The 143,816-nt window shown below is 38.7% G+C and overlaps 10 protein-coding genes across 18 annotated transcripts; 5 read left to right on the plus strand and 5 right to left on the minus strand.

Annotated features, from left to right (window-relative positions):
• Window positions 1-11,338: 11,338 nt before the first annotated feature.
• LOC131323633 (tricyclene synthase EBOS, chloroplastic-like) lies at window positions 11,339-20,355 on the minus strand. The gene is made up of 13 exons (XM_058355482.1): window positions 20,279-20,355; window positions 18,078-18,298; window positions 17,598-17,685; window positions 17,022-17,082; window positions 16,860-16,973; window positions 16,577-16,628; window positions 15,240-15,346; window positions 14,554-14,830; window positions 13,876-14,242; window positions 12,884-13,102; window positions 12,395-12,533; window positions 11,896-12,147; window positions 11,339-11,717 (listed from the first exon to the last, which is right to left on the minus strand). The coding sequence occupies exons 1-13, from the start codon at window positions 20,353-20,355 to the stop codon at window positions 11,346-11,348; spliced, it is 2,346 nt and encodes a 781-aa protein (XP_058211465.1). The 3' UTR covers window positions 11,339-11,345.
• An 11,970-nt stretch (window positions 20,356-32,325) lies between these two features.
• Window positions 32,326-34,933, minus strand: LOC131323094 (large ribosomal subunit protein uL2z-like). The gene is made up of 2 exons (XM_058354719.1): window positions 34,406-34,933; window positions 32,326-32,854 (listed from the first exon to the last, which is right to left on the minus strand). The coding sequence occupies exons 1-2, from the start codon at window positions 34,843-34,845 to the stop codon at window positions 32,512-32,514; spliced, it is 783 nt and encodes a 260-aa protein (XP_058210702.1). The 5' UTR covers window positions 34,846-34,933; the 3' UTR covers window positions 32,326-32,511.
• Window positions 34,934-38,620: 3,687 nt separating this feature from the next.
• On the plus strand, window positions 38,621-44,459 carry LOC131323095 (monoterpene synthase TPS4, chloroplastic-like). Its single transcript, XM_058354720.1, has 7 exons — window positions 38,621-38,937; window positions 40,371-40,650; window positions 41,616-41,988; window positions 42,270-42,488; window positions 42,609-42,747; window positions 43,427-43,675; window positions 43,930-44,459. The coding sequence occupies exons 1-7, from the start codon at window positions 38,692-38,694 to the stop codon at window positions 44,218-44,220; spliced, it is 1,797 nt and encodes a 598-aa protein (XP_058210703.1). The 5' UTR covers window positions 38,621-38,691; the 3' UTR covers window positions 44,221-44,459.
• A 417-nt stretch (window positions 44,460-44,876) lies between these two features.
• Window positions 44,877-51,356, minus strand: LOC131323096 (F-box/FBD/LRR-repeat protein At2g04230-like). Of its 2 annotated transcripts, XM_058354721.1 has the most exons (3): window positions 50,350-51,353; window positions 45,473-45,646; window positions 44,877-45,364 (listed from the first exon to the last, which is right to left on the minus strand). In XM_058354721.1, the coding sequence occupies exons 1-3, from the start codon at window positions 51,307-51,309 to the stop codon at window positions 45,041-45,043; spliced, it is 1,458 nt and encodes a 485-aa protein (XP_058210704.1). In that variant the 5' UTR covers window positions 51,310-51,353; the 3' UTR covers window positions 44,877-45,040. The 2 variants fall into 2 exon arrangements, with proteins under 2 accessions (XP_058210704.1, XP_058210705.1); XM_058354722.1 differs by lacking the exon at window positions 45,473-45,646 and having other exon boundaries at window positions 50,350-51,356.
• Window positions 51,357-54,099: 2,743 nt separating this feature from the next.
• On the minus strand, window positions 54,100-58,130 carry LOC131323097 (F-box/LRR-repeat protein At4g14096-like). 7 transcript variants are annotated; one of them, XR_009199080.1, is made up of 4 exons: window positions 57,096-58,129; window positions 55,578-55,654; window positions 54,682-54,855; window positions 54,284-54,425 (listed from the first exon to the last, which is right to left on the minus strand). XR_009199080.1 is itself a non-coding variant. In XM_058354726.1 (4 exons), the coding sequence occupies exons 1-3, from the start codon at window positions 58,038-58,040 to the stop codon at window positions 54,759-54,761; spliced, it is 1,119 nt and encodes a 372-aa protein (XP_058210709.1). In that variant the 5' UTR covers window positions 58,041-58,130; the 3' UTR covers window positions 54,290-54,425. The 7 variants fall into 7 exon arrangements, 4 of the variants coding, with proteins under 4 accessions (XP_058210707.1, XP_058210706.1, XP_058210710.1 ...); XM_058354726.1 differs by having other exon boundaries at window positions 54,290-54,425; window positions 54,759-54,855; window positions 57,096-58,130; XR_009199081.1 differs by having other exon boundaries at window positions 54,373-54,511; window positions 57,096-58,130.
• Window positions 58,131-61,091: 2,961 nt separating this feature from the next.
• On the plus strand, window positions 61,092-62,024 carry LOC131323634 (F-box/FBD/LRR-repeat protein At5g56420-like). The gene has a single exon (XM_058355483.1). It carries the CDS (start codon window positions 61,092-61,094, stop codon window positions 62,022-62,024), a length of 933 nt encoding a protein of 310 aa, XP_058211466.1.
• A 12,486-nt stretch (window positions 62,025-74,510) lies between these two features.
• Window positions 74,511-77,007, plus strand: LOC131323099 (zinc finger protein CONSTANS-LIKE 2-like). Its single transcript, XM_058354728.1, has 2 exons — window positions 74,511-75,251; window positions 76,692-77,007. The coding sequence occupies exons 1-2, from the start codon at window positions 74,724-74,726 to the stop codon at window positions 76,794-76,796; spliced, it is 633 nt and encodes a 210-aa protein (XP_058210711.1). The 5' UTR covers window positions 74,511-74,723; the 3' UTR covers window positions 76,797-77,007.
• A 6,852-nt stretch (window positions 77,008-83,859) lies between these two features.
• On the minus strand, window positions 83,860-87,594 carry LOC131323100 (frataxin, mitochondrial). Its single transcript, XM_058354729.1, has 5 exons — window positions 87,234-87,594; window positions 86,070-86,142; window positions 85,501-85,548; window positions 85,321-85,415; window positions 83,860-84,183 (listed from the first exon to the last, which is right to left on the minus strand). The coding sequence occupies exons 1-5, from the start codon at window positions 87,476-87,478 to the stop codon at window positions 84,054-84,056; spliced, it is 591 nt and encodes a 196-aa protein (XP_058210712.1). The 5' UTR covers window positions 87,479-87,594; the 3' UTR covers window positions 83,860-84,053.
• Window positions 87,595-88,944: 1,350 nt separating this feature from the next.
• On the plus strand, window positions 88,945-89,913 carry LOC131323635 (uncharacterized). Its single transcript, XM_058355484.1, has one exon. The coding sequence runs from the start codon at window positions 88,945-88,947 to the stop codon at window positions 89,911-89,913; it is 969 nt and encodes a 322-aa protein (XP_058211467.1).
• A 24,160-nt stretch (window positions 89,914-114,073) lies between these two features.
• Window positions 114,074-121,951, plus strand: LOC131323104 (alcohol acyltransferase 1-like). 2 transcript variants are annotated; one of them, XM_058354735.1, is made up of 3 exons: window positions 114,074-114,583; window positions 118,967-119,908; window positions 121,687-121,951. In XM_058354735.1, exons 1-2 carry the CDS (start codon window positions 114,137-114,139, stop codon window positions 119,870-119,872), a joined length of 1,353 nt encoding a protein of 450 aa, XP_058210718.1. In that variant the 5' UTR covers window positions 114,074-114,136; the 3' UTR covers window positions 119,873-119,908; window positions 121,687-121,951. The 2 variants fall into 2 exon arrangements, with proteins under 2 accessions (XP_058210718.1, XP_058210717.1); XM_058354734.1 differs by having other exon boundaries at window positions 121,706-121,951.
• The last annotated feature ends 21,865 nt before the right edge of the window (window positions 121,952-143,816 follow it).

The following is a 143,816-nucleotide window of genomic DNA, read 5'->3' on the forward strand; positions in this document are numbered from 1 at the left end:
TTGACTTATATGTCCTACTTAGCAAGCCTAGTTAGCTTCTAACCGGCTTGATGGAGTAACCAAACTAGAAAGTCACCTAGTTACTTATCCCTAACCGAAGATGGACCATTTTGCCCATTTGAACCTTTTGAACCTTTTGAACCCTGGACTAGAAATTGTTTAATTGTTTTCTTTTATTGTTTTAACTTTATTCTTTATCCATTGGACGATAAATATTAGGGGAATTATTATCCATTGGATAAAGAAAACCCATTTCTTTATATTAAAAGGATTTTGAAAGATTTAAGCAAAGTACTATGATTGACATTTATAATTATTTTGAAAAGTACTTTTCAATTACTTTACTAACAAAAGTACCCAAGTAACTATGGACCATTGGACAATAACCATTAGGGTAATCTTTACCCATTGGACAAAAGCCTTTTCTTTATTTTATTTGGTAAGTACATATATATATATCACATGTGTATTTCCAAAAAGGACATGTAGTCTTTTCCAAAAACTTAATTTAGTATTTAAAGTACCCGTACCTTATTATCCCTTGGATAATAACCATTAGGGATTCTATTAACCATTCGGTAATAGGCTCATCTTTCAACCAAAGTACTTAACACATTAAACTAATATTTTGTTAAGATTCCCGGGAGTACAAAAGTACATTATTTTATTATTTAAAGTACTCGTACTTTATAATTGTTTATTGGGGAAATCTTGACCCTTAAAGACTAAATTGCCCTTTTGTACAAAAGTACCTATTGTTTAAATTCTTACATGTTTGTACATATATATACATATATAGTTAGTACATGAGAGAGAGAGGGGGGGAGAGAGAGGAGAGAGAGGCCGAGAGAGAGAGAGAGAGAGAGAGAGAGAGAGAGAGAGGGAGAGAGAGAGTGAAGGAAAGAGGAAGGAAGAAGTAGATGGATTGATGTGTACTTTGACCTTAGTCTTTCAAAGTACTTCAAATCTTTGGTGATTCCTTTCCTAGCCAAATCTTAACCCCATTAACCTCCATTGTACAAACTTTCAATTGTTTAAGCCATGGATCTTGTACCAATGTCTCCTCCATTGCAACATATCTTCCAAGAATCCCATCCAAGGACTAACCTAGCCATGCAAGCCTACCAATTTAGCTTCCAACCTTTCAATCAAACCTTGACATGTGAAATAAAGTGTGACATAGAGAGAGAAAGAGAGGGGCCGGCCAAGAGGGAGAGAGGGAGAGCCCTTGCCTATAAATAGAAGCTCATACCAAAGCTTAAACTCACACCTTCCACCATTGCTCTCACTTCTCTCTAGAAATTCCAAAAGTTCTTACTTTCAAAGTTCTAGTTTTCTAGTGTTCTTGAGTATTCTTGAGAGAAACCACCAAACCACCTCCCAAAACCACCGTTAGATCTTTTAAAGTAGCTTAGTTAGTTAGAAAGTTGTTTTTAGGAAGAGAAAAGATCAACTCTCTTCCTTTCGAAGCAAACCGACGCCGTTACGCCGCCGAAATCCAAAACCGACGACCAAATTTTCATAACCAACTACTACCGCCAAGAAGCACGGTAGGATTTCCTTAACTTCCATCCCGGTAGTAATTCCTTATCCCCATTCCTAAGTGTTAGGTAGTTTTGTATCATAACTCTAAAATAAGTTCATTTGAAAGTAACTTTGATCAATAAGCTTATGTAGATAAGGTTATCTTTGTTTAAAAATATATGAGATGCATGATGTTGTTATTATGATTCAAGCATGTTATGTGGTCAAGAGTTGGATAATATTGTTCTATTCATTTTGGAAATTTATAAATGCTTGCTTATGTGGAAAGTCCTACACCACGGAGTCTATGTATGTAACGTGACACGAAAACCAAGAGAATAGAGACATGGCACCTAGGGTGTGTTAACGAAGATAAAAATGTGTATCCGAGGGAGGAAATATTTTGAAACTATATAATGACCGGTTTTGGGTGCATTATGTGAGTTGTGTGTGTGTATGCCAATGGGAACCCGGCGCGGCGGAACCATTGTGAGGATACTCGGGAACCCGGCGCGGCGGAACCGAGGTTGGGTGTGTGCTTGGTCATCCGCGGTACGGAGCCAATGCGGTTGTGTGCCAATGGGAACCCGGCGCGGCGGAACCATTGTGAGGATACTCGGGAAACCGGCGCGGCGGAACCGAGGTTGGGTGAGTTAAAAATGAGTTTTTGGGTAAAAAGGAAAGTGAAGTAAAAACATGGTCTACGATGAGTCCAAGTAATGAACACAACGTTAGTCAAGTAAGGATTGTAGATTCGAATATTTGTATGGACTATGTGCATGATCTAAGTGGAATTGTTGTTATTATGTTCTTCATTCATAAGTTAAGGGTTAGAGGGTTTGGATAGTTCTATTGAGCTTTTTGGCTCACGGTGTTGCCTTTTTGGTGACCCTGGCATATTATACCGGTGGCGACGCGGGTATAATATGTCAGATCTCATAGATGAGCAGGACGAGCTTTACACCTTGGAAGCCTTCGGAGCCGAGGAGCTAGCTGTGATGGAAGAACAAGCGGAGCTGTAGTTAGGAGCCTTAGTTTCCTTCCGTTTGTAATAAAAGTACTCCTTTTATGTTTTTGTTGTAATAAAAGAGCCGGACTCAGCTTTTATTTTAATAAAATGTTTTATTTAACGTACCCAAAATTCGGGGCGTTACATGTTTGCCGAGCAAAAAAAAAAAGAAACAAATCTGAAACCGATTTCCGAAGGGCTTTAGGGTTGATTGAGAGTTTCGGTCATCAATAGGCTATGGTTTTGAACATCAGTGGTTACAATGGAATTTGATTTAGGGCTTTGAGGTCTGCATGGAAATCGATTTAGGGTTTTGAGATATGGATGGAGGTCGATTTAGGGTCGAGAGAAAGAGAGAGAGTGTCTGGGGGCCGGGAGAGTGACAGATGGGATCACCATCTTTCACTCGAGGAGAGAGAGAGAGATACCCGATGGTGGTGCCGCTGATGGAGAAGAGAGGCGGTGCGGTGGTGTAGTGTAGTGTAGTGAGTGGTGGTGGGTCGGAGGGGCAGAAAGGGAGTGGACAGAGAGAGGGAGGCAAGAGAGAGTGATGAGCACCCAATATTGTAGATATTTGGTGCGACTAGTCCCATTTTATGTTGTTTTAACTTGCATTTATCTAGTTTTTATTTGATACTGCATGTAAGGTGTGTTTTTAGTGTTTTCATGTAAAACGTGCAAATAAGGCGCATTTCAATGCCATGGATGGCCCAAGTGCTTCCAAGTACCCGAAGACCCTGTCGGCCCCTTAAAATCTGTCTAAGTATGGAAAAATGACTTTCTGAAAAAGTATCGATTTTCGAGATTAAAAATGGCGGTAATTGATCTTTGAGTTTTTCTAAAAGTAACTACAAAGTTACAAGGTTTTATTTGAAGAGCAAGGTCATGTTTTGAGCAATTTTCGCTTGAGAAAAATGCGTAGTTTTCCATTTTACACTAAAAGTGGGGGGTTGACATTTTGATTTAATTGGAATCTTGAAATTCTGGTAATGCCATTGTTTTCAAATGGGGGGTACTTTCTTATTTTCATTAAATAAATTAAGTAAAGAAAAGGTAAAAGAAAAGTTTAAAATGTAGTCTTTACTTAAGTTTAAAGAATGAAAATAAGGTGCTGTGAAGCTGTGGAAGCTGCTGGGAGTCGTCGGGTGCCAAGTTTTGAAGGCTGGCCTGAAGACTGGAGATAACCTCCCCGTATCGATACAGCCTTAATGCGTATCGATACGCATTGGTTTCGTGGGAAGTCAGAGACTTCCGTATCGATACGGAATAAGGGCTGTATCGATATGCGTGAGCTACGGGAGATGGTCCATTTTGACTTATCAGCATGGTATCAATACTTAGCTTATTTTGTATCGATACGGAGAGCCTTCGGCCAGATATTTGCTGCTTTTTGGACTTTTCATTTATGGAATAGTTGCTACTTTTGGTATGTTTATAGGATATTTGTTGGGAGAGAAGTTGAGTTGTATAAATACCCTTCTCTCTCACTTTAGTTGCAAAAAATCTACTTTATGTTCTAGCTTTAGTTCTCTCTTTAGGAGAGACCTCCATTGTTATTCATGCTTTTCCTTTTGTAATTTCCTTAGAATTCAAGTAAGTATTTATCTTATATTAATTTCTCGTTTATTAATGTTGTAGCTATGTTTTGGATCTTTGCATAAATCAAGTTTATTTTCGTTTTCTTCGGTTAAATCTTTTGCTCCGTTTTCTTACCATGTCTAGTCTTTTAGCTATGTGTGAGTAGTCAATAAGGCTTGGCCATGAGTGAATAACCCCTTATGACTTTGGTTAATCTTGCCTTTCTCAACTTAAGACTTGAGGTTTGGTTTGGAAATGTGAGTGGTTCGCCTTTTATGTAACAAAACTTGTCGATGTTAACCTCCGGTGATCATATGCTCGCTCATATGGTTCCGTGAGCTATGTCTCGCCTCGTGTTTGCCAAAAGAACCAAAGAACTCGCTCGCTTTCCAAACCATGCTTCTCGTTCTTGACCTTGATATTTAGTTTGAATGCAAGTCTTGGCGTTGTTAACCTCCGGTGATCATATGCTTGCACATATGGTTCCGAGAGCGATGTCACGCCTTGTGTTTAGCTTGTTATTCGAACTCTATATCAAGTCTAACTATTTTCATAGCTAAATCTTCCAGTTGATAGCCTATGCCGTGCGTTTCAACCGTGTTTTCGTTGAGAATTGTTAGATGGCTTAAGTTACGGGCGTTAGTAACTTCATTGCCTTGCCGCTTTTAATTCTTAGTTAAAACTCATTACTAGTCTTTTCCATAAGAGTGTTTCTCCACCTTAAAAGGAAAACCAAAAGTTGGCCGTCTAAACGTCGGAAACCCTTACATCTACAATCCGAACAAGCTATATTCGAGCTCCCTGTGGATCGACTTGGACTTTCTCGCTATACTATGCAAATCTTTAGTTGTAGTCCGGTTAATAAATAATTGAATTTGACGGCCATTTGGTAAATTTCAACAACTACCGAATGGACCCATCAGAGAGCCATTCTGAAGGTGAAAGACCGTGGGTGTGTTTTGCGTGGTGGGGAGATGAGTATAACACGTGTGAGTGAGGCGCTTGTATGTTGGTCGCCAAGCGCGAAGATGGCGCCAAGTGGGTAGGAATCAAATTACAATTCTGGACAACAGTGGCAATACTCAAGCCCACCAATTCAGGGGTAAAATCGTCCAAAATTAGCCAAAATTGGCTAGCGATTCCAATTCCCCAACTGCTGCTTATCATAGAGGAGGAGGAGGAAATCTGGTTTACGAAAAAAATCAATAACTTGTTTTGAAATGTATATAGTATTTAGTTATTAAAAGAAGTGCTACGATACTAATTTTCATATATTTGTTTCCTCAGCCTTTCTAGGTCCTGTCTTCCTTATTTCTTGCTTAGAGTTCAATGGAATAAATAATTACTTACTTTTTGTATACCATTGTGGTGACTGATATGGAGTACACTGTACCCAGAGGAGTTTTTTTCTTTTTTGACCTTAAACTAGACGGAGTTGAAAGAACTAGAAAAATAAAGGGAGCTGATCGAAAAGACAGCATGGAGGATAAAGTAAAAAGGGTAAATTGGTCTCACCATAAACAAGCTTTTCTCCTAGTCAAATATGGCCTAACCTAGGGCGCCGCTATTCGCAGCCCTTTATTTTCTCCTGTAGCCCATTACATTTCGGTAAATGGTTGTTGAAAATCATAAATAACATTTCGGTAAATTGCTGTTGAAAACAAGATTATATTTCGGTAACTACATGTCGAAAATATGTTCAACTTTCGGTAAACAACTGCCGAACATACATTTTCGGTAAATAGCTGTTGAAAAAAATATTATATTTTGGTAATTGGATGCTGAAAATATATCTCAATTTCGGTAACTAACTGTCGAGTATAATTGAAAATTTTTAACGGGTTATGAAAAAAAATAGAGGGCTGCGAATAGCAGCGCCCCTAACCTATTTATTACCTTTACGGGTTCCTATATGCTCCTAGGTATAATTAACATCATTCATGAGGAGAAATTTTCATATTAGCACCTGATTTTTCACGCAAATCACACATAGATATTTGACCTTAACGAAACATCACATAAACACCTGACGTATTAAAAAATTCATCAATTAAACCCCTGCCGTCAACCTCTGTCCAAAAACAAACAGAGAATATGTTTCTCTCTCCAATTTTGCTACTAAACAAACTTTTTTGCACATATTTTTTGTGGAGCCTATTTTTGGGCCTCACACAAATGATTTGATCCGTTCATTAATTCTAAAATATTTTTTCGAGCGATTTGCAAAAAATCAGCTCTATCGGATGAATGTAAATATTTGATCCAATCTTTAGAGTTTTTAATTTAAAATTCTGAATCAAAAATTGTAAGGTTGGATACACTTATATTTATCCGATGGAGCTGATTTTTCACGAGGTCAAGCAAAAAAATATTTTAAAATTAATGAATGTATCGGAACATTCTTTGACACCTAAAAGTGAGCCCCACACAAAATCTGTGTAATACTAAGAGATGGGTTTGGATAAAAAAAAAGTTAAGTGTCTTTATTCAAATTTCTTTTGCATTTGTTACTTTTGGGTCAAATTTTTATGACTTATTGATTCGTCTTGATGAAAGAAATCAAAAAAGTATAAAAAATTTATTGAAACTCATAATATTTTGAATAAAGACAAAAAATAAGCCAAAATTAGGAGTTTCGATCAAAATTTTATACCTTTTTAGGATGAATCAATAAGTCGCAAAGGTTTGACCCAAAACTAACAAATGCGATTTTTTTTCAATAAATACAAAAAAAGTGAACTTTTTTTTTTTTATCCAAACTCACCCGTAGTATTACATAGATTTTTTGTGGGGCTCACTTTTGGATCCCAAAAGATGATCCGATCCGTTCATTAATTTTAAAATTATTTTTTACATGACGTTGTAAAAAATCAGCTCCATCGCATAGATGTAAGTGTTTGATCCAATCTTACAACTTTTTATTCCGAATTTTAATCCGAAATTTTGAATAAGAAGTTGTAAGTTTGGATCAAACACTTACCTTTATCAGATGGAGCTGATTTTTCAAAGGTCGCTCAAAAAAATATTTTAGAACTAATGAACAGATCAGATCATCTGTGTGGGACCCAAAATGGGCCTCACAAAAAATCTGTGGAGAATTCTGGGCAAAAAAAAATCTGTTTGGTAGCAAAATTGGGAAAAGAATCATGTTTTCCGTTTGTTTTTGGACGGAAGTTGACAGCAAAAGTGTAATTGATGAGTTCTTTGATACTTCAAGTATTTATGTGATGTTTTGTTAAGGTCAGTTGTCTATGTGTGATTTGCGTGAAAGATTAGATGCTAATATGAAATTTTCTCTTAAATGAGTATAAACATATGCCCCTAGGACATACATTAACAAAACTCTAGTATTAATTACTTCTTGTACTTAATAAGGTTAGTTGCTATGATTCATTGTAGTTAAGCAGATTGCACAATATTTTGATGGAAATCCTTCAGGCTATACGTTCGCAGATTTATTTAGAAGTTTAACAATATGAACAATGAAAATGAAATTGATTTTGGCACTTCCTAAATTAATAATCGCACTCTCCAGGAAAGTGCCAAAATCAATCCCTATATAGCCAAAAAAAAAAGAAGCTCAAATCAGATTGCAATTCCGCAAAACCAAGGGGCATTTATTCCGCAAAACCAAGGGGCATTTTGCTTGGAAGTGGAATGAGTGATCACTCACTACAAGAAAAAACACATTCGGTGACATGTAAAAATGTCACCAAACGTCGAAATTTTGTCACATATTATCTTTGGTGACACAAGAAGAGGTGTCATTGTATCCATGACATTGAAAGTCAAGGGTGACAAAATTGTAACACAAGAAGAGGTGTCATTGTATCCTTGACATTGAAAGTCAAGGGTGACAAAATTGAGTAGTTGTCACGAAATGTTGTGGAGATCGAGAGGCAGAGTAAAAGTGGAGAGAGGCAGCGTGAAAAAGAGTAAAGTTAGGGCTAGGTTTTGGTGACAAGCAAAACTACGTCATTTTGCTTGTACAAATTTTTATTTTACTTTTAATCAGCGCGCCTAAATGAATTGGAGCCCGAGAGCATGAAAATTCAAATCTTTCGGTGACAACTTTATACTTGTCACCGAAATTTGTCTTCAATGACAAATATTTTGTCACCAAATTTACTCATTATTTAGCCTGATTACCCAAGGGTTATCGGTGACAAGCAATAAAATTATTAGTCACTATTGAGTATATTCTGTGTCAATACCAATTTTTTGTCACCAAATGATATCACCATTGGTGTTTTTTTGTTATAGTGACTTAATAACATTTGGGACCTCTCCACTCACTACAATCTAACTAGAACCCAATAATCTGAATGGAGCTCGTATGGTGCGCAAGGTTCAAGTCTACTTTCGCACGCCGCATCCACTGAATTCACTGCTTAATCAACGTCTGTGGCTGTACGATGTTGTGATATCGACATCCACTATTGGTGGACCACCACAGCCCATGCTGATTTGCTAGTTAAACGGATTTGGATTTGCATCACCCCTTCTCCTGGCGTTACAAGTCGAATGGTGCTCCCTTCTAACATACTAGCTATGGAGTGTCCAGATCATATATGTCAACTTGTTCTTCTGAGAAAACAACCATTGTAGTACTTCTTAGGTGGTGTTCATGCGTCGTAGTTGTCTACATGTATGGCCTGCAAACTGCTACCTTATCCCTATAGTACAACGTCTGTTTCTGCTTCCCTTTTTGATTTAGTACACTCTTATGTCTAGGGTCCTGCTTGATAGCGGAACCGTTATGTGACATGGTCGAATAGTTGGAAATCTTGGATGCTCACTGTTTGTACTAGGATGCCAATTGGGATTGGTGGATCAAGATGTTGCCTGGCAACTTGTTCCACATTGCTTAAACTTAAAAGTAGAACTCGAGAAGCGGAGTAATCTTCACTCCCCTATTTTTAGTGTTAGAAGTGCATGTATTTTTTTTTTTTTTTTTGGCCAAAAGAAGAAAGTGTAGATATAAAAATTGGAAGTGTAAAAATCATTTCCCTTCGAGAAATCATTATTTTAGATACACTCATGATTCGATGAATGGTACAATTGGTTACCTCATTCAACAGACTAAGTAAATTCAACTCTCTCTCTCTCTCTCTACCCTAGCCACCACAACTCCTCTTCTTCCTTCCCCTCCCCCCGTGGGTTTCATACCCGTGTGCGGCGGCGGGAGGGGGAGGCCATGGTACTACCGACTCCCTTTCTTTGTTTTTTTGATTTTTCCTTCCGTCTCTCCAGATCAATGACTTGTCGTCTAATCTGTGAGAGTTTAATCTCTCGTTCAACAAGCGTTATTAGTTTCGTCTTTTGACAAATTTTGTCTACAGATCGGATTCTCTCAAATGCGATTGTTTCACAACGATATCGGTGCTTCAGCGCTCTATCCCTACATGATGTCTTTGGCGAGGCAACCCGTGACGGCTTAACAGCTCTGTAGTTCTTGGGAATTCATTGGTGCGTTCATATTTGGGTGAAGAGCATTTGATCGTCTGGGTATTTGGTGTTTTTTGTCCTTTAACTTTGCAATTTTTCTCGTTTGAGACTCTTAATTAGATGTTAGGCAGTTTAAAAGTGTCGTTGTTGCTTTAGGCCATGTCTGGGTTAGGATAAAAAACATTGATTGCCTTGTGATTTACTTGTTTTGTTTTGTTAGACGATTAGTTTGGTTTTGTCCAAGTCCTTTGTAATGATCTCCATTTTGTAAGTATCGCTGGGCGTTTATCAATACAATCTTCTCATTTTTGACAAAAAAATAAAATTCAACGTAAACACGATTTGATCGATTAGCTAGCATTTGCAAACATGAAAACCTCAATACAAACAAAAAAATGTCCGTATCTTATATATTTGAAAGGAAACTATTAACAATATATTCAACTATCCAAAACTAAGAAATTCTCAAAATTAAATGTCTTTTAAAGCCTTGAGACCTCTCAAATTAACCACTATATACTTATAGTACTTTTCCCCATGAATACACAACCAAGGTTCTTCCCCTTGTCTTATCAAAATTTAATGTCTCGGTGACTATTAGGGCCTGATTGGATGTAAGATGAGTTTTTGAGGTATTATTTATGAAGGGGATAAGATAATGGAGGGTATTATTTATAGGGGGTGGGCCAACATTGATGTAATTTTTATGGAGGATGCATAAAAAAATTTGGATGATGTATTAAAAAATGGGGATAAAACAGTACTTGATTTGAATGAAAAATAAAATGAAGAGATAAGATTGTTTTGTAGTTGAAATAGTGGAGCAGGGGGAATGAGGAAGGCCCCATCTGCCCTTATTAATTATTAATTGGTCAAAACTCATCCATTAGTCCCAACAATGACTTGGGATGATTTACGGAGCCGGTTTTTTTGTTGCCAAATCAACCCAAAAACGTCCCATCCACCCCTCATGCCCCCCTGCCTAATCCGTCCTCCAATCGTGCCCTTAAGACTAGTTTGTTGGGAGGGGAGAAGGAAGGGAGGGGGAGAATGAAGAAAGGTGCTTGTTGGTGGGAGAAGAGAGGGGAGGAGAAAGGAAGAGCGGGAGAGTTTATCCCCCTCCATGGGGTCTTGATTAAGAGCAACTTTATCGGTTGAGGTTTTTAGCTATTTTATCTAAGCAAAACTTTCAAGTGAGCACTACACTAGATTAGGTAAAGGCTTAGCTAAAAGCCTAAAACCCATCTATGAACAATGCTTAAGTAAATATACCTAAGCACTATTCACCATATATGTAGTATTTTATTAATTGTTCTATCTCTCTCCCCCCCTCTCTCTTCCCAAAAAATAAAAAGAAAATAAAAGTAATAATATTTTAATAGAGAATAGGTTAAATAGATAGTATTGGTATAGTGTTGAGAGAGATATAAGTAGGTAAAATGAAAAAATGCACTGTTTACTAGCATTTTTACATAAGAATTGATTAATTTGCTCTAACAACACCTCTCACCCTAAGATTAGCTTATCCTGGTAGGAAAGTAGACCAAATTGTCCCTCAAATCATTTTGTATTCTCGATGAAATGATTAAATGGTTCTCCCTCTCTAACTTGTATGGTGATTTTGAGGTGTTCCTAATTTTATTTATCATTAAACACCGGAACGAAGAATGGAGTTTTTAAAAGAGAAATTTGTGACGAATATATGCAATGTGTAGGATCAGTATTATCTTGTACTGGTAATTAGTTACATTATCGTATAACACCTAAAGAGACAAATTCCAACCTTTTATATATTCTTCTCTTTATACCCCAAGAAATACTCCGTACTAGCTAACAAATTTGACCCGTGTTGAAGTCCGTGCACAAGTGTAATGGGTTCAATTATCACTGACAAAACCCGGTTCTTTGCCTTGTTATCCGGAGCTCCGTGCCCATCTCCGTTTCGGTAAGTGCATTGGGCGATCCGAGCAAGGTTCAAAGCCGTTTCAATAAATGGTTTCTCAAATGTGGAATCAACAGCTACTCGTTCTTTGTTCATCTTCTTCCATGCTTCCTCGATCAAACTCCTTATGTGCTTCCGGGCTTCTTGTTCCGAAACTCTGGTTTCGTGCATGTAACACTGGATTGAGTTTACAGATTCACCTCTCTCCAACTCAGCCTATGACATAAAAACAAATAGGGAATATGTTATTATGATGAAGTATGTACAGATATTGATTGTAAATTGTAAGAATTTCCAGTGGCACCTAGTAAAAATCACGATGGTAGATCCGGGATCTGTAGAGATTTTTATTTTGTACAACGCCAATAGCGAAATCTCAACATAAATTGCATACCTTGGATGTGGCCAAATCATTGGAAAAACGAAAAATGAGAGATGAACACTCCACAAGAGGATGGTACTTCTTCTCTAAGCACTCTAGAGCCTCTTTTGTAATAGTTTCAGTCAACAGGAAGTAGACATAAACTGATATAAGCACCCCCGATACCGAAACCAATGCATTATCAAGATATGCCTTAAATGTTGGAGTCTCTCTGTTTGAACACCACTTTGCTTCCTTCAAGAATGTTTCGCATAAATCTGCCCACTGTGATATATTTCAAAGTCAACATATCTAATTATATGGAATCTGCAATTACTAAATTTAGATTGGTCGGGACACAAGGCTCAATTTGGTTTGGCACACCATCCTCAAAGAGCTAGAGAATGCTCATACCATCCTCACAGAGAGAATCCTCATAGAGGATCCCGATCGCTCTCTGTGAGGATGGTGTGAGAGTTTTCATCTAGATACTAGTATTTTTTAAGAGTATACTCCGTGTATACATACATACCGCTCTTTTTAAGTGTGGGACGATGTTAACCCCTTTTTGTTTAAGAATGTCATAAGCCATTTCATTGGTAGTGTTGTAGAGAGCTAGGAAGCACAACTTCATGTAGTCGGAAAGGGTTTCCACAGCCTCTATATCCCATCTGTAATATAACAATTACCAAAACTTTGAAATGTCATTACGAGGAAATTAAACAAACTCACAAACATGGCACTTCTTATCAAATTTTCAAAACCTCACCCGTCCCCTTCTCAAGTTTTGCTTTTTCTATAACTATCTATTCTTGTATCATCGCTTCCTTTCCACCACCAGTATAATCTCTGTTATCTGCCATATGCCCCTCCTCCTTTATTACAAACATAATCTCCATATATATAGAAGACTCATTCAAAATTATTTGACAATAGTATTTTTTCAGTTAGGTCGGTCTTTTGCTTGTGAATTTGTAAACGCATGCAACGACCATTAAAACAAAGTGAATTTTTCGCAAACCTGTGAACAGCAGCTGTGAATAGTTCAAGCTCATCCAATGATCCATAGACGTCATAGACATCATCAATGGTGGTTACAAGTGCTGCCAATTTCGTTAAACTCTTCCGGCAATCACTGAATTTAGGCTCAAAAATCATGCCCACATTCCAAAAGTAGCATTCCATCAGTCTATCCCTCGTAAAACTCAACCTTTTTCCCAAACCTATATCTTCCCACCACCTATATATATTTGAAAAAGAAACATAAATATCGGATTACAAAAGGAAAATTCCCTACCTTTTCTTCCTTAAAGTTTAAGATCCGAATGAAGCATGAGGTGACAATTTATAGTGCTAATGGTACAGCAAAATGATGTACAGCAGCATGTACAGATGGGTTTTGCGCCCGTCTCGGGTCCCACAAAGATGATCAGAACCGCTCATTTTGTTCAAAAAATATTGTTTACGGTCTCTGTAAAAAATCATCTTCATCCGATATCGGTAAAGGCGTTTACGAATTTTGAAGCAAAGTTGGATGATTCGTAAACGCCTTTACCGATATTGGATTGAGATGATTTTTTACAGGGACCGTAAACAATATGTTTTGAACAAAATGAGCGGCTCCGATCATCTTTGTGGGACCCGAGACGGGCGCAAAACCCATCTGTACACGCTGTTGTACAGCATTTTGCTGTACTGCAATCTTTACTGTTTATATAAAGCTAGATTGGTCAAAAGTTGATATTGGGGCTATTTGCGATAGTTGTGAAAACATATTTTTTTATTTATAAAATGTGGCATTACTTTGAATTAAGATTTGAATTTCTAATAGAAGTGGATTTGAAATTCAAAATCAAATTAAATGCAATTTAAAAAAGTGCGAAATGTGCACAAAAAATCAATGGATGGTCTAGATTTAAATCTGGTGTGGTCGTGAACCTAAATTACATATTGAATTTTTTTTTTTTTTTTTGCAGGTTTGATGATAAATTTGGCTACAGTACTTGAATCTACCTTGACATGTCTTTGAGTTCTCCTTGGAGCATAGATTGCACCATGTTGAATTCCAACTTAGCCATTTCAACTAGCAAAGAATTTGCATCTTTTCTTTTACCATAAGCTTCAATGTACCACCTAGCCTCAAGCCTCAGCATCCTATGCTGCAAAGGCATTTCCAATGCATGATTTATTTGCTCCTCAAGGTCTTCGTTCACTATCTTTCCCTTCAGATGTTTGGTTGTGAATACTCTTGCCTCTTCCATAAGTTTTTCTCCCTCAAATGAAAAATAAGATGCTTCATACAAACTTAGTAATCCCTTGGTGTCCTTACTTAGGGATTCCATGAAGTTTCCATTTTTGTCTTTGAATCTCTTAAACACGTCTGGACAGCATCCACAAAATGCATGTTATCTATTTGCAGGAACAATAAGTGTTTTTGGTTTCAAAAAATATTTTTGATAAGTGTTATTCAAAACAACATTGCTTCAGGAGAATCCCAAAGAGTAAGCCTGGTAGTCATGAAGGCTTTGGTGTTAAGGTTTATTCCGTTTTAATTTCTCAAGTTCGACTTCCACACGTAAGCATGTGGAACAACTACGGGAGTCATCCACAGTGTGATTAAGCTAGTCTAATATATCCTTCGGAAAAAAAAAAAAAAAAAGACATTGCTTCAGCTAACAAGAAAAATAGTACCTTGGGAGACTTCATAGCCATGTTGTCTACAGAGCCTAAAGCTGAGAGCAATAGCATGAATTGTACTCTTCTGTTGTGTCCACACGTTAGTTCCATTCACACAAAGAAACATTCGATCAAGTGCTCTCGTGATATCCTTCTCAAAGTGATAGCTCAATCCCAATCGTTGAATATCATCTATCAGTTCGAGTATTGTTAATGAATTTGCATCTGTATCCTCAATCATAGCCCTTACCTCTCCCTTCAGTTTCTCTGCTCTCTGCTTCTGTATTTCATCCTACAAAAAATATTGCATCCAAAAACTTTTATAATCAGCTAAAATTAGTAAATGGTGAATTACACTTTTGATCCCTATACTTCAATAAAATTTCACTTTAGACCTTTCAATTTAAACTCAATCATTTGTAACATCACACCCGTATCTTCGTCTCAAGTCATCTCCTGACTAATTTGGGAGGACAATTTCGAATTTTGAAATATTGTTACTCTTTCTGCTTGGAACTTTAACGAAAGATGGCAAAAGGACTACATTGAAATAAAAAACAAAAAAGAGCAAGGTTCACATGGGTAAGATTTGAAATTGATGAAAGCCAAAATACTACTCAAACTATGGACCATAGCGTAATTTGAACTTCTTAAAACTGTAAGAGTACTGGACCATTTTAAAACAGTGAGTAATTACTCACGGTGTTATTGTGATTTTCAAAAGACTTGATGAAATCATAATTCCAAGCAGTTGGCTGGTAATGGGCGGATCGCCTTTCGAAAGGTTGTGAATATTCTTCAACCATTGCTGAGGAATATTGAAGGTAAGCGCAATGTGCAGATTTTTGTGTGAGATGCGGAGGAAGGCTCTGTTTTGACATTTGGATGAATGTGTTTATTTTGTTGCAAAGTGATATGCAATGGTAGAGACCTATTTATAGGCAGCTACCCAAACTTAAATGTACGTAGGAATCATGACAAATTTCCATGTGTTTTTCTCGCGTATCCTATCGATTTTGCGAAGCTCAACACACATAATTACATTTGATGTGATGTTTTAGTTCTTAACGGGAACGTTGACCTGTAGTGCAGAGTATAGTGCACGACCCGAGAAATCTTAGTTTTCGAAAACGAGATCTATTCTTTAAGTTATAATATCACTTTTTAAATTACTAAGATTAAAAAATCTTTTCATCTTAGTTTTTTCATATAATTGAGATTAACACTGTAGTCCATAATATGTTATTACGTTTTTACAAAAAGTGAACTCTTAATTTTTGAACTTTGAACTTTGTTCCATTTTGTAGTAGTGTTCGTAAGTAATAGTTTAAATTCCAAAAAGTATCCTATAGGTAGGATAAGTTAGCAAATTTGAACCATTAAAAAGAGCAATGCTATAGTAATCAATGAGTATCACATTTTAAGTAGCATGTAAGATGCCACTATTGCATTGATAGAGTGTTGCTTTACATAACAAATAGGGCGCATTCTACCAATAAAATGGCGACAAATCACAAAGTACCCAAAATTTAGTACTCAGATTTGGTAACCAAACCATCAGTACATTAAAAACACTTTTAGACAGCTAATTGCGTATTACACTGGTTTATCACTTAACACGTAAAGAGGGATCCAAAAGAACAGTTTTCGGTACTCTTGGTGATATTGTGTCAATCTCTTTCAGGAGCCACACCATTATGAAGATGTTTTCTGTCGAACATAAAATCTTACATCAATGTGTTATATTGGGCAGTTGACAGTTGTCAAATTAGAAACCATGATTTGCTGAAAATTAAAGTAGGGTAGAAAAATTTAAGTAGGCCGGTTAGCTAGCTTTCACAAATGGCAGGTAAAATACAAGGAAGTACTTTTCCTCATTTCGCACGATGTGGGAATCATTTGCGTGGAGGAAAACTTGAGAAAATGCAAACCACAGGTTTCATTAAAATCGAAGATTTCACATGATAAATATAAATAACTACGGTAGCATCATATATATATATATAATTATGATTGTGGGGGTTCGATTTGTCGGGACCTTGGCCTGGATTAGGATTCTCCTTCCGCTGATCGTTCCACTGCTTCTGAACCTGCAACAAGTCACTAAGGCTGGAATAATCCAGTGACCCTCCAACGATCAAGTCAGATCTCAGGGGAGAATGTAGATCTAGGGTTAGGGAAGAATGACACCCCTTTTAGGTAAGAGTCCCTTCGTATTTATAGATCTAGGTTTACTTGATCTCCAAGTTAGCGCGTGGAGAGTACGCTCGGGTAACCGTTTTGGGTGACGTCATATATGACGAAAGGAATGAAACAATTACGGAGCACATGGCCAGATCTGATCCCAATGATAATGCTCGCTGCACGATCCTTCTTGGGGCCCATCTGGCGCGACTATCTCTCTCAGAAGGCTTCGGGTACACCGAAGCAGGAATCTTTGCCAATAGCACATTCCGAGCTCAGTCATGCAAGCGAGCGATTACCCGAGCAACACGGTAGATCCATAGCTTCAACCGATCCTGCTGACTGAGCTCCCGCAGGGCTCTGGCTCAGAGCATCTGGCAAGGTTACCGAGGGTCTAACCGAAGCCACCACAATGATGTCACGGTTCAACTCCGGTTGAACCGGTGATCCGTCCACCCAATCCGTTTTTTGGTTCACTCTAGTTCTTGGGTTTCAAAACATTGATTGGAACCCTCCAAACACTTAAAACAAAAACGAACATTGATTGGAACTCTAGTTCTTGGGCAGTTGACAGTTGTCAAATTAGAAACCATGATTTGCTGAAAATTAAAGTACGGTAGAAAAATTAAAGTAGGCCGGTTACCTAGCTTTCACAAATGGCAGGTAAAATACAAGTACTTTTCCTCATTTCCCACGATGTGGGAATCATTTGCGTGGTGGAAAACTTGAGAAAATGCAAACCACAGGTTTCATTAAAATCGAAGATTTCACATGATAAATATAAATAACTACGGTAGCATCTCTTTCGGTATATATATATATATATATATATATATATATATATATATATATATATATATATATATATAACATACCTAATTATGATTGTGGGGGTTCGATTTGTCGGGACCTTAACCTGGATTAAGATTCTCCTTCCGCTGGTTCGTTCCTCTGCTTCTGGACCTGCAACAAGTCACTAGGGCTGGAATAGCCCAATGACCCTCCGACGATCAAGTCAGATCTCAGGGGAGAATGTAGATCTAGGGTTAGGGAAGAATGCACCCCTTTTAGGTAAGAGTCCCTTCGTATTTATAGATCTAGGTTTACTTGATCTCCAAGTTAGCGCGTGAAGAGTACGCTCGGGTAACCGTTTTGGGTGACGTCATATATGACGAAAGGAATGAAACAATTACGGAGCATATAGCCAGATCTGATCCCAATGATAATGCTCGCTGCACGATCCTTCTTGGGGCCCATCTGGCGCGACTATCTCTCTCAGAAGGCTTCGGGTACACCGAAGCAGGAATCTTTGCCAATAGCACATTCCGAGCTCAGTCATGCAAGCGAGCGATTACCCGAGCAACACAGTAGATCCATTGCTTCAACCGATCCTGCTGACTGAGCTCCCGCAGGGCTTTGGCTCAGAGCATCTGGCAAGGTTACCGAGGGTCTAACCGAAGCCACCACATTGATGTCATGGTTCAACTCCGGTTGAACCGGTGATCCGTCCACCCAATCCGTTTTTCGGTTCACTCTAGTTCTTTGGGTTTCAAAACATTGATGAACCCTCCAAACACTTAAAACAAAAACGAACTCCATGAAACAACATACATAACTACATTCTAGTACTCAATTTAAGTGTCATAATAGTAGGAATTCAAGAGAGTCTCACAATTAAAAATGGCAAAAATAACTGGCCGGCCGGGTAAGTTTTACATAACCAAAAAATAATCATAAAAGTTCAAACCACCAGGTATAGAAAGACCAGAATATCATTTTTTTTTTCTCGGCAAAGGGAAATTTTATTAAAACTCGTAAGGTTACATCGAGAGGGGGAAGTTAAGGAGCACACAAGCTCAACTCAACAAAAAGAAAAGGAAAACAAATCGTCCGAAATATCATATAGTTACACACTCTAAGATTTGAACTTTAGTATGCATGAGAGTACATTGAATAGATCACTGGCATGCCACTCCACTGTTATTGGAGAAGATGACGGAATGAGATTTTTCTTTTCGCTTCTTTGTTCCATGGAAAATTCGTTGCAGGGATGAAAAATTAGGTGGCAAATGGTATTTATTAGTAGACTTTTGGGCAAAATTCAAGTCCACTTGTTGATATCTTTTGTTGTCAAAAAGTCGTATTTTATTTCAAATTTATCTTCAACTTTGGCCTTATCAAATGTCTTGTATCATTCAAGCCAAGTGCTCTGCATGACAAAATGAGAAGGGTTTAATTCAATGGTCTGAATTTGAGATCATAATAATGACAATAAATCGGTGTAACAACATTACTATTTTCAATCTTTGTGCTTTGTAGAAAGTCAAAGAATGACTATAGCAAATTCATTCTTTTTGTCATCATAAATAAATATGCAATAAAATTCTTTTTTTCTTACTATTTTCCAAAAATTACTTTTAGCCCCATTTTTTTAACTTTTTATGAAAATAACTTTAACAAGAAGTAATAAGTGACCTCTCTCTTTCTTGTTTTTACTTTCAAATTTTACCTTTCCCCCTGTCCCTCTCTTTTTTTAAAACAATTCAACCCCTTACCACCAATTAACCACACAAGCAACTGATAGGGGAATTTCAGATTTCTCCGAAATCCAAACCCTAAATCACGTAGAGAAGAAAGAGCTAGAGCATTTCAGTCAGGAGAAGGTCAGTGAGAGAGGGAACTTGATAGAGAGAAAAATGGAGACTGATCGGTGGAGAGAAGAGAGGGGAAGATTTTCGCCGGTGAAGAGAAAGAGTATTTGAAAGTAAAAAAAATAGGGGTTAAAGTTATTATTGCAAATAATAAAAATCGGTGTTAAAGTAATTTTTGATAAATAGTAAAAAAAAATTAATATTTATTTACTACTAGAAATAAAGAGTAAAAAGTAATTTTTGGGAGTTAAAAATATAAATAAAAAAAATAGGAATGTTAAAAAAAATGAGGTTAAAAGTTATTTTGAATTTCTGAAATTAAAGTTAGGGCTTTGGCAGTTGGTTGTGAGGTTGATTAGTGGTGTGGAGTCGAACGGGGGGGGGGGGGGGGGTTGCGGTAAAATTTAAAAAAAAATAAATAGGGGTGGTTAAAGTTATTTTTTTAAATAGTAAAAAATAGAATTAAAATAAATTTTGATAAATAGAAAGAAAAAAAGAATTTTATTGCATATTTATTTACTACTAAAAAAGAGTTAAAAGTAATTTTTGAAAGTAAAAAAAAAAAGTTAACGCCTTCCGTTAGCTCCATCCATTGTCAATTGACGGAATTAAATGGCGGAAACCAAATTGTTAACAGAATAGTAAATTCTGGTGTCTTTCTATCATTAGTTAAAGGCAGATGTGTTTTTGCGAATTAGCTGAAAATTCAGGGGGGTTTTTTTAAAATTTCCAAAAATATATGTTGCATGCTAAATGTGATTGATCGTGTCAATTCCACCCACACAATTTTTGACACTTTATCTGAGCCACACAAATAAAAGGCTGAGATTAGAAGACTTAAATGGGTGCGCACACACAATCTCACCTAATCTCTCTCTCTCTCTCTCCCTACCATCGTGACCCACCAGCCAACTCCTCCGGTTCCCCCTCCCCTCTCCGGCCACTTAGTCTCCAGCGACCCTATTTCGACGTCAAAATACATTTTAAAGGGAGAAAAAAGGGTGGCCGAACTGGTAACCCTCTTTCCGGCGACCCCATTTCCAGATCAATCTGTTTTTCCTTATAGATGATATACACATTGAGGGTTACGAAGGGAACGAGTGGTTTATCAAAATGGGGCTGATGGGGACCAGCAACACCGTCCAGTCTAGAGAGAAGTTCAATCCTTTCCAATAACCATAGATTAGGGTTTTTTCCTTGGCCATCGGCATTGATCCAAATTCCAACCCATATCACTTAACTTCTGGAATTAATGTTTTTTCTTCGTATGTACTTCCCTTTATACCCACTCTGTTCGATTTCATTCTTTAGTTTTAACAGTAGTTATCTGATAATTACTTCCTCGAGGAAACATTTTTTGAAACCCAAAATTTGTCTTAGTGCTTTGGTTAAAGAAAGTGTCGCGTGCAAGAGAGAGAGATGGATGGAGGAGCGGAGAGAGAGAGTACTGGGTTGCTCGCCGGAGATGGGTTCGCCGATGAGGATCCTTGCCGCAGATGGAGGTCCTGATATGACAGTGAAACGGTGAAAGATCTCGTAGAGGGAGAGAGGGGGGAGAAAGATTAGGTGAGGTTGGGTATGTGTGCGTGCCCATTTAAATTTTTTAATTTCAGCCCTTTATTTGTGTGGCTGAAATGGAGTGTCAAAAATTGTGTAGATAAAACTAACCCGGTGATCTAAAAGGAAAAAATATATGTGTACATGAATATGTAGATGAATGTGTTTCAACAAATACAAAAGTGGAATGGCGCAGTGGTTAGATGCACGTTGTAGTATTGAAGAGGTCTCGGGTTTGAACTCGAGCGGTAGCATTGGGGATGGTTAATTTCCAAAGTGTAGTGACTTATGTTTCTTATTCCAATTTTAATTAGTGACAGCACCAAATTAATTGTCACTGAAAAGCCTATAGTTAATTGGTTCGATGAAATCAACGTTGGGATGGAATACTTATTCTCATGTTTGGTTCACCATTAAATGATAGAATGATAATTTTAATTGAAATCATCATTCACCTTGGTAAAAGAATTGTCATTAAAAAATTATTAGTGGCAATATTAATTTTGAAGTTGTCTAGTGAATCTTGAAGTGACACTAATAATTTTGGCCTGACAAAAAAATTGAATGACAATTTCTTAATTTTTGAGTGGAAAGACAATTCATTTACTAAAGTGAATGGTAATTTCATTGGGAATAATCATTCAATTATTTAATAGTGAACCAAACATGAGAATAAGTATTCAATGGAATGACCATTACTTTCAGTCCAACGTCCATCAAACCAAACATACCTTTAAAGTTGTGACAAAAGGATTATTTTCAGTGACAACATGTGAGTTGTCACTAAAAGAGCCAAGGTTCCCTTCCAGTTTCTCCAAAAATGAACTTTTAAAAAAGGAAGCTAATTTCAAACTCAAAAATCATGTATTTACACAAATAATTTTTCTATCAATACGGATCTTGTGTGATAGATTTTATTGAGATCTTTTAAACAGTGCAAAAAAAATTAAAAAATTATTTTTTATTTTCATTATATTTACCTTCTTTTTGAAAAAGAATGTTTAAAAAGAAAGCCAAACGGCACCTAAGTATTATTGACGACATTTTTAAACTTGTTACAAAATACTTTTAGCAACTCATTTTAAGTGACAACTTTGTGACATATTTTTTCGTCACCAAAAGCTTTAGTGACAATTCTTTCACATTTAGTGACAAAATTAACTCGCCACTTAAAATCAATTATCTAGTAGTGGTCTGAACGTACCCTTGAACACCCTTTGCGCCAACTACACTTGTTTTCTTTCCTGTCTCCTAACTATGCGTTCTTTCTATTTTTTCCCTTTAATAATCCTCTCTTTCTAGTGCTCTGTCTTATCCAAAAAAAATCCCAAGCTTCTCTTTTAGTCTATTCTTTCATATTCTCTTGTTCCTTTTTCTTCTTTTTTTTCCCTCCAATTTTAATTTTCCTGGCCTTATATTTGAGCGATTTTCCTTTAGTAAGCCATTTCTCCTCCTTGATAGTATTGTGAAGAAGTGATCGATTGCCAAAAAAGACGAAGAGAATATTCCTTAATTAAGAAGCTTTTTTCCCTAACTGAACATTCTATAAATAACTCCTAGAGCCACCACTACCTATCTCCATCTCAAAGTCATCTCTTGCTGGAATTTCGAACGCAAAAACAGCGCTTGCAGTTCGGCTGACAAATTTGGGAACACAATTTCAACTTTTCTAAATTTTTTTTTCTTTCTATATCAGACTATGACAAAAGATGACAAAAATACTACTCGTATATTGCTGAAATATAGAACAAACAGCAAAGGTTCACAAGGGTGAAACTGAAATTGATGAAAGCAAAATACCTATTCAACTATGGACAGTTAATTAATTTGGTTTGTTTTCAGCTGGGAAAGAAATATGAATACTCACGACATTGTGATTTTTCAAGGACTTGATAAAATCAGAATTCCAAGCAGTTGGCTGATAATTCGCAGATCGCCGTTGGGAAGTCTGCTGTGAATCTTGAGCCATTTCTGAGGATTGGAGGTGCAATCTTGAGCGAGTGCAGTGTACGGATTTCCGTGTGAGTTGCAGTGGAAGGCCAAGTTTTGATGACGGAATCGATCGGATTGGCATGAAGAACAGATGGAGTGACATTTGCATAAATGAAGTTTAATTTGTTGCAGAGGGATATGCAATGCTGACCCTGTTAATTTATAGGCCAAGTACGATGGACCAAGGGAGACTGCATGCCCCCAATTAATGCTAAACTGGTTTTAAAATTGAGAGATGATTAAGGTTTTACTTGGATAAGTGCAACGCATGCAAACAATCAAGTAAATCTCGACCATTGATTCCAAATTCTAATAACCTTTCCAGTAAAACTTGTGAGACCATGGCCAAAGGCTTTCTGTATATTAGGCAATGCAGTCCAACAATCACAAGGTCATCATGATCAATAATCTTGGATGTGATACAACTCACGAAAGAAATCTATAATAACAAACGACAACCGAACATTTATTATACTATTCTAGGTTTTTCTGCAAGCGCGAAGATTTCGTGCCCGTGGAAGTGCTTTTATATACCACAATTTGCAATTTTAATGAAATAACACAAAATTATACAACAATCTCAACACGCAATCACGTGTAGACTTTTATGAATTTATTTTGTATTTAATAGTTTCTATGATTCTCTTCCATCGAGATTCTTTTTCTCCAATAATTTCCAACCATGACACGGCGCACAATCTCCAATCACTTATTACTTTTGTGACAATTGCTTTATTAACGTCTATTTAGTTTCAATTTGGCCACGAATACCCTCAGGGTACCTATTGTCTAATTTCTACGTTTACGTAATAATTCAAATTACAATAATCCACGTAACAATCAACAGCATACAAAACTCACAAATACAATATCTGACGTAATAATATTCTAATTTATTAAATATTAATTGACGAATAAGTCAAAATAAGCATACGACGGTTTGAATAAAATCATTGTCTTAAAAGATAATATTTTTCCTTTTTGTTTTACCAAACTGATAATATCAACTTATATAGTATTCTTGAAATCATTTATTCTATTTCTTTATTATCACAAAATAAATATTTAGTCAAACAATTAATTACTACACTTAAAATTAAGTCTATTTCTCACATTTAGAATGTATAAAACATTTCCACTATTTTTCTATTTAAAATATTATCTTTAACTACCATATTATTATTCATAGATTTTCCAAACTAATTTTTATTCGAAAGTGCATATTACTAAATTTAGTATTTACTTAACTTTATATTTTTTTTAAACAAAATACAATAAATGTTTAATATTAGATCTTTATAATGAGGTGATATGAGACTAATATGGCCAATAATATATTTTGAGATTAGCTTATAAGTAGTAACTATTTTTTTTTTTTGCTAAAAGAAAATATCTCCTCATTTACATTTTAAATCCAAATCCTATTTAATTATTATATAATTACTACATAAACTACGATTATAAATTTATTAATCGCATAATTCTTCACGTACACATGAATTTCAATACCACAATCCACCATAACTTCTTATCTACGCAATAATCAAACCATCCAATTTAATGCAAGGCCTGCCAAAAACTTTTCAATACAAATAGAACTAAAAGTTAATGAAAACTGGACTAAACATTAATTAATAAATTAAATTCAGGTTACCATCTACATCAAATTTTAAGTTTTGGTCCTATTTCCATTAAAATGGAGATTAAGGTTTCGGGTTTCCGGAAAACTACCTCAAACGCGATTCGAAGCTCGGGTAAGTGTTGCACGGTGTCCGTAGATTGCTGTGGTGGTTCCGAAATCACAAGGTGGCGTCCAGCGGCACTCCTGCTGGGCCCGCGGCCGCGGCACGGGTGTGAAACCCCGCGGCAGTTTTTTTTTTTTTTTTAAACGCTGATGGAGTGAGGGGGTTGCAGTGGTGGGGTTTCAAGGTGGCTGCGGTAGTGGTGGCGTCGGGCGGGGTGGTGACCGAAAGGGGTGATGGCGGTTCGGTGGGGTGGTGCGGTTCGGTGGGGTGATGACGAGGCGGTGGGGCGGGGCGGGGCGGTTCATGGCTTGACCGCTTGTGGACTGGAAGGTAAATAGGGCAAAATCAAGGGGCAAATTGGTCCAAATTGAAAAGTGTCCAAACCCTTTCAATGTTCTTTTCTTGAGAGACTTAAAGATTCATCCTCAAACCTTAATCGACGTATGTTTTCATCCTGGCCATTTTTTCAAGTTATGTTTTCATCCTCTGATTTTAAAAAACCCCATCTTACCCTCGTGTAGGACTATATTTATGGAATTTATTTGTTTTTTGGGAGCCTATATAAGCAATGATTTTTGGGACTGAAAAATAACCTCGGAGGTCCCGTGCAGTAATTTATGGATATCTACACTTACCAAATCCCTAAAGTCATGCTTTCCATATCTGTTTCAAATCTTCCAGGCCCTAATTGCTATTTTTCCAATTGTAATTCTTATCAAATCCCTAACTTTTTGCTTTCCAAGTACTATTATAAGTAATTTGAAATTAGGATGAAAAAACCACCACACAATATCACATCCTCATGGAGAACAAATCTGAGAATTTATTTCTCGTCCTCCGTCGACTTCGTCTTCCATCCTCCATCCTTCATCACTAGACTCAGTCCTCCATCCTCGCCGATCCGTAATCGACATCGCCGGAAAACACTAGTCATCTAAGGAGAAAGAACGATTTTTGAATGGTTCCAGTTCGTAAGTGCCCCAAATTCATTTTTTTATGATTTAAATTGGCGTTTCAATGATTCACCGCATCGTCCAGTCGTCATCGATGTCCACTCTTCCGCGATGTACTAGCGGATATTAGGAGGTGGAGATGGTGAAGTTGTTTATGATTATGTTATTGCTGTTGTAGATGATGATTTTGATTATTGAAAATAAAATGGATTTTCATGCAATCTCCCAGTAATTGGCGAGCGGCGGTGCAAGTGGCGAACGATGACATGAATCCCCCAAAATCGAAGCTAGGGCAAGCGGCGGTGAGCAGCAGCGAGGGCAAGCGGCGGTGAGCAGCGATCGGTGGCGAGCATGGAGCGGCAACGTACGGGGAAGATGCACGGATGGGGCATGGGGTCAAATCTGTTTCTCCACAAAAACTCCACCGGTGACACTATTTCTATGAACGCGATACCCCTCTCCAACGACAACAAAAATGAAGGTACTTTGGGTCTGATTGGGTCGAGAACGCCATAGTGGAGGAGACCGAGGCGGTAAGGCTTGGGGTTGTATTACGTACATGAAGATGAAATCTACCATGTTTATAAGTTCAATTTTTTAGAAAGCTGCCATGTTTTAAAGTTCATGTTCAGATTCATGAAACATGACAGATTTTATGTTCATGATCATGATTTTGAAGTTCATACCGAGGCAACAAGGCTTGGGGTTGTATTATGTACATGCAGATGAAATCTGCCATGTTTATATGTTCAGTTTTAGGGTTCAATTTTTTAAAAATATGCTATGGTTGAAGTTCATGGCGGATTGCACAACCGGGTACTTGAATCGATTTATGAAATCTGCCATAATTTTAAAGTTTCTCTTTTGAAATCTGTCATGTTTATGAAACCGATTTCATGGTGGAATCGATTTCGCGTTTATTTGTTGGGATTAACGATTGTCATGTTTTTATGGAATAGATGTTAGGTTTATTGATTCGAATTGCGTCATGATCTTAATATGTCATGTTTTAATAATAAAATCGATTCCATAATTGCGAATAGATGTCACGAATATGATATGAGGCGATGGTTTCGTGTATGTTATAAAAATCATGTATATAATTAACCAAGAAACACTTATTATAAATTTCTTTCCATTCATGATGTGTTTATTCAATGGGGATTTGGTGTGTATATGGAATGGATTTTAGTTAGTTTTAAAAAGTTTTGGAAAAAAGATAACAAAGATTTGAATTATCCCCCTTCATTTTCAAATCATCAATCAAATCCCATTTAATTAGGAAACCATAATCACATGCCACCTATTTAGGCAACATCTGTTATGCATATTTATATGTAATGGTACAATTGGTATTAAAAAAGAGAAAGGATGAAAACATAAGTGCAAAAAAGTCAAAGGATGGAGTCTTACGAGGAGTGACGCATAAGGATGAATATTTAAAAACTTCCTTCTTTTATTATTAGGTTAGATATTAAAGCAAAGTGATCATCAGTGAAGATCGAGGGCTCTCATTGCGACAAGTGTCGGCATTGAATTGGGTGTAAAGATAATTAATGTTAAACAAATAATTAGGAAAAGTAAAAGATCAAGAAAGGAATCTTATATATTATTGCGTAGTGACTGCTTCAGGAGGACGCACGTGGACGTGACAAGACAACAATTAAATGGCTAACTACTTTATTTAGTAATATATATTATTTTTGAATTTTCGAACGAATTCTTTTCAGTTAGCAAATCCTTAATTTGTGGGATAGACTTTCAAACATGGAAACATTTACAAGGATCTTAAATTATTTGTGGGACGAAGGAAGCCTAATTTAATATTTACGGCGATAATGAGAATGGGACGTACCTAATTTAGAACTAAAAATTAAAGAAAACAAAAGTGACCTTTTTCATTTCCTTGTACGTTAATTAGGATAGTTGAGATTTCAAACACATACTATATTCAACCAAGATTTTCAAAAAAAAAAAAATCTATTCCGGATTATGAGAGATACTACATACACTACACCAAACCACCACACCATCCACTATATTTTTTGTGAAACCTATTCCGGATTTCACAAAAATACAATTAAAAATCCAAAAATTTTAAAATAATGTTTTATGAGGCCCTGTAAAAAATCAGCTCTAACAGATATCGGTAAGTATTATTTCTGGATCTGTAAGTCCGAAACTACGCAGTTTAGCATTTTCGCTCCTACAAATCTAGAAATAATACTTACAGATATCCGTTAGAGCTGATTTTTTAAAGGGCCTTATAAAACATTATTTTAAAATTTTTGAATATTTTTTTGTATTTTTGTGGGACCCAGACTGAGCCCCACAAAAATATAGTGGTTTGGTGTAATGTACCTGACTTATTGTAAAATTATTGGAACATTGCCTTAGGCTATCCATAATGACATAATAAAAGAAAATTGTTTCTAAAGTTAATAAAGTTGGTGCAAAAGATGGCGGTATAATCAAACAAACTTATCAATATCCTTAGAAATAATTAAATTTTAGGCTTTGAATAACCAAAACTAGCAACAATTTCCAATAACCAAAACTACTCTACTCTGTCCATATCAATTTGTTGCTATTTCCTATCCCAAAATTCAGCCTTCATTTAGTGCCATATATCCAAATTCAACAGTGTACGTTCGAACCCAAATCTATCCTTCCTATAACTAGCTATATGCTACTATCATCTAAATGTTGGACTAAATTAATTATCTGTACGGATAATTACTATTCTCAGTGTTTAGTAACTTTTTAATATTTTATCAAAATCTTAAAAATTAATTATTTGTCTCGAAAATGGAGATTACACAAAAAAAAAAAATAATGCAGGGAAGTGAATGGCAAGAAATAGAGGGGGAGACAGAGAGAGAGAAATGGCAGTAGACCCTTTATTTTGGTTGGACTAGAAGTGACCATTGTGAATCTCAATATTGTTAGGTTTAGCAATCTCTTAAATAGATAATTAAAAGCTAATATGTCAACTTTCAGCTATCCATTTTTTATTATGTCATTGTGGATAGCCTAAGATATATATAGTGACCTCTAACTCAATGACAAATTAACTTCAATCCTATCTAATCTCTAAAAATATGAGAAAAATTCAGTGTCGGGTGGGTACCACGTGGTGCCCGCTCGGAGCATCTTAGCCGTCCATTGCATTTTTTGACAGCTTGGATTTGGAGAGAAAAAAATGAGAGAGAAAGTGTTGAGGTGAAAGGAGAGAGAGAGTTTCAATCTAAGTCGTCCAAAAGTGTATTTAACGCCCCAAATGTGCCGAGCGGGTCTCACCCCAACACAGAAAAATTTCTCCTAAAAATAACTCACACCAACTATAAGTGTTGTATGCTTGTGCTGTCAAAAAAAAATAAAAATTTGTTGTCTCCTTTCGAATCCGGATCCTCTGTGAGGAGGTGAGTGGGTTACCGACACAATGGGAGTGCTTGCATAAGGATTTGTGCAATTTTTCTTACGAAAGTCCCAACAAATCATAAAAACCATTTATGGCTGACGCACTGAGCTATGGATTAGACTACCTATCAATACCAATCATACTAGGATACAACCGGTGCTATCAACTCTTGGGACTTCTTGTTTACGTGTTGGTATAGAAAATCAGAAATAATCTCCACCGGCAATCAAGAAAATACGCGTTTAAGGTAATTCAAATTTTTATATCAAAAATACTCCTCCACCACTACTATTGAAAACATTCTCAATCCAAAAAATTGAGAACATTCTCAATGTGTTTGAGAATATTCTCAAACCAAACAATCGTGAATTTTTAAATTTGAGAATATTCTCAATCCAAAAAATTGAGAACATTCTCAACGTACTTGGTAGCGGTGGTGGTGGCGGAGATCGAAGTGATTTTGGTGATGGTGAAGTGAAAGTGGTGCATGGGGTGGAGAGTTGTGGTGGTGCTAGTGGTGGTTATGCAATAGCGAGATGATGAAAGCCATATGACACTCTAGGGTGGAGTTAGTGATAAATAAAATGTGTCATTCTTTAACGGAAATTATATATTTCCGAATTTGTGTCATTCCTTAATGGAAATTATTTCCTACTTTCCTAGATCCACACGTAAAAAGCTCGGACTTTTTAACGCTCACATTATGAGGTAGGCCGGGCTAGATAATAGAGAGGGGGAATCAAAGAAGTGAGCTACGCCAAAGAGTAATTAATGATATATAGTATTAATTACTTCTTGTACTTGTTAAGGTTAGTGAACTTTTTTTTTGTTTTCAATCGTAATTTTGTATTTTTTAAACTCCTAATGTCGAGACAGATGATTAATTCAAAAAATATCACATGATTCTAAACTAAATTCAGAAAAGACGAATAAAACACACAAAATGAAAAAAAAAAATTAAGTTAAAAAGAATACACCTCAATATGATACTGTAGTTGTCAAATTAGAAACCATGATTTGCTAAAGGAAATTGATTTTGGCGCTTCACTTCGTGTCTTGATCATGTGAGATTACAAAACAAAATGTGAAGTGTCACTGGCTAAAACTGGAGTGTCAAAATGACATCCCTTTTGCTAAAAAGTAGGGTAGAAAAATGACGGTAGTCTATAGAGAGGATGACATTGACAACATGATATTTTTTCGCTTCTTTCGGAGGTTTCCTAGCTTTCATTCTCGGCCATGGAAGCAAACCTTGAAAGCAACAAAGTTAAATGGAAGGAGTCTAGACAATGGAATGTGAATCATGCATGTGATGAGTACGAAATCTTTTGGCTCCAATAATTCAGTGGTGGAGGGAGAATAGGACGAGCGGGGCACGCGCCCCCACTCAATTTCTTTCTTTCTTTTTAAATTTAAGATTTTAAAATGTATATTTTGTATTTTTTCTAGTTAATTGTATTTCATAATTGTATTTTTTCTAGTCAAATATCATTTCATTCTCAATTTCTTTTCTACATATTTGAACATTGTCATTATTCCGGTGAAATGAGATGTCTAATTTGAAAAATAGCCGCCACTTACTATTTGGAACTCTCTAATGCATAATGTCCAAAATTCAAAAATGCCTAAACCATGGGTTATATGTTTTATACTTTAGCAATTATTAACAATGGGAGAAATAATGCTAAATATTGTGTAGTGAATTGCTCTTAGATTTGGTCCGCTAAGACAATTCAAGTAATTCGATTGTTTTTATATTCTATGTAATTTACTATATTAAAAAATTATGTTAGTTTTTTCAATTCTTAGCACAAATGTTTTAACGTTGCTTCAAACGAAATTTTATGGTTGAAATGTGTTTAAAAGGTGCCCCAACTTACATAGCTTCTTGAAAGTTCTGATCATATGAGCTCTCCTTCGCTTTTACACCACCAAAATCCGATAATAGAAAACCTCGGGTTGGCTGGTGGTTTTGGTCAAGGACTTAGGGTTTTCTCCCTCTTAGGATCCGAGAAAGTTCTTAATGCACGATTATTTGTAACAACTCCCTCACATGGGATGGGATCCACGCATACACGAGGTCCACGTCATGTGAGGGCATTACAAATAGCGGTAGCATTGAAACTTTTTTCTTAGGATCCGTTCATCAGTAATGTTATGTGAGAAATGAATTCAAAAGAAAAGTAAAGTGAAGTGACGTGAAATAATTGAAAATGAAATTTATTTTTCTATTGTATGTTCTCTTGACAAGAAATCTTACAGAAAAACTAAAATTCCTTTATTTTGGCAAGACTTATTTTGCAAGGTTGAAATTGTGATTCCTACAATTTTTTTGGTGATTGAACACGCATGTACAGAAAGTGAATCTCTAAAGAAAAACACACAGAGAAAATTATAGTAGAAAATTTGACCTTTTCATCCTTTCTGTGCAACAGAACAAGGCCTTAAGGTATCAGATAGGGATGGAGGTAGGTTATGGGATGGGGTGCCGTATCAATCCTGATGGAAAACATTGAAAACAACATATTTGTATCACTAGGTAAAGTTCTATGTACAATAACGGCCTCCCCCACAACAAATTTCTGGCAATACCAACCTACTTCTGATGTAACGCAGCATCCTTTTACAAAACTATTGGCAAGAAAACACAAACAAGTATGAACTAAAGTTATTTCTTCTTCTAACACGCAATAATGAAATAAATCTCGTATTTCTTTAATTCAACAACTCCTAACTCTGCCCTAAGGCTTACAATGAATATAAATAGGGTGAAAGAAACCCTAGACAACTTAGGAAACAATTAAGGCCGCTAATCAAACCCTAATTAGAGGAAATATAAAAATTACCCCAAAAAAATTATAATATAATTTTTATACACCAAAATTAACTTCCACAGATAGCTAAATTGGATGCCAAAATTAACCTTGGCAGCGTGTCCTTTTTTTAGATTTTTTCCCAATTCGATAGGATCAAATCTTTTTTTTTTTTTCTGTTTTTTTGAGGAACTCAGCAGAAGCAGATCATATTGATATAATTTGAGTAGAAACTACACAGTCCACATACCAAAACAAAAATAACAGCTGCGTCACAAAAAGGAAAAGCTTCATGTGTTACAAGCATGAAAAATGTTCGGTGTGTATATCATAAGAGGAGAAAGTGAGGAATGAAAATACATTTTGACCCTAATTTTGAAGGGAAGACACCAATCCAATCCAGAATGCCCAATAAGTAAATATCGAAGCAGATTCAAAGCTAAGCACAATTGCGATAAAGAAAATTGCGACTCCATGAAACGCATACAAAACTCGATTCCAATACTAGGTTTAAGTTCCACAATACTAGGAATCAAAGAGAGTCTCAACACTACAAAGGTGGGGAAATGAGTGCATATGTTCCACATAACCAACATTAATTATTAACCTTCGAACCACTAGATATCCAGGGACCGAAATCTCAGACAGTAACACACTCTAAGTCTTGTCTGCTTTTGCAGCAGTGGCAGCAGCTTGTCCCCTGAGCCGACCAGTCCTCCTAGCGGCGATGAGACCAACCTTCTGCCCTGGAGGGGCGTCACGACGGACTGTACTTGCGTGGCCAATGTGCTGGTGGTTACCACCACCATGAGGATGCTCCACAGGATTCATAGCAACACCACGAACCTTGGGCCAGCAGTTCCTCTTGACTCTGTACTTGTGATATGCATTCCCTGCCTTCAGAAGTGGCTTCTCTGTCCTGCCTCCACCGGCAACTTGACCTATCATAGCTCGGCAGCCACTTGGCACAATCTTCTTTGCCCCTGAGGGAAGCTTGATCCTAAATCAACAGAAACAATCACCGAAATATAAGAGACAGAGATTGTTACAACTCAACTACAAGTCGGGGTAAAAAAAGGAAAAAAAAGAAGTTACGGAGATGCAAATATCTTATATGTGGGATTCAACAAAATTCTTGTTAACACCGAAGTCCAGTGTTGTTGAGTTGATGAAGAAGTGATTCAGGGACAATGACAACAGATAATAAGCTTCGAAGGCTAATCATATTCTTTTTTTCCCCTTCTGACCACCACATTTGAAACTATAGAATACTTCTTAATGAAAAATCATTCTGCTATAAAGCCATATGTCATGCAACTAACCCAGCAGATTTGACAAAGCATATTGGCTATTTGTGAATTTGGGCGACATAATCTCTTTTAGTAAAGTCAGATTGGTTATTTGTGAATTTGGGAAACAATTGACTCGGTTATCTCTGAACAACAATCTACGAGATGCCAAAAAAAAAAAAGAAAGAACCAAGCACCAAAGTAAGTCCTTCCCCGAGGCCACAAGAGGGCTAAAAATCCTATTAACAATGAAAAGACATCATATCTAGAAGAATGATACATCCTTCAATGTCTTTTAAGGTACCCCAGATACCATCCTACAACTCTATGTAATCACTCAGGCAAGGAAGAACGAAGTGAAAGTGAAACACTCCCCACAAGGAAATTACACCCAGAATACCACAAAATCATACAATTCTCGACACAAAAATTCAGCCTGTACCTCAACAAAATGAACATAAATCAACTTTAACAGTGCAAACAGATATAGTACAATTCACAGATGGAATAAGCAGTACTCATTGCTGAGATATGGGTCCAAAACATCACAATTTACCAATGCATCACCAATTGAAAACAAAAAAATCCAAACACGTGGTAACCACACCTTCAGAAACCAAAATTCCACATGGGCACAACAAAATCCACCGTATTCTGCCATTGATAACCAACAAATCACCACGAAATAAAAGCAAAGTACCAAAATATTACGCTTCCCGCACATTTTTTACTATCCTCCCAAGATTAGTACTCACTTAAAAACATTTCAAAAATTGCAAGATTCTTCTGCACCAATCATGTTTCTCATCTATCTATTCCCTTAAATATTCAAAGAACTCCCTCCCATTCAAACTTCTAACAAAATTCTTTTTCCAAATGACCAAACCCCAAAAAATAGCTTCCCTTTCCTCTAATTCATGATATATTTCAGACAAAAGATGTCCACCACAAAATTCTTGACAGCCCTTTCAATATAAGCCTAAACATGCCTAAAACTTCACACATACAAATTCGACCTCAAATCGGTGTGCGCAAGATGACCCCGACACCCAGTGAAACAAAAACAATCAAATCAAAACCCAACCCGAGCAATGCTACAGACACGACTTTAAAACACAGTTCCGGATGTATCCGGAACCGTTGAATGCACATGGGTCGACACTTATCAACTGTTCCAGACACAGTTGTGAGTTGTGTTATTGTGTTTTGAAGTTATGTTCCTAGACTTTTCGAACCCAAAAAAGATCTACAACATTTTTTACCTGGAAGTATCATTATCAGGATTGTGGCTAATAACAATAGCATAATCCCCAGAAGCCCTAGCCAGGACCCCACGATCACCCACATGATGCTCCACGTTACAAACCACCCCTCCCTCGGGAATCGACCGCAACGGCAGCACATTTCCCACCGTCAGATTAGCCTTCTTCCCGCAGAACACAAACTGGCCCGTGTACATCCCTTCGGCCGCGATGAAGAGCTCCTTCTGGTGCTTGAACCGGAACGGGTGGCGGAACGTGACCCGGGCGAGCGGGGCGCCCCTGCCCGGGTCGTGGATGATCTCGGTGATGACGCCCTTGAGGTAGCCGTTGCGCTCGCCGAAGTCGAGGCTGCGGAACCGGGCAGGGCCCTTGCGGTGGTGGGTGTGGGACTTGAATACGGATCCGGGTCCCTTGCGCTGAGCTCGGATTACGCGACCCATTTCTGGTCGGGTTAGGGTTTTGGAACGGCGGGGATGGAGACAGTGACTGAAATCTCACTGAAATGGTTGAAAGGGAGAGAGAGGCGTGTGTATTTTAGGGCTGGGAGTTTTTGGGCTTATATGGGTCGTTGGGCTTTTGGGGGTAGAGATGGAAATGGGCCGATTGGTTTTACATTGGGCCAGTTGTCTTAGGGGGTGTTTCCAATAACAAAAAACATAAAAAATTTAACACATTTTACCATCTCATTTTCATTAATAAAAAAGTTTCATTATTTTACCATCTACTTTTCACTAACAAAAAAGTGTCAACAAAAACAGTTTTGGCTATACTAACTCTACTCACAAATCCATCAACAACTTATTCACTATCGGAAACAGCTTGACATTTCTCAACAGCTTATTCACTATCGAAAACACTTAAAAACTTTTCAATCACAAATAAGAATTTATGAATTTTTCACTACCGGAAACACTCCCTTAAGGGTGACTTGTCCTAACAACTTCTTGTTTTTTGATTAATTTTTTGGTCATTGATTTATTCTTTTTTTATTTCTTAGTAAGTTTTTATGAAGGAATTATTCGTATAGAAGCAGTAGCGTAGCCAGAAAATCGCACCAATGGGGGCACAATTCATACACGCGACTTTATTGTGAAAAACAGAAAATTATCTATCGCCTTTTTACGACTTAACATGTCTTGATTTTTCTTTTGCACTATTTATTCAAGACTTATTTCTATTTAAAAAGTGTTTAGCTATTAGATAATATTAAAATAACAAGGAAAAAAAATAAAAATATCATATCTTGCAGATAAATTTATAAGTTCCCTAGTGGTCTAAATGAATCATCTTCAAATATAAAAGAGAGAGGTCTTATTAAAAGATTTAAGAAGAAAAATAAAGAAATAAGGGAAAGGGCGAAAAGGAATGTCGCTTGATTTGCATTTTCTGATAAGACAATAATCCATACTTATGATTCCTTGAACACGTGGTGGTTTGGAGGCGAATGTTCAGTGAATGGAGACTTCCTTATGAGTAATTTAGTTATTTAGTGATTAAGGGACCTTACTAGGTTGTGCCCCAACACCCTTCTCCATCACATATTTATATTGGATTCATAGTATTTATTCTTGAGTCTCACACGAATATGTGTTAGAAAAGAACATATTGAGATACCATCTGGTGATGCCCTCAATGATTTTTCTTTTTTCGAACGTGATACACAAAAGCTTCTAAGGTTTTTTTTTGCAAATGCAAAAACAAAAAAAAAAAAACAAATTCATCCAGTGGGGGCACAGGCCCCCACCGGGCCTCATATGCCTCCGCACTGTATAGAAGTACAAAAATGGTATAAAAAAATGACCAAAAACTTTAAAAGTTTACTAAAGACAAAAATAACACTGTTGGTCTCGACAAGGGATGTATATTTAGGCCCTTTTTGATAAACGGATTGGAGGTTAGGCTTGGATTGCTAAGTGATGGTATAAGTAATACTTTGTTTGGTTTCCAAAATTGGTCCCAATTGGTATGGGATGAATAATCTGGCCCATAAAGGGGTATTAGCAATACCCATAGGGACTCGGTATTCGTAGTCCAATCTCAACCCCTTTTCATTACCAATCGCTTCTCATTATCAATTTATTCTATCAATTTAATCACTTCATCTAATTCTATCTCAAACAAACATGATATTAATAATTTTATCATCTAATCTCATCGCAAATAAACATACTCATTATCAATCCCTTTTTATTAACAATTCATTCTCATTATCAATCTCAATCATAATCTCATCTCCTTACGAATCTTATTCATATATCACTGTTATCATACGGGGAAAATGGTTGTGGGTTGTAGGCCTTTTTTGGGGTGGATGTCTTTTAAAGGAAATGGGCCGATCGGAATGTAGGTATGATTGAATTGGGCTAGTTGTCTGACCAACGAAAGAAGGCAAATTAACAAATAGGGAAAATGACGGCCCAGGACGTGTTTTGATAATTAATACCCGCCAAGGACATGCTGAGAACGTTTGAGTACATTTGTTAATGCTGAAAATGTCCTTGGAGGGTATTAATTATCAAACACGTCCTTGGCCGTCATTTTCCCTAACAAATAACCTAAGATATACGAGTACTATACTTGAACTAATATATGAGGTACTCTATGATTTTACGCATTTTCATAAAATACCTTGGGATTATAAGAACATTCATAAGCACATTTGTTCTTATGTTTGATTGCAAAAAGTGTTTATTCTTAAGCTCAAAAAATATAAATATGAAATTTTTTTGGCTAAGTCTAGTATTCGAATCAAATCAACCTTTCCTCTCCCAAAAGATACTCACGACTTAAATTTCCTAGACTTTGCTCTAAATCCTCTCAGCCCATCCCGTTGCCCCTTATACGTGTATCTCCCTCGGACCATTTCCTCTGCCAACCAAACTTCCCAACAGGGTAGGTTCTGATAATTTGGGTGCTTAAAGCAAAATTTTAATATGGGCTCCTTTATTTCTTAAAAAAATAATCGTGTGTAAATTATAAACTCATAAAACATGATTGTAAGATTCATATAACTAAAATGAAATTAAGATATACAAAAATAATACTATTCAAAAAATTAATCAAATATAACTTAAGTATCACTAATCATACCCTATGTTGCCTCTAACTAATCATGTTTATTTAGTTTATCTATATGAATACAAATATTAACAATGAAATAATTATCTTAGTTTAAACATAGTTGATCAAAGCTCTTTTTTTTTTTTTTTTGGATGACCGGATGTCTGGGCCAGCTTGCTCGCAACTTGACTTATTTCTAGGGCCCTGAAGGTAACGACCAGGCATAACCTCCAGTGGCCCCAAGGTTTGAAATATTTGATCTCCGTAGATTGTTGATCAAAGTTTGTTAAAGTTAAAACTAATTAATTTAGCTCTTCATAATCAAAAGTGTTTTATTTGTGTATTTAACATGAAAGTTGCTAGTAAACTTAAGGAACATGAAACATAACTAAAACTTTGACCAAAAAAAAAACTTATACTGGATTTTAGTAAAAAACAAACAAAAAATAAATCATGATGTGCAAAAAATTTGAATTCTAAGAATTGGAGCACTTTCACACCCTACATTTATTACAAGAATTGTGTTCTACATACATGAGTTAGTCCTCGTTCCACTTTCTCAAATAAGTACTTAAAAAATAAGGATCTCCTACTATTTTATTTTCCTCCATAAATAATTCTCCCAAAACTCATCCCGTGTCCAATCGGGACCCAATGGCCAATCAAACTAAAAGTGTAGAAAAATTATCAAACAATAAGGGAAAAATAGAAAGAAAAAGTAAGTAGGGGAAAAGGGTACACATTTTTATTTTTTATGCACATACATTATTATACCCACGCAAACGGCCAACAAACTAATGGGTTTGTAGCCCAGTTGGTGACTCCTGACACTCTCCTGTAGGAGATCAGGGTTCAAGCCTCGCTGTGGGCAGTTTTTGGGGTTCAGTGCTATGGATAGACTTTTGAACTCTAAATCCCATGTGAACTAACTCATTAACTTCTCCTACTAACCTCCGCTCATGTATACAATATTGAAAAAAAAAAAAAAAAAAAAAGGGCCAACAATAATCTTGGGTTGTATTTTTTTCATTTTCTTTTGTCCTCGCGTGAAGCATGTGCACTCTTTCTTAATTGCCGAAGATGATTACTATTTTGCCCCTATTTACTTCTCCTGTTGTCTTGTATATGTTTTGTATAAATTAGGTTGCAACATACCAAGGGTGATAGCTAGCCATCCCCAGTTCTATTTTCTATTGCAAAATTAAGAATAATAATAATTGGGAAATATGGCTTGCATGGGGGCCAACATTTCTTCACCTTCTCGATGTAGGGCTATGTGGAGTGGTACTACTACTTCCCTCGGACTTACAACTAAAATGGGGTTTTGTGCATTGACTCGGAGATCGAAAACCCCTGCGCGTGATCGTTCACAGCACTGCATGTGCATGACAATGCCATCGGCGCCTCTTTCGACGGAGATGGTGATCAATGGAGTGAATAACTCTGTCTTCGCGACTGTTCTACATCCTCAGGTAATTAATGAGCTTAAGATTCTGTATTTTCTGGTCGTTGAATGAGAGTTGATAAATTTTTAGTCCTGTCTTCTTTTTTCTCTTTTCTCGCACCAAATATATGTCATATGCTTCTTTCTCATGTTTCTAGCCGGCCAATATTCCATGTATAATCGAGAGGCAAGCTAGGGCTAGGATTTATGGACGATGGGATGAAATATAAGAGAGCTTATCCTTACGTTATGATTAGCTTCCATTTCTCGATGATAAAGTAGCAAATTATTACTCCCTCCGTCAGTATTTGTTAGTTTATTTTGGGGTTTTCAACTTTTTTAGGGAACGTCGTGATTGTTTTGCACAATTTTTATTTTTTCTACCCTCCAATCAATTAATTCAATATTTGAATGCAAGGATAACATAGTACAATTGATACTATTTACTTATTGACTTTCAAACATGGACAAATATTGAGAGACAGAAAAAAGTATGTTTATGGACTAACAAACACGGACAGATAGAGTACTATAGTCTTAATTAATGGGGAGGCTCCCGTCCAGTGTAGGTTGCACCAATCCTGTTCAGTTTTGGCCAATCGTGGGCCTTTTTGTTCAATTTTTAGATCTCTTCGAAAATATTAGCCATGCCAAAAATCACGCGGATCGGATATTGTTTGACATCATTTTAAAATGCATTAAAGTTTTAGACAAATGTGTGAAGGGATTGCAATCCAGTGTTGCACATCTTTTTGTTTATAAGATTAACGTGATTTTTGTTGCAGCCAATGTTTGTGGCGAGTTCTAAAAAGCGAAAGATTCCAATCATTATTTTGGGGTCGAAGAGAGCCCACAATTGGTCGAAACTGGACGGGACTGGAGGCAATCTACAATGGACGGAGCCTCCCCTACTTAACGTGGTCTTTTGGAACAATTTACTAACGTGTGGCCAAATCCATAAAAATAATAGTAGTAATAATTACATCTCCAAGGCAAATTTTCAAACTCAGCGACTGAACTTGCAGTTGCCACCCACGTAACAAACAAATCTTGCATCTTATAAATAAAAATAAATAAAAAAACAAACAAACAAATCTTGCTTACACAGACTTATACTACTATAGAGTGCAAAGGTTTGTTTGGTGTAACCTTTTTGGCTTTTTATTTTTGGAAATTTCTATTAGTTAATGTGTTTGCACAAGTAATTAAGTTGTATATATCCATGTAATATCGACTTTCAACATACTAAGTTATGAGATCGATCAATGGGTGTCGGGGTAGCCCAAGTGTTTAGGTGTTTTCCTTATCGGGAAAATTAAGGTCACGGATTTTGATTCTCACCGCAGGGTCCTATTCTTTACCTCTTTTATTAGAGAGAGATAAGGTAGTATAGGTTTCTTGCTTGAAAAGAAAAAAAAAAAAAAAACTTCGTAAGTTGCAGTGGTAATATTGTTGTGCTAGGTCTTACCTCCAAAAGTTGATGATAACACCAAGATGCTAGAACTCCAAGAGAGAACTCAACTAGCACTCCGAACGGCGCCATCTGAAATGACAATCACCGACGCGTTGAAGTTGGTAGACACGCTTCAGCGACTCGGGATCGGGTACCATTTCCAAGAAGACATCAATGCCTTACTTGAACGATTTTCCGACGGCCCGAACCCACTCCACGATGAAGATCTCTTCACCGCCGCACTATGTTTCCGGCTACTCCGACACAATGGTTACCAGATGAGTCCTAGTACGTAGCACTACACTGCATTATTTTACGTTGTCTGCTTTTCTTCTTCTTCTTCTTGTCAAAAGCTGGAAATATCGTTGATAGCTACGAGGAAAATTAGAAAACAGTACAGGCAAATGGAATCTGTTTTGGGATTTTTTTATTTTTTTTTTTCAAATCTACAACTAGTAGATAAACTATTTCAAACACATTTTTAAAACTTGTAAGTTAACTTGAACTTCGACTTGGTTCGCTTGTTTACAGCAAGTCTGTCCACACAGACAAATTACACATTGATTGTGCACAGATTTTGTAGTCAAACTCACCGCGGATACCACATAAATGATCTGAGTCGTCGTTCATTAAATGTACAACATTTTTTCAAGGGTCCACGCTAAAAATCAATTCAATCTGATACCTATAAATGCTTGATCCAATTATCTAACTTTTCATTCTCCGAAAATCTAAATGAAAAGTTAGATGATTGGATCGAGCACCTATAAGTATTAGATTGAGCTGATTTTTAGTGATCGATGACTCTTAAAAAATTGTTTTACATTTAATCAATAGTTCAGATCGTTTGAGCGAGACCTGTGATGGGCCCACACCAAAATCTGTGCACAATTTATACACAAATGTCTATGTGGTTAGCAGCTGGCTTGTTTTTCTCCACTGTACATTTTTGCTGAGCCCAAAAAGACTAAGTGCATGGACACCATCAAAGTGTGGGGTAGAGAGTGGCAAAGCTAGAATTCCCAAAGGGCAAAATATAAATAATGAGGATGCATTATGTCATATTTTTATCCGTTTGTCCCTTTGGGAATCCTGACTCTGCCACTAACTCACGAAATGCAAAGAGAACAAAAAAATCCTGTACAAAATTCCTTCACGCCATTCTTGTATGATTTTGTGAATAAGTTTCCCTTAATTCGCATGTTTTCGCGTAACTAATTGGTTGTTACATGCCCATTATACACGTAGCACAGATATCTTTCGAAAATTCATGGACAAAAGTGGGAAATTCAAGGATTCGTTGAGCACAGACATAGATGGAATGCTGAGCTTGTATGAAGCTTCATACTTGGGCACATATGGGGAAGATGTATTGAACCATGCCATGGAATTCACAGAGGCTAAGCTGAGGCAATCAATTCCATTGATGGCTCCTCAATTGGGAAGAAATTACTCTCATGCCTTGGAGCTTCCAAGGCACTTGAGAATGGAAAGGTTGGAAGCCAGAAGGTTCATTGGAGAATTTAGTAGGGAAAGTGACCAGAGCCCATATTTGGTGGAACTAGCAAAGTTAGATTACAACAAGGTTCAATCACTGCACCAAGCAGAGTTGACTGAGATTTCCAGGTTATTTTCTCTTTTTTGTGGGTATAAAGGCCCAATTTTGAGAACAGATAGTGCATACTAATACAACTCCGGATTGTGGGTCCAATGTTGTGTCAGTAATGCGTGCACTGCTACCTTGTCTATACCGTTAGTGCCATTTATCAAATGGTTATGGTTCACATGGCGCGACTTGGTGGTTTTATTCAGATTTCCATTTGTCTAAAATAGTTGTACACGCGCGTCACATATTCCTTATGAATCGTTTGACGACCTAATTATGCAATGGGTGAATGCTGTTTCAGGTGGTGGAAGCAGTTGGGTCTTGTGGAAAAGCTCACTTTTGGCCGTGACCGGCCACTGGAATGCTACTTGTGGACTGTGGGTCTCCTTCCGGAGCCCAAGTACTCAAACTGCCGAATTGATCTAGCCAAGACCATTGCCATTTTACTAGTTCTTGACGATATCTTTGACAGTTACGGCTCTTTAGATGAACTTGCCCTCTTCACAGATGCAATTCAGAGGTCTGTATCTGTACTCTACTTTCCGCGTAGATATCAGTTAAAAAATTTCGTCTGTTTTCTGATGAGGGACTCTGAACTTGTTATCTCACTTACTTCTTTGCAAAACTTATTAACTTTCAGATGGGATCTTAGTGCAATGGAGCAGCTGCCCCAATACATGAAGATTTGTTACATGGCCTTGTACAACACTACCAATGAGGTTGGGTACAACATACTCAAACAACATGGATGGAGTGTCGTTCCGCACCTTAAAAGAACGGTAAATGTTTTGCTCAGTAAAAGTTAGCGCGACACAGAATGAATCACATAATTCACTGGAAGTGAATCACAACCTCATACTATCAATTCGGAAAGGTTTCAAAGACCATTTTCTAGGACTCTAGCACTCCTGTATACGCAACATCCAGTACATAACCATGGCCCATGACAGAATTTTGAGCCGTCCATCTTGTGGAGCCAGCTAATTAAAAAGACTATCCATCCACAATCAAGCTGATCAGGCAAAGGTAGTTGCGTTATTCGAGCATAGGTGTGTTAATTGAGAAGAAACATAGATGCTTGGTGTATAACCTGTCGATTTTCAAGACAACTTCTTTAACAAGGCAGTTACTTATATCCGATCAATCTGTATTTAACATTAACGTCCCCCTCAAACTCCTCTATCACAAAGATTAGTTTGCGTTGTTCCATTGGTAGAATGTGCTCCAATACATGACAAATGCGGCAAATTCTACTAATACAATCGCGACACATCACATGGTACCCAAAACGTGGTACTCAGACAAGGTCACCAAAATATTAGCATTCCAAAAAACTTGAAGCCAATAATTTCAGCTCCAAAATATGGATTTGCTATGTTTGCAAACTCCTTTCTTATTCCCTTTTTGCCAAAGACTTCTGTTATTTTGGAGGGAATCACAAGTTTGTTGATCTTGCAGTGGATAAATATGATTGAAGCCTTCCTCCTTGAAGCTGAGTGGTTCAACAACCGATACGTACCCAACCTAGAGGAGTATCTGGAAAATGGGGTAACAACAGCAGGGTCATACATGGCCCTGGTGCATATTTTCTTTCTCATTGGACAGGGGGTTAACAAGGAAACTATAGGGATGATGGATCCATACCCCAAGCTCTTCTCCTCCTCGGGCAGAATTCTTCGGCTTTGGGATGATTTGGGGACTGCAACGGTATGTACACACGGATCTGAGATCCTCTGTTTTAACATTTTTTCTGTCGTCATGTGGCATAATGTACTAGAAATAACGGATCACAAAACTTTTGAAACACAATCGTACGACTGAAGATATAGTGAGTTGAGGGAATGGTGAGTCCTAATGCAATTAGAATAAGGTACGGTGAGTCCCAAAGCTCACATAACCTGAACCGTGCATGAACCTTTTGTTTCCTCTTTGTCACAAATTTGTTTTTCCGATTGGGTTAGGATGAGCAAGAAAGGGGAGACGTAGCATCGAGCATAGACTGCTTCAGGAGGGAGAAGAATCTTTCATCCGAAGGCGAAGCTAGAAAGCAAGTGAAGCAACTCATCCGCAGCCTATGGAAAGAGCTCAATGGCGAGTTTACAGCTCCGAAGCCGTTGCCCCTACCCCTCATAAAAGCATCCCTCAACATGTCAAGGACTGCCCAAGTTGTTTATCAACATGGAGACGATAACAAGTTCTGCAGTGTTGATGATTGTGTAAACTCTTTGTTCTTCACGCCCATTGGGTTTTAGGTCAAGGGTCCGATCCTATTACAATTTGTATAGCATCGGACAATTTGCCCAAAGACTTGTACAAAATTGGGCTTCTTTTTTTTCCATGTTGGTGCATTGGGCTTACGATTCCTTTACTTCAGTCTGAATCGGGTGGAAATAAACATTTGTCGACTCATCCAAAATCATCTCAACCCACTGGCATATCATCTGCAGCAGATGCTTCGAATGTCAATCATAAAAGTTCAAAGATTTTGATATGCCTCGAGCAGTATCTTCAAACACCATCCTACCCTTCAAATTTTCACTCTCTTCAACCAAATCATACTGCTTTTGTATTCGAAAAATCTAAGCAAATACACCATGAGATGGCAAAACAAGCTATGCGGGTTCTTACAAGCTATTGGTGAATTTCGCAGTGAAATGTGAGAATTATCCTTGTATGGTGAAAAGCTTTCTTACCCAACTTGGCTGTGCTTTGTTATGGTTTGTGTGTTCAGTGAAGGCCATGATTTAAAGAGCCTGGTAAGTTTCGATTTGACGGTGCATTGCTGAAGCCGCTGAAGTGAAGTGAAGTTTTGACCTGCGATAACAAGCTTCTTGAAAACACTCCAAACTTTCCAATTGAAAAGATTGACATTAAAGAGAACTACACCAAGAATTGGAACCGTAAGGAGTAAAACCAAAGAAAAGTCGTCAAATGGTGAGATTGACCCAGTATTGGACTTGCAACTGATAGAAACAGACAAAGACATAAAACAGGTTCGCTAATAAAGTTACAAGCTAACAACACAAAGAAAGGTGATAGTCTTATGCACTATGGCAACAATAAATAAGCTTCTTACCTCCAGATCAAACAAGATATTTCCATTCCTTGGTAGACATCCATTCCTTGATAAACTTGGAGGCCGCACCCAGGAAAGGATCCCTGAACAACTTGAAATCCTTGAGTTCGCTTAACAAGAACTATTGGAATAACTGAATTCTGGTCCAATCTAACAGGATGCAGTACGATCCTTTCTAAGACTACTTCGCTTTTGAGCACAAGTCTCAAAAAGTGTAATTCATCCATTGTGCCCCAATAGCAGTTTAGCTTAAGGTGCCCCAAACTTGGTAAGTTGAAATTGATCCTCTCAAACTCTTCAGATATTCTCGCTCCAAAAATCTAAGATTTGAGACAACAATTTTTTCAGATTTGAGACACAATTTTTGCGGACTAATGTTACCACAAATAACAATAACTGAGTTGGCACAATTAACGTACCATACTTACCTCTTCATTGATCCTAAGTTCACGGTCTAGGATCATTGTTCCAAGTTTGGGTGAAAGTTCTAGTAATACGGCAATGCCAACCATATCAGCTTTTGTATATTCCATATTTATTCTCAAATAGTTGAGGTTGTGAAATACAAAACGTTTAGGGAGACAGTATTTTGATACCACAGCCTGTTGATATGACAAACATGTAAAAAGTTAAACCTGCGAGGCTGGCAGTATAACCAAATATGTGAAGCCATCTTTCACCTGATTCATGTAACTCAAAGACAATTAGTAAGCTTGCAAATGGAGTTGAGATCATCAGCCGTCAACAAATACATCAATCAATTAGAGAATGAATGATTCTTAATTAATCTCGTTGCTAAACAACCCTTGTTCTTTCTCTTTCCTCTATTTGCAAAGCATGTTAAATTATTTTTACTACAACATAATTCTTCTTTGCTCTGCTTGCAAAGTTGAATTGTCAAAACCAGTGAAAGTCACACTGCAATGCTAGCACCGAACCTAGCCAATGCAAACAAGATGTTTAACAGTCTTTCTAATGACCTACACAACTCCAATCCTAAATTACACTGTCCTACTTAAAATCTCCACAATCAAGGAAGCCAGCCGAGAAATCGAGCAATCTTAGATAGCATTTCTATTTATAATCTGCTTAGCTAGCACTGAACGAAAAAAAATTATTCTCTACGAAGACTCATTTTCTCAATCCAGCCGATAGCCCTCTTTATTACAGCAAAGATTGTACATGACAAGTTAAAAAAACCACTCAGTAATGTGAAACACTTGAACACGACATATGTCATGCATAAGTAAGCACAATCGGTTACAGGTTCAAAGTCTAACCAATCTTTTCAAGGCTATTGTCTTATGAAACCAATTTTATTTGGGCTTCAATGTATAATACTCCAGCAAATGGGCTAATCAAACAAACAGAAGCACTCATTCCTTGAACTTCACAATCAAGGAAAAAACAATTAAACCCAAAAAGAATAGGATGACTTTGCGCCCCCTGTTCTTCACATACTTCACTTCCTTGTTTTCATTAGGCGAAGCCATAAAATGCCTTTCTCAAAATCTTAGGTGAGAAATTATTCCCCTAGTTTGGCCTCCCCTAAAGAAGAAATCATGGTTCCAATATTGGCCTAGCCGCTTTAAAGAAGGGTGGTCCAACAGCAAGTTATGCTCAACCTTCATTATATAAACCATTTGCCCTGGAAGTTATTTGTCCTCGATACACAATACAGATTCTGAAACAATCACCCCATCTAAGTAAATTTTCTACTCTGTTCAGACCTCAATCCCTCATCTCTTTTACTCTCATTTGACATATATCATACATGCGACCCTTTGCTACACATTGAACAATGTTCTAAATGGAGCTTGGCGGTAGTCGGGCGGAGACCCACCTCCAAGTGCCAAGCCGCCTAGGCAGCGCCAGCAATTCGGCTGATTTTATTTTATTTTTTTTTAACAAACCATTATCCAATCAAACTATATTCTATGTATTCATAATGCAAGTTCAAACTTCAAAGTACAAACCCAAATGAAATTAAATAGTAGCAACTAGCAAATAAGTTGAATAAGACAATAAGCAGAAATAACCATAATGCAATGTTTAATGTTCAAACTTCAAAGTACAAACCCAAATGAAATAAAATAGTAGCAACTAGCAAATAAGTTGAATAAGACAATAAGTAGAAATAAACGAGATCGGAGATCCCTAATGCCAAGTTCAAAGTTCATCTCCTTCCTCCAACTCTTCTCCACCATACCCCTCCAAAGGCCTCCAAAGATGCTGAAGACGCCAACGACGCCGCCAAGCCTGCCAAGACCGCCAAGCCCGCCTAGGTGGCCGCCAAACCTCCCTGGGTGCCAAATCAAACGCCAAGAGGTATTGGCGTGGCAGCAGGGCACCTCCAAGCGCCGGCGGCCGCCATTTAGAACACCGACATTGAATAGCTGACCCTTAACTCTTCATTTTGTGTTCTAGAGGCCACTGAATCCTAGAATCATTACCAGGTTAGCCATCAAGCAAAAGAGTCTCCAATTATTAGCCAGCAATTCTTACTCAATCCTATTCTCAGGTTAAATATCTTTTAATCTCCATCTGTATTATACTTTTATACTTATCACCAATTAAAGCCATGGTTTCAGTTTATTCATGCCTTTCTACCAAAATCTTAGCTCATGCAGTCAAACCCTTACCATTTCTGAAGTCCTCAAAACAGGGGCAGGACACTGTTTGGCCAAGGGGCCCCCGACACCCCCCAACTTATGTGTAAACCAACAGGGTGTATGTTATGCATACGTTCTGTACAATGGCTTCTATATTCAAAGTCTAGCCAGCTTTTCCTAAGCCTCTAGTCTAATAAAATTAATCATACTTGGGCTTTAATGTACACCAATCCAACAAATGGGCTTACCCACCAAATAGGCACACGTGAATACCTTAAACTTCACACTCAAGAGAAAAACAATCAAACCGAAAAAGAATAGGACGATTAGCACCCCCTGTTCTTCACACACACTACTCTTTCTGTTTCCAGTTGGCGAAGCTACAAAAAGTGTTTCTAAGATCTCTTGGCAATTTGTTCCCCTAGTTTAGCCTCCCTCAAGAAGAAATCACGGTCTACCATGGCATCAGAGAGGGTGGTCCAATGGCAAGCCGAGCTGAAATTCTTAACCACAAGGAAACTAAAAAGAATATCTAAGTGCAGACTAGTGAATAACTCTTATCATGAATAAAAGCTACTTAAACATGATCTCTGAACCTTTCCCGACACAACCTCATTCCTTTCCCCACCTCAACTCAAAAGAAATTCCAAACGCACGATGTCTTACCCTCTCTCTCACTACCATACTTTCCAACCACTAAGCTCATGAGGCGTTGGGAGATGGTGCAATTGCATTATAAAGATAACGGGAATCCAGGTTGTGAAGAAAAAAATATGGGTATTTGTCAACATAATTGATACCAAAATGATGCGGAATATTAATGTCCTAGACGCCGGAGTCGAGTTTTTTTAGCGGAGGAGAATTGATGGTGTAGCCATCGATTGGTCGGACCATAGTTGTCCGCTTTGGAAGCCTCAAGTGAAGCCCATGGGCCCAATGCATAGAATTAAGTCTTTTTAGTCCAACAAGTGTCTTTGGTAAATTTGTTATTTTAATTATTAGTAATAGGAGGCATTTTAATATTTAATTAGGTTGTTTTTTATGTTTCCTTTTTATTTCCATTAGGGTTATGAGTCTATAATAAGATGTTCAACGATGCAATCATTAGACTTCGATTAATGAGAATTTGAGACTTAGGGTTTTGACCCTTGTGTGCGTCTCTCTTCCCTTTTACCTCTTTCTTGTCCGTCATCACAAAAGCATCAGCAGGGACTAATGCTACACTTTGCACACTAGTTGAGATATACCTTGATTTGAAGCAAGCATGAGATAGAACTTGTAATAGTATCTCTTCCACAATTCCACAAGGTTGAAATTGTCAAAAGCATGTACAGTAACTTACATTACAGGTTGTTTGACGTACATCGACCAACTAGACCCTAATAGCCAACAAGACAAGCTATGCTCAACCAACATTGTTTAAAACCATTTGTGAGTATGAGGAGTGGGAAGAGTACCTGAGGTTGTCCTCCAAGCATATGGTGGGCACTACAATGGCTCAAGACCACTGGAGGTGGCGGAGAAGAGAGCTTAGAGCAGCCTTAGAGAGACGGTGATGGCAGTAGAGAATAAATGGGTTAGGTGTGTCTTCAATACGTATTGAAGGCTTGTCTTGAATAAAGTGTGAACTCCTATTTATATAATTGGAGGAAGGCTAGCCTCTCCCTCATTAATGTGCACTAGAGTACAGCCAAAGGGATAAGTGAAGTGATTTAGAACTTGTGTTCTGTATCATAAAACTCTCAGATATGTTTGGGTGCTTCTATGTAGGCATGTATCATGGGGCAGGTGGTAGGTATGATGCAAGCTCCAGATGTGAGCTTGTCGAGTGAATGTTCCACAGGCATGCTTGTTCCAGATGGCAGGTGACGTAGGCGAGCCCCTCATGGAGGTGAGCCTTGACATTCCCCTTACTCTAGCCTCCAAGCCACATGCCTCCTTAGGTCCCGAGCAAAGTACCTAGGCCCTGCTCCCAACTAGGGTAATGTGAGGAGTCGCCATAAGTTATTGTGAGCTCGTAGATCATGGGGAGACAGGCAATATCTCGTTAAGTATCCTTGGTGAACTAGCTCCTCTAGGTGATGAGCAAGCCTGAGGAGGGAGTTCAGCGGCTGGCAGTCATGGTACGTGGCCGCCTCAATTAGACAATTACTAAGGGATGGAGGATCCCCCGATGACGTCTAGAGGCGGAGGACCTCCAAATACCCACACCATTTCGCCATGCGAGTTATTTGTCCTTGCAACACATTGCGCATTGCAAAACAATCACCCCTGATCCATACCAAAGCAAATTCTCTACTGTGCTTAGACCTCAATTGATTCTTACCTCCACAATTTTAAAGGCAAATGATATAGCTCATGCATACTACCCTCAATTACACGTTGACAAAGCTAAACCCTACTTCACTTTTTGCGTTTGAATACCCCGATCCTAGTTATCTGGTTAAATATCTTTCAATCTCCAACCCCATCACACTTATCCGCAATTATAGCCATAGTTTCAGTTTATTCAATCCTTCCTACCAAAAATCTTAGCTCGGGTAGTCAAACCCCTGCAATTTCTGTTGTTCTTTTGTCCCCCCACGATGCAAGAAAAGGGCTAAAAGGAAAGAAATACCTCATCCAGAATCAAATAACAATCTAATCGCAAATAAAGTGCGTATTGCATAGGTACATAAAGGGGGAAAAATTACCTTATACCACCAATTCTGAACATGAAAACGCTTCACATGGCTAAGCAACCTCACAATCTTAATCCAATACCGGTAATTCTCCACCATGGAAATGCAAGTGACATCTGCTTCTTCAACAGCAGAGGAGTCCTCCATTACATACTCCCCAACCTCGAAGAAAAACATCCTCAAATTTGACAAATTCGGAGCGCGAATCTCAACCGATCCTTCGTCGCACCTGAACTGCCAAAGATCCAACCTTTTAAGACTCGGTGAAGATATCTTAACCTCCTTCATCCCGTGACACTGCCTTATAGTCAGAGCCTCAATGTTCAAACACCCCGCAACCAAATCCGATATCCTCTCATCCGTCAAGTAGACCTGAACAAAATCAATACTCGCCAGCGACTCGCATAATCGCGTGCGCGACGTGTTCCTCGGCACATCGAGGTTGCAGTGTTTGAGATGTAATGACCGAACGCTGCCGTTTCGGAGAAGGGGGAGAGGGAAGGGGTAGTAGTACGAGTCAGTAGTTTCGTTTAGAAATTGGAGGAGGTATTTGGAGGAGAAGGTGAGGGAGAGGGATTCGACGTCGTGAGCGACGGCGTAGTGGATCCAGGAGTCGATGTGGCGGCGGTAGGGGAGGTGGTGAGTGGCGGAGTCGAGGCGGAGGTGGAGGGAGCGGAGGGGGGAGGAGGAGGGGGGGTGGCGGAGGAGGAAGGCGCGGGTGACGAAGTCGGAGAAGGCGCGGAGGGTTTGGGAGGGGGTGTCGCAGGGGGGGAGGAAGAGAGAGAAGTCGAAGGAGAGAGAGGGGAGGGAGGTCCAGAGGTCGAGGAAGGCGGGGGAGATTAGGGTTGTTTGGATGGCGTCGAGGGTTGAGAGGGAGGAAATGATGCGGAGGAGTAGGCTCGGCGGGAGGTCGTCGAGGGTTGTGGGTGGTCGTGCGACGGCGGAGGAGGAGCCGCCGGCCGGCGACGCCATTGGAATCCCAAGTGCACGCTGTGCATATAGAGTAATTTCTTTTTGCTCCCTTCGACTTTCACTCGAATTCCACTTTGATTCTTATACTTTTAATTTGAACAACTCTAACCCTGTACTTACTTCATGTGTTGCAATGTAAACCCGCCGTTGCCTTCCGTTGGAATTGGGGACGGAAAACACCCATGTGTCATCCACGTGATATAACCCAAAGATAACTCGTCAAACGGTGAGATTAACCCAGACTCAGTATTGGGAGAAATTTTTGAATTTTGCTATGGGTACTACAATTTTGTACCGAAAGTGTACTACATGCTTAGGTGGAAGGGGGCTCACTTCAAAAATTCAAAAGAGAAGCAAAACAAAGTCCGGTAAAATTAAGAGAAAAAAAAAAGGAAACCCAAAATCCAAACGCCCAAAAGGAAACCCAACTTTACTCCATTGACAACACCAAACTCCATTAACGTTGACCATGAACCTTCCCAATCTCTATCCCGAAAACCCACTTCTATCTTCCACACCCTCTCTTTTAACTTCTACCCCCCTATTCTCTCCTCTGTAAAGTAAGTCTGTAAAGTAATGAATGCATGTAAGGTAAAGTCATGCCTAGTATAGTCATGCCTGTGAAGGAAAGTCTTAGGGTAGTAAATACCCTGATCAAAAGTCTTAGGTGCAGTAGAAAAATGACGGGCCCCAATTATGTACCCTTCTGTAAAGCCTCCTTACTCCATCTCCAACACTATTTCGAGGGACCACCGATTTGAGGTTAGTGGTTGAAATTAACTTCTTTTTTTGAAACAGCAAAAATATTATAAGGATGAAATTAACTCTTTAATGTGGTCTTGTTCATATTGTTAATGTGTTCTGTATATGTGTTGTTGACTATTAAAGGTTTTTTTTTTGTCTTTTAGCTTTTTGGTAGTATAAAGAGAATATTGGAGAGCTAACTCGCCTTGAGATTATCGAGAGTTACAACACAAGTTTCTCCGGCGGGTTGGCCTGATTCGACAGTCATCTCCATCCTAAGAGAGAGAGAGAGAGAGAGAGAGAGAGAGTGACCGGGTACGGTTAAGTTTTGACATATTTTTGTTGTTTCAAAAAAAAAAGAAAAAAAAGAAGTTAATTTCAACCACTAACCTCAAATCGGTGATCCCTGAAAATGGTGTTGGAGAAGGAGAGAATAGGGAGGTAAAAGTTAAAAGAGAGGGTGTGGAAAACAGAAGTTTCGGGAGAAAGATTGGGAAGGTCCATGGTCAACGTTAATGGAGTTCGGCGTCGTCAATGGAGTAAAGTTGGGTTTCCTGTTGGGGGTTTGGATTTTGGGTTTCCTTTTCTTTTCTCTTAATTTTTCCGGGCTTTGTTTTGCTTCTCTTTTGAATTTTTGAAGTGGAACCCCTTCCACCTAAGCATGCAGTACACTTTCGGTACAAAATTGTAGTACCCATAGCAAAATCCGAAATTTTCAGTTGCAAATCGAGTACCACGTGAACCTTACCCTATTTGCACCCAAAAAAATTTCCAGTGTTAGACTTGTAAGTTGTATAGTAACTGATAATAATCAAAGACAGGATAAAACGGATCTCCAAGAGGGGTCTTTTAAGCCATTTAAACAAGTAATATTATGGGATGAGTAACTCCTTTTTGTAGAATATGGCGGGTTTTGAGTGGGTTGTCAATGAGAAGATTTGGACGGGTCAATAAATATGGAATTCTATTACGCATTGTGGCCTAATCTAGTTTAGGAGAAGTAGTAGAATATAAGGAAGGAATTACTTGGTGCCCCTGGTCCCAGGATTCTCTATTAAGATGTTGGATCTTCGATTCCACTACATGTGTATGAACACTATATCAATGTTGGGCAATGAAGCAAGGTGCTTAGGGGCATTGAATAATTACTTGAAGTTAAGGTGATGGTAAACTCCACGTGCTACTAGAAATATTATTCGGTGCTCCTTAGAATAGAGAGGTTGTCACGCGATGTTCCAAAATCATTCAGCACCGCATATGTGCTGAAGGGGAGGCACTGCATGTACTTTTTTGATCCTCTGCATGTACTTTAAGCCCACTTAATAATAACTTTTCACTACTGAGAAGAGTTATGAGAACTGTTTACCTTGTTTCATTGTGGTATTGTTATTTCTTCTCAGAGAGATCATAGGGACTCTTAATCCACAATGGATCCCAAGAAGAATAAGCCATCTGCTATCAGTTTTTACTACATCAAGCGCGAGTAAAACAAAGGCTCCCGCATGACATCTGACTCGCATAACTATTATTGTCCATGAGTTTGACGTATGACTGTCCGAGTAAGAACAGACACTTGCTCCCACAACTTCGTGAACTCGTCTAGTACTGTCATGGTGATGTTCGGAGGTTGGTTCCAAAATTGTAAATCTTCCAATGGTCTCACACTAAATTCTTTGGCTTTCAAAATTATATTCTTCAATGCAATGACCATATTGGTACACCATTACTATCACATGATTTGTAGCAAGGAAGCTGAAATCTAACCTGGGTGTCTAATTTTGTACTAAAATTAAGTCAAGACAATTTGGAAAAGTTTAAAAAAATAATAAGGGAAAACTAGATTTTGAAAAAACACCGACAAGCTTATTGGATATCCCAAACACAGAGAGAATGAAATTCATTCTTCACTTTCTTGGGAGCATAGGCATTACAAGATTGGACTTCAGACAATGGAATGGCAACGAGGAAACACAACCATCACAATTCAGAAGGCAAAAGAATGGACATTACTCAGATGCAAATGAAAGAGCCTAGAAATCATGAAACTGACGACAAAGTGAGTTAATTTCAAGCTGACTGAAAAGTATTTCAAGAAACCAACCGAGGGGAAAAATAAATAAATAAAAAGATAAAAAGAACTATCTTCAATAAAAAATATATATAAATCATCTAATAGGTGTTATCTGCAGAACTGAGCTCTGACCGTTTTATGCTACCGCTATAATCTTCTCCAAGACCACCTGTTGTTGTCTCAGAAGCTTCACGAAATACAACTGAAGCAGTGAACTGGCGAAACTTTTAATCTTGACTTGCCTGAGACTTGGCATGCTGAATTTAATAGGTCTGTTAAGAATCTCCTCTGATAAGCTCTCCTGAAACATTGAGTAAAATGAGCTTTTGTTGTTTACTCGCTACAAAATTGGGCGAACGCTGCATATATCTGGGATTGGTTCTTCCACTGCAGGAGAGCCTCGTTAAACAATCAATCAGAGAAGACTAAAGTTGTGGCCTTGTGGATCAAAAAAATTGTGTTGAAAAGTTTACAATCTTTATGACATTTTGTTAGTTAATGTTTCCACTATGTTTACATCCAATAGCTACATTTGCGGAAGATGATAAGAAACTCACATCTTCGTCAATCTTGAAAAGATCACTGACAGTCAATATCTCGAGGTTGGGAGAACACTCCAACAACGCAGCTATACCTAGTAGATCATATGTTGTATAGCCAGTTCGCAGCTCCACGGAAGTGAGGTTGTTGAATACAAGATCCTCAGAAGAGATCTCCATTGATGAGTGAAGCTTAAAATAACAAACATGAGAAAGGATTATGCAATATTTAAATAGTATGAGCAACAGTTCTAAATGATAAAGAATGACATAAAGCAAATTGAGACCTTTATATTTCAAGAGGATGATAGCGAAGCTTATTCAAAATTGGAGAGTTTATGTGGAACATGTAATGTGAAAGGACTTATTGGTTCTCCATTTAACTTGCTTTGGGTAAGTAGTTGCCAGACACCAATTTGATAGTTCTTACTTCTTACCGGAGATCTATCAGAAACCACCTTTTCACTAGTTACAGAAAACCCTACACATCCTAGCAAAGCACATGGTTATACATGTAATAATATGCCATGTGAGCATCTACGATTACATGTATATTGACTATGACAACAACAAGTGGTATTCTCTCCTCCACCTCCCCACCTCCACGTCCTCCTTCAACAGAACTCTATGTGGAATATCACCTCTTTGATTTGTACTCGTAGTTTGCCTCAGATATTTACTTGTAGTTCAACTTTATTGTAACTAGCACTAAGTGTGAGTGTTTTTGCTGGACAAATCATATCTTCTAGGGAGTTGGTAATTTAAAATAAAATGAGGACAATGTATCGTGTCAACCACTCCAGAATCAACAAATTCAGCCACATAAATATAGGAAGGCAGGATTTTTGGGGCAAAGAAGTTCCACAGTGCGCAATTGGTATGAATATAAACCACAAAAGATAAGATGTGTGTACCAAAAGTTGGGACATCTGGGAAGAATAGAGTCCCACATCAGTTCCTCCCCAATGGTTTGGGCCTTGTTGCAGGCACCCTAAGTAGCCAAAACATGTCGATCTGCATTATTATTTCGTTTCTCTTATGATTTCGCAATTCACGTAATTTTTTCAATGTGTTTCCAATGTGCCCATCTACTAGTTTTTTGGGGGAAAAGAACGTTTTTGTGTCCGTGCTGCTTAGGGACTCCATCGTTACCCTGCACAAATCCCCAACAAGTGGTATTCCGACCAAGGACTTGTAGATGGAATCTCTGAGCCAAGAACACCAGTGTCAGTGGGCTTGCAAAGAAACTCCATGGATAACTCCTGACGGAGACAAAACCCTCGCGGCATATCTGTCGACGGAGTATGGTGGCTCTTGGCAGACGTGTTATGGTGAATTGGTGATTGATTGTGAAGAGTGACCATGATGCTGGAATTAAAATGGACGCGTGGGCATTCTACGGTGAACTCTGCAGGATGAGTTTACCAGAGATCTTATATAGCTGACATTACTTTTTTCGATGATAGACCAGACTCAAGAGGGAGCTAAGCCTGGTTGGTGCAATGTACAGCTCAAAAAATACCATACCAATACAATATTCAAAACCTTGATGCTAGCTTACAAGTTATTACTAACAATGGCACCCATTGTTGTCATCAATCTCAGGACACCATTGATCCTCAAAATTTGTGTTTGTCCACATTTAAATCTCTACATTCTTTGGAGAAGGCTTTATTCTCTAAAAACCCACAAAGGAGGTGCTTAGTTTAGAAAAGCTCTTGAATAAGCATCACAGAAGTAAGGTATTGCATAACTGCAAGCCCCCAAAAGACTCCCAGACGCTGGTCAAGCGGATCAATAGTAACCTCTATCCATGATTTCCAAATACTGGGCGTACCTAAGCAACCAAAACTGACGTTCTTCTATTATTTATTCCACCAAATGTGCCTATACAATGGTTCAATTCCCTTTAATTCAACCTATCCGCCAAAAAGTCCTACAAAAAGTTTCTTATCTTCCTTTCGCACCAACAGTCATATGGAATACAGGACAAAATGGCAGTATGAAGTAAATCACTCTCTCTCTTGAAAGAACAGATTGAGTCCTTGAACTAATCCCAAAATCAACTGAGAAGTATAATAGCAACCTGACGACCCTTTCTGCCCCTGCATTTAGTCACTCTTTTCTTCCTACCATAACTGATTAACTTCTTCCGAAAACAATAGTCTGCTTGGTAGCATCCACTTGATTCTCAGTTTGAAGCACGATTCTGAACTTTTAGTTTTCTAGTCACTGTAAATTACATCTAGCAAACATTCATTTTCAGCCAGAAAATGTAATGCATATTTTCGTGTTGATTGGCAAATGTAATGCATATTAAGACGTACTTGTTAGTTGTTACCAATCTTCCCGAATATAATGTACACTAAGATTTCCTTGTATTTATTTCCGTGCCCACGAAAATCCCAGAGAAGAGGAGCGAAGGAACTTACTCTAATCCACCAATTTTCCACAACGAGATGCTTGACGCCACTGAGCAACCTCACAACCTTGCTCCAGTACTTATAATGCCTCTCCTCGTGCATAAACTCCACGTACGCTTCATCCAAACCCGTCGTTCCTTCCATCGAATACATCCCCATCTCGAAACAAACGATACGAAACGACCGCAGATTCAGAGCGCATACCTCCACCGACTCCTCCTCTTCGTCCTGCGAATGGAAATACAACAGCGACAACCGCTTCAGCCTCGTCGAACGAATCCTCAACTCCTTCATATCGCAACAGTACTCGAGAACCAAACTCTCCAAATTCGGACACCCCGAGATCAAATCCGAGACCATCTCGTCGTTCAGGTATATCTGATCCAGGTACAACGACTGTACGAACTTAAACGACGAGATAGTAGAGAAACCGAGAGGTAAAATCAGCTCGCAACGAGAGAGTTTCAAAACCCTCACGCGGCTGTTTTTGATGGAATTGAAGTAGAACGTGAAGTAACATTCGTTGTAGCTGTAGCCGCCGTCGGCTTGGTCGAAGACTTGGTAGTCGCGGTGGATGAAGAAGTCGGCGTCGATTTCGGTGACGCCGTGATTGACGGCGTGGTGGATCCAGGAGTCGATTTGGGAGGAGTGGAGGTAGTCGCCGAAGTCGAACTGGAAGCGGAGGTTGAGGAGGGGGGAGGTGGGGGGGCGGCGGAGGAGGAAGAGGTCGACGAAGTCGGCGAAGCGGCGGCGGGTATCGGAGGGGGAGGCGGAGGGGGGGAAGAGGGAGTAGTCGAAGTTGAGGGAGGGGAGAGAGGGGAGGAGGGTTTGCCATTTGCGGCAGACGGGGGCGGTGCGGAGGGCGTCGAGGGCGGGGAGGAAGGAGAGGATGTGGAGGAGGAGGTGGTCGGAGAAGTCGTTCAGGCTGCGGTAGCTGGTTGGTTCCACCGCCATAATGACGGAGAAAATGCACCAGGAGGTGGTTGGAGAAGTATATGGCGTACCGCCACTGTGTGGAGTGCGCTGGCCTGTTCTTCGGATCTTCCTAAATTTTGTTCGGTTAGTATTTGTTTGTTGAAGAGCGGTTTCGGGAACATTTAATAAAATATCTTTTAGTTTTTGATCAAACTTTAATAATTCGAGTCGTTCAATATATTTAAAACATATTTTTAAGGATACTTTCAAGAAATCAGCTCAAACAAATATTCAAAAGAGCTTAATCCATTCAGTTTTTCATAAAATAGTTTTTATCAACGTTTATAAAAAAACTGCTCAAATCAAATCATTCCTGGCCTCTTTTTTTTTGTTTATTTCTTGCAAATAATCTTAAAATCACATTTTAAACACATTGAATGGTTCGGATTATCAAAAATTGATAGAAAATTATGAGATTAAGATTTGAAATGTTTTTTTAGGTGTCTTCTAAACTGTCTCGTTGTTTATTTCTTCAAATTTTTGTTTTACGTTCTCTTTTTTTCAGATCACGATGAAAAAAAGAAAAAAAGAATGATTGCGTCAAATTCTAAGCAAAGCTATTGATTGAGAAAAATGACAAGAAATGAAAGGCATTAAATTCTAAGCAAAGTTAAGAATTAATTTTTTTTTCTAATTAACTGGAGCTAGCTCAGTTAGCTATGACTCTTGAATCTTATTAGAAGACTCTTGAATCTTATTAGAAGATTAAGAGTTCGAATCTCTCCACCTGCGTGTGGGTGTTCTTCTTTTAGAAAGACTTTTCGTTCTTTTTTTATTTTTTGTATCGATCGAATTGTTGGACTTAATTATGTCGAAACTCAACTCAACCCTAGATTAGTAACAAACCAACCTCGGACATCCAAAGAAGCAAAGCCCCATCAACATTCAATGGACCAAGTCCAAACACATATGAGACTTTAAACGGGTCTTAAACCCAGATCTAAACATTCAGCTCAAACACAGATATTTGATATTTCTTGTCCTCAGTCAATTTTTTTATTTTTGGTTGTAAATTTCACAGAAAGTTTGTTCACACAAATTATTGGTGCACAGATAGTGCACATATTATGTTGTGGACCAACTATGGGTTCCATACAAATGATCCAAACTGTTTATTAAATATAAAATATTTTTTTAAGGATTTACGCAAAAAATCAGGTTAATCCAATATCTATAGATGTTCCATCCAATCGTCTAATTTTTCATTCAGATTTCAAGATAATGAAAAGTTAAACGATTGGATTAATCATCTATAGGTATCGGATTTAGTTGATTTTCTTCAAAGACCCTTGACAAACTGTTTTACATTTAATGAACGGCTCGGATTATTTGTGTGAGACCCGTGATGAACCCCAGAATAAAATTTGTGCACAAATTATGTGTGTGTACTGCGTAGCAGGGTTCTAAATTTTACTATCTTTTAAACTCTTCTAATCGAGTCGAATGACCAATTCAACAAAAAAAAAAAGTTAACAAAAAATATTTAATATGTGATTTTAACAAAAGTTCAGAAAAGACGAAATTATACCAAAACAAGAATTTTGGAAGAACAAGCCTATAAGTCGTAGAGTAATACACATGCGGGAGCGGGAGTAAACACGAGCACTTGTTTAAAAAACAACATGAACGAGTACTAAAATACATGAAAGCGACAATTAAATGAATCCGAATTCGGAAATTTTTTCCATTATGCTTGGAACCGTGTTTGCATGAGTATTTATTGGCCCAATCAGATAATGACAAGTGGCCATTCATGTCGGACGAGACGAAGTACGCATAGATTGAAATATATGAAATCACACAATTTAAAGAACGATAACGTTCTGATTAACTTAGTGTCATTTTATAGGTAATGACAATTGTTGTCAGATGTCACTCAAATGATAGCTCAAAAGATGAGCAGTTCGAAACTAAAAAGCGCGAATCGTATTATTTAAACAAGAGGCAGTACACCAAGTTGACACAATCAAAGGAGTTAAGATCCAAGCATGTAACTGAATCACCAATATTAGAAATCATGCAGGGAAAGTTTGAATTCAAAGTTGAGATGACTTCGAAGGCAGTTAAGCGGGAAAATGAAAACCGTGGAGAAGACTTAAGAGTTTGCCTATAAATAGAAGAAATGACAAATCATCAAACAAACAACAATGCTATGCTTGGTTTGTCCATTAGGCAATAATTTAGAAATTTAGACTTAATTCGAAGTAATTTGTAGTAGTAGTCACACTATAATCTGTTCTATTCGTTTGTGGAAGTTGAAGAATCAATTGGAAGGCAAGTTGTTTTAAATTGATCAAGGTATCTTGTTTATTCTTTGGTTTGTCAATTTTCCAATGAATCGTTGTACCATTTTAATACTTTTAGATAGAAAAATCTTCTTCGTTGAGGTAATTGAACCCACGCCACGATCGTCTAATTAAGTTTGGCTTTTATAAGTTAAATCTATAAAGGATAATTATAAGCCTTTTTTGACACTCTCGCACCCAATCATATTTCTGAAATAAGCCAAAAATCTCAGCCAAACAAGTTGTAATTTCTTTTCGAACGGTCTGGTAGGTTGTAATTAGAATTTTTCACAAATAAATACTGGTTTTTGGCTAAATAAGCTAATTGACTTATTTTTTATCCTTATTCAATATTTTTTGCTATTTTTTTTAATTGATTTTTTTTTTTTGTGAATTATTGGGTTGTTATGAAGTAAAAAATCTAAAAAGTAAAGAATTATGATAAAATTTTAAATTTATTTAATAAAGACAAAAATAAGTTAATAAAATATTTTTTCCGTCTTTAATCACAAAAATTTAAGTTTGAACCATAACTTTTTACTCTTCTAATTACTCTCGTCGATTCGAACTAATAATTCAAAAACAATTAACGTAAAATTAACAAATGTGAAAAAATTTAAATAAAAGAAAAAAGTAAACCAATTAATTTATTTAGCCAAAAAGCCCTGGAGTGATTTTCTCGGAAGAAAAAAAGAAGAATATTCAAAGAGCGTAGACTGACCTGTAGAGTGCACAGCTGATTCCAATGGCGTCGACGACCACCGACTCCTCCGCCGTCCCACGACGACCCACCACCCTCGACGACCTCCCGCAGAACCTCCTCCTCCGCATAATCTCCTTCCTCCCAACCCTTGACGTCATCCAAACCACCATAATCTCACCCGCCTTCCTCGACCTATGGACATCCCTCCCCTCTCTCTCCTTCGACTTCTCTCTCTTCCTCCCTCCCTGCGACACCCCTTGCCAAACTCTCGGTGCCTTCTCCGAATTCCTCACCCGTGCCCTCCTCCTCCGCCACCCCCCGTCCTCCCTCCGCTCCCTCCACCTCCGCCTCGACTCCGCCACACACCACTTCCCCTACCGCCGCCACATCGACTCCTGGATCCACTACGCCGTCGCTCACCACGTCCAGTCCCTCTCCCTCACCTTCTCCTCCAAGCACCTCCGCCAATTTCAAAACGACATTACTTACTACTACCCCTTCCCTCTTCCCCTTCTCCGAAACGGCAGCGTTCGATCATTACGACTCGACCGCTGTAACCTCGATCTGCCGATGAACTCGTCTCGTATTCAATTCGACTCGTTGACGAGTATTGATTTTGTGCAGGTCTACTTGACGGATGAGATGATATCGAATTTGGTTGCGGGGTGTTTGAACATTGAGGCTCTGACTATAAGGCAGTGTGACGGGATGAAGGACGTGAAGATATCTTCGCCGACGCTTAAAAGCTTGGAGCTTTGGCAGTTCAGGTGTGATGAAGGATCAGTTGAGATTCACGCTCCGAATTTATCGAATTTGATGATGTTTTTCTTTGAGGTTGGAGAGTATGTAATGGAGGACTCGTCTGCTCTTGAAGAAGCAGATGTTACTTGCATTGCAATGGCAGAGAATTATCGGTATTGGAGTAAGATTGTGAGGTTGCTTGGCCATGTCAAGCGTTTTCGTGTTCAGAATTAGTGGTATAAGTTAGTCTTTCTCTATGCGCAATTTATTTTCAATTGCATTGTTATTTGATTCTAGTTGAGGTGTTTCTTCCCTTTTAGACCTTTTCTTGTATGTAGGTGGTAAAAGAACAGAAATTGCAAGGGTTTGACTGCTTGATCTAAGATCTTTGGTAGAAAGGATGGTATAAACTGGAACTGTGACTTTAATTGGCGATAAGCATAATGGTATGGAGATTGAACGTTGTTTAACCAGATAATTAGGATGTAGCAAGATCTGCTAACTGACTGGCATTATTGCTCTTTTGCTTGATACCTAACCTGGCAATGATTCTAGGATTCTGGTGCTTTTGAACACAAAATGAAGAGTTAGGGTTCAGCTATGTCAATGTGCAATTTATGGTGCCATGTGTGATATATGACACATGCGACTCTAATTGTGGTGGTAAGGATCAGTTGAGGTCTAAACACAGTAGAAATTTTTTAGTTTTGAATGGATCCTAGGGTGATTGTTTGGTAATCTGTGATGTGTTGCAAGGACAAATAACTCACGTGGCAAAATGGTTTTAGACAATGTTGGTTGACCATAACTTGTTTGGCAATCTGTAATGTGTCTGGACAGAGTTGAAAATTTACTTTGGATTGGATACTGGGGTGATTGTTTCGGAATCTGTAATGTATTGTGAGGACAAATAACTTGCAGGGAAAAATGGCTTTATATAATGATGGTTGAGCATAACTTGCCGTTGGACCACCCTTCTCTTGTCAATGTTGGAACCATGATTTCTTCTTATGGAGGCCGAACTAGGGGAACAATTTCTCAGCTAAGATTTTGAGAAAGGCATTTTATGGCTTGCCTAATGAAAACAAAGCATTAATGCTATGTGAAGAATGCGACTTAGTGTTTTTCTTGATTGTAAAGTTCAAGTAATGTGTGCAGGGACGTAATCAGAATTTCATATATGCAGGGGTCATAACGCAATAACAAAATTTTAGAATTTTAAGGCTCAGGGGTATAGAAAAAGTTTAATGTCTGTTAAATTAATACCCAATAGAGAGAAAAATTTAGGTGATTTGGTGAGTTTTTCTTTTCGTGTATGAGAGAGATGAGTGATGGACCTGTTATCCATAAAGGAGAAAGAAACGTGCGAGAAAGTGGTCCAAGTTTGTAACTCCTATCTAAGTTCTTTCGTATATTACAAATTACCAAGATGTTAAGTCTTGTATGTAAAAAATCTAAGGTAATTATAGGTGTTTCTCAAATTGAGGGTAGCCGTGGCCCCTGGTAACCAACCTTTGGTTACGTCTTTGAATGTGTGCTTATGTTTAATTGTTAAGCCCATTTGTTGGAGTGGTATACATGAAAGGCCAACTTGGCCAAGTAAAATTGATTTTACAAGACAAGAGACTTTTAAAAAAGCGCTCAGAATTTGAACCCAAAACCAATTGTGCTGACATATGCATGATATGCAACTTGTTCATGTGTCTTTTTAACTTGTCTTGTACAATCTTTGCTGTATTAAAGAGGGCTATTTGCTGCATTGAGAAAATGAGTCTTTGTTAAGTTTTTTTTTGGTTGAGTGCTAGCTAGACAGACATTAAATAGAATTGCGATCTAAGATTGCTCGAGTCGCAACTTTCGCGGATGGCTTCCTTGATTGTGGATATTTAAGTAGGACAGTGCAGTTGAGGATTGGAATTTTATAGGTCACTAGAAAGTCTGTTAACCATCTTTTGCATTGGCTGGTCTCAGTGTGAGGAGACATGCAGAGCAATGTATGACTTTCACAGTATTTCACTGTTCAATTTGCAAGCATAGGAAAGGAAACTTTATGTCAAATTAAAATTTAATTTCTCAAGTACTTGAAATAATTGAACATATTTTGCAAACAGAGGTAGGAGAAAGAACAAGGGTGGGGTGGGTTTTTTTCCTTATTTAGCAACACGATTAATTATGAGTCATTTGATCTCTAATTGATTGTTGTACTTATTAACCACTGAATGATCTCGAGTACTCTTTCAAGCTTACTAATGTCTCTGATTTACATGAATCAGGTGAAAGATAACTTCACATATTTGGTTATACTACCAGGTTTATCTTTTAACATATTCATCATAACAACAGGCCGTTGTATCAAAAGATTGTCTCCCTAAGAGTTTTGTATTTCACAACCTCAACTATTTGAGACTATATTCACGGTATACAAAAGCTGATTTGCTTGGCATTGCCGTATTACTTGAACTTTCACCCAAACTTGGAACAATGATCCTAGACCATGATCATAAGCTCAGTGAAGAGGTAAGTGCTTTACCTTAATTGTGTCAACTCAGTTATTTTTTTCATGTGTAGTAACAACATTAGTCTGAAAGATTTGTCTTCTCTAAATCACAGATTTTTGGAGGGAGCATATCTGAAGAGTTTGAGAGGATCAATTTCATCTTGCCCAGTTTGCGGCAACTTAAGCTAAACTGCTATTGGGGTGCAATGGATGAATTACACTTTTTGAGACTTGTGCTCAAAAGCGAAGTAGTCTTAGAAAGAATCGTACTACGTCCTGTTAGATTGGATGGGAAAGTTATTCCAATAGTTCTTGCCAAGCAAAGTCAAGGATTTCAAGTTGTTCAGGGTTCTTTTCCTGGGTGCAGCCTCCATGTTTGTCAAGGATTGGATGTCTACCAAGGAATGGAAACATCTTGTTTGTTCTGGAAGTAAGAAACTTAGTTATCGTTGTCATAGTGCATATAACTATCACCTTTCTCTGTGTTGCCAGCTTGTAACTTTCTTGGTGAACCAGTTTTATCCTGTTTCCAATTTCTATCAGTTACAACTTACAAGTCCAATACTGGGTGAATCTTACCATTTGACGACTTTTCTTATGTCGTACTCTTTAAGATTACAAGCCTTGGGTGTGGTTCTTTTTCAATGTAATTCTTTTTGATCGGTGAGCTTGACATGTTGCCTGCTTTTGCATCTCATTATAAGGACAAGTATTCAACTCCGTCCTTGCACGGAGGCTCTCTTTATGAGTTGTATTTGTGTTTGTTGTGGTACCTATATGCTTGTGGACGTTTTTTAGACCTTCTTACAAGACGTGTTTGATGAAATTCTCATAATAACTGTAACTTAACTTGGTGCTTACTGGTTGATTTGCCTGGAGGAATCAAAAACACCAAAGACAATTTTCACTTTATTGTTTCTTTGAAACTTTCTTGTGACTTGCTAGACATTCTTCAGTTTTTGGAGGAATCAACATGTATAGGCAACTTCTCCTTCTGCTCTAAGTGCATCCGGCAATGTCACGATGAAACTGACTCCTCCTTCCCCGTATACTACTACTGCTTCCCTTTATGCATACTCCGAAACGGCACAGTACGATCTTTGTGACTCGAACGGTGCAACCTCAATCTGCTGAGGAATAAACAATTCAAGTCAATGAATGGGATTGTTCTTTAGCAGATCCATTTGACCGATGAGACGATATCGGATCTTGTTTCAGTATGTTTGAACATTAAGACTCTGAGTATAAGGCAGTGTGAAAGGATGAAGAATGGGAAGATATCTTCGGCGAGGCTTAAAAGCTTGGGGCTATGGCAATTCAAGTCCAACCAAGGATCGGTTTAGATTTGTGCTCCAAATCTCTTGAATTTGACCATTCTTTTTCCTTTGAGGTTGGGAAGTATGTAATGGAGGACTCTGCTCTTGAAGAAGCACGTGTTACTTGCATTTCCAGGGCGGAGAATTACCGCTATTGGAGAAAGATTGTGAGGTTGCTCAGAAATGTGAAGCGTTTTCAGGTTCAGAACTGGTGGTATGTGCACTTTATTTGCAATTGCTTTATTGTTTGATTCTAGATGAGGTACTTCTTTTCTTTTCGGCCTTTTCTTGCATTGTAATTTGTAGGTGAAAAAAGAAGAAGAAAAGAACAGCAGAAACTGGAGGGTTTTGGATCAAAACAAGAAACTGCAGGGTTTGACTACCCGAGCTAAGATATTTGGTAGAAAGGATTGAATAGACTGAAACTATGGCTGGAACTGAGTGAGAAGTCTAATAGGGACCAAGATTTTGTGCTAGCTAGACTGAGAGTCGGAGTCCTAGGACTCAGCATGGACTGCTGGCTAATAACAACTGAAATCACTCTTTGCTTGATGGCTCTATGATTCTGGTGCCCGTTGAATGCAAAGTGAAGGGTTAGCGTGGGGGCAGGAGTCAGTTGAGGTCTAAACACGGTATAAACTTACTTAGGAATGGATCCGGGTGTGATTACTTTGGAACCTGTGATGCAAATAACTTGCAGGGTGGTATGGTTTTTAGATAATGATAATACAGTATGCTATTCGACAGTTTCAGTCTTGTGAAATTGTGGAAGAAACATTATGAGATCTGTCTCATGCTTGCATTGTGTAACAGTCACAATCTACATATGCACGAGGCCTGTTCTTGAAATGGATTGTCATAACCTCCCTGTGCCCGATGACGTATCATGCCGTTATGAGGGTAGTAGTTGGAATTGGAAACTCTGGTAGTAATAGGGAGGTTAAGACGTGCGTTCGGGCTTTCTTTTGGGGTTCGGCCTGGGTTCGGAGATCGTGTTTAAGTTGCTTTTATAGAGGCTAGATTGAGAATCAGAAAATGTCTTTGCTTAGAAGAATTTTTATTCGAGATTAAACAGAGGGAGAGCTTACTCATCGGAATTTTCCGTCGAGTGCTGGCTAAACAGAGATTAAATAAAAATGGGATCTAAGATTGCTCGGCTTTCTCGGACGGCTTCCTTGATTGTGGATATTTCAAGTAGAACAGTGCAATTCAGGAAAGGTACTGTATTGGTTACTACAGAGGCTGTTAACAGAGGAAAGGAAAATTTATTTGAAATTAATTATTTTTTGGACAATTACTCGAAATAATCGTATATTTTGCAAAACAGAGGAAAGAAAAAGCACATGGCAGCAGCTCTTTAGGTTTTGGATAAAAAAGTTAGGTTGACTTTTTTGCTTGTCTTTATTTAAAAAAATATATATCGTATTTTGTTGTTTTGTGTTAAATTTTTGTAGATTATTGATTCGTCTCAACGAGAGAAATCAAAAAAATATAAAATTTTGATCGAAACTCTAAAGTATAAAAATTTTGATTGAAACTCATAAATTTTTGAATAAAGACAAAATAAGTTACAAAAATTAGGAGTTTCGATCAAAATTTTACTTTTTCAATTACTCTCGTGACAAAAGGTTGATGCATAATTAATGACTGCGGATTTTTTTTAAATAAAAACAAAAAAGAAATAAACTTTTTTATCCAAAATCACTTTGCTCACATAGGAAAACACAGAAGAGGACAAAACATACGTTCTTGATTTTGTGTGGAGGTATATTATTTCCCTTGGTAAAAACACCAAACCAAATCCTGTGTACTACTTGCAATTAAAAATAAATAAATCCAGACACTTGAGTCATAAAAAAAATAGGTTTGGACAAAAATAGAAACTCGTATAGTAGTTTTCTTCGATTTGAGCTCTCAAAATCCATGCCATTGTTGAATGGAGAGGAAACGGGGCTCCAAACGAGCCCTCCTTCCACGAATCCACGGTTGAGTAACGATTTTGGGGTAATTGATGGAGAGATTAGGCGTGACCAAACAGAAAAACGCTCTGCCTTCTCTCTACTCCCTCTCTCTAAACTTTTCTCCAAATGGGGTTTGTGCTTGGGGGATGGGGCTGCCGCCTCTCACCTCCCCCTCCCATCTCCAGCCGGCCACCCTCCTCCGCCACGCCACCTTCTCTTAACCCGCTCTTTTGCCAAGAAAATTCTGCACATCCTGTAATTTGGTGGCTAATTTGTTATTTCTGGATGTGGACCATGTGGTTGACACTTACGAGACACTGCTCGATATGTCTCCACCTCATTTTCTTTTACTAATTGTGGACTCCCTAGATGATATGAATTATGCAGCGAAAGCACTCAAACATCGTTCTAGTTACCAGAAAGTAATATTTGAGATGAACTACAAAGTAAAAATGTAAGAGGTGATAATCAGCTGAGTCCTGTTCAAGGAGGATGGAGAGGTGGAGTAGAATACCAAGTGTTAGTTTTTTTTCTTTTTAATCCGCCAAAACGCCCCTCGCCAGTCAATTTGGTGACTGGCGATCGACTACGTGTTCGGAGCAAGTTAACTGGAGAACCATTTAAGTCCTATAATGGATTACCTCAATATCAGCCGGTGGTATTGAAGTAGCTGCTATTTTCTACGGTCGGTTTCATCGAATCGTAGTTGCATTATAAATATTCCACTTAAAACTGTCCAATTTTGAAAATGCTTAGCTATCATTCTCTTGGAATAGAATGATCCCAGATTGCTTTTATGTCATTCCTAATCCTTTAGAACTGTTGCTAATACTATTTAAATATTGCATAATCCTTTCTCATGTGGTCGTTATTTGAAGCTTCTAGCTCATCAATGGAGATCTCTTCTGAGAATCTTGTATTCAACCACCTCACTTCTGTGGAGCTGCTGCTGCACACTGGCTGTACAACATATGATCTACTCGGTATAGCTGCATTGTCGGAGTGTTCCCCCAACCTCGAGATATTGATTGCCGTTGATCTTTTTCGAAATCGACGAAGATGTGAGTTTCTTATCGCCATCCGGAAATGAAGATATAAAATGTTAACCTAGTGAAGACAATTTTGTTGATCCACAAGGCCACAACTTTAGTCCTCCCTGATTGGTCATTTAACTAGGCTCTACTGCAACGGAAGAACCAGTCGCGTATCGATTCGGTGTTCACCCACTTTTGCAGCGAGTGAACAACATCAGACTTTATAGTTTGCTGGTTAGAACTGATTTTACTCCATGTTTCAGGAGAGCTTATCAGAGGAGATTCTTAATGGAGCTATTAAACTCAGCATGCCAAGTCTCAGGCAAGTCAAGATGAAAAGTTTCGCAGGTTCACTGCTTTAGTTGAATTTCGTGAAGCTATTGATTGAGCAACGGGTGCTCTTGGAGAAGATTATAGCGGTGGCGGAAGCCGGTGAGAGCTCGGTTCTGCCGATAAGACCTCCTCCATTGTAGATGAAATTTTATTTGTTTTTGTTAAGGAAATATAATCCCACATTGCTTGGGAGTGGAATGGGTGATCACTTAATAACATCTGGAACCTCTCCACTTATTGCCAATTAGTTTTGAGATGGATATAAAGTTTCCACAGTTTTAATTGAAAATAGTTCTTTTCATCTTTCTTTTTTTTTTTCCCTCGGTTGGTTTCTTGAAATATATTTTTCGAGAGAGTGATTCATCGTTGCCATTGCATTGTCCAAAGTCCAATCTTGCAAAATCTATGCTCCCAAGAAAGTGAAAAAGAATGAAGTTCAAAATCTCGTTTTCTCTGATATCTTAAATTTTAACCTTTTCTCTTCTCTTTTTTTACTTTTTCAAATTGTCTTGACAAAAGAATTGATTATTTTTTTTTAAAAATTAGATCGCTCAGGTAAGATTTTAATTTTATTAGCTTCCTTATTACGAAGCATCGTGATATTAATTTCGTATCAATATGATCGTTGTTGCATTGAAGATTTAAGATTTTTTAAAGGTTAGAAATAGCTACACCGATGGACCTCCCATACTATTTTCTGATATGAGGGAAGAAATAAAAAGAACCATAACGCAACAAGGTAAATAAATTCTCATAACTCCTCTCAGTAATGCAAAGTAAATACTACGCTATTAAAGTATTGTCATTTGGTGCCCGCCTTTTAGCGCCACACATTTTGTAGGATCCACATGTATAAACTTCACAATAATATATGGTGATGAAACAATTTCGAAACATCATGTGGCAACCTCCCAGGTCTAAAGAGCGCCTAATAATTTTCGTAGTAGGGCGTGGAGTTTTACCATCTGCATATCGATCTATAAATAATTATCCAGTCTCTCCTAAGCACCTCGCTCCACTGCCACAAATTGACGTGGTGTTCATACATTTAGTATCCAAATCGACAATTTGACACGGTAATAGAGAAGCCTGGTACGCGGGGGCACTGAGTAATTCCTTCATTATCTTCTAGTATTACTTCTCCGAAACCAAAAGTCTACGTTCACCGTTCAACATTCACCGCTCCCTCCACCGCTCTCAATCTTACCGTCTAAAAGTTTTTTTTTTAATTCGGACCATTAATTGCCTAGACGGATGGTGAAATATCGAGCAATGAATGTTGAGTAGCGGACGTAGCACCACTGTCTCCTAAATCATGCTCCATCTGTTCCAAAATAAGTAACCTTTTTGGAACTCTGTGTCATTTTAAAATGCTTATATCTTTCGATTTATGAAATTTTATGATTTTGAAAACTTCGTTTAATAGAATTAATTGAAATCTATCAAATAAGATCTATATTATATATTTTTTAATATTAAAAATATTAAAATATATAAGTAATTGAAAAAGACACACTTTCCCAAAAAGATCATTCATTTTAGAACGGATGGGGTACGCAGTAATTACTCCACAATCTTATCATTAGAGTATTAGCAGTGGAATAAGTAAATGTGAATAATCAAAACATGCCATATCAGATTTTGATTATTCATTTAGAGGTTGCTAAAGTTAGCAATGTTAAATCTCATATTGATTATTTTTTGCCCATAATCAAAATCAATGGGCCCTCCAAACTTATTCCCTTCATTTCACGCATATTTTTTGAAAAAGCGGTATTTGAAGGAAAAAAAAACAGTTTATGTTAGAAATAGTTAAAAAAAAAAAGTTTTTCGAAACAAAAAATAGTTTTTCAAAAAACACACTTTGTTCACTTAAAAACTGTAAATACAATTTTGAGAAATTTTGAAAGAATTATATTTACACAAATAGTTTTGAAATTTTAAAAACTATAAATACAGTTTTTTAAAAATAGATTTTGTGTAAAAAATAATTTTCTATAAAAGAGTTTTGAAATTTCAAAAACAGATTTTTGAAAAACACTTTATTTACTTATAGTTATTTAAAAATTTTGAAAAAAATTATATTTTGTAAAAAAAAAAAGTTTCTGAAAAAAACCAAAAAAAAATATTGAAAGTTACAGTTTTTTTAAATTAGTTTTTGAAAACATTGTTGAGAGAGAGGGAGAGAGAGTGAGAGAGAAAATGGAAGAGAGAAGGTTTTTGTGTAATATTGATGTATTTGATTAAGAGATAAAATTTGGTTATTAACAAAATATTGCTAGTTTTGATTATTGAAAAATTAAAATTTGATGAGTTGTTAAGAGGTTGCAAAGTTTAGTTATTTCAATATGAACACTTTTTTTATCCAACATTACTAACTTTAACTTTCTTTTGTTTTGCTTATTTCACCGTGGATGCTCTTAGGACGTCAATTGAAAGAAGCGGCAAAAATAAGAGAGGCCCCACATGACACGTCAAGTCTATCTAGCCATTCAGGTGCGTATCACCACGTGGTCCCTCTCCTTGGTGGACCAGATTGTGCCACGTAAGCAAATCTGAATCTGCTCACCATTGGATGACACGTGGTAGTAATTAACTGAAGTTGCTCTTAGAGAGAGAGAGAGAGAGAGAAATATCCAGCACCGAACCGAACCTCGGAAACAACAACCACCACAACTCCCCACCGAACGTCTTTGTCCCCTCGCCAGCTTACACCTGTCACTACATCCCGCCATTCGCCAGCCTCGGATTCTACACCTTTCACAATAGAGAATAAATTATTTACACCACGGGTGGAAACATTTGTTTCCTCCAAATCAATTGTATTGCGCAACGTCGTCATGTTTTATTAATTGGGATCACTGTTTTTACACGTGTCGTGATGCAACTGATTTGGAGAAAATAAATATTTACACCAGCGGTATAAAAAATTTATTCTCTTCACAATATATACAGGGAAATGATTTTACTACTTTTTTTTTTTGTTAATGACACTCCTCTGCAAATGTATTTTTGCACAAAAAATACAATTACAAGGAAGTAAGGTTAACAAAAAAAGGAGTGGTAAAATCAATGGCCTACATACGCCCCGGATTCCTAAAATGACAACTAAATTTTGCCACCATAAAAAGATTAGCCTTTCAAGCGCGAGAGCGGGAGCGCACGCAATCGCTTGTAAATGATACATGTCTCAAAGTATAGTAAAATTACTAGAGCAATGATTGAAAACGAAAGTGAAATGCTTTCTAAGAATTATTTGAGCCTCCCCTCAATTCTTTTGTTATGATTACTTTATTCTGTAAGTTTGTATATACAAAATCATGTAAATAATTAAATCCTTAAAAAGAACGTGTCTGGATATATTCAATTAGGGAAGAGATTTATGGAGGGATGGAAGAATAAAGCTAAGAGAAAATCTATGAGCAAATCTTCCAGACACAACTGAGTTCGGAACCGTTCGATATTGAGTGTGGGACCACGTGCATCAAACGGCTTCAGACGCAATTGCACAATTATTAGTTGAGCAAGTATTACTTTTGAGAAAAATATCCAATCAACATTTAAATCCACCTTGGAATTTTTTTCCCATTCATTTCTCATTCAATAGTATTGGGGCCTTGTTTGATAAATTCGTTGAATTAGATAGGATTAGTAAGGAGATGAGATTAGGATGAGATTCGTAAAGAGATGTGATTGGGATGAGATTCGTAAAGATATAAGATTATGGTGTGAAATTCGTAAAGAGATGTGATTAGTAATACTACGTTTGTTTCCCATGCGTAGAATAGGATTGGAAGATTCGTAATATTACGTTTGAGCTTCTTTTAATCATGTGCGTTTATTTTCTATTTATTCATTCAACTCTCTGTTTTTTTCGTATGTAAAATAAAATTAGCGAAAAAATAATGGTGTAAGTTTATGGATTTGTGGGTAAAAAATTAAAATCCATAAACAATGGTGTAAGTTTATGGATTTGTTATTTTTTTTGGTAAAAAATTAAACGGTCTTGCTATTGTTTTTTTTTTGCTCGGCTAAAAGAAATTTCATAGAACTCGAAAGGTTACATCGAGGGGGGAAGGTTGAGGAGCGAACATGCTCAACTCAACTGGGGAAAGGGAAGACGATAATCATCCAGTTAGAAGTTGAATGATAATCGTCAAAACAAAGGTTAAACGGTCTTGCTATTGTTAATCCACTAGGCTGACGATAAGCACACTAGAAGACAAGAAAAATACATATTTTTGTGTATTTTTTACACTATTTAATACACATTCACACACTTACTATCGTCAACTCATTAAACTGATTTTAGAATTTTTCAAAATTAAAAGAATGCGATCGAAAACAACCGTTCAAAAAGATTTACCAGAGAAAGTCCACCTGTCCTTTCCATAGTAGTACTTCTTTTTTTTTGTTATGTCGGAAATTAAAAGTATAGTAGTACTTTTGTTATTGTCATTTTATGAATTGCTAAAACAAACGATCAGTGTCACATCTGAATGATGTCGTTTGGGCAAAATTAGTATAAATTTGAGTACAATGGAATATAGGCAAAATGTAAATTCGAGTACAATCGATTATACTCATATTACTTTATGCGTAACTCTATTGACACAGACAAAGCGTGCATAGATTGTGCACTGATTTTAATGTGGGGTTCACTACGGGTCTCACACAAAAAATCTGAGCCGTTCATTAGATTTAAAACACTTTTTCAAAGGCTCTCGTGAAAAATCAATTCAATCCGATGTCTATAAGTACTCGATCTAATCATATAAGTTTTCATTTAGGTTCGAAGTTGAATGAAAAGTTAGATGATTAAATCAAGTATTTATAAGTATCGAATTGAGCTGATTTATTGCGGAGGCCTTTGAAAAATATTTCAAATTTAATGAACGATTCGGATCATTTGTGTGGAACCCGTAGTAGATCCCACATTAAGATCTGTGCACAATATGTGCCCCTTTGTCTGTGTGAATAGCACCTCTCATACTTTACAAGATAGAGCTATCGAACTATATGAAGGGGTATGATCAAAAAAAGAACTCCATGAAGGTGACTCATATAGCCTAAACGATGGATAACTGCATAACCTATTTATTTTGTAAATCATTTGTTCAATGGAAAAGTAAACAATTCGATTTAATAAAAATAAAGTCGTGATGGGCTGCATTGAAACGGCCGGAGATGCCGAACAGATGACTCGAATGATGCACAATACGGTTCTGTGCATTACTGCACAACACTCATTCCGTTTCCTGCATTAACATTTCCGTCTATCTTAAAAAATGTACTCCCTCCGTCATCATTCTTTAGTCTCTTTAGGGAGTTCGTGACACTTTTCAATTGATTATATCTTACAATATATAATTTTTTAGGTGATTTTGAAAATATGGTTTAAAAAAACTCATTGAGATCTATCAAATAATATTTATATTACACATAAATAGTATTATTAATTAAAAATTATAAGTTTTTTATCCAATCGAAATAGTACAAGGGACAAAAGAATAGAGACGAGGAAGTATTAAAAAAAAAACAAACTTTCCTTCCATATATAGACCGGATCAAACGTAGGAATCACATAAAAATATCCTCATCCCACGCCCCGAAATAATCTCGTAATTTTGTGAAAAAGCAGGGCGGTTTCATAAGCGACCACAAGGTTACCTTTTTCTTTTTCAACTCTCTCTTCCCTTCCAATTCCATCCATCTCTTCTCATTATCGAGGGTTTGGAGAGAGAGAAAGAGAGGGGGAGGAGAGAAAGAGAGAGAGAGTTATCCATTCGAAGATGAGGAAGAGGTGCGAGCTGTGCAAGTCGACGGCCACGATTCTCTGCGATTCAGATCAGGCAGGCTTGTGCTGGGACTGCGACGCCAAGGTTCACTCGGCCAACTTCCTCGTCGCGAAGCACTCCAGGACTCTGCTGTGCCACGTCTGCCAGTCGCCGACACCCTGGAACGCCTCCGGTTATGAACTCTGCAAGACGGTGTCGGTTTGCCGGGCTTGCCTCGACGGTTGTAAGCCGGTGGTAGAGAGCGAAGCCGACGCAGTCGAAATCGATATAGAAGACGGAGAATGCGACGAGTTGTACGATCAGGACGACGAAGACGAAGTGGATCGAGATGATGATGACGACGATGAGGTGGTGGAGGAGGAGGAGGAGGAGGGAGAGAATCAGGTGGTGCCGAGGTCGGCGAGTTTGGCGAGCAGTGAAGAAGAGTCGTCCAGTGTCATGAGGTCATGTAACGGCGATGATGGAGCGGTTTCGTTGAAGCTATTGCGTGAAAAGTCCGTCACCGGGGATCTTCACTCTAACGTATGAGTTCTGAGTCCATTTCTTTCGGAGGTTTTTGAATTTTTTCTGATTTTACAACTTTGTTAATCCCAGTAGAGGATGTGAATATTTTTTTCGGAAGTTCAGCTTTACTTCTTTTGCCTAAATTGATTTCTCTTACAAACAATAAGTATTTTTTTTGTGATCGTTTGTTTACTTTTTTTTGTAAGGAGTGGTTTCAGAATTTGAGTTTTAGTGGTTACAAAAACGTAAAGAAATTTACTAGGCATGGCTTCACGGCTTGTGTTATTTTGTTGAGTTATACTAACTAATTATTCACAAATTTAAATGAATTTTATTCATTTTCCTTTTGTACGGTTGATCCAGTGCAATTCTGCGCAGACTATACTAAAGAAAAATCAAATTTTATATAAAAACTGTATAAAAAAAAAATTAGCACAATTTCTGAACCTAGGAACCCTTCACTTACAGCCCCTTTTGGCAATGGAGGTGAGAAAAGAAAAAAAAGGGGAGTGATCTTCCTTATTAATGAGAAAAGAGAAGAAAGGGTTGTGATTTAACCATCCATCCAAACAATCATGAGAAATCAAACTCTCTTCACATCTTCAGCACTTCAACTCTATCTCTAGCGACTTCAACTCCATCTCCAGCGACCTGAAACTCTCTATTTCTCTCTTCTCCGGCGACCAAACATCATCTCCGGCTACTGGAACTTCATCTCCGGTGACTGGTCCGAAGTCAAAGTGTTCAAAACTCAATTTTGATCACAGAAGTAGCTTCTCCTTGATGAAACGAAGACCAACGGCACAAGTAAGACGACGATCCGACGAGAGGGTGGACCACACGTGCTGCACGCGAGTGAGATCTACTCTCACCCACGCACCTCACTCTCTCTCTTCCTCACGGAATCTCGCCGCCACTTTTGGTGAGAAACGGAACCGAGGGGTATGAGAGAGTTCCGTCTCTCTCCTCTCACCCTCTCTCATCTTCTGGGCCTTCCAAACGAGGGAGAGAATCCCTTCTCCCTCCGTCCCCTTTCTTTTCTCGAAAACCTCCGTTCCAAACGAGCTGTTAATGGTGGAGCAGCCCATGTTTTTCATCATAATTTTTTGGAATCAATTATAATTCATTCTTTGAAGCGATAATAGAAATGGATAAATAAAAAAATAAAGTTCAAATAAAGCGACACTGAGTTGAAGGAGATCCTTGAGAACTTGGACTTTGTTTATTCGAATTCAGCATTGAGTCGTATCCGTTTCAAACCGCGAATTGCATTTTTTTCATCTGACTTTTCACCTAACGCCTTAAGTTGCGTGACAATCGATCATTCATATCTTCTTCTTTTTCCAGAATCCTAGTTGTTAAGATATTAATGTCACTGGCCGATAAGCGGTGAGTATTTATTGAATTTCAATTTTTTTTTTTAATTTGCTAAGAGTATGTGGTGATTTTGTGTCGCAGGATGATCTCCGCCCCCGTTCATCTTCTCGCCGGGAAAACAGTTCGCTGCCGCCAGCTTCTCTCACCAAACGTCAGAAAACTGGCTTCACTTCCTGCGCCGACTGATTCTGAACCTATCATCCTACATTAGCTTCGTTTTTCTAACAAACAACGCAATTTCTAGGATTCGTTATCTATGAATCGTCCTAGTTTTTGTATATTAGGTACTTTTAATACTATGGTTTTTTGGTTAATTGAAATCAATTTTTCAATGTTTTACTTCGAATTTGGACTCAATAATCAAGCACATATTGGTGCCATTTATGTTTGTTTTTCATTTTGGGAGCCTTCTCTCTCTATTCGTACGAATTTGGTGAAGTTGTTTCACATGGAATTCCCTTTTTTTTTTCCCCCTCCTCCTATAATCAAGATTCATCATGGAATTCAGTTGCCCTACTATTGTTCAATGTATATTTCTTGTTGGAGATGCTTTCGTTTAAGTGGCGGATTCAAAACTTCTGCACTACACAAGAGAGAACGTACATATGACTAATAATAAGCTTCAAAATATTTTCCTTCAGTTAAGATATTATTCGATATCTGACTTATCTGATTTTTTACGTGACTGTGACACGCAACGCATGCTGCAATGCGAACGAATCTGAATGTCGTATATGACCCGAAATGAGGACGAAACTGGCCGGTTGGAGTCCACCCCCAAACGGCTGGCAAGCCGTGTCCCTTTTTTTATTTTTTATTAAAGAAATGATAGTGATGAATTGATAATTTCTTACAAGTACGGACGAGGTACCATTGCAAGTTTTCGAAAGAATGAAAAAGAACATATTCGAGGCACAAGTGTAGAATCCAAAAATCTAGGGCCATGCACATCCGCAACTGTGTTGTTTCTTTCTTATGTAACGATTTTCTTGAGGAGATATCTAGGGGAGGATTAGTTGGGAGCGGTTCTCATTCAGTTTCTAAGCATCCAATTTGGTCCAGTTTTTGTCACTTGTGGATCGACAACAATGATTAAAATCGTTCACGTTTTAGAGTTAGCCAAGTATAGCGACCATGTTGAAAATTAAACGAATGGTTGAAACTGGAAGGGCCAGGCACATCCACCACTGTGCTGTTTCTTTCTTCTGTAACGATTTTCTTGAGGAGATATATGGGGGAGGATTAGTTGGGAGCGGCTCCCATTCAGTTTCTAAGCATCCAGTTTGGTCCAGTTTCTATCACTTGTGGATTATTTGTGGATCGACAATAATGATCAGAATCGTTCATTTTTTAGAATTGGCCGAGTATAGCGACCATGTGACCACGTCGATAATTAAATTAATGGTTGAAACTGGAATGGCCAGGCACATCCGCCACTGTGTTGTTTCTTTCTTCTGTAATGATTTTGTCGAGGAGATATCTGGGGGAGGATTAGTTGGGAGCGGCTCCCATTCAATTTCTATGCATCTAGTTTGGTCCAGTTTCCGTCACTTGTGGATCATTTGTGGATCGACAACAATGATTGGAATCGTTCACTTTTTAGAGTTAGCCCAGTATAGCGACCATGTGACCACGTCGAAAATTAAACTAATGGTTAAAACTGGAAGGGCCAGGCACATCGCCACTGTGTTGTTTCTTTCTTCTGTAACGATTTTCTTGAGGTGATATCTGGGGGAGGATTAGTTGGGAGCGTCTCCCATTCAGTTTCTTAGCATCCAGTTTGATCCAATTTCTGTCACTTGTGGATCATTTGTGGATTGACAACAATGATCGGAATCGTTCACTTTTTAGAATTGGCTGAGTATAGCAACCATGTGATCGCGTCGAAAATTAAACTTACGGTTAAAACTGGAAGGGCCAGGCACATCCACTACTGTGTTGTTTCTTTCTTCTGTAACGATTTTCTTGAGGTGATATCTGGGGGAGGATTAGTTGGGAGCGGCTCCCATTCAGTTTCTATGCATCCAGTTTGGTCCAATTTTCGTCACATGTGGATCATTTGTGGATCGACAACAATGATCGGAATCATTCACTTTTTCGAGTTAACCGAGTATAGCGACCATGTGATCACGTCGAAAATTAAACTAATTGTCGAAACTAGAAGGACCAAGAAATGATCCACAAATTGCCGAAACTGACCCCAAACTGGATGCTAAGAAACTGGATGAGAGTCGCCCCCAGATTAGTTCCCATGCACAAATATTCGGAATTAAACTAAGCCACAACTTGAGGCCGGCAATCATGTCAAGTGGGACGATGCTTTACACCAAGGACTTTCCACACCATTGAATTTAAGAATCATCAAAGACCTCACATTAGAATTCTTTAGTACAGAATTTATGTATTTAAAAGCACTAAAAGCATGTGGTTGAGGGAGTTTCCCTGCATCCCACTTGATTATACTACTATACAATTCGCAAAGTTGTTTTTTATTAGTCGTTAGTTGGCATAAGTTTTTCTTTTTATAATCAAGTGTTTGAGCCAGCTTATGAGTATTTCGACTAATCTTGAAGAACTAATCTTACCATCCACCAATGGGAGACCCGTTGAAAGAAATAAGAGCAATTATATGGATTGACCCCAAAAGAGTCGATGAGTACAAGAAAGAATGAGATTCTTTCTAGTCATGCAAATGGACTGGATCGATTCAGTTCAGTCTTTTTGGGCCTTTTTCGGTCTCACTTTAACAATCCGAATCGTTTATATATTAGACCTCGTCGAGAACTATAACCATGCAAGAAAATCAAGTTAATGGGATGTCGTTTGTTATGATTATGAAGTATGTTTGTATTGGGATATATAAATGTTGTCAAACCGAATCTAAATCCATTCAACCTATTTAGCTCAAAGTAAATGTGTTTCATAATCATGTCAAACGATAATTGATCAATTTGATGTTCACTGAGGTCATAGTTCTCAATAAGATCTAAAATATTAACGATTCGGATCATCATACTGGGGCCAAAAAAGTCCCCATGAGGGCTGAACTGGCTCGGTCTAGTCCATTTGCATGACTGGAGACTAACCCATCCCATTCAAGAATCATCAAGACCTCATATAGAATCCTTTAGTACAGAATTTGCAAATTTTAAACCACTAGAGCATGTGGATGAGGGAGTTTCTCTGTATTCCACTTCATTATTCAGTTCACCACCTTATTTTTAATTAGTCGTTATGTTTAAGCATAGTTGTTGGCATATTATAAAATAAAATAAAATGAAGTGTAAGGGAAGAGGTAACCAAAAAGTGCGTTGCAAGATAAACATGACATCACTTTATGGTGGGATCCATACCATTTCAATTAATAGAAAGAAAGGTAATGTTCACCCTTTTTTAAAGATGGTGAACAAAATTGCATTCGGTAACTTGCCAATGATGGATTATGCAAGTAAAGGAGGAATAATACACACTAAAGCAATAAACACTAATGCCTTGTTTGGATGCCAATTTGAAAAAAAAAATTCCAACTAAAAAAATACTTATTACCCATACTTCCAATCATTAATCTCATTTCTCTCTCATCTCTCCAATCATTATTTTCATTTCGCTCTCTATCTCTCTATTCATTACCCTTCTCTCTAATCATTACAACCAAACAAGGCATAAAGCAACGAAGTAACTGGTAAGTGGTAATTAGAATACTTTAAGGATGGTAGAAACGTGTCTGCGCCTCATTTGCCGATTCAATTAAATTCCAGAAGCTTAAAATTTTTCCGAAGATTATAACCTATCGAACCGAGCAATTAATTGTTCACACTTGTTTAAAACTTGAGTAGCTCTGGAATTGCATATTCAACCTTGGCTGGTTAGCTAAAAGCAAAAATGAAATATGATTGGCACATATAGCTATCTTTGGTAAAACATTCTTTCACTCGGAATAATGTGCGCATGCGTAAGTTTGGTAACAATTCAAACCACAGTACTAAGTAGTGAGTGCTTTGAACACTTGGATTCAAAATCAAAGCACCACCACACACAAAAAAAAAAAAAAAAAAAGTATTTTAAAAAAAAGTATTTTTATGGTTCAAAATTTGTACTTTTAACACCACTTGTGCTTTGGACCAAAAACTGGCTTAAAACATTAGTATCTCAACAAATATCTAGAAGGGTTTGGCCAAGGAGAATGAGCAAAGCGATAAGTTATTGTTTTAATGAAGTCACATGTTTGAATTTCATGGAAGTCAAACATTTTGAATCTTGGAGCCACCGGAGGGTTCGTCCGATTGTTAATTCCAAAGCTCTGAAAATAGTTGAATTGCATGCACGTGAGCTAGCCCGATCATCCGATTATATTAAAAAATCAAATCTCTAACAACTAGAAATGAAGAGCTGCTAAAGTTATGATCATTCAATTAAAACTAAAGTTGTAATATTCCTATTATCCAATTAATTAATTCAACCAATGCGGTCCATGGTGTTGTTCAAAAGCTGTTACAAGGGACCATCCCATGACCATCTTGGTGAAATACTCCCTCCCAAATTATTTGTCCGATTTGCAAAACAGAATATTAAAAATAATACAATTTTTGCAAAAAAAAATCAAAAGTTTTTTAACAACTTACTAAATATCAATGAGTATTTTTAATTTGTGAAAAATTTTGAATTTTTTCTTGAAATTTTTAACACTTTATTTTACGAACCGGACGAAAAATTTGGGACGAATGCAGTAATAAAGAATCGATTTGCTTAGGAGGAAGAAGAGAGAAAGGAGGACGGACGGACCATCTTGTGGTGGAGAATCGTCGATTTTGGATTGTAGCTAAATATGGAAGAAACAGCAGGTGGTGGAATTGTGTGGCTCTTGTTGTGTTGTGTTTTCTTCCGCAGATATTTATATATGGACTGGATTATAATATATTTTTTTGACCTCATGTTGTGTGTGTGAAAGTGACAATTGACACAACAATTTCAATCACAAGTCGTGTCGATATGTTATCGACTGGTACGTTGCCTTTTGGGATTATTTAGTACTGTTTTATTATTTTTATTCAAATTTTTTTTGTATTGAGTAATTTTGCGCTTAATTTTTTTTGGAATTATTGATTTTTATCTAAATGTTCTTGATAATATTCCAAAAAAAAAAAAAAAAACCCTGAATGGGCTGTCTTATAAAATATCATTGTTATGATTGTTCTCAAAAACATTATTTCACTTTATAAATCTTTACCATTACAGAGAATATACTCTTAAATATATGAGAGATGCTACATACACTATCATTCATCCACTACATCATCAATTACATTTTTTATACGGCTTACCCCGGCTCCCAAAAAAATACAGAAAAAAGTCCATAAATTTTAGAATAATATTTTATGGGGCCCTGTAAAAAATCAGCTCCAAAGAATATCGGTAAGTATTATTTTTTGATTTGTAGGGACGAAACTGTTTAACTGCACCGTTTCGCCCCTACAAATCAAGAAATAATATTTACCGATATTTGTTGGAGCTGATTTTTTACAAGGCTCCATAATATATTACTTTTAAAATTTATGAATATTTTTCTGTATTTTTTTGGAACATAGGGTGAGCCCTACAAAACATGTAGTGGATGATGTAGTGGTTAAATGTAGTGTACCTAGACTTGTTGTAAATATATACTAGTACATCATTCAATCTCAAAACATGTTTCACAATTTCCAAATGATGTTTCTTTAACCATGTCTGTTCTCAAACTTTTTTCCCAAGATGGAAATTGAGATTGGAATTGGCAGTAATTACGAATTAATAATGAAGTTGGTTGGAAGTAAAAATTGAGTCAGAATTGGTTGTATCTATGTTTGTTTTGGTCAAAAAAAGACACATAAATATGATCAAATGTACAAGAATTTTTCAAGCCAGACAAGAATTTTAGAACAAATCAAAAGAAAAAAAGAGAGTAGACAAACAACAGAGATGGAGGAAGTATTATTGCTTGTGTAATTCTCTTGTATATGTAAAAAAATTATAGTCTCATTTAATGATCGGAGTCTCCACGTAAAGGGTATGTGAGAAAAAATAAAATTCATAGGAGTACTAAGGCCCTGTTCCCGAACTCAAAATAGTATTTAGTATTTTTTAAGAAGACAATTTCAAGCTCAAAAATTATGTGCTTATACAAATAATTTTTCTATCAATATGGATCTTATTTGATAGATCTCATTGAGATATTTTAAATGGTGCAAAAAAAATTGAAAATTTATTTTTTATTTACATTATTTTTTAGTTTGAAAATGTGAAATACGCTACTTATTTTTTAAGAAGACTTCTGGAACGGGGCCTAAATCTTGGTTGAACGATTTGTCGTAAGTGCAATGGACAAATAGACTTTAAACAAATTAGATCATCACATAAAATCATGGTAATTTCCAATTTACTCATAGAAACCGTACGTACTGGTCTCTCCGCGCGCAGCTCACGCCATTCGAGGTAGCCTAGCCCAACATTCATTCGAAAACCCTTTAGTGAAATTTTCGAAAACCCTTTAGCAAAATTGAGACTACTTTGACCTCGGAAGCTAATTCGCATGTCGTCAGCCCCGTCATTGACTCTATCTATTCATTTAATTTGTTTTAAAAATCCTTCCATTTTCAAAATATCACATGAGACATCATCAAATGAGAGATTGTCTCATAAAAAAATCTAAAATTCCTTTCGGTCTCAAAACTCGGTCCATCCAATGGTAAGACGAAGTCTTTTTCGCACATAAAATTAGAACCCAAGTCATCTACTGGTACTATTTAACAACTTCAGATACAATTCTGCACATATGAAATGGCTATCTTATCTTATAAAACATCATTGTTATGATTGTTCTCAAAAACTTTATTTTATTTCATAAATCTTTACCATTTGATAACGTACAGTACGGATTAGGACTAAATCTGGCAGGCTGGATTGTGAAACCCAGGCTTTCCATGGGCTTGTTTCCCTTTCGTAGTCTGCCTGGACAAATATCTAGGCTTCTATTCAACAAAGGTAACCAAGTAGTAACAGCTACGGGTTCATCAAACAGGTCATATTAATCCGACTAATTAGCCCTCAGACCCGGATAGTGTTTATTGGGGTTATTTTTCGGCCATGGCCTTGTCACAACCAGGTCCATAACCTAAACAAATGGCACAGCAAAACGCCAGAAAGCAAGCAGACTGTTTGCCAACACAAAGTTCAGTACCATAGGATTAGCTTTGAGGTGTCCAAAGGTCAATGATTAAGGAACAGTACAGTTGAAAATATGGAATTCAAGATAGGGGCTAAATTGGAAACCCATGGTTTATTTAGTATAATTGTAGTACAGAAAAGAGAGAAACAAATATAGCCTAATCGATGACCGAATCACAAACCTCCATTGGGCAACTCTGCTGGAGAAACTTTCCACCATAAGTTAAGGTGATTACAAGAGATTTAAGAAAGATTGATGGATTGACCACACAATTGCTCCAACTCACTTTCTAGAACTTGGAACAAATTTGACTTAGTCCGCCTATAAATCCAAGCTTGAGCATCCCGATCCCAATCAAACCTGGATGGACCACTGCATCAAGAATATAAAATCTGAGGAAAAAAATCATAGTACAAAGTAATTACCCACAATTAGTAGATAAGTAAAACAATAATCTTTCCATAAGAATTGTCCAATAATTGTTTGTACCAGCCAAAAGCCAGTCACATTTGGCCATGTAATTCAAGAACATTCAAGCGTCCTTTGCGAAAATAACCTGAGAGAGGGAGCACAACTCTAAGACCCTATTTGAAAGTATTTATATGAACATCATATTAACATTTCTCAATTGATTAATGCCTTGTTAAGAAGAAGTTGTTTAGCACAAAGGAAGTACAAGGCATGTGGCATGGAGGTCAAGCAGCAGACCACCATTAGGTCGAAATTCCATGGGAATTATGAGTGTGTGCCAACATGTGCCTGCAGCTGTTGGAGCAATGAGCAATCCAGTGTTTCTCACGCATTACAAATGCTCATGCGGCAGTGCAAAGATCAATTTAAAAAAACATATAAGACGACCATGATCTGTAAATTTGAAATGGTCCACTTTACAATCCTCAATCTGCTAGCTACAGCGCCATCCAGTCACTAGTATGCAGTTATGTTACTTAGGTTTGGAAGGGTAATTGACTTATCAAAAGAAAAAAGTTTCCAAGGGCAGATTATGCACTTGTCTTACTCCCAGTCCCAGCCCATAAAAAAATGCCAGAAACCACATTACTAGACAGGACCTGTAAGAAACTCAGAACTACCAAAACATAGTTGACAAATCAAGTCCATAAACAGGGAAGCAAATTTTCCCTCTATTTTAACAAAAGAACCACCAATGTTTCATATGAGGATAAGCATGGTTAAACTATTTCCAAATCAAATCAGGTAATCAGCACAAGGGGAATGATCCCGTGAAAAGTCCAATGTGGTTACTTTTAGAATTAAATCCCTTGGGCTGTAACTGATTTTCCCCAAGAGTCGAGACTCGAACTATAAGCATGCGATATAAATTTCACATTTCATAAATGTACATCGCTGGTCGCTGGCCAAATTCAAAAAACGATCCTCTGATAACCATTCTATAGCCAATCTCTACAGAAATAACTTCAATCAACATCAAGCCTAAGAGGGCAAAAGGCATAAAAATAGAATTATTATGTGGGGGAGAAGCTTAAGTACCTCAGGGGGGAAGACATCCAAATTTGTCTATTGGGTGTTTGCTTGTTCACCACATAGGTGCCCAGAGTCCCCAGCCTTAGGGTTAATACCTGATTCTGCCAAGTACATGCCATATGTATGTTAGAACAAACGCCAATCTTCCGAAAGATTGAGTGATGAGCAATTACCAGGAATTCTCACCCCATAATCTATATCAAAACCATCGATATCAACTGAATCCCCATATTCCTGTCAGGGAGGAAAATATGAGAATGTTAAACAACAGAACAGGCAACAGTAACTTCCATTGCACTCCAAGAGCATGGATAAATAACAATATGAGTACAAAATAGTTAACGAAAAACGCATGCCAAAAACCTCTTTTGTCTGTAACCGGTATGCTTACATACAGATATATCCATTGCTCTTAGTTTACAGATTCTTAGTTTTCAAAAAAAATCATACACCAAAACATGCACACAAAAGCATAAATATGGTTTGAAATATCAGGTAACTGAAACTGAGGGTTACAGTGGGATAGCTGAAAGAAAGGAGGGATTTCTTCGTTTAAACATAACTAAAACGATCAAACATAGCATGTGCCAACAACCTAGCAGAATCCTCTAATTTTTAAGGCCAGAAATCGCCGACACTAAAAACTATCTACCAAAACAAATGCTTTGGAGAACTCATAAATCAGGTACATCCTATTCCTAAACTATTGGACTGCATCTATTTGAACAATATCGTTTTTCGTCACCAATTCTCACCTCTAATTTCTCTAACAGGTCATGTATTGTGGAATCGGCTAGCTTGTGAAATTCCTCCTCCTGCAGTAAAGAACTAGATTGAAATCAAACATTAGACATTCCATACTTCTTCACATGTCCCCAATAGTAATCACTAATCAGGCATTTGAGAAACAAATCTGAAAAAGAAAACACAAGTAAAATTGAAGTTTGGTTCACCCCGAAAAAATAGCATTCTGTTAGAATCATCCTTTCATTACTCATCAAAATTCATTAGAAAATTGCATGATATATCTCTCGGGCAACAACACATCAACACTGGCACTTGAAATGCTTTGCCACAGCCACTAATAATACATATTGTACCATTTCGTACTCTGGGCTGCAAATGATTCACTGAGCTGTACACGAGCAGCAGCTAGAGCTAACTTGTCTTCTAGTAATGCCATTACTTCACTCAAAGGCTCGGCTCGTTACAGGCTCGGCTCAGCACATTAGTATTGTTAACTAAATGAGCCGAGCTTGAGAGTCAGTTTCAACTCGGCTGTTTCACAAAACTAGGCTTGTTTAGTGCACGAACCAAGCTCGAACACCTCGGTACTAAACAAACCGAGCTTGAGCTCAATTTTAAGGCTCGACTCGAGCTCGGGCTAGACTAATTCTGAACGAGCCGGGTTCGAACACTTTGGCTCCATGCGTTAGTACCGTTTAGTGAACGAGCCGCCGAGCTCGAGTTATTTGGAAGTCAGTCTGTTTTACAAAACTAGACTCGTTTGTCGTGGCAGGGCTCGTTTATTACACGAACCGAACCGAGCTCGAACACCACGATACTGAAGGAACCGAGCTCGAGTTCAATTATAAGGGCTCGAGTAGACATATAAATCAAAATCAAGATCTCGACCTATTGGGAGCTGCGAAAATGATACTCACGCAACAATCCAAACACAACACCAAACACAACCTCTTATATACATGTGGGCTCCACACACACTACTATCTGTGGGCTGAACATTAATGTGAGAGATTGTGTAAGTTGTTGTGTTTGGATTGTTGTGTAAGTAGCATTGTTGGTATTGGTAGCTGAGAATCGCAAATTAATCACGTGCACAGAAGTTGAACGCATCATAATTACAACAGAATCAAAATCTCATCGCTCTCTTGGCTCGAGATATAAACGATACGCACCTGTAATCGACGGGCGCTGGGCCTTGGTCGCCGTCGTGACTCAGGGGACGGGAGCAGAAACTTATAGAAAGGAGTGAGAAGGGAGGAGTGTGAGCACAATTCGAAGATTCTAGAAGGCGCGTAGAAGAACATAAAAAGGATTTACGGATCGTAGACGGAGAAAAATAAGAAGAAGAAGAATATGGAGGTTTGAGGTTTCTTGTAAGTCTTCGGAGTAGAAGCAATTTCGAAGAATGTGAAGCCATTTTCCTGTGATTCTTCAGCTTCACGTTTGAGCCCCCTAGGGTTTGGTTCACAGTTTCAGAAGAAGAACAGACGAACCGAGTCACTGCCGAGTCGAAGGAGTGACCAGAGACTCGAAGACTTGAGTTCAGGCCCAAATATTTGGACTATAAAGTAGGCTGAGTTGGGCTTGGGCCAAACTCTACCATCAAACTTCTACGAGGAAAGCTATTTTGACAGTCAAAACTCTTTTACTATTTGGGCTTGGGCTTGGACGTGTAAATTATTCTTGTCGAATAGGGCAGCAAGCTTGTGATAACTCCAACCCTCCTTTTGCTTGCTATTAATAAGGCCAAGACTTCCCTTTTGAAATATAATTCCACTTCCATCAATCTTCTCGTTAAATCGGTAAATATCGATTATATAATAATATTCTTTTCCTTAAACAATTCTTGCCTTAGGAGTTTGAGTCAAAGCCAAAAGCTCTTGTCACCCAATTAGCTGTGCAGGACCATATGCAGAGAATTACCAAAAATCCTTGCAATCCAAATCTTCTTAAATCAATTCCATCGTAGAAAAATTCCGTGAGCTTGATTTTGGGTTTTGCTCTTTTGGATCTTCTAATTTAAATTGGGTTGAGCCCACTTGAATCAGACTTCATCGCATAAGTCTCGAAAGAAACGTTTTTGCGTGATAAAAATCCCAAAATACCTACAAAACATAAATAGATGATAATACAACATAAATAATTATAAAGTCAAGACTAACAATCAAGTATGAGCGTCTTTAAGTACTACATTTTGCGCTTATCATATGTCACTTTAAGTCTAACCTATATGTACGGCTTAATTGTCATCCAACTCAGACCTCGAGAACGTACAGCGAGATAACATAGGCTTTACGTGTTTGACTTATATGTGGCATGTTTCTTGCTTCATTATTGGTATAGTATAAAATTTTTGGAAAATCCCCCTGAATTTTATTATTTTACATACCCTAGATGGTGGAAACTCATGAGAAATCCGGGAGCAACGGCCAACAGAATAGGCAATCACAAGAACCACTCATCACCAACGCTCTTAAATGTTGCACAAATCCTCCAAACCCTAGCCACTAACCCACCTGTGCAGCAACCAAGAACCCAAAACCGCGCTTACTTCCTTTTTGAATTTAGGAAGCAAAGACTCCCAACCTTCCAAGGGACACCTGATCCTCTTGTCGCCAACCACTGGATCCGACAAATTAAGAAGATGTTGGATGCTCTGGGAGTCCAGCAAAGTGCTGACCAGATAGCTTTGGCCACTTACCAATTTGAAGGAGACGCGGATTATTGGTGAGGAGCCACCAAAACTACAGTCAACCTTGCCACACTTACGTGGGCTCAATTCGAGGCTATCATTTTGGAAAAGTACTTTCCACCCTTATGAAAGATGAAATGGCACAAAAATTCATGTCCTTGCGTAAGGGAAACATGACAGTGACTTAATACATGTCTCGATTTGACAAACTGTCACACTTTGCCACAAAGTACATACCAACCAAATCGACTAAGGCTAGAAAATTTGAATGGGGACCTGACCACACACTCAAAGAAAAGGTAGTTGGGTTGCGACTCCCAATTTATGCACAAGTGGTGCAGGCCACTTTGATTAACGAAAGAGAACTCAACGACTATTATAAGATCGGGGATGAAAAAAGGGCCACTCCACAACAAAGAGAACATATTCGAAATAACAACCAAGGGTATGTTGCTCCAAAACCCTATTCTCAGAATAACCCTCGTCCACACCAGCACAACCAACCCTGGAGAAACCCTAACCCCAATCCCAACTCTAACCCAAACCAAGGGCAATTTCAGTTACAGAATCAGTACCCACCCCAAAATCGAAACCTTAGATGCTTCCATTGCAACCAGGAGGGTCACTTCCGGAGTAATCGCCCTCAACTCGTCGGATCTGGAAGCTCTGGATATGGAGGACAGAATCAGAACCAAAACAAACCAACTGGGTTTAGCAACCAATTCAGAGGTCAGAATCAACCCCATATCGGTTGGAACCAACAACAGTCTCGCCCACCCCAGAACAACGGAGTAAACGGACAGATGCAGCCAGCTGCAGGAAGAGCGTTTGCATTGCAAGGAACCAAAGAAGAGTTAGACCCTTCAGTAATTCAAGATACCTTCATTCTTTATACCACATTCGTGCAAGCATTATTTGATTCTGGAGTTTCGCACTCATTCATATCTGCTGTATGCGTATCTGCACTTGGATTAGAAACTGAACCCTTAAAGACGACTCTGCATGTGACTTCAACATTAGGGGGTAAGATTTCGGTAGTACAAATCTATAAGGAATGCGAACTAGAAGTGTCAAATTTACGAATAACATGCGACCTACGAGTAATCGAAATGACGGACTTTGACGTCATACTCGGGATGGACTGGCTGACTGCACACTGAGTTGTCATTGACTACCATCAAAAGATGGTGACAGCTTATTCACCAGATGGAACATTTTTCAAGTTTAAGGGGGATAGACAAGACCCTTCTGCACCTAACACCAACAAAACGAAGTGGCATAAGAGACTTTTCGGATGGTTTGTGAGCCTCATGTTGGAGGAAGCGGATCGAATGGAGTTGGGCCTTCCTCACATCGTTTGCAAATACGAGGACGTGTTTCTTGAGGAGTTACCAGGATTACCGCCGCCAAGGGAAATGGATTTTACCATCGAGCTACAACCCGGCAAGGTCCCAATTTCGATGGCCCCGTATCGGATGGCTCCAGCAGAGCTACGAGAGTTGAAAACGCAGCTTCAAAAACTCCTAGAAAAGGGTTTTATTTGACCCAATACTTCACCATGGGGAGCCCCTGCTCTATTTGTCAAGAAGAATGAGGGAACACTCCGACTTTGTATCGACTTTCGTCAACTCAACAAGGTCACAATCAAGAACCGATACCTGCTACCGAGAATAGATGACTTGTTCGACCAATTGAGAGGGTTGACTTGTTTTTCGAAAATTGATCTAAGGTCTGGATATCACCAGTTGTGAATTCGAGATTGTGATATACCTAAGACGGCGTTCCGCACAAGTTATGGACACTACGAGTTCGTAGTCATGCCGTTTGGTCTAACCAATGCTCATGCAATTTTCATGTGTCTGATGAACCAGATTTTCAAGCCGTACTTAGACAAATTTGTGGTAGTGTTCATCGATGACATCCTTATATACTCCCCAACGGAGAAAGAACATGAAGACTACTTGAGAATTATCCTACAAGTACTCTGAGACAATCAATTATTCGCAAGCCAGCAAGTGCGAATTTTGGATGAAAGAAGTCAAAGTCCTAGGACACGTGATGTCAGAGAAAGGAATCTCAGTCGAAGACGACAATGTAAAAGCGGTCATGGACTGGAAAAGACTTTCAACAGTGTTTGAGATAAGAAGGTTCTTAGGATTAGTCGGTTACTACAGAAGATTCATTTAGGATTTCTCCATCTTGGGAAAACCGTTGACGCGACTGACCCAAAAAGGGGTTAAGTTTGAGTGGAACGAAATATGTGAGAAATCATTCCAAGAACTTAAGAGGAGGTTGACCAGCACCCCTATATTGATCATTCCTGAACGAGACGTAGGGTATACGATGTACTGTGATGCATCCAAAGATGGATTGAGAGCTATACTCATGCAAAACGAAAAAGTCGTAGCCTACGGATCTCGACAATTGAGGTCGCATGAAAGAAACTATCCGACACACGACTTGGAACTGGCAGCAGTAGTGTTCGCCCTAAAGTCCTGGCGACATTACCTATATGAAAAGCAATTCTAGGTATTTACAGACCACAAAAGTTTGAAATACTTGTTTACCCAAAAAGAGCTGAACATGAGGCAAAGGAGATGGATGGAATACTTGGAGGATTACAACTTCACGATGTCTTATCATCCTGGAAAGGCTAACGTGGTCGCTGATGCACTGAGTCGCAAGAATCGAGGACAAGTGGCTAGTTTTGCTATAAAAGAATGGAAGATGATGAAGGACCTTAACGGATTCATGCTGCAGCCAACCGCAGAAGGCACCGATGCGTGTCTCTTTGTCGTGGTCGCAACCCTCGCCTTACACCGAGAAATCCTTTTAGCACAAACTTTTGAACAGGAATGTGAGTTCATCAGATATCAACTATCAATTGGAAAAGCAGCAGCCGGATGGGCAATCCACGCTGATAAGAGCCTTCGCTTCCAAGGAAGAATCTTTGTACCAAATATCGGTACCCTCCAAGAAGTAGTAATCAAAGAATTTCACCATTCCAACTTCGCCGTCCACCCAGGAAGTACCAAGATGTACCAAGATCTCCGCCGACAATACTGGTGGAATGGAATCAAGAAGGACGTGGCCAAATATGTTTTGACATGCCTCACTTGCCAACAAGTAAAAGTAGAACATCAGAAGCCCGGTGGGACCCTGCAACGCTTACCTATACCTGGATGGAAGTGGGAACATATCACCATGGATTTCATGACAGGGCTGCCAAGGTCCCCGCAATCGAACACCGCCATTTGGGTGATCGTCGACCGTTTAACTAAATCCACCCACTTTTTACCAATGCGGGTGATGGATTCCATGGACACTCTCAGCTGACTCTACATCTGAGAAATCGTGCGGTTACATGGTGTACCCCGTATCCATTATATGTGATCGAGATTCGCGATTTACGTCAAACTTTTGGAATAGCCTGCAAAAAGCATTGGGGACCGATCTTTGTCTCAGCACCGCCTTCCACCCCCAAACGGATGGACAATTCCAGAGGACAATCCAAATCTTAGAAGACATGCTCTGTGCCTGTGTCCTGGACTTCAAAGGAAGTTGGGAACGACATCTTCCTCTAGTCGAGTTCGCCTACAACAATAGCTATCAATCCAGCATAGAGATGGCACCATACGAAGTCTTGTATGGACGACCTTGTCGATCGCCGATTTGTTGGACTGAATTGGTAGAAGCAAGCCTACTAAGACCAGAGTTAGTCCGAGAGACAATAGAAAAGATCAAAACCATTCACCAACGACTCCTGGCCGCGCAGAGCCGATAAAAGAGCTACGCTGACAAAAGGACCAGACCGCGACGAGACAAAGTTAATCACCAATCTGCAGTTACACGGTGTACCTGTATCTATTATATGTGATCGAGATTCACGATTTACGTCAAACTTTTAGAATAGCCTGCAAAAAGCATTAGGGACCGATCTTCATCTCAGCACCGCCTTCCACCCCCAAAAGGATGGACAATCCGAAAGGACAATCCAAATCTTAGAAGACATGCTCCGTGCCTGTGTCCTGGACTTCAAAGGAAGTTGGGAATGACACCTTCCTCTAGTCGAGTTCATCTACAACAACAGCTATCAATCTAGCATAAAGATGGCACCATACGAAGCCTTGTATGGACGACCTTGTTGATCGCCGATTTGTTGGACTGAATTGGGAGAAGCAAGCCTACTAGGACCAGAGTTAGTCCGAGGGACAATAGAAAAGATCAAAACCATTTGCCAACGACTTCTGGCCGCGTAGAGCCAACAAAAGAGCTACGCTGACAAAATGACCAAACCGTTGACCTTTCAGGTTGGAGAATACATGTTCTTAAAGATCAGACAGCGAAAAGGAGTTATCCGCTTTGGAAAGAAAGGAAAATTGTCACCACGCTACATTGGACCTTTTGAAATCCTTGAAAAGATTGGACAAGTGGCATACCGCCTGGCACTGCCGCCACAACTGGACCGAGTTCACGATATATTCCACGTGTCTATGCTCCGGAAGTACACAGCGCATCCTTCCCACATCATAAATTGGGAAGACAATCGAACTTAACGAGGACATCACTATCGAGGAACAGCCTGTAGAAATCCAAGACTACAGTGAGAAGTGCATCCGAGGCAAAACCATTCAACTCGTTCGAATCTTTTGGCGACATCGAGGAATTGAGGAATCAACTTGGGAGCGAGCGGACACTATGCGCGCCAACTATCCGAATCTGTTTCCACCTGAACGTACACCTTAATTTCGAGGACGAAATTTTTTAAGGGGGATAGGTTGTAACGATCCTAATTTTGGCCTTGATATTTTAAATAAAAATTCGTATCGTTATTTCAAATTATCATTTAGTTAAATTAACTAGTTTTATTATAATAATTATAGATTGATTATTGATATGTCAAGACTTAGATTTACAAAAATATGTACATATATATATATATACACCACGGATCCAGTGAGGGATCCCTTACCAGTCTACCGTGCGGACCTCCCCTTTTCCGATCGAATTGCGACGATCCGAGCCGCTCAATGTGTTCAGAACGTGATTTTAAGGGTACTTGCAAGAAATCAGCAAAAAAAATGATCGGGAAGGGCTTGATCCGAGCAGTTTTTGCTGAACCGTTCAATAAAAAACTGCTCGGATCAAGCCATTCCCGATCATTTTTTTTGCTGATTTCTCGCGGGTACCCTCAAAATCACGTTCTGATCACTTTGAGCGGCTTCGATTGTCCCAATTCGATCGGAAAATGGGAGTCCCGCACGGTAAGCCCGTGCGGGATCCCTTAAGGGAACCGGACTATATATATATATATATATATATGTGTATATGTGTGTGTGTGTATTATATATGTGTGTGTGTATGCATGTATGTATTTATACCTTGGTGTGCCTTATGTACCATAGTATTTTTCCACCACCCCTTCGACAAAAAATTTCGGCTCTCTCATCTCCCCTAGCCGTATATCTCTCTCTCTCCCTCTTTTCTTCCTCCCTACTCCACCATCAGTCAATCTAATCTCTTCCATTCACTTATCTCTTCCAACCAGCTGTAAAACATCCCTCCTAGAACAAGCCCCTCCCATTCCCTCTGTTCTTGAACCCCACGGCACCCTTTCCCCTCACTCCCCTCCCCCCTATAAATAGCTTTGAGCCCTCCCTCCGAAAAGGACAGCAAAAAAAAAAAAACTCTCATGCACCATTGAGAATACAGAAAGAAAGATAGAGAGAGAAAGCTTCTAAGGTCCAACAATGGAGGTTTGAGTTTAGAGAGAGAAAAGTGGGTTTACTCCCATAACCTTGTTCAATCCAAATACGAGGTGCAATTCATCCCTTAGGATCTCAACCATCACGAAAGATCCTCAATTCTGTCCAATCCCGTCCCCGAAGTCTCCAATTCCAGTCGTCTTCCCCGATTGCCGAAAACCCACCTAAATCGTTCACCATAATTTCTGACCAAATTCAAGGTAGATTAATTTCTACCCTACCTCTTCCTAAGTATATTAATATTCTAATATGTTAATTTGACGTTTGGTAGTGAAAAGAATCAAGCCCGCGGACGAAAATTTTCCAAAACCGGCGAAACCCATTTCTCGGCAACTCACTGTGCATAACCGTTGGTTTTTTAAAAAATTTTACACCTAAATTACAGTTTACTCCCTTATCTATTTGTGTACCATATTTTGGCCCAAATGAGAAATAAGAAAGGTTCTGAGAAATCACAATTTAGTTCCTAGTGGCATCTAAGTCTATGTTTCAAACCCTATAAACATATGTTCATATTGTTTTACTTAGGCGTTATGTTGTAAAAAAAAAGAAGAGTATTAAAAGGTTACACGGTGGAGTTACTTGGTTTTTAAAAATAAATAAATAAATTGTTTTTAATAATATTACACTCCATGCTATTTTATTGCACATATTAAATGTTATGTTGTTATCTTGTCAGTTACGTTATGATCATGAACTGTGGATTTTATGATATTTATGCTACAATAGTACTTGCTAGTTGGACCTAGGTTCATGGGTTGGTTTCGAGTAGTTATCACATAGACGATGCTAAGTTAATGGAAAAATGGTAAAGTGTTGGAGTTGTGAGATTATGGATTATGATTTTGGCCATGACAATGGTGAGGGTTACCAGTTGGGTCCTAAATTCAAATGGGTTACCTGCGGGGCCCGGTGATGTTATTGTGGTAACCCTAACGTATGGTACACCATGAGAAGTTCCAAAGGGTAATCGTGCCCTTGCAAGACCAACAAGGGGGGATTGTTCCATGACACGGTCATAGTTAGTGGCTTAGGAATGGTGGCGACCCTAACGTATGGTACGCCATGGGAAGTTCCAAAGAGTAGTCGTGCCCCTTGTTATGGTCTTAAATGAATTCATACTAAGTACATAATTTAGGTGTATTCATTTAGGATCCCGTGTGCAGGACAAGCAATGGGGGATTTCCCATGACACGATCATAGTTAGTGGTATGGGAGGAAAGGATCTTGTGGATGAGATCTTAGATCTCACATAGGGTTAATGGATAGTAATAAACCAGTTTATGTGAAAAATTTCTATTTACTTCTTCACATCATTATTATCTTGTTACTTGCTAGCTGTAAAGTAAGAGGGGTAGTTGGGTTGGATTATACTACGGGGTGAACTCTATCACTGAGGTACGGATTGTCTGGCATCCGTGCCAGATTTTGCAGAAAATCAAGAAGAGACACAGAACCCGGAGGCGAGCAGTTTTATACAGAAGAGAATTCAGAGGTGGGAGCTGAGCCAGAGTACACTTGGGATCCATATCAAGCTTAGAAGTTGGCTCTGTTATTTTGTCTATTTTATTACCACAAAAACAATTTTTACTATTTCCACATTGGTTTGTAATAAATGAATCTTATATTGAATTATCCGTTTTGGATTTTTGATCTTTAATTTAGAAAATTTTCTGAAAATTATATTTAATGCCTTCGATTTTTATTCTAAAAATTAGGGTGTTACTATCTCTCTCTCTATCTCTCTATCTCTCTCTCTATCTCTCTCTCTCTATTTTGATGTGGGCTCCACTTCGGGATCCCACACAAATGACACAAGCCGTCCATTAATTTCAAATGGAATTGTGGTTATTTAAATAGGGACGGAGGGAGTACAATTATATTGCTACTTGCAAGGTCCGAAGAAGAGATGAGATTGTATTTATGTGTGTATATAGCTACCATTTAATTTTATATACATGACAAAAAATATGATTGATAGCTTGAAATTCTACCCTACATATAGAAATTCTAAGAAAAAATTTTCACTCAAGGAATATGAAGAGGACAAATCTCATAGAATTTTTCGTAATTAACCTGAAAATTAGTATAACATTGCGAAGATATTTGGAATTGTGCAGAGACTCAGACCCCATTTGCATGACTAGGACTGCCTTTGCTATAACCCACTCTTCCTTGCCTCTTTTCAAGTAATGATAGACAAATAAACTAAAAAATCGGAAGAAATCAAATCAACGAAGAAAAAGCTTTATGGCTTCAATGGAGTATTCCTGCATGCCACAGTTTTTGTTGAATAGGTGCCTTTGGTCTCTCGCTGGCTGTAGCTGTTTGTTTGCCTTGTCCCTTCCTCTTTTACGGTTCCTTTTTTAGTTAGGAGTATTTTTCTTTACCGCTTCAGTTCAGTAGTTTGCCCTTTGGACCCTTGGAAACCTACAAAAAGTTGCCAGCTAGAATTCGTGATCCCTTACGTGGTCTTTAGTCACAAACGGACAGGTAAGATTGCGAGTCTCCGTGAATAATTTATTCATGACTCGTCCATGATTTCCATCCATATTAACGAACACAAAATGTGCGGATAGACCCCCTGCCGTCATGTGTTCCATCCATATTAACGGACACAATATTAAAAGACCGATATACCTTCATCATGCCCATTGATTCTTTTTCTTTTTTAAGTCTAACCGCACCATCTCCTATACCAAAAATTGAATCCAAACCGTTGATATTGTAAATTTTGACGAGTACTACATCTATGTTAAAATTTAAGTCAATCAAAAAATGAAAAGCTCATATCGAATCGATTTTGTTATAAATTTCAAATTTGAATTTACTAAAAATTAGATCACGGAGTTATTGATGCCGGATCAAGATGATTTTTTTTACAGAGATACTCTATTCTTTATTTAATACAATATGAACAATTCAGATTACATTTTAGAGGCATGTGAGATACATCTTCGTTAATATAGATGAAAAACATGACTGCAAGGGGTCTATCCACACATTTTTAAAACCACAGGTAGGTTATGTGCTCAGTTTTGAACCATGATGGGGGTATCCACACATGGCGATAATCACAGGGAGTGAAAGTGGACTTTGCCCTAACTTATTCACGACTTCTCCATGAATAAGTTATTCTCCCCTAGCACAACTGTTTCGTACGTTATTTACACGACATCTTTTGATGGTCCGGTGGTCCACGTTCGCAACATTCATGAATCTAGGTTTGGGCGCCGAATGGATTATGTAACCCTCTCTAGTCCCTAGTGCTTACTGCCACAACCTCGCCTTCAAATAAGGTTGAAATACCCCAAGCGTAGGGCTAGGTCGTTGATAGCATAATAACCGGAAAGTCCGGGATCGTACCCACAGAGAATCGAAAATAGCTTAATCGGATTGTAGGCTTTATATGGTGGATTAAGACGTTTAAGACGGCTAACTTGGTTTTGCTTTGAAAGTGGAAACTAATGAAAAGATTAGAAATGTGCTTTATAAACTTAAAAGAGACAAGTCTAGGGATCATCTATCGCTTGACAAAGGCCATTACCATTACCGGTACTCAATTATAACTCAAGCGAGAGTTACGATCGCGCGCTCACGTCCGAAAGATTTAGCTTTGATGACTACGATTATCAAAAGATGTGATTAAATGAAACTAAACTAACCTATTTTTGCTAATGTATCTAACACGTAGGAGGTCACGAGCCCCCAATATGCCGCTTGCCAAGACCGCTTGACTAAACTACATATCAAGGAGTTAACACCCCTCGCTTAGACCGAAATGGCTAGGTTAGTTCGATTTCGAAAATCATGATTTTAAGCCTGAAGGTTTGAGAACCAAATAACCACCTAAATCATTGGGAAAGAGTAGCCTGAGACTTAGCCAAGTAACTACTCACACATAGCAAAAAGACTAGAAATCATGCTAGAAATGATAAACATATTTAACCGATGAAAGCAAAAATAAACTTGATACTAAGGAGAATCTAGTCCGTACAAGCAACTTTAATAAACAAGAAATTAACAAATAAGAAAGACTTATAAGTGTTCTTGAAGGATTTAACTAAAAAGCTTGGAAGACATTAATGGAGTTCACCAAGAAAGTAAGAAGATAAAGGCCTAAATCTAACTAATGGCCTATATCTTCCATTAAAGGCATACAAGCATATTTATAGGGCTTGCAAAATATCCCCTACAAAAGACCAAAAGGTCCTTCAAATATTCCAAAAACATTCCATAAGTGAAAACTTTCCATAAATGGAAGGTTGAAAAATGTTACAAAAATCTGCAGATTTTCCCAAGCTGTACCGGTACTGGAAATGCCTCAGTACCGATACAAGGCCTTCAAACGGCTGAAAAAATTGAACTCTGGACACTATTTACTGGTACTAGGAGTTGGCCAGTACCGGTACATGCTTGACAGATTTTTGGGTAAACTTTGCAGGCTCGCTTCGGACACTCCCAAACTTGGATTTAGGTGTTCTTTGGACCGTTGAAAATCTTGTCGAGTCTACTTTCTAACCCAAGTGGTTTTGATCAAAAGTAGTTTGTACATCAAAAGTTATGACGATTCTACCCTCAGCTAGTCGGAAGATGAATTGCTTTGGTAAAAGCCTCATGTGTCCTTCAATTCCCTTGACCCTTGGGCGATCCGAGCAACCTCCAAACCACCTTTTCATGACTTTTTGGGCACCACCACGGGATGGCACGTGGCTTTGAGTACTTGGTTGCACCCGGAGTATTCCTTGGCGTTCAAATGCGCCTTATTTATACGAATTACCTGAAACACACAAAAATCTATCTTACGTGCAATATCACTATAAAAACTAAATAAACGCAAGTTAAAACAATATAAAACGGGACTAGTCGCATCAAATATCTACAATATTGGGTGCTCATCACCTAGCTATGAATATTTGTCAAGGGAGGTTGAAGTATTGTAACAATGTTTGGTAACCAAACACAGGAAAGTGGATGACGACTGATAACATTTTCTAGACATTCTTTGTGGAATGAAGATATATTACTGTACTGGGAAGCACTTCGGTGTCTCCCTTAAAAAATGAGACACCGTAACTTTTAGCATAATAAAACCATCAGCATAACTAAAATATATTATAAGCATAACAGAACCATAATAATGCATAACTAAGGAATATCGCATAACCAAGGAATATCCAAAAAACTAACCAATGCATAACCAAACAAGTTATGCCTTGTTATGGTTTTGTTATGCTTGTAATGAGTTTTGGTTATGTTCATAATGGTTTTGTTATGCCAAAAGTTATAGTGTCTCCTTTTTGAGGAGAGACACCGAAGTAATTCCCTACTGTATTATACTATTAACAGTTGATCCAATTTATAATGGCCCAATAAATGATTAAAGCCATTTTGCTCATGTTAGTTAGTAGTAGAGAGTAGTCCAATACATCGCCTGTGCCTTTTGCAACATATCAAGGGCCCGTTTGGATGAGATATTGGCGAAGGGGTATTAGTTATGCCCCTTATAAGGACGTGATGGGATATTGGCAGGGGGTATAAGTTATGCCATAAGTGGCCTGTTTGGATGGGGTATTGTGAAGGGGGTTGTGAAATCCCCCCTTTTAAACCCTAAGACCCAACCTAATACCCCATTTGGCATTCCAAAATGGAGGGGTATTCTCTTTGCCCTGTTTTCCACTACACCCCCTAATACCGGCTAAGGGGGTGTTAGAGCCATGGGTAGGGTTCTACCAGTTGTTGTGGAATCCCCCCAAATCTCTCTCTATTTCGGACGATTCTACACCTCGTAATCCCCCATTTTCACCCCGAGGTACAGCCAAATATCTTAGGGCTAATCAACGAGAGCCCTAAAGTCAAAAATTATGACCCTTTAGGATAAAATGATCAGACAAATAGGATCTTCGTACCGGTTCAAACGGATTGAAAATAAGAGTACTTAATTTTTAAATATATAAACTGTAGGTTGAAAAATTAAGTGTTCAAATTTCAATCCGTTTGAATGGGTGGAAAGATTTTATTTTTCTCATCATTTAATTCTAAAGTGTCATAATTAAATTGACTCTAGGATTCTCGTTGATCAGCCCTAAGAAAGTAGTACAACCAAATATCTTAGGGCTAACCAACGAGAGCCTTAAAGCCAAAAATTAATTATGACCCTTTAGGATAAAATGATCAGAGAAATATGATCCTCGTACCGGTTCAAACGGATTGAAAATTAGAGCACTTAAGTCGTTAACTATATTTTTTAATATATAACTGTAGGTTAAAAAATTAAGTGTTTCAAATTTCAATCCGTTTGAATGGTTGGAAAGATTTTATTTTTCTGATCATTTAATTCTAAAGGGTCATAATTAAATTTTGACTCTAGGACTTTCGTTGATTAGCCCTAAGAAAGTCGTACAACCAAATATCTTAGGGCTAACTAACGAGAGCCTTAAAGCCAAAAATTAATTATAACTCTTTAAGATAAAATGATTAGAGAAATAGCATCTTTGCACTGATTCAAACAGATTAAATATTGGAACATTTAATTTTTCAACCTACGGTTTATATATTAAAAAATATGGTTAAAAAAAACGAAGTGTGAAAGATTAAAAATGAATTTAATCTACAGTTGTTAGTAAAACTGACTTTTTCAACCTACAATTTATGTATTAAAAAAAAATGAATTTTATCAAATTAAAGCTGACTTTTTTATTTTGTAATATTATTAAATTAGTACATTTGTCAATGAAATTAAATATTAAGTCTTAAAGTGTGAAAGATTAATTATGTTTGTAATTATCTCTATTATAAAACAGAAGGGTGTGGGGACAAGTTATTGGAATGGTTAGGATTAATTTGATCCAAGGGCTGAGAAGCATTCTCATCATCTCATTAAAGAGCCCATTCATTAAAGAGCCCACATTTTAAAGCTAATTACACAACTGCCATACATGCATCGCCACCACATTCCAAAACGACGTATTCACAGTACTTCGTCTTTTGAAACCCCCACGCCAGAATTTCTCTCTCTCTCTCTCTCTCTCTCTCTCTCTCTCTCTCTCTCTCTCTCTCAAGGCACCACCTCCATCACCATCGTCCTCTCTCCCTCCTTTGTAAGTTCAATGTTTTATTTGTTTAGTATCCTTTTATGTTTTGAAGTTTGCAATTATTACTGGGTTTTCGGTTTCTTATTAATCAGCCATGGCATATGTTTGCTTTCAATGTGTTTATTAAAATGCATGGTAGAAATAGAATGAACTCCATTCAGACATGTTAAAAAAAGCCAAGGAAACAAAAGCAAAAAAAATTTATGGGCTCTTCAAATTCCAAACATTATTCAAAACTCCCCAGCTTATAGGCTCCTTTTTCCCATTCAGGCATTTTTTTCCATCCCTTTTGAAAAAAAAAACAAAATGAAATGAAATAAGCAGCAAATTATAGACGAAAAGCAGAACTCAGAAAAAAAACCTACCGGCATTATTTTTTTGATCAGTACTTACTGGCAATTCTGGTGAAAGAGAAGTATTCTTAAGCCAATTAAGCAAAATAGGCCCTGAGGAAAAACAAAAAATAGTTTTAGAAAGAAATTGCGGGAAGTGTAGGGACCCAGAGGCTCGGATTCACTTGATCCAATAGTCTTTTTCCTTTTGTTCCCTTAAATTGTGGTCAAAAAGCCAATTTTTGGATATACACGTTGACAGGTCAGCTGTTTCGAGTAATAATCTTCACACCTTTTTTATACATTACTCCCTCCGTCCCTTTTTTATAGTCCAGTATTTCATTTTGGGCCGCCCCCTCAATAAGTGTCTATTTTGTAAAGTTAGTGGGTAAAAATTTATGAATTTTCCTTTTTGCTCGTAAAAGTAGATTCAATTTTGAAAAGTTAGTGAGTAAAAATGTAATGATGATGTCTCCATAGAGGGTAAAGAGGGAAAGTGGAGGTAAAAGTTGATGTAAAAGGTGTAATGATGATGTCTTTTTAATAAGTTGGAATTACGAAACGGGACACTTAAAAATGGACGGAGAGAGTATAACTTTTGGTTGATCCTATGGAACTATACATTGTTGCATGGGGACCAATTTTGCTTTAATGATTACCAATAATCCTTCTTCCTTGATGGTTTTTGCGCTCTTACATTCTTGGCTTGAGTCGATAAGAAAGATTGACAAATTCTATTTATTTCAGTGGGTTGCTTATGTGGTGGTTCGGTGAGTTTTTTTTCTTATAATTTTTTGGTCTTTTGTTTGGAGACCGTAGCTCAATGATTCCCTTCTTGAGGTGATTTCTTTTGGAGGCCGACACTTGAACTGTCATATTTATTGTAGCTTCTCATTTCGGTGTACCTCAGACTCTTATGAACTTTTCTTATCTCTAGGACACCTGATGGTGTTTACATGATTCAGCACCAAAATGCTTGGTTGCTATGGCTTATGGACAATACCCTGGTAGCTTGGATCAATACTGATTTTGGTTGCTGCACTAATTTCTAGGTGGTGCTCGGCATTTTCATGCTTCAAGACAGGGGCTCATTTTAGATCAATACTTCAAGTTGGTTTGTGCTCTCCTATCTCTTAGTTGGGTTTATGCACATTCTGTATCGAGTTGTGATCTGAAAACTCTTTTCCTTTTTTGCTTTGTACTGTTCCTTTTTTATTTTATCAAATTTGTGCTGAGTTGCAGATGATTGTCGCGGGGTAATCCTTTTTTTTATATCAATAAAAAAAATCTTCTCCATTCAAGAACAATGGGTTAATTTCCAGCAATTTGGAACTACCTGCAAAATTTTAGCTACCTACAAATTGAAATAATGTTTTGAGCCACTATCAAGATTCAAAGGGTAATTTCAATTTCAACCGATGTGCGTAGTGCCGTAGGCACGGGCAAGCACTAGTATATATAACGTAACGTAATCCATAATTAAGTTTGGGACTGCACAGGAGCAAAATGGTCATTTGACAGTTTTTTACATTATTCACCCTTCCTTATACCCCCTATTTATCCTCCATCCAAACCAAGTACTTTTTTGTCCCCCTTTCTAATACATCATCCAAACCAAGTGCTATTTAATACCCTATTCATAAACATCACATCAATGTGGAACATTTTTTATTAACCAATACCCCCTGCTATCCAATCCTCCCTTCTTATATAATACCTCCAAACCTAATCCCACATCCAAACGAGCCCAAGGAGTGTTCAAGCGGCTCGTGGAGATGACGCAAGGAGTGTTCAAGCGGCTCGTGGCAGTGGTTGGGTTGTCAGTTTTTTATTTTCTATTGTTTCTATATTTTTTTGCTCATCCATTCATACTATGCTCTGTTCCTTAGGCTTTTTGGCCTTTGCATGGCATTGACGTCCTCTATCTTAGGCATTAGCTCTTTATTTTGCTGTTAACTTTGTTTCCCGAAATCTCTGTCGAGTTTCGATTAGAGAAAAAAAGCGTAAACACAAACATGTGGCAAGCATTGGATACAAATGTTGGTTTCAGAGTTCACGGCGCATATTCGATCAACAATCCATGGATGAATATCCCTCCTATCTGAACTTCTCATCAGCGAAAGCAGAACAAGCAATTTTGCCCAAAAGTCGAAATTTTTAAGCCCAGCCCTCATTCCCATCAAATTTGAGCCCTAACCTCTATATATAGACACAGACAAACCAATGTATACAAATACACAGTATATACTTATATAGTGTGTGACTGTGTGAGAGTGTAGAGACTTTTATTTTTTTTTAATATTCCGGTGTTTTATAAAAATATTAGAATATGGATTAAGTATGAGAGGTGGTGTGAATTTTGAGTTTTGAGTTAAATTCAAATTTGAGAAAGGATATAAGAGTAATTGTGTGAGAGGTGCATGTGTGTGTTGGTGGTGTGAGAGCATGGATAATTTTCCTATCTCTATTACTCCCTCCGTCCGGATTTAATAGTCCTTCGTTCAATTCTAACCGGATAAAAAATGAGTTATATCTTTAAGTTGGAAATAAATTTTATATCCAATATGGATCTTGTTTAATAGATCTCAATTAGTTCTATAAGGTAATGTTTTCAAAATTACATACAACATTATAAATTACAAGATATAATAGATTGAAAAATGACACAAACTCCAAAAAGGACTATTAAATTCAGACGGAGGGAGTATTTTTCCAGGAGAGATAGGAAAATAACCAATACTGTATCAGCTAAATTAGTAGAAGCTTTGGGTTTTCGCTGGGCAGCAAGCTACGCAAGGGATGGATGGGGAGATGATCTCATTTTGGATGGAGATGCACAGGGGATAATTCGGATGCTGCGGGGAGTTCAATGTCCCAAGTCTCATTTAGCCGTTATTATCACAGATACGTTAAATCTTTTTAGTTTTGTTCCCTTTTTTTTCGTTTTCGTTTATTTGTTGAGATTGTAATAAGGTGACTCATGCTATAGCCAAATATGCCATATATGGGGAGCTACCTACGATTTGGAAAGGAGATTTTCCGAAATAGATTCGTAGGGAAGCATCTTTAGACTTTTATCAATTTTAGTGATAAATAAAATTTTTGCCGATTGACAAAGAAAAGTAGAAGGAATTTAGTTATCCGGTCTCTCTTTCCCTTTGACATATTCATTATTGAATTATGCCATTGAAGAGTCTAAATTTAATTCATTGGATCATATTTGTGCTGCAACCACAGTGGTGCAGAACATTGAGTGTACTGTTCGAGTCTTTTGCAAAGCTTCTCTTTTCCTATTGGTCCAATTTCCCTTTTTTTTTAATCCTTGTAATAAATAAAATTTTGTTTGCGATTAAAAAAATTAAATATAAAGATGATTTGAATTGCAAACATGCACACCTTATAGGTAAGAGTGGGAATTTTCAACACGAAATTAGCGGATTAGGATCAGTTATTTCTGACACAGAATACGAATACAACACGACACCATAACAAGAAAAGTTAAACATGCCGGGTTAGGATTGAGAGAATTTTGACACGAACAAGAAATGACACGACACGACAAGACGCAGGGCGAGAATTTATGAAAGGACGTGATAATAGGACACAAACCCGACACGAAGTTAGTGGGTTATAGTCTGCTATTTCTGACACGGAACACAAAGATTACATGACACGTAAAACTAAACAGGTCGGGTTAGGGTTGAGAAAATTCTGATACAAACACAACATGACACGATACCCATCCTTTATTATATGTGGTTGGTCCATTGCATTGGGACGATTTCTTTTTCCATGTGGACCATGTGGTAGTAGAAAAGGACATGATTCATGAAACGCATGGTACGTCTGCAGTCGCCTTCAAAAATTGAGGTACGCTGGGAGCATATCCTCTATAAATAGGGGGAATTGCAGTACAGTGGCAAGTAGGACAAATAAGTCCCAACACAGGGGACATTTTTTTTGAATTTTTGAGTCATGTAAAAGAAAAAAATAATTTTTAAGATATGGTGTTGAAGATAAAAATATACCTCTCCATAATTCATAACACACTCAGGGAGCAATATACACATACTCAGGGAGCAATATTATATGATTGAAAGAGCAATATAATTTAATTGAAGGTGCAATATTATGTGATTAAAAGAGCAATACTAATTTTTTCCGAATGATCGAGTACATAAATTTTGACCCATTTTTTTTTCCATTCTAGAAAGAGAACATTTTTCTTTCTGGGTTAGTCCAAATAATTTACTCAAACAAAAATACCCTTAACTTTAAATTTTATTGAGGGCAATACGTTTCACATAAAGTAGAATTTCATTTGCGGAAAATCAACGGATCCGGATCCTCTGTGAGGATTTTGTTCTGAGCTTGACTACACACCAATAAAGAGATCTAATGGTCCACAAGAGCTTTCTTTTTTTTTTTTCTGAAGCAAAATGTGTTGTTTTACTTCATAAAAATCTAACGTTTCCTTCTTCCGTTTTCTTCTTTCTTTGTTACGTTTCTTCTTTTGTTTTTCTATTTTTATTTTTTTTACCAACGTTTTCTCCTGCTGTTTCTTCTTTCTATGTTTTTTTTTTTTACCAACAAAAGTAATATTTGAGTTCAAGGTTGAAATTGACAAGGACCAGTTGGTTTTCTTTATAATATTTGAGTTCATCAAAAAAAAAAGTCCCAAAAAAAAATATTCATCTGGAATATTAGAATAATCGAACAAGTAAAAAATTATGTTCGAAACATGATTTTTTTTGAATAAGGACAATTATAAATCAAAAGGTCAACTAATCTTTTGAGTTTTTTCATCTTAATTAAAAAATTGAGTTTCCATAGTGATTCTTTACATTTTTTTATCCCTTGTTGAGACAATCCAATAATTCACAAACATTTGACACGAAACGAACAAATTCGAAAAAAGTTTGAATAAAGGAAAAAAAATTAAGTTAATTTTTTTTTGAACAGAAAAAAATTAAGTTAATTGAGTTATTTTTCCAAGCTAGAAAGGAGAGTGGGAAAAGAGAAAAAGCAGAGAGCAGAGAGAGAGAGAGACGTAGGGAGTCCCTGAGGGGGTCTCCCCCACCAGATTAAGTTTTTATGTGTGAGCTGTGAGTGAGTTAAATGTATTTGTATGTTTTGATTGAGAAATGAATGAAAGTAGAGTTGTTAGTATGTGAATTCTCTCTTGATTTCCAACAATATGCGCATATCAGCGCTAAACCTTATGTTGGCATAGCAGGTGAATCATCTATGTTGGGACCATAACCATTTGGAGAAGAGTTGGAGGATTTTTTTCCTCTCTCTCTCTGTGCTCGTGTGCAACCCGTAGTATACGTTATGGGACACGTTTGGGATGAGTTAGAGTAGGCCATGGGTGGGTTTCGAAGTTACAAAAAAAAAACCACCCACTAGGATTTGAGTGAGTGTTAGATATTTTGGCACTTTTCGGGATTGTTCAAAACCTCCATTAGTGTCTTTGTTATATATCGACTTCCTTTGAATGTAATGGGTAGGATAATTAGGGGTGGTGTCTCGCTCGATGCTCCTTCCATTATCTACGCCAATTTGACTGCTACGGAATCGAGCCAATTGCGTGAAAGGTAAAAGTATTACCCAACACATCATGCATATTATTTCCAAGATTAGAAATTTTATTCATGCACGTTTTTCTTTCCCATAACACTCTCCGAAAACCTGCTTACCATATATATATAGTCCGGTTCCCTTAAGGGATCCCGCACGGGCTTACCGTGCGGGACTCCCATTTTCCGATCGAATTGGGACGATCCGAGCCGCTCAAAGTGATCAGAATGTGATTTTAAGGGTCCCCGCGAGAAATCAGCAAAAAAAATGATCGGGAAGGGCTTGATCCGAGCAGTTTTTTATTGAACGGTTCAGAAAAAGCTGCTCGGATCAAGCCCTTCCCGATCATTTTTTTTGCTGATTCCTCGTGAGGACCCTTAAAATCACGTTCTAAACACATTGAGCGGCTCGGATCGTCACAATTCGATCGGAAAAGGGGAGGTCCGCATGGTAGACTGGTAAGGGATCCTTCACTGGATCCATGGTGTATATATGTATATATATATATACCGTTATGAGGTTTTTCTTTGGAGTATAAAAATAAAGATTGCACGTTTGCCTCTCTGGAAAATTCGGTGAGATTTGCTTGCCATATTTGCATCATTAAAAGTTTATTTTTATAGAGGCGTGGCCGACACTTTTTTATGACAAGAGATTTTGAATATATGTGAAGGAAAGAAAGGAGTGCGTTTGTTTTTATAGAGGCGTGGCCGACACTTTTTTTATGACAAGAGATTTTGAATATATGTGAAGGAAAGAAAGGAGTGCACCACTGTTTGTTTTTGTTTTAGTTTTCTCTCGGTAGAGGCGAGAGTATTTTGGTTACAAAAAGAAAAAGAAGGGTTGCACGTTTTCATTTTTGTTACAGGAGAGTTGATAGTTTTTAAGCAGCCCACGTTCTTTTTCTTTGTTCATGCATCTTCTTCAAACGTTAGGTTTGACTTTTTCGGTCATGTTCACATCATATCATTCATTCATTCACTGTTCGCTGTTTTTTGTGCCGTTTGCTGCTGTGACCGAATCTTTGGGAGATTGATTCGGGGCCAGTTGAATCAGGAAATTGGGCGTGAAGTCCGTGGTGCATCTATTGGATCTTGAAGAAGCTTTGGGAGCATCGGAGATTAGCGAGAATAGATAAAGGCTTGGGTAAGGTTTTTGCTATTTCGCAATCTGTACTTCTTTTTGATTAATGGAATAAAGCAGTAGTGTTAGGCCGTGATTTTGGCTTAGGGTTATTTAGGACCTTAAGTTTTTCCACGTAAATCGTGCGTCTCGTCTCTATTATATTCTACTGCACTACTTGAGCTTTGGTTTGGATTAATCGAAATAATTAACCTGTTCATTATTATTTTTTAATCTATTAATATTTATTCAAATTGGTAATTTTTTAACAAAACTCCTATCCCCCCCAGGAGTAAATTGAATGCTTCCGCATAATTTCATTGAGGAGCGGTTGGAGGTGTCATGTCCCAAACCCGTTGCGATGTACAATAATATTGCATAAATATGCATAACAAAGACAAAAACAAAAAAAATTTAATTGGTGATGACTAATCTTCCATTGATTTCACATTTTATCTAGCGCCAAAGAAGGAAGAATTAATTGGTGATTCTTAGATGGACGGTGTTGCAAACATGCACACCTTACAGGTAAGGGTGGGAATTTTCAACAAGAAATTAGCAGATTAGGATCAGTTATTTCTGACACAGAATACGAATACAACACGACATCATAACACGAAAAGTTAAACTTATCGGGTTAGGATTGAGAGAATTTTGACACGAACAAGAAATGACACGACACGACATGACATGACGGAGGGTGAGAATTTATGAAAGGACATGATAATAGGACACAAACCCGACACGAAGTTAGTGGGTTAGAGTCTTGCTATTTCTGACACAGGACACAAAGATGACACGACACGTAAAACTAAACAGATCGGGTAAGAATTGAAAAAATTCTGACACAAACACAATATGACACAGTACCCACCCTTAATTATATGTGGTTGGTCCTTTGCATTAGGACGATTTCTTTTTCTATGTGGACCATGTGGTAGTTGAAAAGGACATGATTCATGAAACGCATGGTACGTCTGCAGTCGCCTTCAAAAATTGAGGTACGCTGGGACCATATCCTCTATAAAAAGGGGGAATTGCGGTACATTGGCAAGTAGGGCAAATAAGTCCCAACACAAGGGACATATTTTTTGAATTTTTGAGTCATGTGAAAGAAAAAAATAATTTTTAAGATATGGTGTTGAAGATAAAAATATACCTCTCTATAATTTATAACACACTCAGGGAGCAATATACACATACTTAGGGAGCAATATTATATGATTGAAAGAGCAATATAATTTAATTGAAGGCGCAATATTATATGATTAAAAGAGCAATACTATTTTTTTCCGAATGATCGAGTACATAAATTTTGACCCATTTTTTTTCAATTCTAGAAAGAGAACATTTTTCTTTCTGGATTAGTCCAAATAATTTACTCAAACAAAAATACCCTTAACTTTAAATTTTATTGAGGGCAATACGTTTCACATAAAGTAGAATTTCATTTGCGCAAAATCAACGGATGCGAATCCTCTGTGAGGATTTTGTTCTGAGCTTGACTACACACCAATAAAGAGATCTAATGGTCCACAAGAGATTTCTTTTTTTCTGAAGCAAAATGTGTTGTTTTACTTCATAAAAATCTAACGTTTCCTTCTTCCGTTTTCTTCTTTCTTTGTTACGTTCCTTCTTTTGTTTTTCTATTTTTATTTTTTTTACCAACGTTTTCTCCTTCTGTTTCTTCTTTCTGTGTTTTTTTTTTTTTACCAACAAAAGTAATATTTGAGTTCAAGGTTGAAATTGACAAGGACCAGTTGGTTTTCTTTATAATATTTGAGTTCACCAAAAAAAAAGTCCCAAAAAAATTTATCCATCTGGAAAAGAATAATCGAACAAGTAAAAAATTATGTTCGAAACATGATTTTTTTTGAATAAGGACAATTATAAATCAAAAGGACAACTAATCTTTTGAGTTTTTTCATCTTAATTAAAAATTGAGTTTCCATAGTGATTCTTTACATTTTTTTTATCCCTTGTTGAGACAATCCAATAATTCACAAACATTTGACACGAAACTAACAAATTCGAAAAAAGTTTGAATAAAGGAAAAAAAATTAAGTTAATTTTTTTTTGAACAAAAAAAAATTAAGTTAATTGAGTTATTTTTCCAAGCTAGGAAGGAGAGTGGGAAAAGAGAAAAAGCAGATAGCAGAGAGACAGAGAGAGAGAGACGTAGGGAGCCCCTGAGGGGGTCTCCCCCACCAGATTAAGTTTTTATGTGTGAGCTGTGAGTGAGTTAAATGTATTTGTATGTTTTGATTGAGAAATGAATGAAAGTAGAGTTGTTAGTATGTGAATTCTCTCTTGATTTCCAACAATATGCGCATATCAGCGCTAAACCTTATGTTGGCATAGCAGGTGAATCATCTATGTTGGGACCATAACCATTTGGAGAAGAGTTGGAGGATTTTTTTTCCTCTCTCTTTGTGTGCTCGTGTGCAACCGGTAGTATACGTTATGGGACACGTTTGGGATGAGTTAGAATAGGCCATGGGTGGGTTCCGAAGTAACAAAAAAAAACCACCCACTAGGATTTGAGTGAGTGTTAGATATTTTGGCACTTTCCGGGGTTGTTCAAAACCTCCATTAGTGTCTTTGTTATATATCGACTTCCTTTGAATGTAATGGGTAGGATAATTAGGGGTGGTGTCTCGCTCGATGCTCCTTCCATTATCTACGCCAATTTGACCGCTACGGAATCGAGCCAATTGCGTGAAAAGTAAAAGTATTACACAATACATCATGCATATTATTTCCAAGATTAGAAATTTTATTCATGCATGTTTTTCTTTCCCATAACACTCTCCGAAAATCTGCTTACCATACATATATATATATAATTATCGTTATGAGATTTTTCTTTGGAGTATAAAAATAAAGATTGCACGTTTGCCTTTCTGGAAAATTCGGTGAGATTTGCTCTCCATATTTGCATCATTAAAAGTTTGTTTTTATAGAGGTGTGGATGACACTCTTTTGATGACAAGAGATTTTGAATATATGTGAAGGAAAGAAAGAGTGCACCACTGTTGTTTTAGTTTTAGTTTTCTCTCGACAGAGGCGAGAGTATTTTGGTTACAAAAAGAAAAAGAAGGGTTGCACGTTTTCATTTTTGTTACCGGAGAGTTGATAGTTTTCTGGCAGCCCACGTTCTTTTTCTTCGTTCTTGCATCTTCTTCAAACGTTTGGTTTGATTTTTGGGTCACGTTCACATCGATCACTACTACAATAATAGATATGCGTCACACTAAGGAGATTCACAAAGATCACGGATTTCAGTGAAAGCGTGATAAAAAGTAGTGCTTAAAATATTTTATCGCAGTTTAAGTCCGAAACTGAGATAAAAAATAGGTTTTAGCGCGGAATAAAAGATCTCGCTCTTGCGGCGAGATAAAAGAAAAACAACCTCACCCTTGCGGCGTGATAAAAGATTTTAGGGCGGAAAAAAATGAGATAAAAGATCTCGCTCTTATGGTGAGATAAAAGAGAAAAAACCTCACCCTTATGGCGTGATAAAAGATTTTAGGACAAAAAAGAATGAGATAAAAGATCTCGTTCTTGTGGCGAGATAAAAGAAAAAAGATCTCGCTCTTGTGGTGTGATAGAAAATAGAAAAGACCTCACCCTTGTGGCGTGATAAAAGATTTTAGGGCGGAAAATAATGAGATAAAAGATTTCGCTCTTGTGCTAAGATAAAAAAGAAAAGACCTCACCCTTGTAGCGTGATAAAAAACTTTAGCGCGGAAAAAAGCGAGATAAATGATCTCACTCTTACGGCGAGATAATTAAAAAGCCTACCCATTTAGGTACGCAGTCTGAATTTTCACATGGGCGGGCTGGTACTCATTTAGGCGGATTTTGAAAAGTTATGTGAGGAAAAGGATGTCGTTTAAGGACTTTGAAAGGTTCTTTTTTTTTTTTTTTAACAAAAGGTAAGAAGATAAGCCCTAATTACCCTTACCCCTAAAGATCTTTATGTTTCATCTTCATCTTCATGTCCAAAAAGATCGATCGATCGATCGAACGAGAGAGAGAGAGAGAGAGAGAGAGAGAGAGAGAGAGAGGAGGCAAATCCCACGATTGGGTTCCACCAGTGCCCACTTGTTTCTTCGACGACGGACGGGCTGTTCCACTAGTGTCCGATTTTCACGTGGGGCGAGCTGTGATCTTTATGGTTTATTATAGTAGTAAAATTTAGTTATTTCGGATGTCTTCCAAATGTTTGACACATTAGGTAAAAAAACAATTATATTATTATGGTTTAGCCTGTCTGAAAAGGATTAAAATCCAATTAGAAAGCCACCATTAAAATTGAAATTCAATATAAACACAAAATTCATGTGAAATGGTTAGTTTATAAAAAATAATAATATATAAAGTTTGTCCATAATGTTACAATCTGCAGGTTGTGATAATTTTCATAAAGTTTGTCTACCTCAAGTTAATTGCATTTCAAAAAATTCTGCAAATTTTAAGGAAAAAAAAAGTTTTCTCACTTTAGGAAGTAAGTATAAATATAATCAACTAAGGGTGGGTTCGAAACTTGGCAATGACAAGAAAAGAAGGTCTAATAGATACAAAGAGTTTATGGTGTGATTATTTTGAACTTTCAATCACGGTTATAGACCGTGATCTAAAATGACATGCAATCACACCCAAAAAAGAGAAACGATCACGCCCAAGAAAAACAATCACAGCTTATAACTATGATAAAAGAGAAACAATCACGCCTTTTGACCGTGATTGTTTCTATCTTTCAATCACGGTTTATAACCGTGATAAAAGAGAGTGACTTACAATCACACTCAAATCCATCACGGTAGTAGGAGTGTGATTGGAAAACTTACAATCACGCCTAATAGCTGTGATCTTTATGGTTTATTATAGTAATGGATATTCATTCATTCACTGTTCGTGGTTCTTTGTGCCATTTGCTGCTGTGACCGAATCTTTGGGAGATTGATTCGGAGCCGGTTGAATTCGGAAATTGGGCGTGAATACAACACAACACCATAACACAAAAAGTTAAATAGGTCGGGTTAGGATTTAGAGAATTTTAACATGAACAAGAGATGACACGACACGACATGACGCGGGGTGAGAATTTATGGAAGGACACGATAACACGATACAAACCTGACACGAAGTTAGCAGGTTAGGGTCGGCTATTTCTGACATGGAACACGAAGATAACATGGCACGATAACACGTAAAACTAAACAGGTAGGTTAGGATTAAGAGAATTCCGACACGAATACGACAGGCCACGATACCCACCCAGTTATAGGTGGTTGGTCCTTTGCATTAGGACGATTTTTTTTCCATGTGGTAGTAGAAAAGGAGCACATGATTCACCTTCAAAAATTGAGGTATGCTAGCTGAGACCATATCCTCTATAAATACCTTTCAATTCACAGCATAAATTCTAGAGTGTATTTGCCTTGTTTTCCCTTTTGACTTCATCTGAAAACACTTCCTTAAACAATGTCAACATCTTCCTCCTCGATATGGTTCACGGTGACTAGGCAAGAGCCGAGACTGGTGGTACCCGCGGAACCAACACCGCGTGAACTAAAACAACTCTCAGACATAGACGACCAAGAGGGTCTCCGGTTTCAGCTTCCGGCAATAATGTTTTACAAGAGCAATCCTTTAATGGAAGGAGAAGACCCTGTGCGTGTCATCAGGGAAGGCCTAGCCAAAGCACTTTCGTTCTACTACCCATTTGCCGGGAGGCTTGTTGAAGGGCCAAACCGGAAACTTCTGGTGGATTGCACGAGCGAGGGGGTTTTGTTTGTAGAGGCCGATGCAGAAGTTGAGCTCAACCGACTTGGTGACGCGATTCTTCCAGGGAGTCCGGTGTTGGAGGAGCTTCTTCATGATGTTCCTGGCTCTGATGGAATCCTAGGCTGCCCTCTCTTGTTGCTTCAGGTAGAGTTAGCTACTAAGCTGTGAACATTTGACAATCTAGAAACTCTAAGCTAGGCTATGTTTGCTAGCACTAATGTTTTCTGTTTTTATTTTTAGAATTTTCAAAAAATAGGAATGAAAATATATTTGGTGCACTACTTCCATTTCCAAATAACGTAAATAGCTTTCACTATTTTGAATATTTGAGAAAGTATCAAAACCTTACTTTCACTTCTCCCAAAAATGAAAAAACCGGCTACCAAAACCTTCCCAACCTTCCGCTTCAACTTAACCTAGCTTGTCATTCGACTCATGCACCTTCTCGCCACATCAGAGGAAGACCAAAGACTCAAAATACAACCCCAACCCAATAATTGAATTAATTAATACATAAACATATCTTTGTATATATATGTTAACCTACTTTTTACAGAAAAAAAGTTAGACTCGCAATTATGGATAGCCAGGAAGTTAGTACATGATAATTAATTAATCTGATTTTCCTCCAACCCAGTAGGAGGAATTCCTCCAACCAAGGACACATGGCACCTCTTGATTTGCCCAAGTCCCTTCATTCCTCACCTAATAGCAATCTAACATTACGTTAACTCTAAACTAAATTCACCGTTAACCAACAAAAAAACCCTACTTTTTATGAAAAATCCTCCATGCATGTAATTAGAAAATTTCAGTTTCTCTCTATTCCATATCTTCTAAAAGACACAAAAAGCATAAGAATGGAGAAAGCCTCTGTTTAAAAAAAAGAATGGAAAAAATCTAAAACTCTGTTCATAACTTTGTTCTTCGATGAATAAAAAGCCAACTTCTTGCTGTTGCAAAATGAGTTATCGATATCAATTTTTCCATCTACGCCGATGAGATTATTGTGTTTTTTTTTATAGGCAAAAGTAACATTTTATTAAGGGAAGGGGGAGGGGAATCCAACCAAAAGTTGGAGTACATCCAATGGGAACAAGCCCATACACCTGAAGACCTAAAAACCCAAATAATACAATATTGAAGCCCAAAAACACCCCAAAAGGGAACAAAGCCCTAGCAAAAGGCCAAAAAAGCCCAGACATGACAATATAGCCAAGCCCAAAGAAACCCAAAACCCTAACCCTAACTACTAAACATTTCAAACAACCATGCACCTGCGGCCACCAAATCAGCCTGACCACCGCCCCACCACCGAGCCAGTCAGTCCAGACATCCACCGAGCACCAAAATGCCACCACCACTGGACCACAAACCGATGGAGGGAAACCCAAGCTCAGACGCGAGCACTCAACCATAGTCGTTAGGTGAAGACGGATCCCCCAACAGTAGATACAGGTGGGAGGCCGCCAGCCATGCTCCCAAAACATTCGATCTACCTCGCCATTAGGCATAAGCACAAGTAGCCTAGGAACTACTAGGCTGGTAGAAACGATGAAGAGAAACACAGCCGAGACGAGGAGAGCATAACGCGAAGACGGCACGAAAGAAATCTGCAACAATCCGGGGTGTGGCATGAAATTGCTGGATCAAATAGGATGTCATTGACAGCAATGACGTTTTTGCTATGGAATCTTTTGAAGTTGATTGGACATCCAGAGTAGCAATTCCATTTTTTTCTTTGTTCTCATACATATAACATGTATATACATGGTAATCTATTCCTAGAATAATAGAATTGTAAAATAAAATTTTCTAATTACATGGAGGTGTTTTCCTAAAATATAAGGATTTTTTGGTTAAGGGTGAATTTAGTTTAGAGTTATTGTTAAGATGTAGAGGTAATGTTAGATTGCTATTAGGTAGGGAAAGAAGGGACTTGGGCGAATCAAGAGGTGTCATGTGTCCTTAGTGGGAGAAATTCCTCCTAGTAATTAAGTGAGTTTTGAGTGGCACACAAAAACTATCTAATTGTACTCAATTATGAGTAAAAGCTCTGTTAATTAATTTCTCTTTACTTCTGAGTTTGAACCTATATCAAAATTTATTTCCACTCAAATTAAGGAAAACTTAATCTTTCGAAAAATTGAACTGTCTTTTGTCTTCTGAATTTCAATGGGGAGTGATAAAAAAATCATGTTTATGGATTTTTGTTTTTGTTTTACTTGAAAACCGGTTGACACGAACATGTTTTCCGCTTTCACTATATATTTTTTTTTAGGAAAAGTAGAAACTGATTTCAGCAAATAGAAAACAAAAAACAGAAAAGTGACAGTGTTACCAAACATAGCCTAATTATTTATAGGAAATTCCTGAGTTTGGCTCCTCTCCAATTCTTGGGGAGTTGGAGGATTCTCTTGGGGAGTTGGAGGATTCTCCAATTCTAATCCAATGGCTAAGAATATAACATTGAACACAACCTATCTAAAGGATTTGAGGATGAGCACGCATAATTATTTACCCCTCAGCCATTTCAACTACTGCTTCATCGGTATTCCATCCGTTCTAAAAATGTTTGTCTTGTCCGCAAAACAACAATTTAAAATAATACATTTTTTTCGAAGAAAAATTCAAACTTTTAAACAAATAAAAAAGATTTCATTTTATATAGTAAATTGTTGAAAAAAACTGAAATTTTTCTTGAAAAAAGTGTATTGTTTTGAGATTTCATTTTACGGACCGAACAAATATTTTGGGACGAGGGGAATAGTTCACAATTTTGCCTCTGAAAAACATGGCCACTAACTAGTTTTTGTTGACTGTGATGATTAAAGATTTGAGACACCCAATTATTAAGGCTAGGGCTTAGCTATCACGGGGAAGGGGTAGTGAGCATAGAGAAAAGGGGGACGGAAGAGGCGGAAAGCAGTGGTGATGGCTAGTGGAGGGTTGGACGGAAATAGAGGGAAGGAGCGGCGATCAATGGTATCTGGAATAATGATCAATGGTGCATGTCTAGAATAATGAAGGAGAAGTGAAATTATTTGGTGTTTCGCTTGATGACAAGGATTATGTGGACATTAATAATCTGACCGTTAGATTTTATAGTTGCCATGTGTCGCCTTATTAATAGGACTTGAGGATCCCCCAATTCTCCTAGGATTGGAGAGGAGTCAAACTTGGAATTCCCATGAGTCATAATGATGAGGCACCTTATGATTTCAAATATGCCGTTGCCATAAAATTTTGCATATATTTTGTGTAATGATGTTTGTAAATCATTTTCCTTGCTGAAAACATCCTCAATATAGAACCTTTTTCATTGAGGGCTGGTGCTCACTTTATTTTGTGTACTATGGAAAGACAAAAATAGAAAGATAAAGATCAAAAGAAAAAAAAAAAGAGAGTTCAAGCTCTCTGTTTCAACTTCGCTTAGGTTTTTGATCGTGTCGTACCGTATCAAAAATAAATTTGTAAAAATTTGGAGTTAACTACTACTCCGTAGAATAGTGGTCAAGACCGAGTATTGATCTGAAGGGACAGATTGGCTAAGTTACTATAATTCCGACGAATTTCTAGAATAATTTGAAGGGAAATGGAGAGTTTGATTGGTTTGTTTTTTCAGAGAAAATAATTAAACAAAAGCAATTAATTAAAAAGGGTTTGGAAACTTGATGGAGGAAAGTCTAGGATTTAGAATCCACCCCAATCGCATAACCATGTATCACATAGACCAGATTAACACTCGAATTGTAAATCACTATCGCTAGGGCTTGCAATCCCTATCGATAGTAGGCAAGTAGATTTCCACAATTTGCCAACCAATATCGACTATCCCACAGTACTGACTGTCTCACTAGCGCGGTTTAGCCGCCTAACAGCACAGTCTGTCTCACGAGCATAACCTATCTCAGTCATTCGGAACAATGTTTAGAAGATGTATTTATACCCTAAGGCCTCAAAGTTACATTTAAAACTCGCAGAATATATTATTGTTCTGAGACCGCACAGGCAAAAATTTAGAGAGTTGGATTTCTACAGGTGGGCAAAGCCGTCCGGACGGAAATAATAGCCGTCCGAACGGGATTTTCAGCATTCTCTCCCCTGCTTTCGGGCCACTCCTGCAGCTTCCTACTTCGTGTTCGCTCGTCCTAAGCACTCCCACTTCACACATTTAAGCCTTAACCACCCTCCAAGGCCTCAAACATTACTAAACAACTAAAAACATCAAAAAACAATGCAAATGAACTAACAACACATGAATAATTAGGGAGACTAATTAGATGCTTTTCGGCATCTATCACTGTCACATCTGATCTATTTCAACTTTGCATAGCTTTTGGTGCATTACATAAGTCAGACCTTTCACCAAACCCCACAGCTCAGCTTTCTTGACTATGGATAGATGCTGGCAAGAAATGTGATTCTGGATAGAGTACTTACTCTTGTAACAAATGTGCATATTCATATTCACATGTAATGTTCACATCAAGTTTTTTTTTTGTTGGTGAATTTTGGTGGATGTAGGTGACTCGATTTAGGTGCGGTGGATTCGCCATTGCCCTGCGCTTGAACCACACAATGAGTGATGCAACTGGTTTGGTCCAATTCCTAAGTGCAATCGCCGAGTTTGCCCAAGGGAAAGAAGTCACTGCACCTTCTGTGTCACCTGTGTGGCAAAGGGAGCTCCTATCTGCAAGACATCCTCCCCGAATTACATGCCTTCACCATGAATACGAACAAGTGCTCGACACCAACAAAAATGATGCCAACTCAACCCCGATCCAAAAACCTTTCTTCTTTGGTCCCAAGGAGATCAGAGCTATTCGAAACCATCTCCCCCCGCATGCAAGCGCCTCCACATTCGAGGTCTTGACCGCGTGCTTGTGGAGGTGTCGCACTCGTGCACTCGCACTAGACCCTAACAACACCGTTAGAGTTTCGTGCATTGTCAATGGTCGCAGCTTGCCTGGCCTGAATATGCCTCGCGGGTACTACGGCAATGTCATTACCTATCCTGCAGCAGTTTCGAAGGCTGGAAAGGTATCTTCCTTTCCACTGGAATACACAGTGGAGTTGGTAAAAATGACAAAGCCCCAAATGACCGCTGAGTATTTTAGATCGGTGGCGGATCTTATGGTGATTAAAGAGCGGCCTTTGTACACCGTGGCGGGAAACTTTATTGTTTCTGATTTAAGACGTCTTGCATTGGACAGAGTGGATTTTGGGTGGGGGAAAATGGTGTATGGCGGCACCTGCGGGGCGTTGCCTGTGCTAAGCTTCTATATGAATTTCAAAGATGGGATTGTGGTTCCAATATGCTTGCCAGAACCAGTCATGGAAAGGTTTGAGGAGGAGTTGAAGAAAATGACTAAAGAGCCATTCGATGGTTCAGTTGATCACAAGCCCCCTAAGATCACATCCATGCTCTAAACTGAGAAGAGTGAAGCAAATCTGCAACAATGACTAGTAAGCATTTATTGTAGAGATCCGTATTTTTTATGCCATTTTTTTTTCTTTTTCCTTTTGTTAACGTACGGCCCGTCGAGATAGACGGTACGGATATTCGGTGTGACGTCTTCGTGGGAGGATATAAGGATAATTGTGTAAGGGGTGCACATGTGAGTGTGTGGTGTGAGAAGCGGGGGATTGCTCCCCACTTCTATAATTCTCCTGGGGAGAATTATTTCTCCATTCTTTTTTTCTCTCTCACTCTCTCGGCACTCTCTCTCTCCTCCTCTCCTCCGAAAAACTCCCTCCTCTCTTCTCTCTTCGATTTCATCTACCTAGGGGGTGATTCCGGACAAGGCCCGAGAATTAAAGTTGCTATACGAAGCATTGGCTTTCCAAATATCCAAGAAAAATCACGATCGGACCACGTGGGAGCTCGGTTGACTTAGTCAAATGTTCGGATTTTGCTCAAAACCCATGAAATAGGGACTTCTTACTCTCGTTATGCGTTTATACGGTGTTTATGTACTTAGATCGTGCCTTGTTTCGTGGTTTGAGATTGTTTCTTCCATTTCCAAGAATCTGCAGAACAGGGTCTTTGTTTTTGCAGTTTTATGCCTTCTTAAGCTCGGAATTAAATTTTGGTTCCTTCGTATGAAATAGAGTAGACTTAGAGCCCGTTCTAATTCCACTGGAATCACTCAAAACCGTTGAGAATTGAATTTATGGTGATATTTAGAATACTGGTCTGCAATCTGTCTCGTTTTCTGGGTTTCAGCCCACTTCGAATGGCCATAACTCCCTCGTCCGATGTCTGTTTCATTCAAACTTTATATCAGTTCGAAGATCTTGAAGTCAGCTTTCATTTGCCCCTGGAATCGTTTTAAAACTCTTAGTACACAAAAAGTTATGATCGATTGAGTGGAGGTATGTCAATCTGTCAGACAGATTCGTGTAGCCTCGGTAAACCCCTGTTTAACCACCCTTGGAGTGCAGATTTGACTAGGGTTCCTTTGTGTCTTTTAAAGTTCATTCAATTGCGCAACTATTGGGACTAGAATCACTCAAAAATATTAAGAACTCAATTTATAGTGATTTTTAGAAGATTGAACTGAAATCTGGAAATTTGGGCAGCATACAGGGCTGCGTTTTTTTCATCGTTTGTTATAGCTAAATGATGCTATTGGTTATCGGGCCTTATGGGTTTTAAAGATTGGTAAGTTGGTGATCTTTTGGTGTAAGAATCATTGAAAAGTATGGAATGTGGAATTTTTAATGAATTGTCGAACACTGACTGCTCTCTGGGACAGTTTTGGTCCGTTGATTCTCGTTCGTTTGTTTTGACTCCCAATCACTTCTAACACCTTTTAAACATCGTTAAACCATCCCTAAACTTGATTACTCAAGTTCCTATGAGTTAATGATCATTCAAATTCCTTCGATACCCATTAAGCGTAATCTTAGTGTCGTTGTAAATGGAATATGTGATGTAAGGTTGTTTAGGAGTACCGAAGGCAAAGTGAGACGTTGTGGGAAGTATAGTTGGTAGACATGAGCTTTTCTAGTGATCCGAGTGGTCGCATAGTAATGCGTATCTGCATGATTCACTTATCCTTCAAACTCTTTTGGCGCTCGTTCCACGAGATCAAAGTAATCAATATTTGTAAGTAGTCTGTCTTCCGTTGTGATAAACTCGTGTTTCTCATATTCACTTATCGAATTCTTTCACTCTTTGAGCATACTTCATCGCATTTTCATATAGTTTGAGTATAGATTTCTCTACTGGGCTAGTGTAGCTCAACCTACCATTTTCAGGTACACTACATGGACACAGTCTTGGAGGTTGTGAAGTGCATGCAGACATCACAGACTAAAGTTATTTTCTGAAGAACTTGTCTTTCCTTTGTAAATCAAACTATATTGTACTATTTTCTCTAATTTGGAATGCTGTATCAGTTGACAAAATTGTGAGATTTAGAAACTGTATGTTGTAATTTGGGGTACCGTATGTACTATTGTGAGGATTTGTATTTAAAATGGTATTTTTATTTATGTTAAAAATCGAGGGCGTGACATTTATGGAGTATCATATGAAGGATTGGGATGAATTTCGTCGGAAGGATTTTGTTGATATAGCATTTTTTAGAATCACCCAAAAAAGGGATGGTTCGGTGGTGAAGGCCTAAGATTTAGAATGTACTCTCTCCTAAGATCTCAGGTTCAACTTCTATTGCCTCAATTCTTGAGGCTAGGTCACTTGAAACGGTTGTGGAATGAGCTATATGGATTAATCCGAGGTGCATGCAAGTTCGTTTCGGGCACTCTGTTATCCAAAAATATATGTACTTTAAGATCTATAGTATATTAATATGTCCCTTATAAACGGAGAAAAAGCATACACAAACTATGTAGAATATGTTGTTGTAGTGTGGGCTTTATTATTTTAATTTTCCAATAACAAAGCTCAAAAGTTCCCGTCGTCATTGTATAGCATATAGCTAGGTGAGTTAACACTAACATTTTTTGTTATTCTTTGTTTCGTTATTTTTGTAATCTTTTTTGAATTTTTGTTGAATTCACATTTTATTTTTTGGTATGTTCCTTTCCACTGGAATACACGGTGGAGTTGGTAAAAATGGCAAAGCCCCAAATAACTGCTGAGTATTTCAGATCGGTGGCAGATCTTATAGTGATTAAAGGGGTCTAAGATCCAATCCAGTTTTAATAGTGTCCAGTCCGATCTAGTTTTGGACCGTTGCAAGTCCCTCCCGGGCCCACAATCGTTTATTTTCTATAGCTCATCGAGTATATCATCCATGCAAAAAATTAGCATGATCAAACATCGGTAGGTGCATGAACAAAATATATTTGTACAAGAAAATGCAATGACCAAAAATAAAATGAAACTCATAATTGCCATTTTTTTTCTTGTACAAATATATTTCGTTAATGTATCTATCGATGTTTGATCATGTTAATTTTTTCATGGATGATGTATTCGACGAGCTCTAAATATACGATTCCGACAATTGTTATGGGCCCACGGCCAAAACTGGCATGGATTGAACTGGACACTATTAAAACTGGACTGGACCGGACCTGACCTTAACCCCAACATTATAGGGAATCATCCTAGAACACTTGGTAGCCTTGGAATCAATTTTAAATCCATGATTTACAAGTTCTGAACGTGGGAAGTTAAGAGTTGTGGTGGCCTCGGTTACTGTCTAGGTAATCGAGCCAAATGGTTTGAACTGATGTTCTTTGAGGGGCTAGACCGTAACTAGGAATAAGTTGATGGTCCCTACGTGCTGTTCGGTTTATCGCTCGGTGATAAGATCCCTGTGCTTGCTTCGGTAATTATCAATAGCACGGAGTGTATCTGTTTTAATGTTCCCAAAGGCGCCTAAGAAAAGTAGTTACACCAGATGGGGCTCATGAGGATTGTGTGGCAAGTATAATCATTGGGATCAGATCTGGCCATGTGTTCTATAACCGCTTTGCCCCATTTGTCACATATGACGTCAACTGAGGCGGTTACTTGAGCGTATTCTCTACCCGCTAGCTTGGAGGCCAAGTAAACCTAGGTCTATAAATACAAAGAGATATTCACCTAGAAAGGTATGCCATTTTTCTATCCTAGCCCTAGATCTACATTCCTCCCCTGAGATCTAACTTGATCGTCGAAGCGTCACCGGGCCACTCCAGCCCTAGTGACTTGTTGCAGGTCTAGCGGTAGGAGCACGGAGCTATGGAGGGAAGAACCAAACCTGAACTACGGTCAAGGTCTAGTCAAATCGAACCCCTATAATTGGCGACTCTGCTAGGGACCTAGCCACCCTCTCAATGTTCATTCCCTTCTCTCCAGAAAACTCCGTTCATCGTTCCAACTTCAGATATGGTGGAGGTCGAAGAAACGCACCACAGTGACACCACCCTCGGGCTCGGCCCCCTCGGGGACCATAACTTAGGCTCCGGCGGACCCAACGCCCTTGGAAAAGCTCATATGTCCATCGGAGTCGGGGCCGGAACCTCAACACCAGACGTAGCGCCATCCTCCGAACTCCACACCTACATCCATCAGCTGGAACGGAAGATTGACGACCTAGCAATGGTCATGGAGCGAGATAAGCACGTCCGAGATAAGTTGGTGGAGATCAAGCATCTCCTCCAGATCTCCCCATCTCATTCCTTTGGAAGCCGTGGTGGAAGAAGAATCCTTCATAGCCCCCACCGCAGTCGCGAAACAGGCCATCAGTGGAGCATCGATCCCAACCCTCAGTCAAAAACCGTCTCGAGCCACTAGGTACGGAGGGTGGTCGAACCGAAAGGGCTATGTTGCATAGGGGAAGTTCCCGCTCCCCCAAGCAACTTTGAGGGAAACCATCCGCCTTTAAAAGGGTTTGTGCAAGAAGCATCTCCGCCTCTTTAACTCATTCGGTTCGAATTGGCAGGGGCAGTATGAATCCACCCCCAGCTTTACAAGGGCCGCCAAGAAAAACGATGGCCTCCGGGAATTCCAGACCAAGGGATACCGAGAGCGTTTGAAAAACGCTCGAGCCAAAAGCCCTATCGTCTCACACCCTAAAGACGCCCGTAACAGAAGCCCAGTCACCAAGCGCCTCGAGCCTTCCCATCGAGATAGCTACCGAAGAGACCGCCACAGACACTCCCCCCAAAAGTCGGCAAGCATCATACCGAAGAAAAAGGAGTATGAAAGGTTAGATCAGCTGCTTCCAAAGAAGCATACAGCTACCGAGCGTCCAGACGGTTCCGACCATTCGATCCGATCTCATCGCGATGCCAGACTCGAAAGACTCACGACCTCTCCTTTCACAAGAGAGATCAACTCAGTCACCCCGCCAAAGGGATTTACCCAATCCAAATTCGCCAAATACGAAGGCAAGACCGAGGTGTACATTCATTTAGTACAATACAAACTTGTCATGTCTCTATTCCTCCAAAATGAACCATCTGACGATGCATTCTTGTGTAAGATTTTTCCTGCCAGCCTCGGGAACTTGGGCCTCACATGGTTTAACCAGTTCTCCACCCGGTCAATCTTCTCGTTTGACTCCCTCTGCGATGCCTTCATGGCTCGGTTTGTCACGAGCAACAAGCACAAGAAGGAGATTGACTCCTTCCTTGTCTGCCATAAACAAAACGACGAAACGCTTTGCCAGTACGCCAGTCGCTACTGGGAGTTGTTCAACGAAATAGAGGGTTGCGACGGTGTCATCTCCGCCTGAAGGTTCAAGCTTAGTCTCACTTCCCACTACGAGCAGGTCTATGATGACCTCGCCTGCCACAAGCCCGACTCCATGAAAGACCTTATGACTCGCATCGAGAGCTGAGACTTGCATGGAGATCAAACCGCTGCCAAAAGATGTTATGTCAACGCGGTCCGAAGTAGTAAGCAGACTTCCCGGATTAACCTCATTGAGGATTCTGAGGCCCTAGTTTTGGAAGGCGTGGGCAGACCGGCCGACGAGAAAAAAGTAGAAGACCCTGTCACCGTCCCCATCACCGAAGACAGTTCCCGTTTCTTCCTTGTCGGTTCCTCACTCAGTGACACCGATTGGAATGAGATGATAAATTCCCTCAATAAGAACATAGAAGTATTCGCATGGACCCCATATGAGATGCCTGGGGTCGATCCCTCATTTATTTGTCACGCACTCAACATTGACTGAGCTAAACACCCAGGTGTGCAACGAGCAAGGCGATCCTCCCCGGTCCACTCTGAAGCTGTCATTGAAGAGGTCAACCGGCTCCTAAATGCGAAGGCCATTCGAGAAATGCAGTACCCCAGATGGTTGGCCAACACCGTGGTGGTCAAAAAGAAGAATGGCAAATGGCGGGTCTGTGTCGATTATTCCAATCTCAACGACGCTTGCCCGAAGTACTTCTTTCCCCTTTCACGAATTGACCAACTGCTTGACGATTTCCTAGTCCTAAAATAACTGGTTGCCCCAAGCGTAGGGCGGAGACCGACGTAGCACAATATTCGGTAAGTCCGGAGTCGAAGCCACAGAGACGGTGATGTGTGCTGACTAAAAACTCGGGTTAAACTAATTTAACGGGCTCTTAGGTAGCCACCTTTTTCCGGTTTGATTGAGAGATTAACTAAAACAAGAAAATTGAATGTGCTTTTTTTAGAAAATTTAAAAGGAGGTAAAATTGTAGGGTTGATAGCACTTGTAACTAATCCGGATTAACCTGCTCTGTTTGGAGTTTTTAAAAACGTTTAATTTTAGATTGAAAAAGATACCCCGCAAGATGCGAGACCCTATCGTCGCCGTATACCCATGCGCAGAGGAGAATGAGTTTTGGACCCCAATTCCCCCGTTTACATGGGCTCCGACAATGCCTGGGTTCGTCCGCAGGAATTATTTTTTTCCAATCTAAAATCATCTTTTTCATTGTTTGAAAACAGAAGCAGTGCCCAAACTCGTCACAGCGTGCTAATCACCTGCGACTTTACCTGAACAACTACTCACTGATCATTATGCATAAAATAAAAGAAACCCTAATATGATTCATGTTTTTTAATACGCAAGATGAGAAATAAATAAAATATCTAAATTGAACAAGAACCAACGAACAACTTTTATAAAGAACAGAAATTAAAACTAGTTACCGGAATGCGAGTAATTAAATAAAACATCAAAAACTTTAAAGAAATAAAACTCTGAAAGAAAACTAAACTTCGGAACGAGAAGCTTTGCAGCCCCGTTCTTTTTTCGTCGGAATCGTGCTGCCCAAAAGAGAAGCTTTGCAGCCTTCGTTCTTTTTTTCTGTTTCCCGTCCGTGGGAATAAATCCCCCTTTTCTAAAAAGCTGACAAAGTCCCTCTCCAGTAGGGAAATAAAGTTGTTTATATAGGGTTTGAAAGGTTTAATCACACAAAGACCCCTGGACTTCATGAAATAATAAACCAAGAATTCATCTTTAAACACTTTGCATTTAGACCCCAAGTTTCTTGTATCTCTATTTTTTTTGTCCAAATTTCTTGAAAACAAGCTTGAGCAACCTCTACTTTGACACCCCGGCAACGTACGAACCGGCCTTGAGGCCACTCATTCCAACCTTGGCGCTAAATCCGCCTTATTACCTGTGAAAGTAATAAAAACACAAAACAAAGACAAAGCACAACATCAAGTGGAAAATGAAATAAAACGTGCCTCTAATGTGCTAATTCGTCCTACTTAGGCCCTCATATCTACGATATCACGCGCCTATCACACCCCCAAACTTGAGCGTTGCTAGTCCCTAGTAATGAAAGAACAGAAAAATATCAAAAAAAAGACTAACATGACACAAACGGGGATACGAAGGTTATGCATGTTGTACAATAAATAGACGGGCCGAAAGATTTTCGCCTTCACACTCACCTGCAACTCAAATATATGCATGCCTTGGCAAAAAGAAGAACAAAATTAGTGCCGAAACAACAATAGAGATAAAATGCCCCACAAAGGCAATAATGCTACACTCGCTCACCGAAACACTCAAACATCCCATGAAAAAGCGCTTGGCAAACTACGTGGGGCCGAAACAAAGGCTACCACGTGCCAATCAAAGACAGCGCTCACAAAGAATAAAAACACGATGTAACAATCATGATTCCACAAAATGAGCAATATTAATATAAAACATGCATGAACGAGAGTTTAACCACGTGCCCAAGATCCACTAAGGACTTAATTAGGCTTATAATGACTGCGGTTCCAACGAAAGGGAAACTGTAAAATTAGGCGGTGGCCTATAGTAGCGCAAGGTTGACTATCCAGACTGGCCGCCACCTTCCCCTTAACTACCCGATGCGCACCCATTTGTGCCAACCAAACCATATCCAAACGATAAAACAAAACAACATCCACCTTAGCCTCATGCATCATGGGGAGTCCAAGCTCAATCCGAATCGACCTCGGCAAAGTCATCGCTAACCTCTAAGTCCGGGAACTAGGGCGTTGATCCGAAGCCGAGGACTGCCCTATAACATGATCATATAATCACTTATTCTGATGTGCCAGAAGGTGCTGATTCCTCTCAACTTGCCGCAACTCCCTTTTATTCTGCGTTTTCTATTTTTTTTCTTTTCTTTTTCTTTTCTTACTCTTTTTTTTTTTTGACTTAGCTTTATGGCTTATGTAACGCCCCGAATTTTGGGTACGTTAAAAAGACAATTTCATTAAAACCTCAAAATAGAGTCTGGCTCTTATTACAACAAATACTCTCACGAGAGTTTAATATTTACACAAATGAAGGGGGTTCTAAGGTTCCTAACTACAGCTCCTCCTTCTTCTCCATCCTAGCCAACTCCTCAGCTCCAAAAGTTTCCACGGTGATCTGCTTACCCTGATTATCTACAAGATCTGACACATTATACCAGCGTCACCACCGATATAATATGTCAGGGTCACCAAAAAGGCAACACCGTGAGCTACAAAGCTCAGCAGAGTAATCCCATACCCGCTAACCCATAACTTAAAACAAAGCTTTAATACAACATCGATTTCCACATGATAAGTATATACACAGTTAATCAATGACACATCCACATTCATTAATCAACTATTGTTGGTGTCCAAGAGTTTCGTGTTTCTCCTACGCGACTCATCGTAGACCGTGTCAACATTTTCACATACCAATTCATCTTTAAAAAAAATCATTTGTTTAACTCACACAATATTGCATTGGCTCCGTACCGCGGATAACCAAGTTACACACCCAACCTCACAATGGTTCCGTTTTTCCCGGATCCCATTGGAACACACACAAAACACACTCCACACAATGGGCTACCACGTCCGGCCACATTGTGGTTTCCAAAATTTGTTTTTAACACACCCAACCTCGGTTCCGCCGCGCCGGTCTCCCGAGTATCCTCACAATGGTTCCACCGCGCCGGGTTCCCATTGGCACACAATTGCATTGGCTCCTCTCCGCGGATAACCAAGCCATACCTCACCATGGTTCCGCCGGTCCGGGTTCCCATGGGAACGCACACAACCTCACAATGGTTCCGCTATTCCCGGATTCCCATTGGAACACACACAACCTCACAATGGTTCCGCTATTTCGGATCTCCATTGGAACACACACAACCTCACAATGGTTCCGCTTTTCCCGGATTCCCATTTGAACACACGCAACCTCACAATGGTTCTGCTATTCCGGATCTCCATTGGAACACACACAACCTCACAATGGTTCCGCTATTCCGGATCTCCATTGGAACACACACAACCTCACAATGGTTCCGCTTTTTCCGGATTCCCATTGGAACACACACAACCTCACAATGGTTCCGCTATTCCGGATCTCCATTGGAACACACACAACCTCACAATGGTTCCGCTTTTCCTGGATTCCCATTGGAACACACACAACCTCACAATGGTTCCGCTATTCCGGATCTCCATTGGAACACACACAAAACACACACCACACAATGGGCTACCATGTCCGGCTACATTGCGGTTTTCAAAACAGTTCACCCTTTTCAAATGTTTCTTTTACACACGCACACGACTCACATAATGCCTCCCAAAATTGGTCATTATGTAGTTTCAAAATATTTCCTTCCTCGGAAAACATTTCCTTAAATCACACCCTAGGTGTCATGTTTCTACTTTCTCGGTTCTCGTGTCTCGTTTACATACAAAGACTCCGCGGTAGGACAAACGTAAGCAAGAATCATCCTAACAGGATCATCCAATTCTATATTACTCATCACGCTCAATTACTACTTATAGCATAACGCCACATGTACGGACGCCTTTGGAGTGTATCACTTATGCTTTATTCAAAGCACAACGCCACATGTACGGACGTCTTTGGAGTGAAATCACTTATGCTTTATCACATACCACAAGTAATACAAGCAACTCATATACGCATACTCATAACTATCTTAAAGATCAAAATACGAATACTTCTAATCAAACGATAAGTACGTAAATAAAGATAACCTACTTTATACTTGAGTAAGTAAATAAATAGGGAGTAAGTAAGGATTTCCTTACAGTTCTTCTAGGCGGTAGTCGGCTACGGTAGGTTAGTCGGCTACAGAAAGTACGTCGGTGGTCGGGCGGAGTAACTTCCTACGGTGGTCTCCGGTAGCTTCGAAAGAGAAAGGTTTCTCTCGAAACTTCTACTTGACTACTACTACTACTACTTTTGGATTGAGAGGGTGGTCGAGTGGCGGTTTAGTGGCGGCTTAGGTTGAGTTTCTTGAAGAACTCAAGAACATGAAGAACAAAAGAAAGAACAAAAGAAAGAACACAATTTTTCTAGAGAGAGAAGTTGCTAGGTGAAGGTGTGAGTTCAATGGCATGGGATGGCTTGCTATTTATAGGCAAAACTCTTGGGCTCTCCCTCCCTCTCATGGCCGCCCCCCCCCCCCCCCCCCCCTCTCTCTCTACTTCAAATTTTGACACATGGCATGCACTTATGGAAGATCAAAGGCTAAACCCTAGGTTTGCATGGCTAGGTTAGGCTAAAAGGTAGGTTTGCATGGCTAGGATTTGTCCTTGGATGGGATTATGGGAGATTTGTTGGAAGATTGGGAGACAATGGTACAAGATTTGGTTTTAAACAAGGCATAGAAGTACAATGGAGGAAGTTTCTTAGCTAGGAAGGAAGATATCACCAAGGATTGAAAAGATGAGGAAGATCAAGGAAGGTACAAACAAAATCTCTCCCTCTCTCTCTCTCGGTCCATCTCTCTCTCCTCTCTCTCTCTCTCTCTCTCGGCAATCTCTCTCTCCCTCTCTCTCTCTCTCGGCAATCTCTCTCTCCCCCTCTCTCTCTCTCTCCCTAGTACACATACACACACACACACACACACACACACATATATATATATATATATATATATATATATATATAAATGCAAGAAAGAATAAGAAAGGTACAAAGGTACAAGATTTTCTAAATCCAAATCCTATTAAAGAAATCCAATTTAGGCACATGTTGATTAAATAAATAAACTAGGGTACTTTGTAATCTAGGTAGATCACACCTCCCATTAAACAAATTCAATTGGGTACAAAACCCCAATTCAAAATAATAAAAAGGTACTTAGGAGAATATTTAGGCTTTAAAGGCTACATAAAATATGGGTACTTCATCACATGGGGTTTTAAGAAAAAAAACTAATTTAATAAACCCATGTACTTAGTTGAAAGAATAAGGCCATTACCCAATGGATAATAAATTCCCTAACATTTATTGTCAATGGTCAATAGCTACTAGGAAACTTTTATTAGGAAAAAATAATTAAAAGTACTTTTCAAAATATTTATAAATGTCAATCATAGTACTTTGTTTAAATCTTTCATTAAACCCATTTAATATAAAGAATTGGGTTTCTATTATCCAATGGATAATAGTTTCCCTAATTTTTATTGTCCAAAGGACAAAGAATAAAACCAAATTAATAAAAAGAAATAAATAAGTAATTTCTAGGGTTTGAAAAGTTTGACTAGTCACATCAACTTTATTGGAAGGTTCCCTAGTCACATCGGTACTTTATTTGGTCAAAAGACTTTATTACTCAATGGATAATAGTTTCCCTTGCGGTTAATAACCATTGGACAAAAGAGTACAAGTACCTTTTATTAAAATAAAATTTTGAAAAGACTACATGTACTTTTATAATAAAAAGTTTATTATCCAATGGACAAAAATTACCCTTGTGGTTATTATCCAATGGATAATGGAGGGGTGGGAGAATCCCCAAAAAATAAATGTACTTTGCACAAGTTTTTATAAACTATTAAAATACTATATCTTGTACTTACCAAAATATTTTAATAGGAAGCCTAATGTCCAATGGATAAAGATTACCCTAACCATTATGGACCAATGGGTAAAGGAAAAAGGTTCAAAAGTTTTAAAAGGTCCAAAAGGTTCATCGAGTAACTAGGTAAGTTGGTTGCTCGGTTCCTCCAAGTAATCGGTTGGAAATTAACTAAATTGGTCACGTAGGGTTCCTAGTCGAGAGTTTAACCAACGACCGAAATCTAACTACGACGGAAAATAACAAGAATCATATAGCCACTTAATAAAATTCAAATATTTAACGAAATTTTTATAGACCAAAATTCAGGGTCGTTACAGCTTAAAAGTTGGGTTTGATTCCAAGACATGACACCCATCAAGACTTCTTCTCTTTCACTTCCGACAACAACGATGCTCCAAATCGAATGCAACAAGACACCCATGATGCACAAAGCTAGACACCCCCAACTACAATCCAACCCACACACCGGTTTCCTAGGCCAGACTCAGGAACTGACTTGGACTGGTTTAAAATTGGTCAATGGGACTCGTATGTGGTCTAATCATGCAAGAATGCCTTGTCTCATCCCCTATGCACGTTTATCAACTCTCACAAATGCATGCAAAACATCTAGCTACTCAATTGTGAAACAAAAGCCTACTATTTTTCGCAAATGCAAGAAAAAGAAAACAAAGAAAATGGAAATGTTTATCAGGATGCACTATTAACTACGTGGGGACACATACTCAACGTCATCTACGGCACAAACATGTTCACAAAGGGCGCAAAATATATGCGTGAATTTGAATTAAACAGGCATAATAATTCAGCTAATTCTATCATGCTCGCCTAACAATACAATCAAGCATAACAAACGTATCCCCAAACAAATTAAAAATTACCAAAAAGTTACCCTAGCAACGCAATAAGAACATGTACAAAGTACACCCTCCCCCCAAACTAGAAACATGCTATGTCCCCAGAGCATGGAGACATAACAAAATAAAGCACAAGGGAGAAGAAATGGACCTACGGGTGGCAGCCAACCACCATGACCTCGGCCGATGTTCGAGGAATTTCTTGTTTTTGGCCTCCCGGGAAGTCACCGTACCATGCAAAAAACATTAGTACCGCCCGATTCGTGGTATCCGGGCTCCCAAAACAAAAAGAAAAACAAAATACTCCACCAAATCGTCACGCGATCAACGTGTTATACTTTTCTTCCCATCCTTTGCCGGTGGGCAAGAAACGGGTGGCTATACAAGACCATGATGCAAAGCTTTAAACCCAAGTCAATGATGGGTACCCCTATGGCTAGGGGCCGAGCCCACTTCTCGATGAAGAGAGTGGTACGCAAAAGCTACCTGTCAGAATGTAGCCCAAAGGCTACACAATAGGGTCATCCGAATAAACAGGATCGACCAACACCTCAACCTGTTCACCTACTTCATCCAGGATCGACCAACACCTTCATCAAACTTCCTAATTCTGGAGAATCCAAGAATGACGCCTCCTTGGCTATCTCCAGAAGATCCTTATACAAAATATTATCGACATGCTCCTGCACCAGCGTGTCGATCAAACTCACCTCATCATCCTTGACTCGGCTATCCGCATTGAACACTTTCACCTCCATTTTCAAGTCCCCAAACGACAGTTGGACTTGTCTAGTTTTGCAATTCATGATAGCACTGGAGGTGGCTAAAAATGGACGGCCAAGGATGATAGGAGTCTTCTCAAAGACCTCCGGTATCAGGCATGTATCTAAGACAATGAAGTCGACTGGAAAAAGGAACTCGCCCACCTGAATTAAAACATCTTCCACTACCCCTTTTGGACCTCTCACACTCCAGTCGGCCAATTGTAGCGTGATCGATGTGGCTCTCAGATCGCCTAGGCCAAGCTTCAAGTATACCGAATAGGGGAGCAAGTTGACACTTGCTCCTAAATCCAGCAAAGCCTTATCGAATTTTTGGCCCGCAATAGCTATAGGGATGGTGGAACAACCAGGGTCCTTACACTTGGTGGGGATCTTAGCCTGGAGAATGGAGCTCGCTTGCTCCGGCAGAAGCACTTTGTCCTGACTCTTGGTTCTCCGCTTTGACGTGCACAGATCCTTCAAGACCTTTGCAAACTGAGGAATTGCGTCAATGGCTTCCATCAAAGAGATAGAAAACTGAACTTTCTTGAATAATTCAAGCATTTGAAAGTTCACATTGATCTTAGGTTTCGCCACCAAGCGATTTGGATATGGAGCAACGGTGGCGTTAGAGTCATGGGGGCCGCATGGGCAGGCACCACCACTTCAAGAGACTCCGCCTCTTTTTCCTCCTCGGGAACACTTCCTAAGTTTGGAACGACTACTGGACTAGCTACCGGCACCGGGGGTGGCACCGATTTTTGCTTTAGGGGTAAGTCCTTGTCGATCACCTTCCCACTTCTGAGAGTGGTGATCGCCTTAGCCTTTTCTAGACTGAGATTCGGATTACTTGGGCCAGAAGAATCGCCTACATAATGAGTACCAGCGGCATTGACTAAAGGTTGAGAAGGAAACTTTCCCTTCTCCTGTTGGACTTGTCCAATTGCCGCCGTCAACTGGGTTAATTGGGTCCTTATGTCACCAATTACCTACTTGGTTTGCTCAGTAAAGCTAATTTGAGACTGCATGAGAGCCTTCATCATCTCATCAGTCTGCTTATCCCGCGGGGGATGGTTAATGCTAGGGGGTGGTCCAAAAGATGAAGGACCAAACCCCTGCTGCTGCTGAGGGGGGTAACGGAACTGGATTATTTGGCCTTGAGGAGGCCAGAATTGCTGAACTTGCGGCTAAGGTGGTGCTTGGGATTGCACTGGGGCTTTTTGATCCCTCCAACCCAGAAGTGGATTTTGGGCCCACCCAAGATTGTAGGTATTTGAATATGGATCCCAATGCTGGTTAAGCGTGTTCATCTCAGCCTGATTACTAAGGTATGCATCTTTAACATTGGGAAACGCAGGGCAAGCAGTGACAAGATGCCCCGGACACTCACATAACACACACACCTCTTCGACTCTCACCTCATTCACCTGATGGACTTGCTTAAGCTTCAAGTCCTCTAATTGTTTAGCCATCTTATCTAGCTGAAACTGGACATTGTGCTCTTGCACACTAGAAGGAAAAATGCCAGACCCACTGGGTTCCTGTGCATCCATGGCCCTATCACCGAGGTCGGAAGGTTCCCAACTTCGGTGTTTCTCGGCCAACTCGTCGAGAAAGTCCCACGCATCGTTTGGGGACTTATCTAGAAAATCCTTCTCTTTACAGAGGTACTCCATTTGTTGGACCGTAGCAACATTCAAGCCCAAATAGAAAAATGACACCAGCTGGTGTTTCACAAAACCATGATGCGGTAAGGATAACAGCAAGTCCTTGAACCGCTCCCAGCACCTTAAAAACAACTCACCCTCTTTCTACTTATACGATTGGACTTGGCGAGTCAGGTACTTCGATTTACTTTCCGAGAAATATTTCTTGTAAAATAAATCTCGGACAGCAGCTCATGTCCTGAGAGACTGTGGCTTCTGCATCCGCAGCCACTTATCCCCATTGTCCCTGAGCGAGGCTGGAAAAAGCTTAAGGCAAGCATTCTCCCACTGAGTAGTGGTGGCCAGGGTGCGCACCAACCCCTCGAATTGACGGACGTGCTCATACGGATCTTCATTCTCCTTCCCATAAAATAGGGGAAGGGCATTATGCGTACCAGGCTGTATGGTGAAAACATTGCGTGCTTCCACCGTCTCGGTTGGTAGAACTATTGGACCAAGAGGAGTGGTCCTCTCAGGATGCATGTGTGCACGCATCGACATCGGTGGCTTTGCTATTGGTGGCTCAATTATTAAATCAACGAAAAGGCCATCGATATCAAAAGAATCACCACTAAAAGACTCTCCCTCCATGATTACTCTCGGCTCTCTCTCAATGGCTACGAGACGCCTGGTATTGTCTCGGTAGTACTTAGGCTTTAGAGGTGATTGCTTCCCTACGATGGAGGATTGCCCACCTCTACCTATGTTGACTTAAGACAACTAAAGAAACTAAAAAGAAAATAAAAATAAAACTAACTACCCGAATTCTTTAACACACGTTACCGTCCCCAGCAACAGCACCAAAAATGCTTGACGATTTCCTAGTCCTAAAATAACGTGTTGCCCCAAGCGTAGGGCGGAGACCGACGTAGCACAATATCCGGTAAGTCCGGAGTCGAATCCACAGAGACGGTGATGTGTGCTAACTAAAAACTCAGGTTAAACTAATTTAACGGGCTCTTAGGTAGCCACCCTTTTTCGGTTTGATTGAGAGATTAACTAAAACAAGAAAATTGAATGTGCTTTTTTTTAGAAAATTTAAAAGGATGTAAAATTGTAGGGTTGATAGCACTTGGAGTTCTTAAAAACGTTTAATTTTAGATTAAAAAAGATACCCCGCAAGATGCGAGACCCTATGGTCACCGTATACCCATGCGCAGCGGAGAATGAGTTTTGGACCCCCATTCCCCTGTTTACATGGGCTCCGACAATGCCTGGGTTCGTCCCCAGGAAGTATTTTTTTTCAATCTAAAATCATCTTTTTCATTGTTTGAAAATAGAAGCAGTGCACAAACTCGTCACAGCGTGCTAATCACCCTGCGACCCTTCCTGAACGACTACTCACTGATCATTATGCATAAAATAAAAGAAACCCTAATTTGATTCATGTTTTTTAATACGCGAGATGAGAAATAAATAAAATATCTAAATTGAACAAGAACTAACGAACAACTTGTATAAAGAACAAAAATTAAAACTAGTTACCGGAATGCGAGTAATTAAATAAAACATCAAAAACTTTAAAGAAATAAAACTCTGAAAGAAAACTAAACTTCGAAACGAAAAGCTTTGCAGCCCCGTTCTTTTTTCGTCGGAATCGTGCTGCCCAGAAGAGAAGCTTCGCAGCCTTCGTTCTTTTTTTCTGTTTCCCGTCCGTGGGAATAAATCCCCCTTTTCTAAAAAGCTGCCGAAGTCCCTCTCCAGTAGGGAAATAAAGTTGTTTATATAGGGTTTGAAAGGTTTAATCACACAAAGACCCCTGGACTTCATGAAATAATAAACCAAGAATTCATCTTTAAACACTTTGCATTTAGACCCTAAGTTTCTTGTATCTTTGTTTTTTTTTGTCCAAATTTCTTGAAAACAAGCTTGAGCAACCTCCACTTTGACACCCCGACAACGTACAAACCGGCCTTGAGGCCACTCATTCCAACCTTGGCGCTAAATCTGCCTTATTACCTGTGAAAGTAATAAAAACACAAAACAAAGACAAAGCACAACATCAAGTGGAAAATGAAATAAAACGTGCCTCTAATGTGCTAATTCGTCCTACTTAGGCACTCATACCTACGATATCACGCGCCTATCACGAACTTGTCGATGCTACGGCCGGCCATGTTCGACTCAGTTTTATGGACGCTTACTGAAACTACCATCAGATTGCCATAAGTGAAGGAGACGTCGAAAACACGGCCTTCATCACCCCCATGGAATCTTCAGATTTCTTGTTATGCCCTTCGGCCAAAAGAATGCCAGGGCCACTTTTCAACGAATGATAACTAAGATGTTTGAGGGTTTACTAGGTGACACTATGATGGCTTACATTGACGACATGGTAGTCAAAAGCATGTTCGCTGGCGATCACCTAACCCACCTCGCCGAAGCCTTCGAAATCCTCAAGAAGCACAGGCTCCACCTCAATGCCGAGAAGTGTGCTTTCGGCGTAAGCTCCAACAAATTTCTTGGTCACCTCGTTTCCCGACGCGGTATTGAAGTCGACCCCGCCCAACTACTTGCCATTGAGAAACTCTCGGCTCCCCATAACAAAAGAGAGGTTCAAAGCCTAACAGGCATGGCCGCTGCCCTGAATCGATTCATCAGTCGCTCCTCCGACAAATGCCAACCATTCTTCGCCCTCTTAAAAGGCAGCTGATGAAGTTTCAGTTGGATGGAAGACTATGATCAAGCCTTGCACCAGTTGAAGACTTATCTGTCCGCAGCCCCACTCCTCATCACTCCTCGGGACCAAGAGGACTTGTTCCTATACCTAGCCGTCTCTCCGCATGCTATAAGCTCGGTGCTCGTCCGACAAGAAGGACGAGAATACCAACCCATCTACTACTCCAGCAAGATAATGACCCTCGCCGAGACACGTTATCTACCTCTGGAAAAGCTTGTTCTCGCCCTCGTCTCAGCATCTAGGAAGCTTGCTCCCTACTTCCAATCACACCGCATCATTGGCCTCACCGAGTACCCTCTTAAGTCCCTCCTCCGGAAGGCGGACCTATTTAATCGAATCTCTCAGTGGGCTGTCAAGCTTGCGAACTATGAAATCCATTTTCAACCTCGGACAGCAATCAAAGCTCAGGTCCTCGCAGACTTCATTGCCAAGCTCACCCCGACTGACTCTCCTGCTTCGACTCCAGCCACAAGCACCGAAGCAGTGCTCCAGGTGAACCCTAGCACCGCTTGGAAACTTTTCCACGGAGATGTATGAAAGATGTATATCGATGGCGCCTCCAACAGCTGAGGCGCAGGAGCTAGAGTCGGCATTCTCTCCCCTTCTGGCGTCTTACACGAAAGTTCCCTCTCTATCAACTTCCCAACCTCCAACAACGAGGCTGAATACAAAGCACTGCTCTCCGGGCTCAAGACCACCAAAGCTCTGGGTATCGAAGAGCTTGTGGTTTATAGTGATTCCCAATTAGTAGTTAACTAGCTGTCGGAGGAATATGAAGCTCGGGACGACCGAATGTGTACTTACCTTAGCTCTACCATTCGACTCATCCAAAATTTCAAAGCTATTCGAGTCGAACATATCTCCAGGGAATAGAATGCCCATGCCGACACCCTTGCAGGGCTGGCCTTGGCCTGCTCCTCCTTGGGACATCGTTCTATCTCCTTCAGCTCCATTGACAAGCCCAGTTTCGAACTTGAAGTATTAAATCAAGAGGTACTCATCATAGAGCTCAGCCCGAGCTACATGAATGATATCATCGGCAACCTGCGAGATGATGTCCTCCCTACCGACAAGAAGGACGCTCACCAACTCTGCAATGAAGCCGCCCTCTTTTGGCTCAATCCGAACGGTAAGCTTTATCGAAGATCATTTACCGGCCCATATCTGCTGGTCGCACATCCCCATTAAGTACTGGGCATCATCGAAAAGCTTCACGCCGGTGACTGATTAGCACCTAAGATTGTATAATCTTGGGGCTTTAATCCTCTAATTTGTAGCTTTTATATGTTTAAATAGTCGTTTTTATCCCATATTGCACGTAAGGTATGTTTTTGTGTATTTCAGGTAAAACGTGCTAATAAGGCGGTTTTGAATGCCAATCAACGTTCCGGGATGAACCAAGTGTCCAAATGCCCGCCGGCACTCATTTCATCGCCATCGAAGCTTAAACGGTGCTATAAGAAGCCTTGGAGAACGGCCGGTGGTCAAATACGACATGGAGTGAGCCGAAGCTCATGAAGCAAGGCAAACGCATCAAGGATGGTTCCGAGGACATCCGTGGGACCAAGGCCACTAGGGATACCTCCGTCAAGTCCCGTTGATCATGTAATGAAGCATCGGAAGGCCGTTGGGGCACGGCAAGGCATGATGGCCCAAGCTGACCCTGTTCTGCTGTTTTCACACAGAGGTACCAATACCTCATTTTTTAGGTATTGGTACCATCATGCCGAATTAGAAGACAGTTGGATTGGTACCAATACCTCATTTTTTAGGTATTGGTACCAATGCCCTTCGGCCAGCACCTTTTTTGCTGAATATTTCAACCTTCTATAAATGGAAAGTTTCTACTTCTAGTATGTTTTTGGGATATTTTGGGGGCCTTTTTGTCCATTGTAAGGCTGATTTTGTAAGGCCTATAAATAGTCTTGTATGCCATTTATGGAAGAATAGAGGCCATTAGTTAGTTTTAGGCCTAATTTTCTAGTGTTTGCTCTAAGATTTCCATTGTTAGTCTTTCAAGCTTTTCAAGTTATTTCCTTCAAGAACTCAAGTAAGTTTAAGTGTTTTGATGTTTTCTCATGTATTAATGTTGTAGCTACTTGTTAGATCTTCTTATAAATCAAGTTTATTTTCGTTTTCATCGGTGAATCATGTTTTTCATGCTTAACTCTTTTTCTAGTCTTTTTCTAGCCTTTTCATTTTATCCATATAACGTGATGGTGGCTTAACCCCACGGAACTGTTTTGAGAGAGGTGAAGGCGTAGCCCCTCTAGCCTGTTTACTTTATGTCTTATCTTTCTAATAGAATGGCGGCAGCAAATTGGGAAACACCCCATAAGACTTTGCGGGAGTATCTTTGTCCCAATCAAAGTATCACACCCCACAAAACTTTGCGGGATTACCTTTGTCCCAATCAAATTTTCACACCCCCTTGCATAGTCACTCATGATGCTAATGTTTTTAAAAGTCGTATGACCATTACCAATTGGTTTGATCTCAAGAACCAAATTCAAACTTTTGCCAAAAGAGTGAATGAGTCGTTCTATGCATGTTGGGGAAGATACAAGGATTTGCTCATTGCGGTTCCGAATCATGGCTTTGAAAATTTTCAAATTGCTAACTATTTTTATAACGGACTTTCTCAAAAGAGTCATGCTTTCCTTGACATGTTGTGCAATGGCAAACTATTTGATAAAGAACCCGCTGAAGCCTTAGATTTCTTTGATTGGTTGGCTCAAATTTTACACTCTCGGATTTATGCTCAACATTGCCAAGAGTCCAACTCAAATGTCATAGAAGAGGAAATTGAGCCATATATCTTTGTTGAAAATGATAGTTTAGCTTATGAAAGCTCCGCAGAGTCTGAATGGAGTGATGAGCCGTATGTTGAACCTGTTGTCCAGTGTTCTCCCTCTTTGGATCCCTTTTTGTGTGACAATCCGGGGGAGAAATTTCTTAGTTTTGAGGAAATGAATGCGAAGGTAGACTTCTTGAATGCTCTGCTGAATGAGCAGGATGAGAAGAATGTGTCTAGACCTGAGAGTTTGTCTCCTTCCTTTGAGGAGATACCTTCCATAGAAATTTTGAACCATCTAATACTCTCAGGTCTAGACGATGCCACCCCTCCTATCGAGTCTCTACCAGTGCAGGAGCTTTTAAAAGTCGAATTGATTGATTTTGTTGGTGTTGATGAATTTGATTTGATTTACCATCCTTACATTGTAGATTTTGTCAACTCGTTGAAAATCAATCTAGTTTGGAATGCGCACTTGGTTGAACTTAAATGTCTTAAACAAATTCGGCAATTGCGGTACTCAAAGTATTTATTTTTGTGGCATGGTCGAATTCAATTTTTAAGGCAGACTGTGGAGTGGAGTGCTATGTTCATTTTATTAGCTCTCATTAGCATATTACATGTTCGGAGCCCGCGTTTGGCTGAAGGTACATAAACTTTTTCTTTTTCTCCCTCTCTTCTCTTTCTTTTCTTTTGCTCTTTTGATGGTCCGGTATAGCCACCCATCTCTAGCTCCAAGTTGTTGCATTACTTGCTCTATGGCACTATGAGTTGGATATGGGGAGAAAAGTAGTACCCGTGTAATCACGTGACGATTTGGTGGATTTAATTTTACTTGTCAGTTGTTAGGTCCGGATAACACGAGCCAGGCGGTACTAATGTCATTTGCTTCTTAGTAGGTAGTTGGTTCTTAAGTCTTTTGCAGGGTAAGCATGCTACCATACCAGCCTTGGTGGTTTAGGTCTAAAAGCTATGGTGAGTGAGGCATTCAGGAGCCCTAAGCATGTGTGCGATTACGTGTCGCAGTTGTAAGACCAACAAAGCCCCAGCGATGACCTTGTGTGACTAGATGTGGTTCCGATGGAGGAGCCGAAAGAGTGAGCCTTGGAAGCAGTTCCAATGATGAAAGGAAGCTATGACAAGAAAGCCTCCAACTTGGTCGAGGTATATGGGGGTTGACATTCCTCCGAAGGTACAATCTTTTGTTCTCTTCTCTCAATACTGTTGTTCTCCATGCTATGAGGACATCGCTCATTTTAAGTTGGGGGGAGATATATATATATATATATATTCTATATATATGCTTTTATTCTTTCGGTAAAAAAATTTTCATTTTTATTAGTACAATCCTTCCGTGGTACATAATTTTTGGTATAACACAACTAGGCGCATGCTCATTGAGTTCTTAAATGGCAAGAGTTTGATGTGATCTTGAGTGTTTCTCTACATCTCAACTCGTTTGCATGATTAAAAGATGAGTGATCTAGGTGTTGAGTGTGTTTTTAAGTAAGTTTTACCCATATCCCGTCATTTTTGGTCTTAAACTCTTAGTTAGGTTTATAATCTCATGTTCATGCCTAGTTGTGTTTGACATCTATGTTGAATCGATTATGGAATCTATGGCGTACTTAGGAAATGATTCAAGGCATTTTTGCTTGATTAAACCACATAAGAGTCTCATCGTCCTTGTTTTGAACCACAATCCGAGTCTCTTCCATTGTTCAAACCTAGGCAACCGGATGTTTGGAGGGTTGTGTGTCAATGATTTTCAATGATTCAAGGAGGTTTGGAGTTGTGTGAATGTGATAGAAGTGGTTGAGATGTAAAAAGGCAAAGAATTGCTATATGATTCTCTTTCTCTCCTCTCCCACTACAAAAGGTAAAACCCCAAATTTTCATCTCCCTCTCCCAAGCTCTCAAATTGGCCCCTCAATCTCTCTCACTACAAATCTCAATTCAAATGTCCCTATTCCTCAAAGAAAATCAAAGAAATGATATTAAAGAGCAAAATCATATTCGAAAGAGGGTTGACTATTATGATGAGAGGATTGGTGTGACCTTCGGGCTATCTTACATTCCGAATGAGGAAGAGTCCAATGGAAAGGGGGAGCTCGAGGCTCAATACCATGAGGAGCCGGATGAGGATGACGACTATGTGTTGTTGAGTCGGTGGTAGTAGTTTTTCTTTATTTCTTTTTCATAACTTTGTTTAGTGTTTGGCCAATTTGTGGCCCTGCCTTGGGTAGTTTAGGGTTGGTAGTGGCCAAGGGTAGATGAACCATGCAAGTATATGGCCACTATATTTTTGTAGTCCCTTTCTCTTTGTATCCAAGGTCGTTATAAGCTAATAAAGTCCTCCGTTGATCCTTATTACGCATTGATTCCTTGTTGATTCAATATTTGATGTTTAGCATAGTTAGTTTGTGGCATGTTTCCTTTCATTAATATAGTTGTTAGTTGCTTATTTATCGCTTCTAATCAAAGTGCTCTCCACATATGAGGCATAGCATTTTTTGTTCACTATCGCCTACTTTTTCGAGCACTTTTTGTGGGATATGGCTGCTAGTGGGTGCGTGTGTTTGCAACATTGGCGTATCCTCTCTTTGGATGTAAATACAAGCCTTTTGTTACTTGCTTGGGACATGCTTTGTACTTAGTTATTCGTTTTGTATCTAGCTGCGAGTTGTGGTATAGATGAACTGTGATTTTTGAACTCTTGCTAGTTTGGATACGGTATGAGCATGTTCCTTAGTTGTGTTATCGGAAGGATTGTTAAGTTTTAAGGTTTATATTATGTTTGCTAGGGACTAGCAAAGTTCAAGTTGGGGGGTGTGATTAGCACCTAAGATTGTATAATCTTGGGGCTTTAATCCTCTAATTTGTAGCTTTTATATGTTTAAATAGTCGTTTTTATCCCATATTGCACGTAAGGTATGTTTTTGTGTATTTCAGGTAAAACGTGCTAATAAGGCGGTTTTGAATGCCAATCAACGTTCCGGGATGAACCAAGTGTCCAAATGCCCGCCGGCACTCATTTCATCGCCATCGAAGCTTAAACGGTGCTATAAGAAGCCTTGGAGAACGGCCGGTGGTCAAATACGACATGGAGTGAGCCGAAGCTCATGAAGCAAGGCAAACGCATCAAGGATGGTTCCGAGGACATCCGTGGGACCAAGGCCACTAGGGATACCTCCGTCAAGTCCCGTTGATCATGTAATGAATCATCGGAAGGCCATTGGGGCACGGCAAGGCATGATGGCCCAAGCTGACCCTGTTCTGCTGTTTTCACACAGAGGTACCAATACCTCATTTTTTAG

This window comes from Rhododendron vialii, chromosome 4a, assembly GCF_030253575.1.
Source record: "Rhododendron vialii isolate Sample 1 chromosome 4a, ASM3025357v1".
Classification (NCBI taxonomy): domain Eukaryota; kingdom Viridiplantae; phylum Streptophyta; class Magnoliopsida; order Ericales; family Ericaceae; genus Rhododendron; species Rhododendron vialii.

Bases quoted from the DNA above. Each gene is read 5' to 3' on its own strand.
- LOC131323633 (XM_058355482.1), bottom strand. From the start codon at position 20,355: ATGTATTTTGACGTCGAAATAGGGTCGCTGGAGACTAAGTGGCCGGAG. The intron at 17,686-18,077 runs GTAATCGCTCGC...GACTTGTTGCAG, and splicing joins GGATCTACTGTGTTGCTCGG to GTCCAGAAGCAGAGGAACGA. The intron at 17,083-17,597 runs GTATGTTATATA...GCTCTGAGCCAG, and splicing joins ACCCCCACAATCATAATTAG to AGCCCTGCGGGAGCTCAGTC.
- LOC131323094 (XM_058354719.1), bottom strand. From the start codon at position 34,845: ATGGGTCGCGTAATCCGAGCTCAGCGCAAGGGACCCGGATCCGTATTC. The intron at 32,855-34,405 runs GTAAAAAATGTT...CTGTTGATTTAG, and splicing joins CCTGATAATGATACTTCCAG to GATCAAGCTTCCCTCAGGGG.
- LOC131323095 (XM_058354720.1), top strand. From the start codon at position 38,692: ATGGCTTGCATGGGGGCCAACATTTCTTCACCTTCTCGATGTAGGGCT. The intron at 40,651-41,615 runs GTACGTAGCACT...CACGTAGCACAG, and splicing joins TGGTTACCAGATGAGTCCTA to ATATCTTTCGAAAATTCATG. The intron at 43,676-43,929 runs GTATGTACACAC...CGATTGGGTTAG, and splicing joins ATGATTTGGGGACTGCAACG to GATGAGCAAGAAAGGGGAGA.
- LOC131323096 (XM_058354721.1), bottom strand. From the start codon at position 51,309: ATGGCGTCGCCGGCCGGCGGCTCCTCCTCCGCCGTCGCACGACCACCC. The intron at 45,647-50,349 runs GTAATTTTTCCC...TCATATCAACAG, and splicing joins TTCAGAATTGGTGGTATAAG to GCTGTGGTATCAAAATACTG. The intron at 45,365-45,472 runs GTAAGTATGGTA...CTCAAATCTTAG, and splicing joins AACTTAGGATCAATGAAGAG to ATTTTTGGAGCGAGAATATC.
- LOC131323097 (XM_058354723.1), bottom strand. From the start codon at position 58,040: ATGGCGGTGGAACCAACCAGCTACCGCAGCCTGAACGACTTCTCCGAC. The intron at 54,856-57,095 runs GTAAGTTCCTTC...TGTTATTTTAAG, and splicing joins TGGAAAATTGGTGGATTAGA to CTTCACTCATCAATGGAGAT. The intron at 54,426-54,681 runs GTGAGTTTCTTA...TCAATGTTTCAG, and splicing joins TTTTCAAGATTGACGAAGAT to GAGAGCTTATCAGAGGAGAT.
- LOC131323634 (XM_058355483.1), top strand. From the start codon at position 61,092: ATGGCGTCGACGACCACCGACTCCTCCGCCGTCCCACGACGACCCACC.
- LOC131323099 (XM_058354728.1), top strand. From the start codon at position 74,724: ATGAGGAAGAGGTGCGAGCTGTGCAAGTCGACGGCCACGATTCTCTGC. The intron at 75,252-76,691 runs GTATGAGTTCTG...TTTGTGTCGCAG, and splicing joins CCGGGGATCTTCACTCTAAC to GATGATCTCCGCCCCCGTTC.
- LOC131323100 (XM_058354729.1), bottom strand. From the start codon at position 87,478: ATGGCTTCACATTCTTCGAAATTGCTTCTACTCCGAAGACTTACAAGA. The intron at 86,143-87,233 runs GTGCGTATCGTT...ATTTCAATCTAG, and splicing joins CCAGCGCCCGTCGATTACAG to TTCTTTACTGCAGGAGGAGG. The intron at 84,184-85,320 runs GTACTTAAGCTT...TTCTTGATGCAG, and splicing joins TGGATGTCTTCCCCCCTGAG to TGGTCCATCCAGGTTTGATT.
- LOC131323635 (XM_058355484.1), top strand. From the start codon at position 88,945: ATGTCTCGATTTGACAAACTGTCACACTTTGCCACAAAGTACATACCA.
- LOC131323104 (XM_058354735.1), top strand. From the start codon at position 114,137: ATGTCAACATCTTCCTCCTCGATATGGTTCACGGTGACTAGGCAAGAG. The intron at 114,584-118,966 runs GTAGAGTTAGCT...TGGTGGATGTAG, and splicing joins GCCCTCTCTTGTTGCTTCAG to GTGACTCGATTTAGGTGCGG.